A 142,273-nucleotide genomic window follows, 5' to 3' on the forward strand; every position below is an offset into this window, starting at 1 on the left:
TTATGGCTAGAAAGGATCCGTCTTGTGTAAATATGACGTCACGTTCTCGTTGTAACTCTCGTGGAGCGGCTTGGAAACACATCTACAGCAGTAACATGATTATTAATTAATTAATAGATTAATAGAGAAACATCAGACATAATAGTAAAACACTGAAAGGGAATTGCACCAGGAGCTATCTTGAGACTTTTACTGCGATAACGTTAACTTGCTTGCGAATAAAAAATAAACCATAGTGTTGGTGATCTACAGTGTTGTCATTCTTCTTTGAACAGCGAGACCACTAACACCCTATTTCAACAATCACACTCCCTGTCATTGACATAATTAATAGATGCTTTAGCTTCTCACCATCATTTGCTGTGGCCCACTGATGTTAACGATCGTAACTGAAAGGCTGCCTGCAAAAAGTAAACATTCAGCCACGTGACTTACAAACTCTCGCAAGAGTTTTACACAAGGCGGATCCTTTCTAGCCATAACCGCAAAAGAGGGGTGTGAGCAGCATGAGGCATGGCTACAATGGGTGATCTGTCTGGTATTTTAAGGAAAAAACTTCACAGACATGTTTTGTATATATGGCCCTACAATATATCTTTCCAATATAGCATAATAGGTCCACTTTAAATAAAAAGCCAAAAGTTATGTAGTAACATTATTATTTATTTGGATCATATCGCTGGCCATCTGGTCCAATATTCACTTTTTTCAGCTCTGTTTTAGTTCATTACCAAATCTTGTTAATAGTATTTGGCCAAGGGATAGTGTTGCAATTTTTTTTAAATAATCAATTGTAGCCAAATTAATATTAGCTTGTTAGTAGTGGCGTTGCGAACAATGTTAGCATTTTGGCGTCAGCATTTTGGCTAACAAATCCTCACAATGACGCTTGTGTGGCTGTACACTCTCAGTTTTGTATTTTCTTAACTTTTTTCATCTTTTTTTATGATGAAGACATTTGAATCTCAAAGACCACTGCAGTCCAGATTAATTCCAGTTAAGTAAAATGTATTTTTGCCTCACTTTAACACATAAACAAGAATGAACACATCCTCAAACACACTCCCACAGATACATGTTTACCTACAACCATTTCCTCATTCCCTCAGTCAATCACTCAATAATTCACCCGAAAGCACACTTATTAAGAGAAAGAGAGAGTGTGTGTGTGTGTGTGTGTGTGTGTGTGTGTGTGTGTGTGTGTGTGTGTGTGTGTGTGTGTGTGTGTGTGTGTGTGTGTGTGTGTGTGTGTGTGTGTGTGTGTGTGTGTGTGTGTGTGTGTGTGTGGCATGGCTGAGTGTAGTTTCTATTTGTCTGGACACATATAACAAGGCTCATCAATCTTCTTCAGGGACTGTTCAGAGTTTGGATTAAAAACACCTGGGCCTCGGCAGGCTGACTCATGAGGTGGAAACACGCTCCTGCCCTGTCAGAATAACGAAGAGCGGTCAGCCTAACACAACCTCAGACAGATAGAGATGGAGACCTGGGCAGGGTGCAGAACCAGGCTGGCGCTGCGGTGCTCTGGGAGCTGTCTGTAATATTACCCCTTTCTTTACAGCACCACTGGAAAGAAAAAGACAGCTTAGCATATGAACCTCTTCATTCAAACCCATAATAAATCTGTTGGAAAAGATTAGAGTTAGAAGGAAGCAATAATTGTGCAAGTCAAAAAAATGCACTTATTGAGGTTAAAGCTGTGACTTTCATACAATGTACCTCCTACTGGTCGACGATTGAAGCAAAACATTGAAAAGTCCCAGCAGTGAGAAGGATGTCGGCTACCTTTGTGGTCTATTTGCTTTCCTGAGCTGTTCCTGGCTCTCACAAAGATTAAGTCAACTACAGAAACAAGAAAAGGTGAGAGCTGAGGTAGAAAAATAAGTGTGCCCATGTTGAAAGGTTGGTTTAATCCCCAGAGGAAAGAAGAACAGGCAACCTGAATGTGTTTCATAAATACATTCCTGAGCAACGCTGAAGCAGTGCAGATAAGGAAACTTGCCTGAAGGGAAAGATGGAATAGTGTATGTATCTGTCTGCATTGTGAGCCTGTGCACCATGTCATCGTGTGTGTGTGTGTGTGTGTGTGTGTGTGTGTGTGTGTGTGTGTGTGTGTGTGTGTGTGTGTGTGTGTGTGTGTGTGTGTGTGTGTGTGTGTGTGTGTGTGTGTGTGTGTGTGTGTGTGTGTGTGTGTGTGTGTGTGTGTGTGTGTGTGTGTGTGTGTGTGTGTGTGTGTGTGTGTGTGTGTGTGTGTCTGTGTGTGTGTGAGAGAGAGAGGTGCTTTGACCCCGGTCAAGTCACTTGACTTCTCGGCACCTCTGCCTACCCCAGCTGTATCAACGCGTCCCGCTCTACCCGGGCAGGCATTGGGCCGGCGGTGTGTCAGGAGCCTGGCTGTAGCCCACCACACGGAGACTGACTGGCTGTTTGTGTGAGTATGGGTGGAGGGGATAGAGGGTGGTGGAAAAGAGACCTGCACCCCTCACCACAACTCAGCTCTATGGAATTCAAATGATTCCTCTCCACCCCCACTGGCAACCATGCCCTGAGTAAACAAGCAGCTGGGGTCAGGGGCAAAGCAATCAGCACCACCGGGTAGCTCTTAATGGATTGCTATGTTTGCTGACAGGTGGCTTGGTGGTGCCTCCGAATCAGTATGGAATGAGTAGAATCCCCTTTTACGACAAAAAACAATGATGATGTTACATTGTTCTTCAAACAACTTACATTTAAACTTTCAACTTTTTTTAATGTTGGAATTTCTAAATACATTTTCACTATGCAATTGAGAACTACAATAAAACTGTGAATTACAGCAAAGGGGTGATTCGGGACACAGTATTAGACATAAACACCTCATGATTCTCCTGCACCTGAGGTCTCAGCAGTTTATAGTCTTCGTATCATGCTTCACTCACTATGGTCGGTAGCCGGAAGAGGATGTGGATATGGGTGGAGGAAGAGAGTGGAAGAATGTTTGTCTAGACATATAATATGAACACCAGAAATACGTTGTTTAATAGTGTATGTCTGTAGGTGAGAGTGAGAAGAGACACACTTTTACATAGTTTGAGGATATAACTTTATTTTTAAAAGAACCTAAGCCGTTTAACAATCTTGACTACCTCACTTGACCTTAGTTAAAAGCAAACTTCTATTCCATTTTTCAAGAACTGATTTGCTGAAAAAGACTTTGCTTTCATTCTTAAGGGTGACACAAATGTCACACCACAGGCAGCACTGCATGAGCAGCTGTTGAAGATAAGATGAATGTTGGATTTCTATCCTCCGGGTGCCTTTTCAAAAGGATATAGGGATGTTGGATGCCCTCAGCAGTGACATATGAAGAAAAAAGTCTGCTTCTTTGCTAATCCTCTCTCAACCTCTAATATCATTACTGCAGGAAATTCATCTTGGGGGAGGAGGAATGAATGGGCCTCTTTGTTTTATTATTATTATTTCTGGCACGAAGAACCACACACACGTCTGTGCAGCGCTGACCGAAGGTCTTTACCCAGATGGCAATGGTGCTACAACTTATTGTACAACAAACACATCTTTCAGGCTTTCCAACCAGCACCGGCCTAATATGGGCTGGGACAGGAGCCAAACAATGCATTACCTCTCACCGCCTAACCTCCACTGCTTCCATCTCACATAGTTAACCGTCGGGAGCATCCCAATCCCCAGGCTGATTTACTGTCTGAGGGATGCTATGGGTTTCCTTCTCCAGAGTACACAGTAGCCACCGTAGGGAACAGCATACAGGCAAATATCCTTTATGGAGAAAGGGGAACATTCAAACTTGTTATTACTTATCAAATATTGTATGGTTGCCATTGAATGACAAATGACTATTTGGAGTTGAAAGTGTTCGTGGGGCCTTGAGTGCTTGGGTGTGCGGTTCTGTACAGTCTGTGTTCTGACAGCTGGCAGAGGAAAAAATTAACGTGGCAGAAACCTGCCTTCCACAAAAAAAGCAGTCAATAACAGGAACTCAATCAAACTGCCCTGGTTTCCGGTAAGCTATGCACTCTGGACTGCATGGTCTGACAGAGGCTGGCTCGCTGAAAGACTGGTTGGCGGCAGGTCGGCCCCCACCACAGCACGGACAACTCTCAGTTGGCTCCGTTGTACCACATTCATTTGTACCTCGTCTGGAAGGGGTTTCGTCTTTTATTCAGCTGGGTTTAAAAATGTGCCTGCACACTGCAATAGTATGCCAAAGAAAGTACTGAGCCCCAGCCTCAAGTCAGGTTAATGCAACACAAGGATTTGAGTTATCCTGTGCTTGCTTTTCAAGACACATGAAGTTATTTAAAATAGAACATGTTTGGAAACAGACACTTGCTATAAGTGTAATTAAAATTTAAATAAATGATAAACAGCAGTTATTTAATGATATTCCACTAAAATGTATCTGCGAATAGTATGTTCTGTAGTGCGTCTTCTACGGTCAAACGGTCATGCCGGCCTGCTCTGTCCTGGCTGAACTCCCAGAAATCACATTCTTTTTCCAAAGATTGGTTAAGTCAATTATGTTTCGATCGGAAAAGCAAATTTCGGCCCAGATACATTCACATGTCAGGTCACTTGCTTTCTTTAATCTTTAATATTTCCATAAACGTAATCAACGGCTGTGAATGCGTGGACATAACCACATACGTCAAATCGAGCAGACACAGGGCAGCGTAAACATTCATTTTAGAGTTAACAGTCATATTTTGATTGTTAGTCTGATTATACACTCTTCTATGCTATTCTGTGAAATGTTGTTTGCCTTTAGGTACCATCTCCAAGGTACATTAAGGCTTGATTTACAGCAGTACGTCAACCATTGCACAACAAAAAATCAAAATGCTTTTGTTTTCCCCAGTAACTATCGATCCCTAGGTAGTGGAAATGGCGGACCAGGTTAAATGTGAAAATTGTATCCAACCATAGAGGCCAAGAAGGCTAAGAGGGAAAGGGATTACAAACAATGAGGTAAAACAAATGCAGGGTGTCCTGTTACTTGTTGCTAGCCTCTGAGGAAAACTGAAACCAAGCATTTTGGGCCACAGGTTGGATGTCTGCATAAAGCTCTGCAAACTGATACCGATAGTTACAAGTACGATGGTGTTCAGCATGCTTGAGGTGGGTGTAGCGACACGTGGCCCCTGATGTCACAGCCAGTAAACCTCCGGAGGGACACGCAGTGCAGCGCTGAGCTCTCTTTGGATTCCACAGCTCCTGTCATCACCTCCACCTTGTTTAGTCTAAGTGTCACTGTCTATCAGCTCACCATTAGACAAAAATGTTCCTCCTTTTTCCCTGCAGACAAAGGTGAAAGACAGTGGCCTGCAAATCGAATCCAGAACTGAGACATTAGAGATGTTTATAGAACTATTTAATGTAATATTTTCAGAAATGTGCACTGAAAAATATGCTTTCCTTTCAGTTGCACCATTTTTTAAAGACAAATAAACCAAAGAAGGGACTCCAGGTGCCATATACACAACCTTATCTTCTCCATTCAGCATTAAATACTTTCAATTCTACATGCCATTCAGGTCTGCAGAGGCCAATAAAATGCAGTTTTTTGATTATTATCAAATGGCACAATTCCACATTCATTCTTGTTTTCTTGTTTGCTTTTGTCTGATGGTGGTCACATGTTGTCAAGAAGACAGTTGTTTGATGACACATGATGAATTAAGGCCTATAGCATTTTTACTACAGGGGTAAGCAGAAATAATAAAAGATAAATGGAGCTATAGGTTAAATGAGAATTTGTTCCAAAGAAGTGGTTTATATTATTGTTTAGACCTTGTAATTAATGGGCGTATGACCTATGCACTGAGATCAAATGTTATTATTACACCTAAATGATGGCCAAAATTACAAACGTATTACAAAAAACTCTTGTCCAGCTTAAATAATACTGTGTGACTGGAATATTTCTATACACATTTGTATATTTAACACATGGTTAAAAAAAAAGTTAATTTGATTTTGATTTGTTTTACTTTGTTTGTGGTCAATTGATACATTTACATTTCATTTGTGTGAAATAGTGTTAAACAGAAATGTCATAGAAACAACAGTGTTTAAAAGTAATGGGCAACTACTATAATAACTATTACTAATGCATTTAAACAAACAGTTTTGGGATTTATTTGACACATGTAACTAAACTTGATTCCACAAACGATTGTATCCTGTAAACTGCATGTGCTTTACCACAGACATGTCATATTTGGCTGCATATGTATCAACTACCTTTATCAAGTTTTCCGTATAATTTAATAGTATGTTTTCTTCCCTTTGTATGTGACAAAAAACTAATGATTCACCTTTTAATGGTATTGCATTTCAAATAGACTTGGTCTTCAGGTAACTGAATAGCTGCTCTAGAGTGTGCAGTTTGGGCTCCAGGCTTAGTGATGACCCCTCTGGAATCTCTTTTCCCTTTTATGAAACTCCCAAAGTCATTAACACCTACTTATCAGATGTCATATAGGCGCCACCCTCTGGTGGGACACCTGAACTACACCTAGTATCACAAAATATTTTCAGTCTTTCCTGAACTTTTCTCAGTTGATTCCTACTTCTTCATCCCTGCATAATGAAATAATGGTGGTCTAAATGTTTCATACAAATTGATGCAGCTCCACCAGCGGCCCCCCACATCAACTCCCACACACAAGCACAGACCACCATCCTCTCGCTCCACATTTTCTCACACTCTTTCTTGCCCTACCATGTTTAGAGCCATGGCTTGGGACTAATTGAATAAGCAGCGACCCTGTGGACAGCCTCTCTGAGGGATTAGGATATGATCTCAATAGAGCGCTCCTCTGAGGGCAAACACAGTCAATTTAGAGCCATTTCATGCTCTGCACTCCAGCACACGAGAGGCCGGCATGAAGGACACACACACACACACGCACACTCACAACAAAACAAAGCAATTCATGGGCTCTCAAATCAAGCATGCCTTAAATTCTGGTCTTTCTCTTATGAAACACAGCTGTTACTTTATTTTATATTTTGGTCTCCCCAATTACTGCAGAGACGATTCATTATCAAAAAACTACCCCAGGCATGCAAGACAGCTGAATTCCACATGTTCACATAACAGCAATTCAATGTTAATTAGTTATTAAAAACAAGATCTCATTTTAGTTTTGTTTATAACGACTGGTAAAAAGTTTGCTATTTTGTCTAAAATGAATCACTTAGAGTCTTTTGATCCAGTATCTTTGTAAAAATACTACAATCTATGAGTATGGCAGAATGATTGTCAAGCGTCCTTGCTTATTCTATCAGGCGTTGTGATTTACTTATCGAAATATGCAAAAATATAATTTTTAAAATAATAGTTTTCATCTTAATTGCTAGAAACTCCACCCCTCATTATTTAAATATTGCAATGATGCTTAAATGCTGTTATTAATTCCTTACTTTATGAACAAAGCAGTTACAGTGAGAAAATGTATGTAATCCATCAGTCTTTTGTTTTTTTTTACTTGCCTGCTTCAGCTTTTCATTCCCTCTCTTAAATATAAAATTCATAAAAATGCACCTCATTTCAAACACCATTTTTAGGGGCTCTATGGTTCATAGGAAGCAACTCAAACAGTGTGTGTTTTATTACATGCCTCAGTAATCCAGGAAAGGGGAAGCACATGTCTCGGTGAAATACGATCGAATTCAGATTATCTGTGGATATTTTGCCCGGTTTTAACCTCTCACATAAAATGAATCATATAAAAGTCTGTCCTAATTCAGTATACGTTATTTGGAGAGTCTTCTGCTTCTGAGAGCAGCCAGGGCAGTAGTTTATGTCTGCCTCTCTTTTTCCAGCTGCCTATTAGGATTGTGGCTTCCCCTGTGGCGGTGTACTGTATGTCTCCCCCCTGGCAGAAAGAGATGTATGCCATTAGTTCACCAGACCTGCCGTTGCTGTCAAAATACGAGAGGGGAGTAGATCTATTAGATACCTATATTTCCTGGTAGGACAGAATCCATCTGTGCCTTCCCCCTTGGCACATTAAATAGGGAGACAAAACCCAGATGACTGGTTCTGAATCTATGAAAACATGGACTAAGTACACTGCTTTGGATGTGGATTCTAAAAGAAAATAATGAAAAAGCCACTGGCAGAAAAATTGTTTCTCAGAGGACGTTTCAATTGAGAAGACACAGTTTGCTGTCATGGTTAGCTACTATGCCAACTGCAGATTTGTGTTTTATTTTTCACTTTTCCTGTTGATTTGATTAGTTTTATATATTTATCAGAGGAGTTTTAAGAGATAATTAAACTTTCACTTCCTTCTGTCCCACAAACAAAGTAAATCTTTTTGTAGTGACAGTGCCAGTCCCATATCCTCCGTGCGACCTCACCTCATTTATCTTTATCATGAGAGTCAGAAACAGTTGGAAGCCATTTTTGGTATTTAGTACTGGGTTTCAGTTCACAATGAAGTGAGCCTGATTCCTTAAGTAGCAGAGGGAATGGTGCAAGAAAGATTTGTAATAAAAGCCCGCTCAGGTAAATCACTTTTCAACCTGTCATCACCCGCAAGGGTAATATTATTGGAAACAGGCGGTGTGTATAACATGTGGATATTGGCTACTCGTTTCATGGTCCCATATGACTTGGGCACCGGTAAATTCCACACTTCTTTTTGAATTATTTTTTAACCTCGATTTGGCTGACATTTTGATGTCTTTTTTTCCACTGCCAATTAATTGATAGTTCAGTCTTGACCCTTTTGTGTATAAACGTTGACTTGGTATTTCACGTTATCCATGGACAGTGTTGGAATAAGTATTCAAAAAGTAAAGTTACATCGCATAAAAAAAAAGTGGAGATTATTCAGTTCCATTCATCCATGAAATGCACCCAGTTTAGGCCAATAAAGCACAGATGCAATGCAGAGTTAAATTAAACCAACTCGGCTCACTGTTAGTGTTTTTTTTAAAATTATTTTTGGGTTATCAACACAAACGGAAATGGAAACAAGCTCAATTGCAAGTGTATTGCTATAGTTGTACAAAGCAATGTGAATATGACGATCACAATTGCAAAAAGATACACATTAACAATCAGTAAACAATGGTTAGAGGTACATTAAAAAAAAGCCAGATTAGAGAGAATCACTTTAGAGTTAATGTTTATAAGAAAATTACATTAACACTGGGCCATAACATTAATGATGTTGTTTAGTTTTCTACACATTGTGTTGATGCTATTGACACAAATGGTGTCAAAAGTGTTTTAAAATTACATTATGTCTTGAATTTTGTAAGATCCTTATATTTAAAACTTGTATCTGTAAAGACACAAATGAATACTTAAGAACAGCCCTTGAGTAAATGTACTCTCCATCACAGTTTAAACAGAACATTTTGGTGATTGAACAAATAAAAGATTAACTATCATTTGTAACTGACATAAAATAAAAATAAAACAAACAAAAAATGTTTTTCTCAAATAGAATTACCACATCTAATTAATGCCTCTGGTGAAAAAGTCAAGTTTGTGCTCTCAGGAAAGTTAATTCAGCAGTTATTTGACTACCCCCTTTGTCTGGACCCTTATCCAGCGAGCGGAGTCTCAGGGCGGTCTGCTGTTTGTGTGAGCTCTGAATCTGCAGGCTTTACAGGCTTTCCTCTTCCTCAGGCAGGGCGGAGAGGCTGCATTCTCATCCCTCTATCCCTCTTCCTCCATCCCTCCATCCCTCCATCCCCCAGTGTCCTGTTTACTCTCGGCCGGCCTGTGGCCGTGCCACCTCAGAGACACTCCAGACCACCAAGGTCCTGGCGGACGCTTGGGATTGACCAAGGGACGGCCTTCACCATGGGAACAACTGGGGGAGACGGTGGGGGAGTGGTGCTGACAGTGGCTTAGTGGTGGGGATCTTTTTATGCTGTGGACCGGACAGGAGGGTGAAGGTATGATTACATGTGGCCAGGCCTTGACATTTAAAATATATAGGGATGCTGTTGTATTGTGTGGCCATGTAACCTCTCATAGGGCTCCTTCATGAAAAAACAAAACTATGAAGCCATTCTGAAAAAGAAATGACTGTGACTATGGAGAAACCTTAAGATATAACACCTCTCAGTTACACAGACATTGAATAAGAACAGTTTCTTCTTGCAAATTCTACTGTTACATTTTGTCTCAGCACTGGTTGGCAGGAGGTCTTCATACCATCCTACTTAAATGTCCTCTATAGCCATGAATGTAATGGGAGATGTTATTTTTGACACCGAGAAAACGGGAGGGAGGTCATGATGGCCTAATAATGTTCTGAGATTATTTCCAGAGCATTGGCCGCCCTCTGCTGGTTAAACCTGCACTGATCTCCTTTCTCCAGTCAGCAATAATGTGATGTGTTTAGCACAGAAGTACAGCCTACCACAAAAGCAACCACAGCCTCCATCATGACATCTATTTGTGCATGGGTGGTCCCCTTTACATTGTTGAACTCAGTGACAGCAAGCTTTCTCTGAATGCGAGAAAGCACTGCGCCAATTTTGGGCAGTAAAAGGAGTTCTGCTCAGGCCAGTCTGTCAGCGACCCATCAAAGCAAACAGCATGGCCAAGAAGTGCATGCAGCCATTGAAGGGTTTTCTCAAAACACTCACTGGCAGGACATTGTATTCTGTGTAAGAATGCTGCCATTGTGAAATTATGAAAGGAATATTCATTTTTGTTTTGGATAAGAGGTGTTCAATGCTGCTTTTTAGGGGGCACATATCGAGAGTGGCATTTAGTGAGACTGCAGGAGAAAGGGAGGCTGGGAGGGGAAGAAAAGGGCGGGATACAGGTGTTTATGCATAAGCCTCAACGTGGAGCCACTCTGCACACATTTTCTGCTGAGTTTTTGGAAAGTGGGTCAACGTTCAGAGTAAATCAGCAGTGTTTTCCCCCATGCTGATGTGAGCTCTGTGGGCCTGCAGGTTGTGATGGCATCACTCTTTAGACAGGAGGGGAGTCTGCTGAGGACAGCGAAAATGAAGAATGGGTGAGGTTTATAAAGACTCACCATCAGGCAAATCATATTTGTATAATTTAATTAAGGGACTAGTACCCAACTAAGAGTTTACTAAAGAGGGATTAATGTGTTAATCCCTGCACTTAAATGGGTTGCTTGAGTATATTCTGCTCAAATCCCTCATTCCCCACTGAGTTATCCTGACTTCCCAACTGAGGCGTCAAACAACCTTTTAGTTTAGACAGGGAAACAAGACAAAAACAAGTTTCTAAAAAAAATCCATGCACATTTCAGTAGAAAAACAAAACAAAAATGGGAGACAGCTTTCAAGTGTCTACACAAGTCAAGCTCTAAACAAAAGCTGGAACACAGAGGGAAAGCGGGTATTGTGAGCGCCGACTCCAAAGCGCTTGAGTTGGGTCTTTTAGATTTTGACAGCTACAGGATATGTGTGGGCCATTGTTAGTCACTCTGAGTGCTACCTCAGTGGTACAATTTCCTCCTTTTCCACCACAATCCATGCCTATTACACACACACATACCCACACACACACACATACACATACACTCACACACATGTATATACATACTATAACTTGAAAATGATATTTCTTTGACTCAAAATATAGTCATGACTTTCTCTTTTTTACCTTTTTTTAATGTGAGATTCAATCTGATGTATTGTGTGCTACATGTACATGTATTGCATTCATTAAAATTCAACTGAATTGCCAAAAATGCATGTGAAGAGAATGCAGATGTTTTATAATAGTCCATATTAAATGTGTTTAAAGAATGTCTAAAAGTCAGTTCATTACTTATTACTTTTTAGGTTTAACTTTTTAACACAAAAATGAAAAGAGCTGTGCTTGATAATACCATGTTTTGAAATGTGTGTAAGTAATATTTTAAACCTTAGAAAGGTAAGGATTAAATTGAATATATTTCTTTTTAACATTAATGATGAATATATATGAAGCTTCCTAATATGTTTATTAATAGATGAAAAACGATTGCCTCTTTTACTTAATACTTCTATAAACCCTAAATACTATAAATACTTTTCCAAAGAGAAGAAAGCTAAATCTTTGTTTTTATAAACCTTTTCTTGTTTTTCATAAATTCCCTGTTCTTAATTTGTGAAATATGCTGCTTTAATAGGCTACTGACTATGAGATCTGGTTTTTAATAAGTGTAAAACTTTATTATTAGATAAAATATTAGGGAATTGGACCTTTCTTCATAATCATGAAGATACTTGTATCTAAATAGTTTTGTATATAACTGCTCAAATATAACTGTCATAACTTGATATTTCCAACTGCAATACATCCTCAGCCTCTGCCAGTAAGAGCATGTTCATCATCCAAAACGCCGTGAATAGACACAGACACAGTAAATCTTTTTCGCCTGCGCTGCCTGTCACACAACACATAAAATGTCTCCCTCAAAATGGGCTCTTTGTGTGGTCAAATGAATACGGCCTGAAGAATGAACCGCAGCGCTGTGACTCTTTTCCTGTTTCCCCTCTCTAAAAGCAGACTGGACTGAAATGAAGGCATTCCCCCAAAAAATCCCAAACCAAAAAAAAAAAACAGCAATGCATTTTTTGTTTAAATATGGTAAGATACCAGTGATTCCCCCTCAAGGTTTATTAAACCCCACAGGATCAAAATCCGCAAGGAAAATAATGTAACCAGACAATAATACCAAAGAGGTTATTTGGCTGCTGGTTGTATCGTGTTTCCTAAAATATGCCGTGTTGCAAAACTCATTTTTCTTACCATGCTGTACTTCAGTAAGATACAAACTGTCATGACAGAAATTATTATATCTCTGTATCACCTCATTCTGACCCTGGCCTCTCGGTTTCACACTTTTGTCATCCATCACGTACTGCTCTCATGTGTCGAGCTCTATCATGGGAAACATTTCACACTACAATAGCAGCAGCCGTACGGGTTGCCATTTGGATGCCTTGTTCTGTGTTTTTGTTGGCCATTAGAGCTGTTTTGGAGAGTTAGATAGGGAACGAGCTAAGGGGTCTTTTCCCCTCATTACAGTCCCTGCTGCAGGAAGAATAGGGTTAGCTCATCGATCACTATGCACTAGGGGGGCGGACAGACGCTGTGGGTGGGAAAGAGAACATAACAGAGAGATGTACCATTTTGTATGAAACTAATGTCTAGTATTTGCTTACATATTTGTATGTGAGCGAGTGGTGTAGATTAGGGGGATCAAATGAAACATGACAGGGGTATGTTGTCATCCAAAATGCTTGAGAATAGGGCAGGATAAGAAGATGTCTGCACTGGTTAGGGTCAAGGAGGAGTTCATTTGTATGGCGTGAAAGGTCTAAAGTTATTAAACATGCACACAAGCAGCGTGTTCATACACCCACGACTGCACACAAGCTTGTATTAACACACTAACCTCAGACACAGAAAACACGCTCCTTTAGTGTGTTTGAACAAGTCGCTTGGCTCCATTTAGTTCCTTCAGAAAAGTCTTCTCAGCAAGAGCTAAAGCATAAAAGAGCAAAGCACACACACAGAGGCCTGATGGATTATGGCTCTCTCGGCCACAGAGCCTCTCAGCAGGGCTGGCAGACTGAACAGAGACCCCTTGCAGGCTGAGGGGTGAGCCAGAGGGACGAGTAAATACAAGGCTGATGGAAAAGGCCCCATTGTGGGACCGCCTGAGCGGCAGTAGGGCCCAACCTGGAGGTGATGTGGAGCCAAGCAGATGACCTGACAGCGGGGAGCCTCCAAGATCATTAAAGGCTTCAGCGTGGCCATTTGATCAGTGTTGAAACCACCGACTGAAAACACCTGACACAGCAAGCTGCTGGGTTTCCCCCTCGTCTTGAAATCTATCTGTGTGGGTGGGAGAGGGCTGTTTTCATTTCTAAAGTCATGTTGTACTTACTGAAACATGGTTCGCAGGATAAAAGTATGAAGTACGTCTACATCTAACTCTCAAAACTAATGTGACATTTTAGACGTTATGAAACTTCATTAAATACAGAGAATCACTCATAAGAGGTGTTGGGGCCTCGGGGGCAGCAGAAACATGCTACAAAAACATTGTTGACATATTATCACCTTTTATGTTTCTGAGATTTTTATCAACATTAATTTACCGTCATTTTTATGATAAATGTATATTTTTTTAGCTGCTAAATGCTCGTCTATTGTGTGTTCACCAACTCGTAGCTAATGTTATCTCTCTTGAGCAGTAAACAGAGAGCGAACATTAACTAGCTAATATTAGCCAGCATTAGCTACTGATCATATCAGACCAAATAATGCTAAAATGTTTACGAAACGACTGGTGTATAGAATTAAGCATTGGTGCCTTATATTTCGTATGAATTGCAATTATTATATATTGAAAATATCTTCCTAATATTGAACTATCCCATAAATGTGTTATTATTGGTGGCAAACCTCAGCGGTGTTAAAAACAGATCACTCACCCAGCATGTTCCCACCACTGGACTTGACGACACGTGTACTGCCATTAACTGAACATAAATGTGGTCTGTTTCCCCCCCTGACAAATCAAAACCACCTGCCCATAGGCCCTGAGAACTGGTCCTCTCTCCGGACCTCCTTGGAGAGAGAGAGAGAGAGAGAGAGGCTCTTGTTTGGACAAAAGTCAGAGCCACCTCCGGGGCTCTTACTTGAAACGAAGAGTGGAGAAGGGAATCCTACTCTTCACATCGCCTCCTACAACCCCAGGCCCCGTCCCCTCCCTTTTGAGCAGGGCCCAATATTTTTTAATTACGTACAGGAAACTCCTGTTACAAAGGACACTTCTGCAGGGAGGCTGTGAGGAGTTCTGGGGTCACCCTCCTCTTCTCTCTCTCTCTCTCTCTCTCTCTCTCTCTCTCTCTCTCTCTCTCTCTCTCTCTCTCTCTTTCTTACTAAGTGTGTGTGGGCTGTAGGTGTATCGACTAACAAACTGGATGGCATGCCACCCAGAGATTCAGATCACTGCTGACAGCCTGCCTTCCCAACACCAAGATGGCACCTGGTCTGTGAATGCAACTCCTTAACACTAACACCAACAAAAACTATAAAGTCATCCTCTCCACCTTACTGCAAACAAACCAGCTTTAATAGTACTTTTCCTTTCTTAACATTCACTAACTGTAATATAATACTTGTCAATATTGATTATATATTTTATATATCAAGACAAAGAAGTCGACATGTCAGTAAGCTTTCTTTCACGCTCAGCTTCTTAGCTCCGGTGGTCTCTAACTGACAGGAACTCAGGCACTATTTGTTATCTTTAGGCCCAATAAGTCCATCTGGTTTTGGTTTGGCTCCTCGAGATAGCCCCTGGAGATGTGGATGGAGGGGACTTAGGGGTGAGACGGGGTGGTGGAGGAGCAGTTTGAGGAGGCTTTTTCTCCTCTTTAATTGAATTTCTCACCATTCCAACCTGGGCCTCGGACCAGGGATAGAGCGAGAGCTTGCGTTCGGCTTCCAACCCTCAGGCTCCTGAGAAGCTTTGCAATAAAATTAAGCAAAAGGGGAAAAAATACTTGGAAGAAATGAGTATCACCTGTTTTGCCAAACGGCCTGCATGTTCGGAGTAATGGCTATTTACTTACTCAGACGCACTCTGCCTGTGAATGTAATGGAGGAATGTATGAACTTTCTCTGAACCATTCCTGACCTGAAACATTTTGTGTCCAATGAAATGGTGTGTGAAAATAAACAAATAGCGGACTAAACAGAGTGGCCACTCCTTGATAGGAATTCATGATGGAAAGCATTCAAAACTCATGTTTAGGGTGTTAATGTAATAAAAGTGATTTTTTATACATACTGTACAAGACCAGGAAAAATGTTTTCCAAAATAAAGCTTATGTCCACAGCAAAGTTCCCCAAAGTGTTGATGGTTTCACACGTACAGTAGCAGGCCAACATTTATCTATAGCTAGCTGGATGTTTGTTTCTCCTTATAGCATATTTTTGTCCGTAATTTTATATTGAGAGTTAATTATGTACACAATTAATATACATTTTCGAATTTGTTGTGGTTACCTGACAAATGTTTCTGTGTTGTATTTTTGGTGTTGGCTTTGATGATCTGTGTCTTTAAATATTTCTAGGCGGTTTTTCTTTATTTTGCTCTTTTTGTCCACAAAATGTGATTGTGCTCCAGTCCATTTCCGGTTCTCATACAGTTGGACGACAGACTGTCTCTACCATCCATCTGTCTTGTCGCTGTCTAGTGCACGCTTTATAAATCCAAACTGAATAAAAATGAAAATAACTCAAAACTGTGAATTATTTTGTCGGCCCTTACAATTTTATGGCCGTGACAGTCTTAAACTACTGGATGTGAAAGTGGTCAACTACTGGGTTTCAATGCTTTCTGGTGGTACAGTTTGCTTTTCTGGTATTTCTGTACAATTAAATACATGTTTCCCATGGTATTCCCCCATAAAGTCTGCACTTATCCTTGACTAACCCTGTGGGTTTTGTAAAATAAGACCTTTCTCTCTTTTAAAGGATAGAGCAGGCTGAAAGTTAAGGTATACTTTGTGGAAATGTAGCTTGAAATGTATACATGCTCCTTGAAAACTCACGTTTCCTAACTGTCATCCTTCATTTTTGGTGTCTCAACCCTTCCAATGACCTTTGGGAAAAAAATGAAAACTGCTGATAACCATTTTGTTTTACCCCAATACGTCTCAGTGAAAGCCCCGTTCCCCGACATCATCATTATCCCACACACTCAGTTTATTGTTTCAGGTGAGCAAACGGCATTGCACACACTGGCTCCCTCAGATGCTCTTTATAAGGCTCCTGGAATCAGCTGCACTTTCATCTTCAGTAGGAGTGTGTTTGTGTGTTTAAGGTTTAAATAGACCTGGGATGAGATTTAAAAAGTTCTCACCAAAAATAGTTAACTTTAGATATGAATACTGTTTCTAAAAGAGAGTGTTCCCAGAGTTTAAAGATGTTAAAACTAAACTTACCCAAGAAGGAACAAGAAATCCTGCTGTAAAATAGATTTTTAGACTGGTTTGTTTTAGAAAGAAAGTAACATCACCTAAAATGTAATCTTCTTCTAATCTACCATAAAAAATTTCTACTTTCATTCATAATATTATAACTTTAATCATGATACTGTAATCAAACCTATAAATGACATGAGGTTAACATGATTTTCCGTAAGCAACTGGATTTGAAGGAACTCTTGATTTTCATTTTGCCGCCTGAATAATCAAAAAATAATCTATTCCGTAAACTCAGTCGTATTGAATGCCATTGTACTGAACTACGAGCAACAAGAAAAAGGGAATACATAATCTGATTCAAGACTCAATTTCAGTTTATTGGATGTGTACACACTGAAATTGTTAACACTGCGTGAGGACAACTTATTTTACTAGCACTCTGTGTTCAACAACAATTAAAGTCACATTCATAATGAAGTTAAATTAAAACCACATAAATATAGGTCTAACAACATTGTATCATTGTAGGCAATGTTAGGTAGGTAGTCTATTACTTTCAGTTAGGGAACCTTCACAGAAGGCATTTTACTTATATCTTTGTTTTATGTGAAAAAGCATCTACAGTAGCATGAATACGCAGCTAGAGTGAAAAAAAGTTTATAAAATATATTTCTATGTGTATCTAGATTAAGTTTCAATGGATAAATATACATAGAAAACATGCAAAAAATAATTAAATAATACAGTAGGTGATAAGACATAAACTGTGTTGGTTTGATGTAAAGTAAAACTGTTCTTTATTACACCCAGACAAAGTAGGATATGAGTACATCTGACCACACAAGCTTTTCCAATGGAACTATGTAGCTTCATGTATAATATATGTTTAAATAAATAACTTTATAAAGTGCACATACTACAGCTCATGACACCGATCGTACAAATCCCATTCTGTCCATACGTACAATACACATCCACCAATTTAATGGAGACCATCCCCTAAGATATTAGCACATTTGAATTGAAATCTACAGAGGAGCAATTATTTACAGCATGAAACATATATTGGATATTATTTGTGACTGAGAGGGGAGAAATGCAACTTCAATTATTAGATTCAGCTAATACAACACATGATGTATCCTTGATACAAAAGCAGCGAACAATAACAGCACAGTGTATTTGGTTAGAGAACAATGAGAGTGCCTCACTGGGTGGATATTTCAAATGTAAAGTACATAGAGCACATTCAACTTTAAAGGCACAGATGCCACACACAATCAAGCTCTTATATGATATTACATGAAGAAAGTAGGTCTTAAGATTATGACATGGTTTTTGAAACGCTATATACGATAAACCAAAACAGTTGAGGTGCCATTTGATGTTATAGGATATTTTCTGCAATCATAAATTGCACATTCTTTTTTTATAAAGGCACAGTCTAATGCAGGGTGATCCAGTTATAAATCCTAAATTCACAAATAGATTTTTCTGTGTATGCGTTTTTGAATATTGCTTACATTAGCACAGCACCATTGGATCACATGTAGGGTAGCCTGAAAAGTAACGTGGACAGGAGGGTTGGTCCAAGTGGCCGCAGCTCAAGCCATCACATCACTGTCGCCCTAAAAAAGAAGCAAAATGTAAACGGGGTGACTCTCAGAAGGTCACAGTTATATAATCAGTAACAGGAAGGTATGCAGACTCTTGTTTCTGCCGCGCTACCGTGCACAACTTGAGACATGCTTCCCCCTTGTGGATGATATGAAAGCATTCCTGTGACCGGCAATTGTTTCAAATTATGATCTCTGAAGATTCAAGTTCTAAAAACTTTACATAATCCAAAAACGTTATAATATATAAAATAAACATTCAATCATGGGCTCACAAACAACCTAAAAACCAATGTAAGACTTACATGAAATGTAACTGATAAAAAATAGCGAAGACAAAAAATACCAACCTCAGCTGTCATTCTGGGGCACACACGATGATCTCCGAGATTTGCACATAGTTTTCTGTGAAATAATTTAATAACAAAAAAATAAAAAATGTATATATTAGAAGAAATGTAAAGCACAGCGGCATATGGTAAGGTTTCGCTATTCTTCAAACAGGATTTGATATCTTTAATGTTTTTAATATGATTGTCTAATTAAGTTCAAAACATTTAAACTGATGATTCTCTATGACAACAAAAAAGTTCAATTATAAGCTTAAAAAAAGTGTGCACATTTTTTCGATAAAAGTTGAAACTTTTTATTGTTTCAATGTTATTTTGGGGGATACAGCTTTTTTTAAGATCAGCAACCTTGTGTTGTTTGTTTATAATAAAAGTAGGCTAGGATAGTGAGTTTTACCTTTGTATGAAGGCGATGATGAAGGGCGGGGTCAGATAGCCAAGGATGTCTCAAGGCCTCAGATGCCCCTATCCTCCAACTGTAAACAAACACATGAGAAGTATACAGTATATTCTGTGAAAAATGACCATACACACACACACACACACTTTGAAGAGCAGTCAAACAGAATTAAAGATGTTTACCTTTTATTCACAATAAGGAGTTTAGAGATGAAGTCTTTGGCTTCTTCAGTTGTATCTACAAACTCTTGTTCGTCAAAGTTCCACTTGCAGGCCAAGATGTTGTTCAGAGTCTCGTTGTCATCGTCGCCAAGGAAGGGACAGAGACCGCTCAGACTACAAGAAAGAGACAGTCATTAGCATTAGTTTAAAAATGTGTGTGTTCCTGTGCGTGTGTGTGTTTACTCACAGCATGTAGGTAATGACCCCGAGGCTCCACATGTCTGTGTTGAACGACACAAAGTCGTAGTTGATGACTTCAGGAGCGAGAAACTCCGGGGTGCCAAAATTAACTCGCAGTTTTTCACGGGGTTTGTATCTAGGTGAAGAAAATTACATTTGTATTGTGTATGATTACAGCGGTCAAAGAAACTGTCAATCAAAATACAAGGCGAGGGTTTGTACTCACATCCTAGCAAGGCCAAAGTCGATGATTTTGACCTTATTTGTGATTCTGCTCACACACAGAATGTTTTCGGGCTGTAATTCAAAGTAGTTGATTAGACTAACTTCAAAAATGGATTAAGTCTGGTTTAAAAAAATACTTCGATGACTAAACTTTATTACCTTTAAGTCCAAGTGTAAGATGTACATTTTGTGCATGTGCTGCAGTCCTTCACAGATCTGCCTGATGAACAGTACAGCGTCCAGCTCCATCAAAGTGTAGTTTTCGTCAATTATCCTGTCGAACAGCTCCCCTCCACCAACACTAAGGGTAAAGACAAATGCATAAAACACCAATCAACAACACTAGAGCAATTCAAAACGTTTTATTTTTAGCAGATGTATCAATCATGAATCAAGAAAACATTTATGAAAACAAATTTAATCAAAAATCAATTTGACACACAGTATTTAAAGAAGTTTAAAGTCCATTGAAGAAAAGTTATTGGTATTTGCTGGTTTAAAAAAAAGAAATAATAAACATTTGTGCTGAGAATATAAAAGAAGGAGCATACTATTCAAGTACAAGGATGATGTCATTCCTTGACTCATAAGCTGCATAGAGCTGGATCAGGCTGGCATGGTCCAGATTATTCATGACCTGGATCTCATTCTTCACCACCTCCTACCAAAAACACAGGCGCAGACAAACAGACAGACAAACAGATAAGGATGCAGACATACACACAAACGAGCGTGCACACACACACATGGTCATGATGAGATGTGTCAGCTGTTCTCTGCTATGAGACAATGCATCTTCTCTTCTAGGTCAAATATGTCTCACCTAGGTGAGAAGTATTCCCTATGCTTCTGTTCCAAGTGGCCTTGTAGTGCAGTAGTATGTACTGAAAGTTGCAACTAAGCCTGTTGCTTTTTATATCATGTTGTGTGGCTCTTGATGTAGTATTAAAATAATGCTAATTTATTATGATTACACTGAACATTCGGTGCTTTACCTTTTCCTTGATGCTCCTGGCTTTGATGACCTTTGCTGCCAAAGTGAGACCAGAGGAGTTTTCAACACATTTGTGCACCTGGCCAAAACGACCCCTTTAAGACAGGGAGGGAGGAAATCAAGTTTTAGAGTTGCACGGTAACAGTCAGATCCTAGCAGCCTAGTAACAGTTGTGAAACAGCACTGAGACCGTGTGTTTTATGTTTCCATGACAAATCAAAAACTGATCTTCTGTCAAACGGAGAGGTTTTAGTTCAGGGAAGAGCTTAATCTGTTATTTCATTCAATCTGAGCTGGCCAGTGTCTCCTCTTTGAAGACGTGGATTAACACTTAGTGATTAGATACCAGCTGGCACCAGGGATACTGTTTCACATACCAGCCAGTCCTGAAGTAAAAATAACTGCCGTGACTCTGGAGTTATGAACCAGGGGAGAAGAGAAGAGAGGGGGAGGGTTACGCAATTAGGCTTTGTGGGAAACTCTTTCACACTGCCTTTGATCTGTGGTAGATCAAATGGTCGTCAATAGCTTTCATTTTTGGCATGACATGGAGATTTGAAAAGTATGGTTGCTCACCCGCCCAGGACCTCCTGCCAGTTGATGGTGTAGAAGTTGATGATCTGGTTGGGCTTGGCAGAAACAATGCGGTGATTAAAAGGGGCCGATGGAGGAAGACTGGTGTCTAAAGTAGGATGGGGGATCAGAGAAAATATATAATCTGTTTTAATAAGTTAAAAGGAACGTGAGAACATAGGAGCTTCGTTGTTAATTAACTACAGTGAGGCTTTCGAACGGGTGTGGGCTGCTTTAATCAAGTTAGCACATTGTGCATTACCGCGCTATGATAAACGTTGTAGTCTAAATATTGCAGAGGAGTACCCACGCTTTAGCACAACACATCTTCTAGTCATAGTGCCAGACTCCTTCAAGGGTTTTATTCTGATACCTAATACTGTACTGTACCAACTTAGCATAGACCCTTCTTATATTAGGAAGGAGTCAAGCATTCAATGTATGATATATAACCAGAGCAAAGAACAATACTAGACTTCCGAGGCTGATATTGATATTGCAATTTAGCTGATTATAATATTTTCTAACTGTATTTAATTTTTCTAAACACTTACAAAATACTTAGTAGGACATGTTACAATTAAAATAAGCAATCCAGCTCTAGTACTGTATGAGGTGATTTACGAAACAACTATAGACTTTTATACATGACCTTTATTATTTAAACTACTTTGCCCTGCCATACAGAAGATTTAAACGGCGCTTAAACTGAGTAGATTAAGTTTAGTTCCTCAAACGTTAAACTTCCCACCATGATTAGTGCCGGGGAACCCAGACTTACCAATGAAGTACCGCTCTACCTCTTCATCTTCATCTTCATCATCTTCCTTTTCTTCATCCATTTCCTCTCTCGCTCTCTCGACCCTTTGTTTTAGGTTTAACTGGAAATCCATGCCATCTGTGCTGAAGACAGCCCAGCCCTCTTCCTCTTCATCCTCCAGCTTCCCCTCGGTGTGTTCCTCCACTATGAAGTGTTCCTTGGTCAGACACAACATGGTACCTGTGCTGACTTCTGATATCTGGTCCTGCTCAGCCTCTGGAGATGTGGAGGCATCTTTGTGGTCATCACTGCCGGGAAAAAGTATGTTTATTTCTGATGTTATTACAGTTAATGACCTATCCAATTCTCAAATCAAATGTTGAAAGGAAATGATTAGATGATTATCTAAAAAGTTGCAGCCTTTTTATTTGTAGATTATTTATGGATTAAGTGATACATCTTTGCATCTCTTATGGGGTCAAATATACCTTGTGTTCTCTTTTTCATCCCCATTTGCCTCAGGCAGCTCTTGTTCATCAGATGCTTCCTCTTCCTTCTTTTCTTCTGGGAGCTTTTCTTCCTCTTTCACCACATCCTGCACATCCAGCTGTGGTTCTTCCTCCTCACTAACCGCCATGTGTTTCTCACCCATATCTGTTTGGGAATCTTCACGCAGGAGGTCAACCAGGTTGCAAGCAGGCGAGTCAGGTTGTTGACTTTTAGGGGACACTCCGGCCTCCAGATCCAGATATCCAGTGGTAGTCTTGTGACCTGACTTCTGTGCATTCTCCCTGTTGAGTTTCTGCACCTCTTCGAAGAGCAGCACCTGCTTCTTAAGGGAGATATTTTCTACAAGAAGAAAGCCAAACAGGATCTGGATTTAATCTCTGCAAACCACAGTGAAATACTTCGAAAGGTTATGGAACATCATGAGGCTGCCCAATATTTCCCCTTGACCTTCTGAGCTTGGTTTCTGTGTCACGATGTAAATGCCACTCGGCCACAGCTGTACATGTAATAGAATATCACTCTAACACAATACTTAGATGAAACTCTAATGGAAGCGCAAAGTAAAGGTTCATATTTGTTATTACATTTTGCTGCTGCTGTGTCCCACTAAATAAATTCTGCAAAATAAATAAAAAAGTATTTGATCCAAGCACCTGTTGTGTCTGGAGGCTTCATCTTCTTCTGAGCCTTCAGGCCCTTAGGGCTCAAAGAGGGTTTATCTGTCCCATCTTTAGATTTGTGGTCCTTCAACTGTGGAATACAAATAGAAAAGTTAGGGGTAAATCTGGACAATCAGCCATTTTGATATTTAAATTTATTATTTTTTAAAGAAACTCAGTTAAAATGTTATACTAAAGGATATTTATTCATGTTTTGGTTTTTTAAAGATGATTTTACTGATTCGGCAGAACTTAACTTTATTACTCCTTATACCTTAACATTTAAATAAAATTAACTAGATCACACTAGTATTATGTACTGCCCCAAAGCTAAAATTAAAAAGGTAGCAATGTTCTTTTTTCTTGTAATACAAATGTAATGCATTGCTCCCTTCTTGTCAATTGATCAAAACACTAATATTAATATTATGGAAGCAGCCTTTGGAGAAAACATGAAACAAAAGGAGACCAACATGCAAAAGAACATATTAACATATTATAAATAAAAAAGATGGATTGCTGTATAAAGTGCATAAGCACAATAAACCTACTAAGTTTCCATATTTGCGAGAGGCGAGGTAACGCTTTGGTCCATGGAGCTTTATCTTGTGAGAAGTCTGTAGAGAACTGGGCTCACATGCAGGAATTATGTCTTGTTTCCCTTTATTGGCTTTATTAGAGGTAGGTTTCTAGTGAAAAGACAAGATGACATGGCTTAGTAGGGTTATTGGAATACACATGAAATGGAAGAAACATTAAACGTTAGGAATGACTGTCAATATGAGGTTGATATGATGACTTTTTGTTCAGAATAAATGCACACAACATGAAAAATAACATTTATAACTCAATGAAATGACAGTGACAGGTTGATTTGATGAAGTTAGGACCACATGAAAAACACACAACACAAGAAATGAATCACACAACAAATTAATGTCAAATGACGATACATTAAAAAATGACAAAAGGCAAAATATAAGCAACATTACCTATGTATTTTATATCATGTCTCCATGCGCAGACTCTCTTGTATAATGGCATGCCTTTGATTATTCATAGCAAATGGATAGACGGCAGCAGGGCAGTGAATTTATAGCTTATCACTTGTCGCTCTCAGCGACGGAATGCATTGCTGACCCTGAGCGGAAAATATTACAAGCGATGGGCTGTTGTTCAAATTTCTCAGCTGAGGAAACTCACTAAACACTCTCCGATCAGGTTAGCATGGAAAAAGCTGCGAACCCAGGGGTGTCTCACATTTGTTCTCTGAATGCTGTTACAAGGTAAACATCATAGGGTATATTTCCAGTGCTGTGACAGCAGTGTTTTCTGGAATGTAAAACTCTGATAGGGAGACTGTAGGAAGGAGGCCATAGTAACAGCAGTTACTCGTAAGATATCTCACACCTATGGAGGTGGATGATGATGGAGCAACCATCTGACAAGGGCTCTGACGATCACAGAAATTCCCTGAAATGTGAGTCACATAAAAGCCATCAGATTGGTATCTGGTCATTAATCCTCAGAATATAATATGCCATTACATTTTCACAGAGACTTTGCATTGGCTTGATTTTTATGAGTAATATGTTGACGCTATGAGTAATGTATAACAAAAAACATTCTGTCCTATTTAAAAAGAATACTATTTACATCCCGATAGCAATCAATTAATCAATGTTCTGTAAAAAAAAAAAAAAAAACTTGGTATATACAAGGGGTCAATAATGTACAAAAATATATATAAAATCACTGAACATAAATATACACTGTTTCCAAAACCCATGTTAATATATTCGTAGTAGACCAAATATGTAGATAGATATGTCACTACATGCACAGATGTCCATTTTCACTTTTCACTTGTCACTTTAACTCATTTCGTACTTTATAATTTAGATGACCAAATATGTATGTATGCTGACAGTTATTTTACTCATCTCCTATTTCATAGTCTTTTATTATTATCATCATTATTATTATTTTTTAAATCTTGATTTTATTTTTGATTTTATTAATTTGTGTGAATCTGTGCTGTCCTGTTTTTTCACGCTTACCCTGTTGCTGCTTGTACAACTGAATTTCCCCACTGGGATTAATAAAGGTCCATTTTACCTTATTTTATATGTTGTAATTTGTTCGTAATTCGGGCCACATTAAAGATACGCCAACCGACATGCCTTTCTAACAACCTGGCAGAACCAGCAGACACTAAATCAGGGCGCTCCTTCTGCATTACCAGAGTCTTCCACAAGCTGCTACGTAACTAGCTATGTTTGATGTTTACGTTCATTATCTTATGGTTAAGTTCATTATCTTATGGTTAAGTTTATACCGATTATGAGAGAGCGGGTTTGGAGGGAGGCCTGAAAGGACAGGCTGTTATTGTTTCCATCTTGGCAACTTTCTGGCTAGATTTAGCGATTTTTTGCCAGTGCTGCTAGCTACTTTAATTGGGAAAGAGTTGTCAACAAAGGGTTGGGTTTTCGGTTGAATAATTGTTTATTTAATTACATTTTTGGATAAGATTTACACACTAGCTGGTTCCACCAATATGACCTAACAAAGCTGTAATTAATACAAATATGAATTCAAAAACCTGACTGCATCGTGAACTATTTCCTAAATATTTTAAGTATGTGCTAACTTGACGTCACAGCCACTCAGGTGAGTTTGCTCTTTGCTTGCAGGTCATAGAGGAAAGAGATATGACTCTAATGTATGAACCTACGCAAGTGATAGGAATGTTTTGATAAGTTGCTTTAGGGTGTCTGTAAGTGCAGCTCATGCTGTTGATGCCAAGCAGCACTTAGTGAACTTTATATAGGGTCATGATTGACCAACATGTCAACATGTAAAATAAAGATTACATCTGAAGTTTGGGGATGACTTCAATGTCACAGTAATTGAAACGGTTGTATAATTCTTCTCATCCACAAAAAAAGCCAAAAACTTTAAGTTAGGCACCTACATTCTAACAAACCAGTTCAAAGCACAGGGAAGCAACAGATACCAAGCTGATATTATATTTAGATTAGTACATGTTTACTTTTTTATTTTTCTGAACATACCGACAAATCCTGCAACACTGCATGCAGTGGTAAATACAGACATTTAATGAAAGCTCTAAATCAAAGTTGCTGGACTCCCAATGAAATCTTATGATGAGCTTTATTGAAGCTCAGGAAGTTAGGTCATTTTCCAAGAGTCCCATGGCATTGCATTTCGGCAATACCCACTGTTAACCTACTCGAAACTGGTGCTGTAAAAAAGTTGTGTGTAAAATAATGTCCTTACTGGCTATCAGCCTTGATTTGGACACAATCAAGACCAACAGTCTTCGATACAAAAACATGTGCCTTGTTTAAGTAAGTCAATAAGAGAAGTGAAAAAGGGAGAAAGACTGACTCATCAAAATTTGTTGACACCTGACTCCTAGTGAGTTGAAGGGGTTAAAGCCCTTTTTGACCACAAACACTGCAGCCCTGATCCAAAAACAGCATTTCCAATGGCCACTCACATTTCACCCCTGGCCTCACCTCTCGTGCCCTGCCAGGGGGTCCCAGAGTGAGCCTCACGCCAAGGAGGCCATGTTGTACCGAGCATGGGTAGAGATCCAACAAGTATAAATGTGAGTTAAATTGGGGCTTCACAGAAACTACGAGGGACATATTTATTACCCAGGAGCTTAAATAACACTATAAAATTGGCGTTCGTAATGACTTTAACTTCAATCAGCAGTTGGCAAGTGTCAACATGTCAATTCTTAGACACTACCTTTTTAAACCAGCCCCATTATATGAGGTATAACACACAAACCAAATCACATTCATAGAATAGGCTGCTATGATCATTTTCACATGTTCTGCCAAGAACAACCAAAACATCTTTATGAGATCTAAGAAATCAATAAGTCAGCAAGAAAAATAAATAGCATCCCTTGAAACAAACCAAGATGTACTGGATGACGATATCCAGCAATCCAAACCAAAACATTTATATTTAAAATTGACAAATTATCAAACCTTAATTCATTGAAACAATTCTGTAATTTTTTCTTCGAAACATAACTTTTTCAAAATCACCATAATGCAGCATTTGTTCACATTTTCTAAAAGGTACACGCAAAATATCCTTAGTCTCACCTGGTCAAGCTTCTTGTTTATTGTGTCAGATGATTTCCTTTTATTGGCTTGCTTGGCTTTGTCTTTGGATTTGGAGCCCTTCCGAGTTGCAGGGCCTTTGAACATCAGCTTCATAACCCTAGAACTCTTCACCGTCTCCCCAATAAAGCTGATCACTTGCTGCATGTTGAGGACCAGCTTTTCCATTCCTTCAAGCTTGTTAGCCTGCAGCTCGGACCGCTGGTTCACCACCGACATTATGGTGCTCATCTCCTGGCATATCTCCCTAACTTCTCGACCCATGATCTGCGTCTGATTCATCATCTTTGGTGGGATATGGATCTCCTCCTGGTCAACTTTCAGATTCTCCATATCCTTTTCAATGCCGTCTATGTTCTGAGACATCCCATCTAGCCGGTTGAGGACCTTTTCTTGAATGTTGATGAGCTTGTCCATTTTGCTGCTAAGTGACTCAATCCGGTTCTGGATGAGGTCAAAGCTGCCGTTGCCATCTCCTACTGTGTTCATTACCAAGGAACTCATGGCTTGCGGTGATTTAGAAATCACGTTAGGACACCAACTTGAGACAAAAATAGGACCAATATAGTCCTTGAAACAGACGAAAATACTTTTTCAAAAATCGTAGCCAGCTCTGCCCGTCAGTGCTCCCCGTTGGTGTGCACACTTGATAAATAAATAAAAGTGGAACAGAAGTGATTCAAGGTTTTTTAAATCACCAATCACCAACACCATTTCTCTCACACTTTGTCCCTGGTGCCTGCTTCCCTCCACACAAGAAGTGGTATTAAGAATGGAGTGAGCCGGTGTCCCTAAATGTAAATGGACAGCCTACGTCAGCAGGGGTCAAGTGTTTGGGGTGGGGGCTTGGCAAAGCTTGGTCTATGAGACATTTGAGAGCCTTTAAGTGTTAAGCCCACCACCGTCACTCCCCTGCTTGGTGTCAAAATGCTCACTGACACAGAACTTTTTCACTGTTTAAGACACATGCTCAGAATTGTTTTACATTTGATTTCAAATGGCAATGGCATTAACATTACCTCATAGTGACTGAAGGTCTGTCAATCTTGAGTGAACTTCACAGGTGTAAAACAAAGGAGAAGAGGATCATAGGTATTAGTGGGGGGAGTTCAGAGTAAAATAAGAGATTTCATTGTTTATTGTAGATTTTAAATAAAGTTCATGGCATTGAAAAGTCTGTAATGGTGCTGGTTAGTTGGTACAGCTGTAAGTGAGTCTGCAACGTGCTGCAATGCAAATACCCTCCTTATCTCATGAATGCCTGTAACTTGCACTCAGTGTTCGGGGAAACGTGAAGAAGCATGTGGCTTCTGGCTAAGGGGAACTACAGTAAGATGTTTAAAGCCCTTCGACTGAAAGAAGAGATGGGTGAACCAAATGATTTATACGAAGCCTACTCACTGACAAAACATCCACCAATAACCTCCCTTAAGAGAGGAAGGGATCCATTTTAACTTAGCCCTTGTAATATGACCGTAAACCATGTTCCCTATAAATCAAAATATGTATGATTCATTTGAACAACAACATGTGTTCATGGTCAAAGCACAGGGTATATACAGAAATGAAACACTTAAGCAAACACTGAACAACATGCTAGTCACAATTATTAAAAAGTACGGTTGGCTACTCAAACTATTTCCTGACAATTTTGTCAAACTTATTGGACTTATCTCCGTAAATTTATAGCTGATAACGTTTAGATGGAATCCAGCCACCATGACATACTTTGACCACAGGGGTGCAGACAGCAAACTGAGCCACACTAACCCCAGCCAAACCCCCCCCCCCCCCCTTCACTAAAAAGTGTGGGGGTTATGAATTTAGCAGATTAAATAGAGACCAGTGAGGTAAGGTGCGGAAAAAGAGGTTTGCCTGTCAGTTTGATTTTATTGACAAGTCACTGCACCAGCTAGCAAAGGGCTCTCTTACATTTAAGATGGCTACAGCGGAAAAAACAAATGGCAGAAACAGATGGGACTAAAATCATGCCTCAATCACTCAGAGAGAGACAGAGACGCTCACACTTGTCCTTGCGTGCCAACAGATGACAGACAACGTAGGTCATTTACAGCATGTTGGGTCAGCTTCTTATGCTAGGGTGTGCATGGATCAGACATGAAGAATGTAAAATAGATTTTACTCTACAAGAAAAAGGTACATGTATTCTGCCACGCAGCATCGTTATTATGCTGCACGTTACAGGTTAGCACGCATGAATATCTTTCATTGCTTAGAGGTAGCGGGTACTTAAAGGTTATTAAACCCTGCAGGAGATATAAACAGACTCCTTGGCCTCTGAGACCAATACATAAAGTAAATATCGTATTTATATCACTTACACTTTACAGTGAAACCAAGGCCAAAGAAAGTAACAGCATCGTGAGTGGTGTTTAAAGTTCTCTCTCACGCTTTTTGCCAAGCACAAGTATTTGTACACACTGACTGAGCACACAGGTGAGAAATCACTGCCCTGTCAACTGCTGCATGATTAAAATGTTGTTTAGTTAATGTGACAACATTCTTGGGATGTTTGGAGCCATTGCTGAATGCATGAATGTTCAAAAAGCATTTATAATAATAAAAAACAACTTCATGTTTGTGTGTTTCCAGTTTGACCTTGCAGTTTAATCATCAACTGACTAACAGACGTCAAGAGTGGAAAACATGTCAAAGTAAAATGATATGCAGCAGAGGGCTTAGCTCCTTTAAATAGTAAAACTCTAACATGCATCCTGTGTTATGAAACCTGTATCCATCCATTACAGTGTCATATATCTTCTAGACTAGAGCTAGCTGATTATTTTGGTTGTCTATTAATCTTTGTATTATTTACTTCTTTACTTGATAAATAGTTTAGTCTATATAGAGTAATGTTACAAAAATCGAATCAATTTCCAAGAGCCCAGGCTGACAACTTAATGAATCTTATTGTTGTCTGAATAACCCCAAAATTCAAAAAACCATTATATATATATAATATACTGTATGTATATATATATATATATATATATATATATATAAATAATTACATTACAGAATAAAGCCCCAGTCCGTTATTAAAAAAGCTGTTTGCAGCTGTAATACATTGTTGATTGTTATAGGTCACAATAACATGATTATATTTTTCTAAATAAATGAAGGCAGACATTTTATCGACCAAATAAAGTAGTTAGGGCAGATTATATTGACTCTATATAAACTCCTGTTAGTCAAAAGGAGAAAAATCCACGTATAAATGTAGAACTAGTCAGTACTTGTGAGGGGTTATTCTGTCAGGTTAAATAATGTGACCTGCATGGCCCCCTCTAATAGGCTATTTGTTTGGCAGCGGGACAAGGTGAACAGTTAAAAATGGAGCACCACCTCTTGAAGAGAACACAATGTACTAAAACATGGGGGCTTTGCTCTGTGGCTAATGTCCAGTCACCTCACAAGTCTCCACTCACACAACACAGTGTGCCAGCTCGGCTATACTTTCTCTCGGAAACTTGTTGGCTTAAATGTGTGTGGCAGCCGTGAAACTCAAGTCCATGTGCTAATGTCTAAGACGTCTACTTTGCTCCTTCCCTCTCATGTTTTATTTTGGCATGTAAACACATTCTGCTGCTGCACTTTGACATACTTTTTTGGGATTTGTTATACAAGTTATAGGCGTATATCCCCACAGGCACATGTCTGTTTGTCTTGTGAAATGTGATAGATCTATAGAGAAGGATAGAGACATTTTATCGAATCCAAGCTCAAGTATCCGAATAATGAGAAATGTCATGGTATATGCACTGATGCCTTTTATTGGACACGCTCGGAAAAACTAAATTATGTGAAACTGTATGTGCCTGGTCCAATTACTCAGTAACTCAGCTTTTATTTTGAACAGCAGGTGGCATTGTTCATCCATGTCAAGCATGAACAGTGAGCTTGCAGGGCTCAAACGTCATATTTAAGATGAAACTCCACCCTATATCCAACATTTTCAGTTTGCACAACACCCAACTCCATAGATTTAAAAATAGTGGGGAAAAGGTCTATAGAAACCACTCCTGAAACATGATACACGTGTCTGCTCATGAGTTTAAGGATTGTGCATGAGCATTGTGACAGATATAGTGTTTTTATACATACTAGCATACATCTGAATAGTAGAGAAGATTAATACGAGGTAGACGTGGTACTAACTTTTGAGGCAGTAGATGCAAATCACGATTATCTTTATTATTTCCGAAAACAGTCAAAATGTCAAAAGCCAAAGATATCATTTTTAAATTGCAGTTTTTACTGACCAAGGCTGAAAACGCATAAGTACTCACTCTCTAACCTCAAAGAAGTGTGAATATTTGCCATTGTTCACATAGTATTCCTAATTGTATCCTTATTAATGAATCAACCAATTTGTTCAGGTGTAGTCATTTTAAGTAGGGATGACACACTCATGCTACTAAGCACTGCTCAGTGTCATATCAGAAAGAGCTCCTGTCTTACTTTTATTTATATTTAATTTGAGTCAAGTGCAGTGACTTTACTTGAGGAAGATAATCAAAGAAGCACTATTATTATCATAGTAGAAATGTAAGAAGAGCTTTACGTCGAGGATGTCATAAAGCTTATTGACAGAATGCAAAGAAAGCTTAATCACATACTGATGGGTGCACACCTTTAAATGTCAGTGTGGATCTCCTAAATGCCAAAAGAGGAATGGAAACGAGAGAGGGTGAGAAGGCTCCAGCTTTTCTCTGACATGTACTATCATGACATTAAGGAGCAGTATACATATGTTTGTGCTTTTAGAAGCGTGATGTATATTCATACTTTGGCAGAAGCCTCTCAGCATTCAAAGGCATTATATAATATAAAACAGGGAAAGTGAGACTTAGCCATCTCTAATGGTTTTGAGAGAAACAAATAACAGGATTATGAAATGAAAACAGATAAGCTAAAGTCAATATCAGACATCCTAGTGAGCACCAGATATTAAAGGGTAAGAACATGCTAAATATTAATCAGCAGAAAAGCTCTCATGCAATGACACATTTGTACTACATCATAGAAGGAGTGTGACAATCACTAGATGGCAGCAAAAGCAGGATTTCAGGCCTGTGTTTCCTCACTGAATCACAGCAGTGTTGAAGTTAAGATCCACCGCTAGGGCTCACTCTACCTTCAAAGCAGATTCTCTGAACGCTGCACTCATAAACTCATAAACACCACCAACTCCTTATCTCATGTTTTATCCCTCCTGCTGCTGCATGTCACATAGCATAACACGCATGCATCATATTTACTAGTTTCACCTTTCACTCAGATACTGAGCACCACATTACTACTGGAAAGATTACCCACCATATGTTGAGCTAACTAATTAAATTAAATGTAACATTTAGCTGGAGGATAGCGAGGAAAAGTGAGTGCAAAAGTAAGCACTTAGTTGACACAAATAAAATGTACTTAAAGTCAACACAAGCATGGCATGATATAAGTAGACAAGGAATACATAATATACATGTCAATTATATAAAAATGTCAATACAAAACAACCTGTAAATAGACCTAATTAGTCACATACATGTACTAATATTCAGAGCTATTAAAATAAACAGCATACCGTAGCTCAATGACATTTACCAAGCATGCATCTGCAGTGCTTGTCTGTCTGACATTATATCAATTATAGGACCATTATAAAAGATATCAGTCCCAAAGTGTCTGAGATTTTACTCTGCGTGAAATGTGATGCTCCAACACAGCAGACCCATGCCTCTGCTGTCTGCTTATGTTTAATAGAACTTGTGAGATGGAAATCGCCCACAGAATTCAAAGTCTTGTCAAGCATCAGTGATAAATAATTGACTTAATGCCAACCTTGCATCATTGCCTCTACTAAAAAATAACAACCAAGATTAATAAAAAGTGAAAAGAAGGACACGTTTGCCTCTGGTGTCAATTTTTTTAATGTGATGTTGAGGCCTAACAATTCACGATTAAATTGTGCTGTCAATCTTTGCCTTTAACATATATAATTCAGTACTTATTATTGTATGTCACATTAAATAACTGTTACTCAATGATTTTACAATGATCTTGATGTTTGTTATCAAACTGTTTTCGAAATGACTTTTTCTCCAGCCTAGGACATTCCTACGAAGACAATGAGATTATCAAGTCAGGGGGGTAATTCAATGATGATGGTGCAGCTTCTGCTATCCCCTCTGAAGACAGTCCAAAACATGTTGACAGGATCTATAAGATTAGAAACTGGCCAAGGCATTCTCTTTAAAGGCCATCAGGAAGCAATTAAACAACACTTTTAGTTGTTTAAGAGGATAAACAAAATGACAATAAATTATTAGATTTCTACAGTAAACACTATATTCATGTTGGTCAGATGCTTACAATGTAAAAATTGCTTTTGTTTACATTGTAAGCATCTGGCCAAATTCATTTTTTTCCTCCAACTTTTTAAGCATCATTATTAACACTATAAAGCTTGCATCCTCCAGGAAACATAGAAAAGTTGTGACTCAACTGAGCTTTTGTTCTGCCTTCACTCAGTCGGTATATAAGAGGGTTTTCAAAGAAAACGGATACAATACAAATTTACTTTCCTCGGAATCGTCAACCACAACACTGACAATATGAATTCTTGCTCCATAAACCATACAATATGAAAGTAAAAATGTAAAGTATTGGTTGCCCAACTAAATCTACAACTACCATTGCCGCAAGAGTTAATGTGCTAGTTATGTTCCTTTAAGAAAGCAAAACGGTATCAGCATTCCTCAGCTAGTTTGAAAGCTTTATTGAGCAAGTGAAAGAGCCTTGTATATACCTGAATGGCAGGTGGAGCGGATGCTCTGTGTCTCCTCCTGTAGCAGAGTAAACCGCACAGCCTGCTCCAGACGTAGGAGGCCAACAGACACATGCTGTTGATTAGCCAAATGTCCCAGCTTGTGACAAAGCTCTCCATGGCTTTAACTTCACTCTTCATCCTTCTTCTATAACCTTGCTTTTCCTATCTTTAACTACAAAGGACCTCTTGGAGCTTAGGGAGAAGCGTCTCAAGTGGAGAGTAAAGAAGAGATGACAGCTCCTTCTCTTCGTATGGACCGCCCAGACATTAATGCTACGCTAAACCCAACAGCCTCTGTTAATTCAGTCAACACCCCTCTCCCATCAGCACTTAGAGCCAGAGGACGGGCAGTTTGTCCCTGTGACAAAAGAGTGACAGGTGCCAGCAAAGAGACAAGCTCACACAGACAGACTCACCCTCTCACTTCATAATTCTTCCATCTTACAAAACAGGCCATTTATTTTCCTCTCAGATACAAACAAACTATAAAACATAGTCTAACCAAAGCTAAATTAATCTTCAACACGGTACTGACATTAAAACGTGTGAGAATTGGGGATATAGTGTCCCTGTCAACACACACACTTGACTGTGGTGTAAATAAATAGCCTGTGCTATTGGATTGCATTCCAAATGTCACATAGAGATTGCATGGGGCTGCACTCACAGTCTCTACTGGGGGAAATGTACATGAAATATGTTAACAATATTAAATGCTACTTCAAATTGAAAATTAAGGCATATCTTTTTTTATAAATTAGGTATCTATGAGGACATATAAACTCAACAATATAATCTGTATTGTGCAACAACACACTAAAATGCATGATTTAGAGATGACAGTAGCCAATAACAGCTATGTAAGGTATTCCTGGAAACACTACCCGGCCTCATCTAACTTCACCTCCAGCTCTGCCAAATACAATAATGAGGTCATTTCTGGATGATTGCTGTGCCCTCGCTGCTCTAATTATTCCCTTGGCTGCCATGGAGAAAATAAATGGTCTTTGATTACTCACAATGTCTCAGTTTGCTTTATAGTAGACTACTTAAGTTACAACTGCAGCATGTGGTTAGTTGAATCCTAGGCTACATGTTTTACACTATTTTTGGCAGTCTTTGGTTATCACATTATTTGGCCAATTACCCTGGGCACCAGCGAAATATTCAAAGCTATCAAATGCCATTTAACACTGTACTTTGCTGAGTAGGCTTTTAACTCTGTGGTGTCATATTTAGCCACTTTGATAAATGTGTTGTTGGTTGTTTTTGACTGTTTCAGGAAAACCTTATTTGAACATGATTTATTTATAATAAATGTAATAATTGTATTACTATTAAGAGGACTTAAGAGAGCAGCAAGATTTTTGTTTCTGCCCTCAAATTAAGTAGATTACCAAATTGTTCCCATCGTAGTGTTACTGTATAAATGTTTGTAATATTATCGCCCTCTGCTGGTATTACTGCATACTCAAATGGCTGATTTGAAAGAACTAAATATATCACAATTTCTGGACATATCCTAAGTACCTTTCATTTGGAAATTATGAGGTGCATGGATACCTTTGGTTCAAGTTTCATCTCCCAGAAGCGATGGATTGTTTTTCACCTTCTCTAAGTTGGGGAAGAAGGCCAGCTCGGTCATGTTTCGGCTGTTGGCACACTGATGAACTGACTACAGCTTGGCCATACTCCCTGAGGGGGACACTTGGCAGCCAGCCCTCTCCTTCTGAGCTCTCTATCTGTCTTCGTGACCTGGTCGACCTCTCTCACGTGTCTCTGTTGGCTGTCTTTTATCTGAGCAGAGGAGGCAAGAAATAAAGTAAAAGGCATGAGCAGCATAGGTTTTTCTTTTCAATTTTAAACGTTTTCTTTTTACTTACATTCAATTACTAAAATACTTAAATTACCACAATAGAGTATATGTAGACTTAATAGTATGGAAAACCTTAAGTTATTGCAGAAAGTTAAGTTAACAGAGTTTTGACCATATCCAATAGGTAATGTAATGTTATTTAATTTTATGTATTGTGATTTAATTTAATAAAGTAAATGTAATGTAAATCATAAGTGGGCATTGAAACAATGCAGAGATGGTGGGGGCTGATTTCTATGCCTCAAAACTGACACAATTGAAATTACATTTGTACACAAAGCCCTCTTCAGGATGAGCATCGTGATATTATGAGAATCCATATTCGGGACCTTATAATTTCTATCACAACACCCATTATCAAATTGTCAATTTAAAGTTAACACACACCAGATGGTACACGGTAAGCGTGGAGCTTTGAGACACAGTGGAGAGTTGCTCACTTTTCCCAAATGGTATGGTACCTGATTTGGCCATTTTAATCGATTAATGACCTTATCTTATGCAGGAAGTCGAAGGTGCGTTCATGTGCTATAGCCTGTAGGAAAATACAAGTATACATCGAACAAAGAAAGTTAGAGTCACGTCTAATGTGCAGTTTTGCAAGACTGACCATTCCAACGCTTAAATAAAAACAAATCAATTCCAATTTCACAATGTCCGTATGTATACTCAGCAAAGCTTGTGTCTGGAATATAAACTAGACAGAAATCTCCTGATGTCCGACCGTCCCATCAGAACGTGAATGCACACAGACGTAAATAAGGAAATGAAAATAAGATTAGTCGACTTACATTAACATTGCCTCTGACTAAACGTTAGAATCAGATAGTATAAACGGGAATACATGTTTGTATTTAAAGTTAAGGCAAAAACAACTTTGCTACGTTAAGATTGGTGTTTGGTCACGTGATTGGGGTCAAAAGTTTCGCGGGAAACAACATGGCGAGCGAGATGTCATCTCCTATCTTGGACGCTGTGCAATGTCCCGTCTGTTTGATAGACTTTACGCCTGGCACCATTAACCGACATCTCGACGTGTGTCTGCTGAAAAGCGTTGCTGACAGCAGTCCGTCGACAACAGAAGAAAGCGAGCCTCCTTTGAAGAAATATCGCATTAATGCCACTGCCGAGGCTGAGCCACCCAGCACCACCGCGTCCAGCCCTTCCTCCGTGGCTGGTGCGGCTTCATCTGTGTTTTCTTTGTTTCAGACCAACAAGAGTAAACTTTTAGCCCCAGGTGAACGCAACGGGTTTTTATCAAGTAAACAATCTCCTGTCAACAAGGGGGTTAAACGTAATTTGCTCGGCGAGGCAGAACCAGGACCAGCAGCAAGTACAGAGGGTATGAAGTCCCCTGGATTAAACGGTCATGCTTTGAAGACATCCACTGATTTATCACCACGGACACTGCTGACGAGTAACAAGCCTCTGGCAGAGATACTGAGACCAAACACACTGGAGGAATACTTTGGTCAGAGTAAAGTTGTGGGACAGCAAACACTCCTCCGCTCACTGCTGGACTCCCAGGACATCCCATCCCTGATCCTCTGGGGACCCCCGGGGTGTGGAAAGGTGGGCCTCGTCACCTGACCTGTATTTCCATTCTGTTATGCATGACTTTAGCTTTCTCCCAAGCTTCAAAACAAAGTGACCATGTTACAATTATTTAAATACATCTACCCTTTTCCCTTCTAACAAAATAACATACAATCAACAATCTATACACAACGGTTTTTAATTTCAACAGTTTAAATGCAAAACACAACATGGCATGAAAAGTACATTCTAAGAGCACTTCAGGTTTAACACTTCTTAATCATTGTTATAAGCTCAGCTCTATACTAGACTAAAACCTATCTATAAACTGTCAAAGATGATGCTTATAGCTGTATTTCTTTTTTTATATCAAGGAAAGGTCATAATGATCATCTATGTAAATATGGAACAGTTAGCAAAGTAGCTGAGCTTCATCTGTAGGCTCATGGACAGGTCATTATGAACTGAAGGCCTAATATATATTATCAAAACTATACTTCAAGAAACACCACACTGCATCAAGCTGTTATGTGTTACAAATTGATACAATACATCAATTATATGTGCGAAAATGTGTGCCTATTACAGTTCTCCATAGACAATAGGTCAATTGTAAATGATTATGGTCCATCCAGCAGCAACATTTGAAATGTAAATATAATTATATATGAAAAGAGGGAAACCGGTGAGTGTTTGACATTATGTCTTGATAAATCATCTCAATGTTACTTGATAACTTGAATATTAAGGATTTCAGATTTTTTGCAATCAACTAATCAATATTATCTAACATTAGCATTAGATTGCATGCTACAGCCAGTGCCAATAATAGTAGAGAGAGATCCTTTACAGCATGTTGAAGAAGTGATTCTGTCTCTGGCTGCTAGGTTGGTGCAGTACTTGCAAGTGTTACTTGTCAAACCTAAATAGTAATACAGCATGTAATGAGTGAGGTATGCTCAACTTTATTTCTACACAGCAGCTTCCCATTCTTAGACGTCGTCAACATGCTTCAGTAACACTTTACAGTCACAGCTCTTTGGTTTCAAAATTGGAAGGTTATTTTTGGAGGTTGTTATTAGCATGTACAGTAAAGACTAAATATTTTCGAGGCCCTAAAATAAAGGTGCATTGTAGGTCCTGGAATATGTGCTCTAAAGATGCCGTACAGGTGCTTATCATTGATTCCATTTATATTGATTCAAAAAAGGGCACATCATGTGTTCAAATCAAATGACTTTGTATGTAATGTGTTGTGTTTCAGACCACTCTGGCTCACATCATTGCCAGCAGCAGTAAAAAGAAGGGAACAGCTCGTTTTGTCTCTCTGTCCGCCACCAGCACGTCCACCAATGAAGTGCGAGAGGTGATCAAGCAGGCGCAGAATGAGCTCCGGCTGTGCAAGAGGAGGACCATACTGTTCATCGATGAGATTCACCGCTTTAACAAATCACAACAGGTGGAGTATTAAACCAAATGTTATCTGATCCATGTTACGATTAGAAGTAGCCACTTTAAAATCCACCCTGTGTTGGTATTTGCTCTTCAGTTTCTGTATGAAATAGGTACAACATAATGTAAATCATGAATAGCATTTATTTCATGATTTACATTGTCATTTATTAACAGCATTTTAATATAGGTGTGGTTTAGTTCGGAGAGTTTTCAGTTAAGTTGCCACTGATGACTGTATTTATGTAACCTTTGTTAAGACGGGTCATCTCATTGAGACACAGGCTGTTTATCAAAAAAGCCCTAATAGAAAGCAATCTTCAGATTTACTTTCTCTATGTCAGCTACCAAGGAGGCTCAGCTAATAGTAGTTTAAAGGTCCCATGTCATGGCCATTTCTACTGATCATATTTCTATTGTTGAGGTCTAATAGAATAGATTTAAATTGTGCAATTTTCCAAAATAACATTGGTTTCTCATATAGCATCTCTGTATAGTATGTGTATTCACCAGGTATTCACTCTCTGTCCTAAACGGCTTGTTGTAGCTCCAATAGCTCCTGCCCCCCCTCCCTGTGAGCTCAGTGTGCTCTGATTGGTCGGGACGTTGCGAGGCTCGTTGCGAGGCTCGTTGCGAGGCTCGTTGCGAGGCTCGTTGCTGCTAGCTGCTGCTGCGAGGAGCGGACAGTGTTCCGGGTCGGCGATACAGCGAGAAAAAGCTAAACTCATCCAGAGCACACACACAAACACTCACAGCCGAAGTAAAAAAATGAAGTGTGGCTTGATATTGAGTAAGAAAAAGGTTTATAACGCTGTGAGAATGGGTCTGCGGAGAGCATTTCTCCGCGATCCCAACTCGTCTATTACAGTACCAGGGTTCAGGAAGCTCTATGGAAGTCAATGGGGACTCCCTGTTAGTTAGCCAAGGGATCCTGGTGTGTGAGATGCTCCACGGATTGGTCCATTTGGGCCAATCCGGTCATTTGTTGTTCATTTGGGTATTCACACGTCACAGAACCCAGGAAGAAAACAATGGAAAATGAGAAATCTCCAACGAGGCGTTCTGGGGCAGCATAGACAGGTCTTTTCTGTGTTAGAGTTTTACTCGCTACAGGGTGTACTTTGAGGGTTTGTGACTCTGCAGACCGTTTACATGCATAAAAACCTTCATAACACACAAGGGGACGGGTAATAATCAGAAAAGCATGATATGGGACCTTTAACAAATACCTACTGTTGATATCTTGTTGTTTTAGAAATAGTCATTGTTGTCCCTTTTTTTCCCTCCCATGGTTAATTTGTGTGTGTATCTGTAGGACACCTTCCTTCCTCACGTGGAGTGCGGGACGTTGACTCTGATTGGGGCCACCACAGAGAACCCGTCCTTCCAGGTAAACGCTGCGCTGCTGAGCCGGTGCAGGGTGCTGGTTCTGGAGAAACTCTCTGTGGAGGCAATGGGCTCCATTTTGGACAGGGCTGTGGCCACACTGGGGATTAAAGTCCTGGGACAAGATCAGTCAATTCCCAAAGAGCAACACCAATCAGATGAGTAAGTGCGCCCTTGGTAACCAAACACTTAGTGAGTGACACACATCATGATGGGATGTCAGCCGACAACTCAAAATATTTGATGGTTGAGCCTGTTGTTGTCCTCTGTTTCTAGCTCATTGGATTCATTCAGATAAACAACGGGAGTGGCTCACTTTTATCTTGGATAAATTGCCATTGTAGCTCATAATAAACAGCTTATAATACAATTACAAAATTCAATCTATAGATAATTTTTAAGGCTGCCGTTTGAGTTTTTGCTTTTAAATTGGAATGCAATATATGAACAGCTTTTATTTGAATCACCCAATTTATCAATTAGGTAAATGGCAGAAACACTCTTTATAAACCAATAGAGAAACTGTCATCTACGTTTTTTGTATATTTCTTGATAATGTTATTATTTTATACCTCTGATTTCTGGATAGACTAATACTTTATCGTTCAGGTGTTATTTACCTACACATTAAAAGTGTGTTATAAACGTATTATTGCGCAGTTATGAGACCTTTTTATAGTGCTAGCATTAAGGGAGGCACTAGGAATATTGATGATGCTTTTTGTGTATACTTGAACACGGCTGAGCATAGTTAGAATTTTGTGGCGCCCTCTACAGGGCACAGATGAAAATACGTTTTTGGGAAGGACGTTGTAAATGTCCGACATTCTTTGTGGTTTCTAGTTACAAACAGATCTATACATATGCATTGAGTCCATTTAAATTAGTAAGTCTCTTAACCTTTTTTTTATTATTGATTTTATCAATATTTAATTAGGAAATGTCATTTCTCATTTATTTCTTCCTTACAAAATGGAATATATTTTAAAGTATTGCAACTGTTGCACTATATCTGATATATAGTATTGTTTTCCCAGGCCAAAGATCTTCATTGAACAGAAGGCACTGGACACAGTCGCCTACCTCTGTGATGGAGACGCGAGAGCAGGACTCAACAGTCTGCAGCTGGCTGTTCAGGCTCAGCTGAGCTCGGCCCGGCCCGACCCCTCAGGGCAGGGCGGCTCTCAGGAAATACTGGTGAAGGAGGACCACATCAAGGAGGGTCTTCAGAGGTCCCATATTCTCTATGATAGAGCTGGTAAGCTTATATGTTCTTAATTACTCTGAGAAATGCCATGTGCAAACTAAGGGCCCATTAGATTCACCAAATAAATAGTAAAATAGTAAAAATTGCTTTTTTGGCTACGGTGGTTATTTAAAAAAGGGTTGTTATTTTTTAAACAATTAAGGACATTCTGAAATGTTCAATGTATAGTTTTTTTCTTTTTAAATGTTTAGATTACACCTGACCAAAATAAAAAATTGTACAACATCTGTGATTTGGAAAATGTCCTGATTAGAGGACATTCGTCTAATTTTGAAACCCTGACACTGCACATTTAAAGAGGATTCATTATGTAATAGGCAGCTGGGACAAAGCGTTTTTCAGGATTATACAAGGGGGCGGGGTTGTCACATAGTCAACAAAAGCACTTAGGCACATTAACACCATTAACACATTGCTACATATTTCACAAATCCACATATCTAAATCCTCCCATCAGTTTCAGTATACCACCTGCCATCAATATCTTTACTTTACATAACATCTAAATCAGGGGTAGCCAACACGGTGCCCGTGAGTCGCCCGCCGGGCATGTTCTAAAAATAGCTCGCAAATCCAAAATGTATAAAATACACAAAACAAAAAAGGAAATGTAATTTAAAAGAACCTACCCTATGCATAAACGAAACCTCAATCATAGCGAACCCTATCTACTTACTACAACTCTATATCTATCTAACACCCCTCCTCCCCCCACCCCCACAATGAATATCGACCAATCACGTTCTTGCTTGATTTGCGGGACCAGCGTTGCAGTCGGGAAGAAAAGCAATGTGGCACCTCCCCGCTGATTTTCCTTCTGGCAGAATCTACACATCAGCCCCATTGAACAGCCTATCATGCCAGCCGATACCACACATGAGGGGCAGAGTTTTACTGTGTGTGTGTTGCAACTTGCATATATATTTATTGCACTTGACGCACACATACACATGGGACATGGCGTAATTTCCTTAAAAAAAAACGTTTAAAAGGGGAGTGATTAGCCAAATATGCATAAATGAAAAGATAGAATGCTAACTAAGTAACATAAGATAAGAATAAACAAGTTGAAATGATTTGTTATTGGTTGTGATCATATCCTAAAGATGTTTGGATTATTGAAAAGTATACAACTCCCTTTCATATGAGTGTTGAGAGCTGTATCCATCTATTCATTTTGTGCTCCAGATTGATGCATTTCACTTCAACATTTAAAAAAAATTCCCCTGGAGGATGTGAGGTCCCCCCCCAAAATAAAGCAGGTTAAAATAATTAAATTGCATACATGTTATTTTAGTAAACACTGAAAACGGTGTCCCACAGACCCAAACAGCACACAAAGGTTAAAGGTAAGCATACAATAATGTTCAAATGTGCTAAATATATACACTGCAAAAAACTAAAAAAAGAGGAGTAAAAGTAGCCCCCGACTTGTTTTATTTTTTGAAAGTAGCCCTCGTCCTAAAAAAGGTTGGTGACCCCTGATCTAAATAATCTGAGGTTTTAAGCTTAACAGCCCCATCATGTTGCTTTCCAAAATGCGTCCTGTCACGGGGCTTTCATATCAAATCACTGAATGATAATGGCTGAGAAGAAAGCTCAACCATGCTTATCACTTGGGTCTCCAGCTGTGCTTACGGTTGCTTGGTGCCACATTTGACTAAGTACACCCATTTAAGTAACACCCAGCGTTCATACAAAGTGATATATAAAATGTCTCCAATTATAGTAGACTGTATTTTCAGCCTCTCCAATCATTTACACACTCCCACCCTGGTCCCACCCACCCACTCTATGATCCTCTGACCATCCACTCCCTCCTGTTGCATAACCCTTCAGCTGTCCCAAAAGATCGAGATTTACTGTCCCGTGCTTCAAAGGGTGATGAAAATGTCCGTCAGCATGACTAGTGACCTTCAAGGAGAAAGTATTCTTCCTGTTTTTTTGTCTTTAAATAGTTTGATTAGTCTTTAATCTTTTTGTTCCTTTGGGTGTTTCTTCTCTTCAGACCTTTTAGGACGTTTTGTAAATGTTTGATGTGACTTCACGAATCTTGATGCATTTATTTATGTGTGTTACACAAAGGTGAGGAGCATTACAACTGCATCTCAGCGTTACATAAGTCTATGAGAGGCTCCGATGAGAATGCAGCTCTGTACTGGCTGGGCCGTATGCTGGAGGGCGGAGAGGATCCTCTCTACGTGGCCCGGAGACTGGTCCGCTTTGCCAGCGAGGACGTGGGTAAGTAAGACCTCATGGAAATTATCCTTTTGATCATCTCTGAATTTAGTGATTTTTGATCATTTACCCCGACCAGAAAATTAAACAAGCAGCTGCCCAACTTCTCAAAATGAAACCTGTTAATCAGGTTGTAACTTTGCAGGACTGTATCTTGCACTCAATAAGACATTAGATCGTAGCTACAATGACGACTGTTCCCAAAATCCCAGCCTCTTAGTCCCTTGCTTCTTTTAAAAAAAATATATATTTTTATTCTCGCTTTTGTTTTAGCAACTAATTTAGATTGTGTGTTGTTCTTTTTAGTTTTTTATTATGCGTAATCAATTTTTTTAAAGTTATATGTCTTGCTTTTATTGTATTAATTTAAACCTTTTCTGATTAACAGTAAGATCACAATATTGTTTTGAATATGTAAATGCTTTTTTTACTTGTAAAAGCTTAGTTATTAATGTACATAACTCTTTCACTCCTGACCTTTTGATCATAAAATAGGAGGAGTAGGGCAACAAAGACAAAATGTGTTATTTTATTTGATTACAGTAAAGGAAAAATCATCTGAACTAAGTGCTTACAGAGAAATTGTCCCATATCTTCCTCAGGTATGGCAGACTCCGCCGCTCTTCCTCAGGCCGTGTCAGCCTTTCAAGCTTGTCACTTTATCGGGATGCCTGAATGTGAGGTAGGCTTTCCTGACCAATCAGTGATGGTCCTGAGTCATATCGATCAAATGTTCAGTCAGTCTTTACCTCTGTTGCTGCTCAACAGGTGATCATGGCTCAGTGTGTAATCTATCTGGCACGAGCACCCAAGTCTGTTGATGTCTACAAGGCCTATGCTAATGTGAAAGCTTGTTTGAGGAACCACAAAGGGCCCCTGCCTTCTGTCCCCCTGCATCTTCGCAACGCCCCAACCAGACTGATGAAACAACTGGGCTACGCTAAAGGCTACAAATACAACCCATCCTTCAGCGGCCCTGTGGAGCAGAAGTACTTACCTGACGAGCTGCAGGGAATCAACTTCTTCACCTGGACGCCTTCAGACCTGTGAGGCTCTGCTGCTACAGTGTGGTGTTAAACCAGAGTCTGCTGAATGAAAACAATCCCATCAAATAATCACTTGTCGGGAAATCATTTGAATTCTAATTCAAGATAAGGTATTTCATTAGTTGATTATAAGAAGAATAAAACATCAATCATCATGTTGTATTTACATTTCTGTCAGATTTAACTTCATTCTGTTATGTTATGTTCTTTATCAAGGAAACCCTAACCATTTACTTTGAATTCATTTACTTATTGGATTAAAGTCCTTTTAGTATGTTCAAATAAATAGAACAAACATACACAATATTTGTTTTCCCATAATCAAATGTTTGCTTTGGTCAATATGTGTTTGTTTATCTTCATCCTGTCTATGTGGCGTTGTCAAACATTGTTTAATCTGATGTTAATGTATGTTTCTTTGTCATGAATATATTTGTTCATAATCTGTATATATTTTTGATAAAATAAAAGACAAATCTAATATTAAAATGTCAAATGATAGTTTATTGCCCGTTCACTTCTTCAGTCATTGAACATGTCTTCAGTTTTGGGCCATGGTCTAAAGGGAGAAACACAAGATTACGTTAGTAAATTACACAAATTTAATATTTGTATTAAATGGTTGCTTAATGCCATTTATTTATTCTTCCTCACCTCACTGATCCAGGGGATGAAAGAGGCCACACGGGTGAAAATGGTGGGCTTCTGAGGGGTATTACAGCCCCGTCCATCCACAAAACTTGTCACTCCTTCCACATACCACTTACCATCTCTGCCCTTGCAGTTCAGGGGGCCTCCAGAGTCACCCTGGGAGGTAATGGCAGATATTAGAGCAAGTAAAAAGCTAACTGTGTTGCATTCAAAGCATGACTTAGTGGTTCTTCCTCACATGGCATGCTGACTTGCTCTCTCCTCCTGCACAGACCATGGTTGTCTTTGCTGAGCTGCCCCACCAGTCACTTTGACTACAGATTTCATGATCCACAACAGGAAGTAGGGCCTGCTGTAGTGTAGTAGCAGAAGGACCACCAGCTAAAGAGAAAATAACATAATAGCATTTGAATAACATTAATACATTTCACTCCTCTAAAGGACATGTTTCCACATACAACTATCTCAAATGAATGAAAAGGTGTCACTTGAGAAAGGAGATCCTGCAAACTGCTTTTGATCAGCATCACAATGTATGGATGTATTACAGAGTGCCGGATCTCCTTTTATTACGTTTTATTTACACATGGGGCGCAACACCCCACATGATCTTGATAAGCAGAATTGGCGACAGGTCTTACAGTAGAGACGACCCCAGCCTGTGACGTAGCAGGGTTGGTGGTAGGCGAGAGTAGCACCATGCTGTGGCAGGCAAGCCAGCTGGACCTTGTCATTGATAAAAGCACTTTTCTCCAGCTTAAGGAGGGCAATGTCATTCCTATAAAACATGATTAAAAAGGCAAAATTAAACATATCAGCAGTACATTTTCTATTAACCTCTCAAAGTATATTTAAATGTGCAGAGAGCTTTTTTTCTACAGGAGAAGTTTTTTTCATTTATAAAACTTCTATTTACTCAGCTGCTGCTCAATAGGAGCTCACACGGTATACTGTACTGATAGGCACCTTTTTTCAAGGACATGCTTTGTGTAATAATCCACCACAGATCTGGAAAATAATATGTTGGGATCATTACCTACCCACAAGACACGCAGTTCTTGTTCCATTTGGGATGGATGAACATTTTTGCCACCATAATGGACTGTTCAGGTCCTTCCTCTGTCTTCATGTCATGCTCAGCTAGAACAACCCTGTACGTGTGGAATCTGGATTGGAAAGTAATAAACTTAATATATTGCGTATTAGTGTAAAAAACGAAATGTGAATTAAATCACAGGAAAAAAGGGGTCACATTTTCATTCCTTGAGTTCTGTTGGAACCTTGGAACCTGTAAATGCATCATCAGAAACTATTTAAATTGAAATGAAGTTCTCCTCACGTAATGCAATGTGCAGCAGTCAAAACCCAGTTAGGAGCAATGAGTGTTGCTCCACAAGTAGGGAAAAAAGACTCCAAGGAAACCTGCCATGGCCAGCTGTATGGACGGGCTTCTTCCCCATTCACCACACGGCTGGTGTCCGGCTGGTAGCTGGGGACACCACACCCAGACACTTTAACAAAAGGAGAGACGGAAGAAAAAGGATTACTTCACATTCACATTATATATCTATTCCAGTGAAGGATTTCGTTTAATGGGCTCACCTGTTGTTACAGCCAGGAGGAGGACAAGTGCTCGTTCCATTCTGTATTTGTCCAACTGGGTTATCATGCAGAGCTATTTATGTGAACCCTGCAGCCCAGACGCTGCCCTTGCAGTTTTCCCCTGATATTTTCCAGATGTCACAACAGCTGTGAGCCAACCAAGAATCACATAGTCGCTGAAAATCCCACTGTTTAATATACAGATTGATAAATCCAAATGATGCAATGCAATACAACTAGGTCCAAATCATAGGGAGCTGTTCCAAAAATGTCACCTCTGGATCTTAGGGTTACATTAAGGAAAGGGGGATGTATTAATGATATATTTATAAATCATAACTATATAATCCAGGGTAAAACAGGACTCAAACTGATCATGTTGACACATATTTCAAATGATTGTGTAAACTAAGAGTCATTTTCGAAAGGCTACCCCTCAAAAATGTACTTCAACTGGCTACTTAACTTTGATGTGGATGATATTAAGGAGTTTAGGTTTTTACTCTTGTTTCTACAACTTGATTAATATGTAAATAAAATGTATGTGTTATAGGCTACTCCTAGTTAATCCAACCATTAGGCTACTGTAACAGGAGTCTTTAAGTAACAATGATAATTTAACTAATGTTATAGCACACTTTAGTCTACATTGCTAAATGTCTTATGTTATACTGCTGCTACGGTATGACTACCTGAATGTGTAATTTTGTAATAAATTGTACTTCAAATACTATCATTGTGCATGCCTTTTTATATCGGCCTAATAGTGTTATATTTTATTTGCCTGTAACAACGTAAATGTCCCCGTTGTGGGACGAATAAAGGAATTCTGATTATGTTTCTACTCGGGGGAAAAACAGTGAGAACTGTGGAGTTAAAAATGATTATAGAACAGAATATCATATTGCATCTTTACAACAGTTTGAGAAGGTAACCCTCCTCGTCAGTGGGGGTCGCTGTGGATCTCGCCATCTCTGGTGTTCTCTTCGCTGCTCTACGCTACCGCAGATACGGCGCTGCCGCAGACGGCAAAGTTTCAAAGATGGCGGTGCCCTGTAGCGTACTCATGCGGCTTAGAGCTCTCTGTAATGTTACAAAATGTTTTCAAACAAGAGGTACAACGCCGTCCAACTTGGGCAGAGAGCTGCGGTGGTACAGCACAACAGCCCGAGGGTTTAAGGACGACGGGTCATCCTCTGCAGAGAGTAAAGGTGAGGGAAGAGTTAGCAGTTAGCATCATTGGATAACCGGTGACAGCAGCAGCAGCAGTGTTTAACCTCAAGGGCATCCATCATGTTAACAGAAACATTAATGCTTGTGTTCGTGGTCTTTCCTTCATGTTTACCTGAGTTAAGAATGGAAAACAGCTTTCTTTGACCTTGCTATGTGTTTGACCTTCGTTTCTTTTAACTCTTTAGATGACGTGAGTCCGAGCCTCTTGAAGGAGTTCCCAGATCCTAAAAGTCTCCTGAACAACACCATCAGCCGGTCACTGGGAGTCAACGACCTGGCCCAGTACATCCAGTATAGCTGCACGGAGAGTGAAGGGATCAAGGTCAGATCACAATTCCTAATGGGATGGAGGGGGGCTTCTGAACACATCATGTCCATTGAGGGCTAATGACTCTGAAATTAATCTTTGTATTGTAACTGTGTTTCTGCAGAAAGCCACCGTTACACTGCTGTGGCCCTGCAGGATTGAAGAGGAAGGTTTTGCATCCAAGAAAGTCGACGCTGAACGATTTGCTGCAGCGGCTGTTTGTTTCAAACTCAGAGTAAGCTGCATTGACCTCAGACTGTATCAAGTAGACATCATTTTGTCTTGCAATCTGTAGTAACATTTCATCACTTACTTTTTACTTATTTTGTGTGTGTGTGCAGGAAATGGGTGTCATTGGTCCAAATAACCAGCTCCCTGCGAGGGGATCGGGGAGGGGAGGAGGTTTACAATCCCTACTACATGATGACGAGGACGAATCATGGATAAATGATGTATTTGCGCCTACAACTAAAGCGGTGGCACAACATCAATGGCCTCCCAAAGAAGAACCTTCCAACATCTCTAAAGCTCTTTCCATCTTTCCACAACCTAAAAATCTCCTCGCCAGGGTCATCCAGTTGGCCACGTCATCCAACAGAATCAAGGTTTGTACCATGTTATCAACTGCCATGACTGCACAATTATAACTAAGCAACGATAACATCATCATGTGTTATTAACTGCCTGGGGTTCTCCATTTTTACAGGAGAATATGAAGTTCGTAACAACATCAGGGAAGCTTAAGAAGTGTGTCCTGACGCTGCACTGGCCAGAGGAGATGAAGTTCTCCGCCGCAGCGAACAGCCGAGTGAAAGCAGAGAAGATGGCTGCAGCTCTCGCCTGCATGAAACTGAAGGTTAAGATCATTTTGTCACACCTACTGTACCTTTAACCTAAATGTTTAGAGCTGTGCTAAACCCTGCATCATGTCGCCTGGTCCAGGAGCTGGAGCTACTGGACAAAAACAACAACCCTCTGACTCACGCCAAGTACAATCGAGAGAAGGTGAAGGAGGCTGGAGAGCGGGAGAGACGCCCCCACCCCATCGAAGTCCCCCAATACCTGGAGGAGCACTTGAGAGGGTACTTTGAAGAGGTCGGTCTTCAACTCACGTGATAATAAACTTAGAGAGTGTTCTTATCATCATCTTTTGGTCTTTGTAGAAATGTAACGGTTACATTTATCAAGTGGGATGCATTGGTGGGTATCTGGTGCTTCAGGTATCAGGTGAGAAACATTTTAAGTAACAGATCCATGAGCTAAAAGCAGAGGGGGGGGGAGTTACTTTGGTCTGAGAAGTGGGGGGGGACACAAAACAGAGGGTCTGTGGGCAATGGAAATAGTTCTCGATTTGAATCCCTTTTCCTGCCTTTCTAACAAAATATGTGTTAGGACTATGGTGCAATCAAAGAAAATGTGTAGTGTATAATGCCTGGCAAACTTATCTATTATCCTATCCATGTGAACCTGCTTTATTTGTGAGTGGACCTCGCATACTCTAGGCATGCTCCCCCGGGATTTTTTTTATTTTTATGTTTAAGTTAAATGCATCAATCTGGTGCACTTTGAGCACAAGATGAAGAGATTTATGGGTACAGCTCTCAACACTCATGAAACAGAACCGTATACTTTTCAATAATCCAAACATATTTAGAATATGATCACAACCAATAACAAATCATTTAAACTTGTTTATTCTTATCTTATGTTACCTAGTTAGCATTCTTTCTTTTTATTTATGCATATTTTACTAATCACTCCCCTTTTAAACTGTATTTTCTTTTTTTACTGTCCTATAGTTAACATTGGAATGATTTATTACTTTATTTTTTACAACTATATTAAATAGATGAAGGTGTGCATTGGACATATTTGTTTACATGACCAAACAATTTGAGACTCACTGAGATAACTAAAGTGAACGATCCTATCACTCAGAGAGTCCTTTACCTCACCTGAGCTGTAGTTATCAGCCTCTCAGTCTGACAGGAGAGAGCTCTCCCTCCAGCTTGTTGTAGAAACAGCTTCTAATATCCGTTAGCTCTGAGCTAGCACCAGATGCTAATAACAACATTCGCTTGTTCACACAACATGTGCTCGTGCCACACACACACAGAGGCTGTGTGCTCCTCCGTGACGATGATGGCTTGAGGTTAAAAAATAATAATTGAATTTGACAGTGGGGGGGACAAAAATGGGATTTTGAACAGTGGGGGGGGACATGTGTAAATTACGCCCAGGACTTACATGACCAACAGCAGAGCTCGGGGCTATAATGCAGATTTGTTTGACTTTTTTACACTTTGTTGTTCTCCTCCTTTCCTCCGCTCTACTCTCTGATTGTGAGTGTGTGCATTCGTATGTGTATGTCGGAAACAGAGCGGAGGACAGAATGCAGTGGGCACTGAAACATGCACATACATGGATGAATAACATAAGCGTTTAGTTTATTTAATGAAAGAGCACATGTTCAATGTGAAAAGAGACCGTAGATAGATTATTTCAGTTTCGAAACTGATATATATATTCAGGGGGGGCCTGCGGGGTTCTGTTGGGGTGGCGCAGCGCCCCCCCATGACAATTTTAGGGGAAACACTGAGGTGTACTAATGGCTAATGTTTTCACAGTACCCAGTGGAATCAGATGTGCAGAAGATTTGGGAGGAGGAAGAGGCTGGAGGAGAGCAGGCGCTGAGCCAGGAGGAGGAGGAGGAGGAAGGGGAGGAGTACTTGACGGACGCTATCACAGGCAAGCCGTACAGACCTCTGTCTGAAGATAAGGTCATTCAGCTCAACGCCCGCCTGCAGAGAGACTGGGAGAAGGTGAACCCTGGGCTGAGTGTGGAGCTCCCGGTCGATGCCCACCGTGAGAGGGTGATCTCAGCGGTGCAGTCGTCCAGGGTCGTTGTGATTGATGGAGAAACAGGATGTGGGAAAACAACACGGATCCCCCGCTTCCTGCTGGAGGAATGTGTTAGGGCTGGCGAGGGGGCCAACTGCAACATCATCGTGACCCAGCCTCGCAGAATCAGCGCTGTGTCCGTGGCCCATCGTGTCATTCAGGAGATGGGTCCAGCTCTACAAAGCTCTGTGGGATACCAGGTAGATACACGTTTATAGAGTACTGTATTTAGAACATGAACTCTGTAGGCCTTCTTTTCTGTACTGAGAAAGCAGACTGACAAATGTCTAAACTATCTCATAAAATGAATGGTACATTTTCTACTATTAATTGACTTGGTTGTCTTTAACTATGACCTTTTCCGCTTGAATTAATAATGATTGTGTTTTTGAAAATAGGCCAAAATATAAAAATAGCAATACTGTTTACCATTTGGTCCAAACTAGCAAGGCTGATTTTTTTTTTTTTCAATTATGGGCACTTACAAATATGTAAATTGTATTTATTCCAATTCAGAACAAATTGTTTGACACAAAATAGATCTATACATTTATAGATGTCATCTAAGGTAATCATACTGAAAGTGTTTCAAATCTTCACGTCTAGTATTCTCTGAGTAATGGAGACGTTTTATTTTTATTTGCATTGGTATTGTGATGAATAGGCAAGCACACATATACGTATTTATTTAAATTGTTCTAAAGCTAATTTGATAACAAATTAAATGAATACACCAAGAAGATAGCTTTTGTTCTAAATATGACTTCCGTAGACTCCTGGCTTTTAAGACGGGCGATATACATTTGATTAAGTTACTGTAGAGCTTGTTCCTTCCTTTTTGTTGTCTCATATTTGTAATGGTTATTCACATTATCGGATAGTGTTTCCCGGTAGAAAAAGTAAAAGTAATTACTTTCTATGCGTAGGTGAGACTTGAGAGCCGGCCTCCAGAGCAGAGCGGAGGAGCTTTACTCTTCCTCACAGTGGGCGTCCTGCTGAGGAAGCTGCAGTCCAACTCGTCTCTGAAGGGAATCAGCCACGTGGTGGTGGACGAGGTCCACGAGAGGGACATCAACACAGACCTGCTGCTGGCTCTGCTGCGCTCCACCTTAGAGGTAAACCCTGACCTGCGGGTGGTGCTTATGAGCGCTACTGGGGACAAGCAGAGGCTGTCCGAGTACTTTGGGGGCTGCCCGATAGTTAAAGTCCCCGGATTCATGCACCCAGTGAAGGACAGATACCTGGAGGATGTGATAACAGAGATGGGATTCCTACCGCCAGTCGAAAGGAGAGGGGACAAAGACAAGCAGGTGAGACCGGAGTCTTATGTGTTCCTACTTCAGTATGCTCAGTGTTTATTTTCCCTTGTGTCTCATGATGTTATATTTCATCTTGTTTAAGGGAGGAAAAGACAGTGTCGCACCAAATGTAGATTTAATAGCTGATGTCATCGAGCACATTGACAAACATGGAGACCCAGGTAACTATCTGACAAACTGTCAAATGTTGCTTTTTTAAATTATGCTTTTACAAAGTTTAAGGAGATGGATCTTCATTATTTTTGTCAAACAAATCTTCCCTCTCATGCTTCAGGTGCAGTGTTGTGTTTCCTCCCCGGATGGCAGGACATCAAGGCCGTTCAAGAGAAACTGGAGCAGAAGCGCCACTTCTCCTCCGGCTCACAGAGGATCTTTCCATGTAAGTATACAAAGAGCGACCTTTGTCCTCCAAGTATAGAGAAGATTTATAATTGTATTTTCCCTTTTTCTTTTAGTGCACTCTAGTTTATCAGTATCAGAACAGCAGGCGGTGTTCCGGCGCCCCCCAGAGGGTCAGAGGAAGATCGTCCTCACCACTAACATCGCTGAGACCTCCATCACCATCGATGACATCGTCCATGTGGTGGATACAGGAACTCACAAAGAACAGAACTACGACCCAAAGACGAAGGTAAGCATCACCGTTTCAGTTTGACTATGTGCTCTTTCAGATCTACAAAAACAAACCTTGTGATTAGTTGTCCTGTCTGAGTATGATTCCTTTTGGTTTTCCAGGTCTCCTGTCTGGACACAGTTTGGATTTCTCATTCTAACGTGACTCAGAGGAAGGGGAGAGCAGGGCGATGTCAACCAGGACAGGCTTACCATCTGTTCCCACGAGAACAGCTGGAAACCATGATGCCCTTCCCCGTCCCGGAGATCCTGCGCACCCCACTGGAGAATTTAGTTCTTCAAGCTAAAATCCACAGTCCTGACTGCAAGGTATTTAAAGGGAACACAAATCTTTGGTGTATTTTTATTTTTATTTCTAAATAATGTAATTCGGTTTGTGTGCAGGCTGTAGATTTCTTATCCCAAGTATTGGACAGTCCAGAGCAGTCAGCGGTGAGAGATGCTGTCTGTAATCTACAAGACATTGGTGAGTGATATTCTGGATTGTGTGGTCAGATATGAGCGACGTTTCTTGTGTGTTAAACTGGTTTGTATGAAACCTGTTTATCATATCATGAATCGCATTAAATTAAATCATGCAAAAACACTTCAGTGCCTGTGCACATACTTATCTGGATGGCAACAACCCAAAAACTGTTAAATAACACTACCCTTGTTTAGAGGTCAGAAACATGGCAACCATCCATTCATATTGACAGGCTGATTAGAATTGACTGTTGCGACTGAGTATCTCTGTCCACAGCTTGAGACCTACTTTTTCACTACAGGTATATTCAAACAGACAGCCTGAGGGGGGAATACAATGTGTTTTTTGAAGATGACAGCATATAAACCTGTTCTATTAGAAACCTACAACACAAGTAAGAACCTTGAACTGAGCTTAATATCTCTTCTGTCAATCTTTTTTCTTTTGTAGGAGTTCTGGACAAGAATGAAACCCTGACTCCTTTAGGGGAGCGTGTGTCCTGCATGTCATGTGACCCTCGTCTGGGCAAAGTGCTGGTCCTGAGTGCCATGTTCAGATGTGTCCTCCCAATGCTGTCTGTGGCCGCCTGCCTGACCAGAGACCCTTTTTACAACAGCATGCAGAACAGAGGTCTTATTTTCAAGGTAAAACCCACATCATCATCATCCACAAGGTTTTACGATATTATATAGGAATTTAAAAAACAACACCATGTAAAGTCAGGTAGTAAGTAGTTAACATTCGTGTTGTGTTTGTCCAGGTGAAAGAGAATCTGAGCAAATCCAGCTTCAGCGACTATCTGGTGTTAATCAGAGCTGTGTTGGGCTGGAGGAGGGTTCAGCATGAGGGGGACAGAGAGGACCGGGATGACTATCTGGACAGACACGTTTTGTCCAAGTTCAGTCTTCGATTCATCAATGGTTCGTACAAGCACACCCAAATTGTTCCCATTTGAATTGACCGTTTCTTTTACATCAAATCATTCTGTTGTTGTGATGTCACTCTGCAGGTCTCATCATGCAGTTCGGTGAGAACCTGCATGAAGCCCAGCTGGTGACTCGTGCACAGGACTGCCAGCGCAACACTTCGGTCTACAACCAGCACAGCCACCAGGACGAGCTGCTTAAAGCTGTGCTGCTGGCTGGACTCTATCCCAACCTCATTCAGGTACAACAAAGGAGTCTATTATACTTATTATTGACCTGCTCTTCTCCATCAAAGGTTAAAGCCAGAATTGTGAGATTGAGATCTTACTGTCGAGGAAGAGGTTATGTTCTAGTGGTGACGTTTCTAAAGTGCCAATATCATTATCTTAATAAAGTAAGATCCAGTTTTTGAGGTTGTTGTCTCTCGAAAGCTCACTTATGTTGTGACAAATGATCATATAATGATTGGAAACATATAGTCTTAAACTCTGATTGCCTTTCACTCTGTTAAATTGTATTTTTAGTCTTGTATGTGTTGAACAGAGACATATGTTAAGGATTTACATTTCAGGAGGGCAAAAGGAAGTGTAAAAGGTGGATGTGAAAATGGTTAAGGACAAGGGGGTTTAATGATGGGGTGTAGGACCAGTTGGCTGTTTCCTTTCATGAATATATAGTGTGACTGTAAGCTGTGTTCGGGGTGCAAAACTTCTTTTTCCTCTGAGGATGAAGTTGCTCTGTTTCTGCATTTTAAATCGATTCCACTTGTATAATGACTTTCTTTATTACTATTAAATGCAACAAAAGACACAATAATTGATCAGTTTCTCTTAAGAATGTCTTCCACAAATTACAACTCCTACCCTTTTCTCAGGTGAAGAAAGGTCTTGTGGACAAAGGAGGCCGCTTTCGCCCCAACAATATTGCCTACCGCACACAAAGTGGGCCGGTCCATCTTCACCGCTCCTCAGTGAACAGGTTTGAACAAACTCCAAAATTCAACGACACCAAGTGTTTACTCTCGTATTGCATATGTAAAAAAATGTTGGCTGGTTTTTTTTGTTGCAGAGGGAAAGACAAGCTCCCTAGTCGCTGGTTGACCTTCTTCAGCGCTATGCAGTCAAACGGGGCTGTTTTCATCAGAGACTCTTCTACGGTCCACCCCCTCGCCTTGCTGCTGCTCACAGACTGCGATATCACAGAAACAGGTAGGACGTGCACTGCCCTCCAGAAAGAGGCACTGTGCTTTTAGGTGGTTGGGGAAATGATTTTAGGGCAAAGAACCCTAATAATCATAATGAATAGGGATTTAATGTCCTCACATTATTTCATCTCATATTGTGTTCATGTTAGCCGAGAAAAACAAATTCAAGTGAATGCTAATGTTGCTCTGTAACTGCTAAATGTGGAAATGGCCAACTGTTTCTTATCAAGTTCGTAGCATCAACTATAAAGGTGATAATGTCAGTGTGTTTACAACTTGTTTCCGCTTCTTCCAGTGATAAACAAGACATTTGTTAGTCGAGGTTTAACTTATAAATAGTGACGTCCTTTTTTTAACCGATACATTTTTTTTCAAGATCTTGATAGCCCTTGTTTTTCTAATATCTGTTAATAGACTTACTTATTTAACTATTTAACTTATGTCTTCCACTCCATAGACATATTTGCCATGTTTTTAACACACAGTTTTTATTTTGGATTGTACATTAAAAAGCTCTGACTCAATACAATAACTACAAACTGCTATGTAGATATGCTCATCAGAAGCAATAACATATATTATCACCTTCTTAGATTCACAGGCAGTCATTTCTCCTCTTCATAAATAACCCTGTCCTTTCCCTCCTGTCCCAGTGAACGGAGACAGAGTGGAGGTCTCATTTCCTGGACGCTCTCTGGTACGCTGTGAGTTGCCGGTTGACACCTGGGAGCTGCTGTGGCAGCTACGCACCTCCATTCAGAGCATGATGTACCGCAACCTCAGCAACCCCAGTAACGCAATCATCAACTCTACTCAAGACGGAAAGCTCATCTCCTTACTGGTACAGCTGCTCAACAACACAGAGTCAAACCCTTTAGGTCAGACCGACCACAGCGACAGTGAGGTGGATTAATGACATCCAGGACTTTCATTGGAGTGTGGATAATATGCTGGTTGGTACAGAGGAAGCAAAGAGGATGGCGGTCTCATGGGGATGTTTTTTTATTAAAAGAAAGTCAATATTTGTATATATGAGCAGAGCCCCACAGTTATCTGAAGTGTGCTGCTGGTATTGTTGAGGTAAATGATGAACTTCCATGTGATGTGAAGGAATCCATTGGTTTTGGTTTTGGACTGTGTTCGGTAATTTATGTATACTAGTTTTTTCTAGAAAACAAGTTGAATTTGACCTAGACCAAAGGTCATTCAAACGGACTGCATGCAATAATTAATGTAATATTTATTGCAAAAAAATGCTCACATGTCAACATGAGGTAAATTATCAGACCATTTTTATTGTTTCAGCTTCATTATTTAACTGATCATAGATAACAAAATAAACAATAATAATTCCTGGCTTTTTTCTGAGTGCCTTCATTCAAGAAAAGTCTTTCATAAACTGTGTGTGAAAGCTGCTCAGGCGGCTCAGTATTTCTTCCATGGTGTCCTCGGGGTTCATAATACAGAATCTGCACAAAGAAAGAGTTAAAGGTAAAAAGTCCACTAATCCTGAATAAACATGTCTGAAATATACTTTCAATGATGGTCATGTCTGTAATGCAGAACAAGCACCTTCATAGGACCTGATCATGGGTTTATAATACCATGCCAAAGTGACATTGTATGAACAAATTATCAAATTCCAACACAACGTATTCTAACTACTTTAGCCATTCACATTATGAAGACCAGATATATCATAACAGATTATAAATGATACGTTTCTGAAATGTCTTGGAAACATCACGTACATGCTATAACAGGACTTTGTGAGCTTAAAGTGACTGTTAAGGGTTATAAGCAGTTGTATGACACTAAAACATAATTACGAGGACTTTTGAGCAGTGTATGCTTGCTACAAGTAAAGTGTAATTAAAACCGCACAACATCAGACCAACAGTGTCCAATGGTAGGCCTACGAGAGTGGGGAAATAGAAGCCCATCTCTCTGGACTGCTGTGAATGTGCAACAAAGAGTGGAGCAGGTCATTGCTGTAGAAAGGTGAGCTGAGCTACTGGGTTAATGTTCGGACGGGCTGCAAATAGGTACCTAGCTTTGCAACAATATTTTTGTATAACAAATAGTTGCCTCATGTCCTTCAACAGATGACCAGCATGAACTCCGTGATCCCTTTGGCATTGAAGTATAAAGCGTTATAAATGTTGAAATGAAATGCTTAGTAAATAAAGGCAGTTAAATATTTTACCTGATGTGGAGGGTGCCCTCCTTTTGTTCGTTCTCCATGCCAGGTTTGACTAACACACCAGCTTCCTCCAGGAGTCTCATACAGTAGAACAAATCTGGTTCCATTTCCATTTCCTAAAATAAGCAAAAACATAACCAAATGATTAATTACCACATATGTGACACTTCGTCATATTGCTGTGATTTTGCAGTGTGTACTTGGTTCTATGAGATATATAACCTTGGCTTTCTGAATGGCTTTAGGTGGAAGATACAGTCTGGGGAATGCGAAGGCACCTCCTTCCACCGGCTGGCAGGAGAAACCCGGCAGGCTGTTCAATACCTCAAAGACTCTCTTTACATTATGAACCATCATAGTCTTGATGTGTTGTGTCTCCTGCAGAAGTTAAAGGCAAGAACACAAAAATACAGAGGGCTTGAGGTTTCCTATTTTAAAACTACTTGAGAAAACCAGGATATTAGGAACCTTGCAAAATAGAAATCTGAAATGCTTATCTCTGACCTCACCTCAATATAAAGTGGGTACGATGGATCTCCTGGTTGTGGAGGGCTGGTCATCAGATCCAGGGCAATCTGGCTCAACACAGGAGCACAGGTGTCTGTGGAGAACAGCTTGTAGATGCATTTCATAACATCAGGGTCCAGATTTACCAGCTCCACATATCCACCACGCAGACCACACCTGGGGGAGAGAGAGAAATGAAGAGTCCCTGAGTAGCTTGTTATCGAGCTTGATCTTCATATGTTTGCCCAGCTGTTACAGAAACTCATAGATATTCAATTGTATTGTTCTGAGCACTTTTAGGACTTCTTATCTTGAGTGACATTTGTTTCATGTTTCCAAGATCATGGTTATCTTTCTTTCCTTGAGAAATACTTGACCCTGTAAAAAAACATTTGTATTTCAATTAATGAGCCAGTGCTAAGTTGGTTTCTTGAAGAAACATCTGCTTTTCTCGCAAGGCTCACTCGAGAATAAAGAATCCAAAAACAGAGAAAGGTTTGGCCCACTGAGCCTAAAATGTAGCCTACCTTAAACAATAGCACAACAAAACATCAGTTGACTCGAATAAATAATTTTTCCTGTTGTATATTCAAGTTTGCTATCTTAAAAAGTCAAAAGTTGCTATTGTTCGGGAAGTAGAAGGCAGACAGAGAACGTACTCTCCCATGAAGCCTTTGGATGCTGAGTGGAAGGACGCCAGCTCCACCGTGTCTGAGAGAGGAGGACCCATCTCAGACAGAACTCTCTTGTAAGAGAGAAACTCACTGTTTTCCCCATGAACACATTCCTGATAGACCTGTGGAGGAGATCACAGAAAGCATTTATTTACACATTTATGTCACTCTTAATGAATTCTCTGGATAGATGACAATGCTTTAAGACCTCATCAGCCAGAAGGAAGAGCCTCTTCTCTGAAGCAAACCGGATCACCTCTTGCATTGTCTTTCTGCTTTGAACATAACCTACAGGAAACACGGCATGGCATGATACCATATTCTATGATTCAAAAGATATACTTAGATGATGTCAATTCTGTTTGGATTTGACTACCTGCGGGATTTCCAGGGTTGATGACATACAGAGCAACAGGGTTGCAGACTCCCTTTGCAGAGTCCAGCGCTCGATGCAGCTCCTCCACCTGCAGCTCCCAGCCCTGCTCCTCGCTGAGGCAGTACGGGACAGTAACTCCTCCCAACTCTTTTATTGTAAAATTGGTGAGGGGGTAGCACGGCCCTGGAGTCAGCACACCTGTTCTGGGGGAAGCCTGTCTGTTCACCAAGACCTTGAGAATGTTCTAATAAACACAGGAACAGATTAATTGAACTCAAAGATGATGATGATCCGCAGGAGGAACAGACACAGTATGGCAGTATTTCAGTAATAGTGCTTATTACCCTGAGAGCCCACTGAGAGCCGGGACTGATGTAGATGTTTTCAGGGTCTGATGGAGCCCCGCCATCTCGTTTGGTTATGAATTCAGAGATTCTGTGGACTATTTCTGGTATGCCAGCTGTAGCAGTATAAGAACCTGAAGGAATAACCAGGAAAGCTTAGGAAACGCAATAATGCTATAAGTTAAAATAGTTGTATTTTCATTGCATTTATTTTATAACCTTGTTTTATGCTACATCATTGTATTAATTTGTATTTGTATAATAGCATTTACAAAGTTTTATTAATATAGGGCTTAAAAGCTGCATCAAGGCTAAGCACATGTATAATAAAAAAATAACAATATACTTCAGTATATTTTTAATCATGTTGTATATCTTATTACCTACTCTTATATTATGCATTTTGAACTTGTTATTTATATTCTTAATATATATATACTTTTTTTTAATACATTTTTATGTTATTGTATTTCTTAAACATTTTTAACTCATGTAATGCTTGACCAAATCAAATCCCAACTTGGGATAAATGAAGTATATATCTATATATCTGCATAGTACACACATCTCTGCCCTAGTTGCAAAATGAGGTATCCGGATTTCCGTTTGCTTTATGTAATGTATTCCATAAACTTAAAATAACTAAGCTTGTATGCAAAATAAAAAGTAATGGTAAAAACATTATTTGAATGGGTTAAATGGTCCAGAAATCTTGAAGACAGATATCCAATGACTCCATAACATTTCATTTTAATAGTTCCACATGCACATATCTTACCTACACTCCCTCCGGCACATTCTCCAAGCAACCTCTGAGCCCTCTGTCTGACGTCCACTGGAAGCGTGTTGCTGTTCACGAGATCAGGGTAAAGACATGCTGCGAGAACCTGCAAATGAGAAGACACACAGTAGATTAGAGTGACATGCATTTGTATTCAGAAGAAGATGTATGAGCTTGCATATTAATCCCAGTCTAAAGATGGACTTTGAAGGTTACAGATTACCTGTCGGACAAAGGACAGAGGCTTCACACCTGCAGCGTGTTGGTCTCCCCAGTACAGATCTATCACTTGCTTGTATGGCTTTCTCAATTTCTGCAGAAAGTGAATTTAAAGCAAAACAACAGGATGGAAACGTGGCTGACAGAAACCATTTTGAAAATATGTCAATAACTCCTTTCTTTACCTGTCTGAGCTCTTCCTTGATCTGGTTTGCTCGACTGACGAGGACTGTAGAACCTAACTTCTCCATGTTCTTCAGATTCAGACTGATCTCCTGCTGGTTTTAGTGCTTGGGCAATGATATCAGAGGAGGAGCAATACAGGTAACTACACACATGTAGTCCTAAAGGCCACCCTCTATTCCTATCTAAAAACGATGTGTGAAGTAAGTAAGTAAGTACAACTTTACTTACATAGCACCCGTCTCAACACAAATATACAAAGTGCTTTACATACAGTACAAAATACAACTATAAACGGTATAAAAGGCATAAAACACAGCAAGTAAAAGATAGGATAAAACACCAATGAAGAACAGCTACAAACTCACCTCCTCCGTGTTGCTTGAGTAGGGAAGAAAGAAATAATTCCCTATTATACATGATATAGGTTCAAGGTTCAAGGCTTTTATTGGTCATGCTGCATGCATGCATGCATACATACATATAGCTACAGTGTAGTTATGACGATGAAAATCTTAGGTCACTGGCTCCTCCAACAGTGCAGTACAATAAAACAGAAAAAATGTGGAATAGTGCAATAAGAGTCTATATGCAAGTGATTGAATATGATATATTAGATACATAATTTCTAAATTGCAGCCAGATTAATGTTGTGGATGTTGTTTAAAAAATGCAGGTGTTTAACATGCAGTCTTATGGCCTGTGGGATGAAACTGTGAGGTGGATTAATGACATCCAGGACTTTCATTGGAGTGTGGATAATATTCTGGCTGGTACAGAGGAAGCAAAGAGGATGGTGGTCTCATGGTAATGTTTTTTATTAAAAGAAAGTCAATATTTGTATACAGTATATGAGCAGAGCCCCACAGTTATCTGAAGTGTGCTGCTGGTATTGTTGAGGTAAATCATGAACTTCCATGCGATGTGAAGGAATCCATTGGTTTGGATTTTGGACTGTGTTCGGTAATTTATGGATATTAGTTTTTTCTGGAAAACAGAAGTTGAATTTGACCTAGACCAAAGGTCCTTCAAACGGACTGCATGCAATAATGAATGTCATATGTATTGCAAAAAATGCTCACATGCCAACATGAGGTAAATTATCAGACCATTTTTGTTGTTTCAACTTAATTATTTAACTGATCATAGATAACAAAATAAACAATAATAGTGCCTTCATTCAAGAAAAGTCTTTCATAAACTGTGTGTGAAAACTGCTCAGGCGGCTCAGCATTTCTTCCATGGTGTCCTCAGGGGTCATAATGCAGAATCTGCACAGAGAAAGAGTTAAATGAAAAAAGTCCACTTGTGCTGAATAAACATGTCTGAATTATACTTTCAATGATGGTCATGTCTGTAATGCAGAACAAGCACCTTCATAGGACCTGATCATGTGTTTATAATACCATGTCAAAGTGACATTGTATTAAACAATAGTCAAATTCCAACCCAGCGTATTCTAACTACTTTAGCCATTTACATTATGAAGACACATGAAGACCGGATCTATCTTAACAGCTTATAAACTAGAGAATGCAATTCCTGAAGAAATTGCTAGTGCGAATGCTTTATGCTGAAAAGCTGACGCTAAACTGCTATGCTGAAATGTAACGTGTAAGAAGAAAGTGAATAATTTAGATTGAAATGATACATGAACACTGGGGGCTTGAATGTGTGATGGGAGAAGAAAAGAAAGTAAAAAGGCCTGGAAAAGCAGCAGAATATTTGAACTGCAAACTTTTGAACTAACTTGATGGTGAATGATCTGTCGCCATGCCAACGGCATTTGATGACATCCCATAATACGATTAGATGCGTTGATGGCTGCATCGTTACCAAACCTGTGAAGTTTTGGGCCATTTGGAACATTTTCACTGAAGTTATGAGAAAACCGTGTTTCATGGCGAGCATTGTGTTGCCATGGCAACGGCATTTGAAGAAATCTCAAAACTGTCCCGTAGATGTCTTCAGGGCTGGACTGTTAGCACACATGTGAAGTTTGAGCACTTTTTGAACATTTTCATAGGAGTTATAGCGACATCGTTGGCGAGGGATGTGTTTCCATGGAAAAGGCATATGATGAAACCCCATAATTGACGTAGAGCTGTTGAGGGCTGGACCGGTGATATACAAGCGAAGTTTGGGGGACGATCGGCCTATTGGAGTTACAGCGACATCCTGTTTTATGGCAAGGGATGTGTTTCCATGGAAACGGCATATGATGACACCCCATAATTGACGTAGAGCTGATGAGGGCAGGACAATTAACCATTATCTGAAGTCTGCTGCTCTGAGCATGTCAGTTGGAGTTATGACATCATCGTGTTCCATGACACAGGTATTTATATTTGAGCTAACGACGTGTCCAGAGATCAAAGGTTTCCATGGTGATTAGTGAGAGGAAAGCATTTTCATTGTTCTGAATGAGAGATAAACCTGTTACATGTGAACGTTTTGTTGAAGAACCGTAACAGATATCGGTGAAATTTCAAAGCGTGAAGCATGTCAAAGGAACTTGAGCATCTGAAGTGTACTTTTTGTGTACTTTCGGGTTAATAATGTGGCCTTTTTGGCAGATTAACTAAAGGTGTGTGGCTGCTATGGTGGGGAAAGATGAGGCTGAATTTACAATGAGGTTTAATGGAGACGTGTTGAACGTTTTTTCACTTCATGCCCTCAAGAGGCATTTTGTTTAATTATTTTGGCTTAATTTTGTTTTATCTTTCAAGCTACGAGATGTTCTCCTACGTTTGTCATGAAATATGATGTCTCAGGAATGTAGGGTTTGGGAATTATGGCAGGTTTAAAAGAAAATATGAAGGCAAAATTAAATCTGTCCTCCACTCTAGCTGTGACATCACACACTCTAAAATATGAAGAAGGCCTCTTTAACAAGGTCTGAACAATGTTTCATATCTGTAAAATTAAGAATCAGATATAAAAGTTGTGTTCAACAAATAATGCCAGAAAGATGTGTAACATTTTGAAGTTGGAATGAGGTTTCTGATTGAAAGTATGAAGGAGCAGTTAGCAGTTGAAGAAGGAGCAGTTAGCAGTTGAAGTTGCATGAAGATAGTTGAAGTCTGAAGAGTTTCTCCATTGACTTCCATGTTAAAAATGGGATGTATTATGGGATGTATCTCTGGAATTATGAAAGTTATGAATGATAAAAGTAATAGCCATTGATTCCCGACCAAGCTGAACGTTTTGATGTTTGAACGGAGTTTCTGCGATGTTCTATGTGGGAGAAGAAGCAGCGCAAAATAAACCGGCGGAATAATAAAGAATTTCCTGCGTAGCATAACAGATAGTTGGAATGCTGTGTCAGCATTCCCACTAAATTATACGTTTCTGAAATGTCTTAGAAACATAATTTACATGCTATAACAGGACTTTGTGAGCTTAAAGTAAAGTGACTGTTAAGGGTTATAAGCAGTTGTATGACACTAAAACATAATTACAAGGACTTTTGAGCAGTGTATGCTTGCTACAAGTAAAGTGTAATTAAAACCGCAGAACATCAGACCAACAGTGTCCAATGGTAGGCCTACGAGAGTGGGGAAATAGAAGCCCATCTCTCTGGACTGCTGTGAATGTGCAACAAAGAGTGAAGCAGGTCATTGCTGTAGAAAGGCGAGCTGAGCTACTGGGTTAATGTTAGGACGGGCTGCAAATAGGTACCTAGCTTTGCAACAATATTTTTTTATAACAATACATTGCTTCATGCCCTTTAATAGATGACCAATTACATGAACTCCGTGATCCCTTTGGCATTGAAGTATAACGCGTTATAAATGTTGAAACCTCAATAAATTATGCCCACCACCTTTAATACTCTAAAAACCTAATGAGTTGTCATGAATTATTATAAAGATGTTAAAGGTGGGGTAGGTCATTTTGGAGAAACCGGCTCGAGTGCGCTAGAATTTGAAAATACACAACCGGAAAAAATCTGCCACTTCCTTACAGAGCCCCTCCTCCAACACACACGAACGCGCACATGACCAATGAGGGCACGAGATAAGTTTGTGCACAGATGGAAGGCTGACAGGCAGGTAGGCCATCCAGTTATTTTAGCCGGGCAGGCTAAAATGATTGGTTGTGCTTTTTACAGTACTACGGCTTCCACAGATGACATTTTTTTATGGATCTTTTGTCAAAGAACTTAAGATATTCATTGCTATCGGGATGTTAAGAGCATTCCATGGAATATAACAAAAAGTGTATGTCGAGCCAGTTTCTCAAACTTGCCCCACCTTTAATGTAGTTACAAAGCATAAACACATTGTAATGTCTTATGGATGTGCGTTAATGTATTACAGACTGCTTCATTTTGGGTAATTTTTTACTAGAAACATACTCTTTTGTACGGTGGCCCTGAAGTGCAAGACACCACAGCATTTCAAAAAACGCCACAGCATTTCAGAAAACGCCACAGCATTTCACAAAACACAACAGCATTTCAGAAGAACGCCACAGCATTTCAGAAAACGCTACAGCATTTCACAAAACACTACAGCATTTCAGAAAACGCCACAGCATTTCAGGAAACACCACAGCATTTCAGAAAACACCACAGCATTTCAGAAAACACCACAGCATTTCAGAAAACACCACAGCATTTCACATTGGACAGAAAGGGTATTCCTTTAGGGAGAACAATTATTGTTTGTGATTGGACAGAGCCAGCCAGAGAAGCACTGCTGTGATTGGTTGTTTTTGCTGCCAGTCAAGAAATGACGCTTTGTGATTGGTCAACACCCGCTAACGGCTGATGTGTTGGGCCAATCACGAAGCGTCATTTCTTGACTGGCAGCAAAAACAACCAATCCCAGCAGTGCTTGGCAGTCTGAAATGCTGTGGCGTTTTGTCAAATGCTGTTGTGTTTTCTGAAATGCTGTTGTGTTTTCTGAAATGCTGTGGTGTCTTCGGGTGTCTTGCACTTCAGGGCCACCGTACTTTTGCTTAGTAGGCAATTAAATATTTTACCTGATGTGGAGGGTGCCCTCCTTTTGTTCGTTCTCCATGCCAGGTTTGACTAACACACCAACTTCCTCCAGGAGTCTCATACAGTAGAACAAATCTGGTTCCATTTCCATTTCCTAAAATAAGCAAAAACATAACCAAATGATTAATTACCACATATGTGACACTTCGTCATATTGCTGTGATTTTGCAGTGTGTACTTGGTTCTATGAGATATATAACCTTGGCTTTCTGAATGGCTTTAGGTGGAAGATACAGTCTGGGGAATGCGAAGGCACCTCCTTCCACCGGCTGGCAGGAGAAACCCGGCAGGCTGTTCAATACCTCAAAGACTCTCTTTACATTATGAACCATCATAGTCTTGATGTGTTGTGTCTCCTGCAGAAGTTAAAGGCAAGAACAAAACAATCATTGAGGTTTCCTATTTTAAAACTACTTGAGAAAACCAGGATATTAGGCATCCTGCAAAATAGACATCTGAATTAGTTATCTCTGATCTCACCTCACTATACAGTGGGTACGATGGATCTCCTGGTTGTGGAGGGTTGGTCATCAGATCCAGGGCAATCTGGCTCAACACAGGAGCACAGGTGTCTGTGGAGAATAGCTTGTAGATGCATTTCATAACATCAGGGTCCAGATTTACCAGCTCCACATATCCACCACGCAGACCACACCTGGGAGAGAGAAAGAAATGAAGAGTCCCTGATCTGCATATATTTGCCCGAGCCTGATCTTCATATGTTTTTAGCTGTTATAGAAACTCATTCAATTGTATTGTTCTGAGCACTTTTAGAACTTCTTATCTTGTCAATCTTGTAGTGACATTATCTTTCTTTCCTTCAGAAATACTTGACCCCTTAAACAACCATTTGTATTCATTCATTGTCAATTAATGATTAATTAATTCTGGCAAGCCTCACTAGAGAATAAAGAATCCAAAACCAGATTAACGTTTTTGCCAACTGTGAGCCTAAAATGTAGGCTACCTTAAACAATAGCACAACAACACATCAGTTGACTCTTTGTCAGAAAACTAGCTAAAACAAATTAGCTTCACTGACTTTAATATGTGTAATTTATCCTGTTGTATATCCAAGTTTGCGCTCTTAAATAATGATTTTAATTTTCTTCTATTGTTCGGGAAGTAGAGCGCAGACAGTACGACAGAGAACGTACTCTCCCATGAAGCCTTTGGATGCTGAGTGGAAGGATGCCAGCTCCACCGTGTCTGAGAGAGGAGGACCCATCTCAGACAGAACTCTCTTGTAATAGAGAAACTTACAGTTTTCCCCATGAACACATTTCTGATAGACCTGTGGAGGAGATCACAGAAAGCATTTATTTACACATTTATGTCACTCTTAATGAATTCTCTGGATAGATGACAATGCTTTAAGACCTCATCAGCCAGAAGGAAGAGCCTCTTCTCTGAAGCAAACCGGATCACCTCTTGCATTGTCTTTCTGCTTTGAACATAACCTACAGGAAACACGGCATGGCATGATACCATATTCTATGATTCAAAAGATATACTTAGATGATGTCAATTCTGTTTGGATTTGACTACCTGCTGGATTTCCAGGGTTGATGACATACAGAGCAACAGGGTTGCAGACTCCCTTTGCAGAGTCCAGCGCTCGATGCAGCTCCTCCACCTGCAGCTCCCAGCCCTGCTCCTCGCTGAGGCAGTACGGGACAGTAACTCCTCCCAACTCTTTTATTGTAAAATTGGTGAGGGGGTAGCACGGCCCTGGAGTCAGCACACCTGTTCTGGGGGAAGCCTGGCTGTTCACCAAGACCTTGAGAATGTTCTAATAAACACAGGAACAGATTAATTGAACTCAAAGATGATGATGATGATCCGCAGGAGGAACAGACACAGTATGGCAGTATTTCAGTAATAGTGCTTATTACCCTGAGAGCCCACTGAGAGCCGGGGCTGATGTAGATGTTTTCAGGGTCTGATGGAGCCCCGCCATCTCGTTTGGTTATGAATTCAGAGATTCTGTGGACTATTTCTGGTATGCCAGCTGTAGCAGTATAAGAACCTGAAGGAATAACCAGGAAAGCTTAGGAAACGCAATAATGCTATAAGTTAAAATAGTTGTATTTTCATTTTATTTATTTTAGAACATTGTTTTATGCTACATCATTATATTAATTTGTATTTGTATAATAAAAATTACACAGTTTTGTTAATATAGGGCTTAAAATATGCATCAAGGCTAAGCACATGTATGTGTATACAAAAACAATATCAGTATATTTTTAATCATGTTGTATATCTTATTACCTACTGTTATATTATGCATTTTGAATTTTTTATTTATATTCTTACTATATATATACTTGCCACTAATGTTATTATTATTATTTTTTACATGTATCTTATTATGTATCTTAAACATTTTTAACTCATGTAATGCTTGACACTGCTGCTGGAACAAAATCAAATCCCAATTTTGGATAAATGAAGTATATATCTATATATCTGCATAGTACACACATCTCTGCCCTAGTTGCAAAATGAGGTATCCGGATTTCCGTTTGCTTTATGTAATGTATTCCATAAACTTAAAATAACTAAGCTTGTATGCAAAATAAAAAGTAATGGTAAAAACATTATTTGAATGGGTTAAATGGTCCAGAAATCTTGAAGACAGATATCCAATGACTCCATAACATTTCATTTTAATAGTACCACATGCACATATCTTATCTACACTCCCTCCGGCACATTCTCCAAGCAACCTCTGAGCCCTCTGTCTGACGTCCACTGGAAGCGTGTTGCTGTTCACGAGATCAGAGTAAAGACATGCTGCGAGAACCTGCAAATGAGAAGACACACAGTAGATTAGAGTGACATGCATTTGTATTCAGAAGAAGATGTATGAGCTTGCATATTAATTCCAGTCTAAAGATGGACTTTGAAGGTTACAGATTACCTGTCGGACAAAGGACAGAGGCTTCACACCTGCAGCGTGTGGGTCTCCCCAGTACAGATCTATCACTTGCTTGTATGGCTTTCTCAATTTCTGCAGAAAGTGAATTTAAAGCAAAACAACAGGATGGAAACGTGGCTGACAGAAACCATTTTGCAAATATGTCAATAACCTCTTTCTTTACCTGTCTGAGCTCTTCCTTGATCTGGTTTGCTCGACTGGCGAGGACTGTAGAACCTAACTTCTCCATGTTCTTCAAATTTGGACTGATCTCCTGCAGGTTTTAGTGCTTGGGCAATGATATCAGAGGAGGAGCAATACAGGTAACTACACACATGTAGTCCAAAAGGCCACCCTCTATTCCTATCTAAAAACGATGTGTTGCTTGAATAGGGAAGAAATAAATAATTCCCTATTATACATGATCTCTAGTTAAATACATTGAGGATATTTGGTATTTATTCACAGTCAGTGCAGTTTAGAGACAAGCTTCTGTGTAATCATTTTCCTCTGTCTTAAAAATAAACTTCCAGGCACGGATTTGACACCTACAAATACTCTCAGGCTTTTTTTAAATTATGCTCAACAACTGCAATACATGCTCAAAGGTTTTTATCAGTACATTTTGTAGTATGAATGTCAGATTTATTTGAGAAGATTACTGAGTAAGTAATGTTTAACTTCACTAAACGATTGGCAGTGCCACTGGTAAAAAGATGGGTATCATAGTAATAGATCAATATTAGGACATTCATTTTAATAATAAATTAAGAATACTTTCATTCAGTTTTCTACCAAATGTTTATATATTGTTTTAAATAAATATTTTACATCTGAATAAGCTAGAGGTGGGAAAAGTACTTTTACTTGAGTAAAAAGTAGAAGTATTACTTTTACTGTGTAGAAAACTTCTGTTAAAAGTAAACATCCTGCATTCAAAATGTGACTCAAGTAAAAGTAAAAATGTATAATAATCTAAATATGTATTCATTATGAAAATGTGCCAATTTCAGAATTATATATTATATGTTTTGATTATAATTATTGATGCATTAATGTGTTTATCAAAGCTGGTAAAGGTGCAGCTAGTTACTTTGTATACTGCATGGTAGATTTACTCCAGGTTGAACTAAATTCTTATTCAAGCGTTGAAAATATTTCACATTATTAATAAAAATCTGCAAAGTAACTAAAGGTATTCAATAAATGTAGTGGAGTAAAAGTACACTATTTACCTCTGAGTTGTAGTGGAGTAGAAGTACAAAGTAGCAAACAATTGAAATACTCAAGAAAAGAGCAAGTATCTCAAAATTGTATTAAAGTACAGGACTTGAGTTAATGTACTTTGTTACTTTACACAACTAAAATAAGCATACAATCAATTAGTTTGTTTTATTAAATGTAGTGGAGTAAACCATTTTTACACCACTTTCTTTCACTTTATCTGCTGTTAAAAACATTATTAAATTGATATAAATATATATATAATATTTTCTACCACTTTTAGCTTTTGTATGAATTTCATTCATTCAAGAGATTCATTTTTGATCGGTTGTTCCATAGACACGGTTCTCCACGGACATAAATAAAAGACGTACCTTTCTACTTCCTGTTTTGTTTTTCTTTCTACCCCTCTGCTCGGGTCGGGTAGAAATGGAATTCGCGGGGCGAGAATTCAACCACAGTTTCCCCGTGAAGAAACGCGCTGTCTCAAGACACCGGTGGACCTTGTAAACCGCACAGAAGCAGCGGGCCGCAGTAGCACCTGCCGCGGGGCTTCAACACCCTCACTCCGCCTTGAAGTGTCCGCGACATGGCTCTCAGCTCAGGCGGCTGGGCTCCTCCAGCCCCGGTGCCTGCCTCGTCTCAGCAGGCTGCATGCGGCGGCAGTGGGACAGCGTTTACTCCCTGCTGCAGCACTGTGTTAATGTCAGTCCGGGTGTCGGTGTGTCATTCCGGGATCCGGCCCCTGTGCCTCCCCGGTACCGGTAGCGAGGCTCTGCGGCTGCAGCTCAGCATGGACCCGAGCCGGGCCGGAGAGTTCCGACTGGCGCTGAGGGACACCAGCGGAAACCGCAGTGTGGTAAGAGATGCTCGAATACACCTGTGTGCTTGGAGGGTGTGTTCCCCTACCATGCTTTATATGTACCACCTTAGTGAGTCCTTTACATTTGTAAACAAGTAAAGGCCTGTACACGCCATTTTACGCAGCACTACCACACAGCTCCATAGTTTCATATTTTGGGATAAAACAACATCAGATTGTATTGTTGGCTTGTGTATATAACGCTTTTACACCACCCATGAATGCCCTCCATGTTTTGCGATGATATACTGTATAACTTAGAAACAGTAAGAAGTCACCTGTTAATGAGATTTTCAGTTTCACTTTCATTTTCAATTTTCCCAGAACCAAACAATTTTTTTATTTGAATGATAACATCATCAGGGGGAAATCTTACAGTGCAGTAAGATTGTCCTTGTCAGGTGGGAATTTCCAAGCAGAATACAGCCTTTAGTGTGTCATCTGCAGAAAGACAACCGTATAATACATATACCATCACACTTGTCACACGGTGTGATCATAAAGTCTATATTCATCCCTTCAAATTATGGAATTGACAATTCAAGCATTGGCTGAGCAGAGGGAATTATTGGCGTCAGATACTCTCATTATTCTCCTTATCAGATCAAAATAAAGTGACTATTAAAACTGAGTTACTAAGGTTAGACCAGGACAATTGGGGATTTTGTATACTGGTAATTAATCTGTGCATAGTTTTCGTTCAATTTAAGGATTCACAGCTGTACTCTGGCATGAAATGGCGAACTAACACCATGTGCGTTTACTAGTAATGCTAAAATGTTCAGTAAATTACACAGGTAAAGATCTGAAAATAGCAATGCTTTGCTTTGTATTTCTCATTCTCCCTACTGCTTTGTTTTGTGGTATGTACACTTCGTTGTTGCCTTGGAAAGCTACCAGTGTCTTCTTCAATCTTCAGTTGTTTGTTTTAAGTGGTGTCAACAGGAGCAGTTCCCAATAAGCCTTGTGTCCTACAATTCCTATGATACAACTAAACACAATTATCATTAGACCGTCTCTCTCTGGTCAATGCTCTCATCTCTCACACCTAAACTTTATTAGCAGACTTTATTTCAAAATGTTTGTCAATCCAAGTTTATACTTTACAACTTTACAAATATCCAGAGTTACAACACAGATTATGCAACTGTTTTGAGTAGCCTACTCCTACTTGTGACAAGGTTGAATATTCTCATCTGTAAAATTGGCGGGGGACACCTCTTTAAACAAAACTCATATTTATTTCAAAAAATATATTGTCAGATTTTCTTCCCTGCCTTTTTTCTTGTGGGTTTTATATTGTTACGCATTTCCTCTGGTTGATATGATGGGGACAAATCTGTTTTCTTCTTATCTTTGTTTACAATTAGCTTATCTTTTAACGCTATATTAGATCTCTTTTTCATAGGAGGCCTAGGGCTGCTCGATTATGGCAAAAATCATAATCTCGATTTATTTGGGTCAATAATTGTAATTGCGATTATTAAATGTGATTATTCATTGACTTTGAAAACATGTGAACATTATGTTTTTAACAGTTGATTACCTTGAACTTTAAGTATAATTCAACTGAAAACCCCCCAAAAAAATTATAAAAAGTAATAATAAAAAAATAATTGTTTTATTTCGATTACATTGTTTTCGTAATCGTTGCACGCCAAAATCGTAATCGCGATTAAAATATGATTAATTGAGCAGCCCTAGGAGGCACATTTACTCTCAGTTGTACTGCTTGAATGACAAGTTAAATGACTTAATTCCAGAAAATGTATAAGCAATTATATTATATTATCTTTCATAATCTGCTTTTGTTTTTCTAATTTTAAGGCAAACATTTGCTGGTTGAAGCTTCTCAAGTGGGATGATTTGCTTCTACTTCATCATATCTGGGCTAGATGTATGTTTAAAGTTTTGGGCTGTTGGTCGAATAAATCAAACAACTTATCTTATATAGACATTTTAGAGATAAAACCATTGGTTGAGTACAGAGAACATCTCTGTAAAAGCTTTCCCCTTCTCTTTACATCTAACACAGTTGATGGTTACATCAGCACCAACTGTAGTTAAGTGTTATGACGTTGACCTCGATTTGCCTGTCCCTCCAAACTTTGCTCTCCATTCTGTACTTTTTACAAGTTATCTGTGAGCTGTTATCCTAAAAAAGATCTGACGGTCTCAGTTTTGGCTTTTCATCTTGGTGAATTCTCGAGCCAGACAGATTTCCCTCTGGCAATTGAGATGCTTCTTGATTTGCATACTTTTGCTTTGATGCCAGCTTCCTTTAACTTTTCAGTCTGAGCTGGCAGACTGTTCTTACAGAATCATATCAGAGCATAAATACACTCTCTGGCAGGAGGAAAATCCCTCTCTGCTTTTTTCCTTCTACCTACAATGATGCTGCGGTGAACGTTAGATGGCAGTTGTCTAATCTCATTTGCTTTTTGCCGTAGTTCAAGCAGGCTTTTTTTATATTTATATTTTGCAAAGGGTAATGCAGTTTGCACCCACATTTTGTAAATGTGTTCAAGCTCATCACAAATGGATTGGCTGATGAAAAATTAAGAAAAGTTGTCATCATCACCAATTCCTCCGTGAAAAGAAAACAAGATCAATTATTCAAGTGAAGTACCAAACATTTATATGCTATAAAACTGCTATAAAAAAGTGAAGGTTTAAGAGTAAATTGGACTTCTTTTGGACTGTTGGTCTGACAAAACAATCAATTGTAATTTGCATTTCTCATAAACTAAACAATAATCAATTCATTGAGGAAATAATTATCGAATAAATCAGACGATGTCCTGCAATTCTGACTGAACTAGAAATAGAACAATTAGAATTATTTTTGGTGAATTGAATGGAACAGGATTGATTGACCTGGTAATTTCCCTAAAACTGTCCCTGCAAGATAAAAAGCCATTTGAGATTAACTTGTATTTACCCCCCCCAGTTTATCGCAGACTTTGATCTCCGCTCGGTGCAGTACGAGGTGAAATGCGCCCGCAGCCATGAGATGCGTCTGGTCGCTCCGCCCCACGACTGCATCCGCTTCAACTTCCGCTGCGACCGCGAGGCCGAGGAGTGGGCCACGGTGGTGATGTCATCACTAAGAGAGTCACATAGAGGTTTGGAGACAATTTTCTTTATTCCTCAAATATGTAACAACAACAATGTAACAATTTCTGGATTTAAGATCCATCTTTGAGGGAATTCATATCTGTCTGTTAAACATTTTTATTCAGGAGTTGCTTTCGTTTGATAATTGTTTGTGTTGACATTAAGCACTTTGGTTACACAGTTTTCAATTCTCTCCCCTGACAGTTGCGAATATTAAAACGTGTGAATCCGATGGCAGACACACTGACAGCGCAGCAGCACCGGAGCCGTGGAGCTCTGCCTCGCTGCCGCTCGCTGGTGAGTTCCTCTGTTTACCTGTGTGTTCTCATTCTCTGTTCAGAACATGCTCTAAAAATGTCACTTTTGATTTGCTATCTCTTCCTTTTTTTTTTAGAGGAGCTCTGCTTGGAGCTCGCCCGGGCGATTGAAGCAGGCGATACTCAGGCCGCCTCGCAGCACGCGTCCACTCTGGCTCGGCAAAAAGCTGTGCTGAGGATTCAGATGTCTGAAAAGAACTATGCAGAGGGAGAAATCAGGTAAGAAAAGAAAAGTGTTGACCTGAGGGGAGGAATCGCCTCCAGGATATGTGTTTTTTAGACTTATAGTGCTGTATCTGTGTTTCAGTGTATCCGTGGTCGTGGAGGACGTGTCGTCTTCCTGTTGTGTCACAGTGAAAGTCTTTCCGTACATGACTGTGGCTACACTCAAGCAACAGGTAAGAAAACGGTCAATTACCCAATCAAATAGGCGTTGAAGGTTTTCCTTTGACTTACTGCCAGCACTCTGGTTCTTCAGGTGTTTCTGGAGTACGGTTTCCACCCTCGGGTGCAGCGCTGGGTGATCGGTCAGTGCCTGTGCACCGAGCCCAGGTCTCTGGCCTCCTACGGGGTGCAGAAGGACGGGGACACGGCGTACCTCTACCTGATCTCCGCCCGGCAGGCCCGCATCACCCGCCAGCTGTTCCAGCAGGACCTGGAGAGCGCCCTCCTCGCCCCCCCTCTCCCCCCAGGAAACGCCCCCACCTCCCAAGACTGGAGGGGTTACAGCACTCTGCCCTCAAGGCTTCCCCACAACAACCAGGGTAACTTCAACATGTCACAGTTTAGGCAGAAAGTATTACAACAGTCATTTATTTCTTTTCATTTTCTTGATATATTTGGAATTTAAATTATATATATGAGCTTTAAAGAGCAACTTCCAGGTTAAAGACACCTGTGAATAAATGTGTAGGAAAATGATGAATACACTAGATTTTCCAAAATATATACAGAAATATACACTACAGTGACATCTGGCGTCGCTTTTGTAAGAAATGTTCACTTCCGCATAAAAAAGCCTCGGCACGTGACCTCCCGCGTGTGACTTAACATGGGGGAAACAAGGGGGAGAGCGGCCGGTGTAACGTATTAATAAACATGGATCCCAATGCTAGTTTCGACACAGAAGACACAGAAGAAGTTGAACATGAATATTCAAATGCATATGACGGACCACAACCTTATAATTATGAGCCTGCTAGGCGTCCAAGAGACCAGGAGCAGCCAAGGATTAGAAGAAATAACGTCCATCGGAGAGAAATTGAGCTGTGGTGTGAGGAGAACCAGTGGAGAACTGGGCAGCTATCTTGGTGAGTGACTGGCGTTAGCTACAGAATGTTAGCTAACGTCACATCACAACATTGTAAAGCTAGCTATCAGGCTATAACTAAAGTAGCATTGATAATATAGTAACGTTACTGGCAGGACTGTTGATACTGATCCATAACAGAAATAATGCGCAAGTATCAGCCGTATCTCGCGTTACCTAATGCAACTCCACACTACGTCTTACGGTGCCGTGTACCAGAGGGGAGAGAGAGAGAGCAGCGAAGGGGGGGAGAGAGAAGTAAAACGGTTTCCTGATAAAGCTGTGGAGAGTATGTGCTGCAGGGAGGTGGATGCACAACGCACCCAGGAACAAACGCTAGCTCCGGTCCTTTTTACTGTGGATTCGATGTCCTGACAGGCTGGTATTTGTGCAACCTGCACAAACACAATACTGCACCATGATTACAAATGGTGAAATACAATGTAAAACTACCGAAAAATACCAGCTCACTAAAACACAACCGCTCAACTCAACTACTAACTATACCCGCGGTCAGAGAGCGGAGATGTGTCCCCTTTGTGATGTAATATGACGGGTTTGACGTATGACCTTAAAAAAAAGCCGTTTTTAAGAGCAGAGCTCAAAATTGCTCCTTTCCCTCTGAATTCCTGCCCTTATGTCTCGTAAAACATATCAAATCCTACATTCACTTTTTTAATTGTAATTTTCAAGCAAGTTTAAGCATAAATGTAGAAAAAAAAAAAACCCTGCAAGATGCTCTTTAAGGGCCTGAATTTCAGGTTTAAGGGTTATGACATCCATATTAGGTGAACAGTGTATGACTCATAGACTAAAGAATGCTGCAGGACACGGAGGATGAACATAAAGCTTCAGTCCAGTAATCATGTGTTTGTCAGGTTTTTTAAGTATTGTTTGAAACTTCCCTTTCTACATCGTGATCAGATGGGGATGTAAACAGTCATTGAACTTATGGTGATTGTTTTTGAAAAAGTGTCACTTTTTAAAATGTTCTAGGCTAATGGTAAGCTTTAGAAAGTACAGCTCTATGAACTCTAGTTTTTGTTTTGTTTCGTTGTTGTGGGGCACAGGTGGAGGAAGCGACAGACCTGCTGATATCACTAATCTATTGGACATAGATAACCTGCAGCTGAATGATCACACCAACAGAGCCACTAAAGCACAGGTATGTAAGCAGTCTGTGAAGCAATAAGAGTACATATACAAATTATTTTATTTGAGTGGGAATGGTACTTTTCGTCCTATGTACTTGGACACAATCATCTGGGCTTTTTATATAATATCTATATTTTTGTGCCATGCTGAATCAAAAAACTGCTAAGCTGTGTCCATACACATATACATGCATTAATAAATGTTATCTATGAGTTGAATGCAAAGGTTTCAAATGTGATAACAAGCCTAATTATTCCTTCTTGAATCGGTTGTATCTCCCCTCCTCTCAGCAGACAGAGTGGGCTTGTCCCTCATGCACTTTCATCAACAAGCCGACCCGTCCGGGCTGCGAAATCTGTACCACAGACAGACCTGAAACACACATCCAGCAGGTACTGCATCCTAACTAATGAAATACCTCTGTGTTCTACTTCCTGTTACATATTAACTGACGGTTGCCGCTTTTTATGTTTACCATTCTCTCGCAAAGGAGAAGGGGGGAAGAAGAGAGGATCGAGGAGAGCCTGGTTTAAGCAGCAGCAGCTGACTGCCTATCGCCAGCTTGCCATGTATCACTGACTTACACACACATACGCACACAGAGTGAGGATGCTCAACAACAAAATACTCCCATAAAGACTGTATAGTGCACTGTAGCATGACAGAGCTGCACTGGTGGAGGCTCGGACTATAAACTGTGGACTGGGACGTCAGTTGGGACCTGTTAATCTTCACGTAACATGACCTACATCTGAATTTGGCAAGAACTCTTTGTTATTTATTATACAGGGTGAGTGTGATGCAATCAACACAAACGGCCTGATATTTATTTTAGGTGAGAGAATTGGAGCGAAGTTTGTTGCATTTGATCTCGGCTGAAGTTGAGGGAATATTCAAACTTTCGCCAACTGTGAAGCGAGAGAAAAGCGTTGTGCCGTTTGTTCAAGTGTTATCTGCCAAATGGTGGTTTTAAAGCAACATAAGAAGCCATGGCTGATGAGAGAAGGTGTTTTGCGTTTACAGGGTCAGTTGTCAACTGCTTTTATTTTTTTATAACATTGTAATGAGTGTATTATTTTTAACAAGATGCATTGAGTAATTCATGTACATTTTATCTGTTGATCTAATTTTACTCAATTCCCTGTGAGCTGTGACTGGAATGATCTGTTTTCAGTACATTATACTGTAAAAACGTGCATTACCTGAATAAACAGTGCAAATTCATCCCATTTGATTTTTGATCCTTCTTCTGAGATGATTGATGAAGTATGTATGAACCAGGTTCAAATGAAAAGAGAATGTTGGTTTGGATGTTTTGAGCGGTGTTTGGTACTTCTTCATAGTCAGTGTATTTGGATCAACAACTCACGTGAATGATCGCAAGTGGAAAACATTAACAGCTTTCCGGCGTCACACAGGAAATATTCATAACAGTATTATGCTTAAAACAAAAAGGTACATTTTTCAGTCTTTATTTTGGCATTTATAAATAGCAGAAAAACATGTTTCACTTAAAGTTATCAAAACAAATATAAAAATATAAGATGTAGTGTATACAGACATCTTAAAGGACGCAGATGTCCAACAAATCGTTTCTTCCATTCCAACCGCTTTTTCCTGTTACTGTTTTCTTTCATGCATTACAATCCTGCCTGATAAAGAGCTTAAGAAAAGAAAAAAGAAAATGGACTCATTATGTATCCCAAACAAACACATCCCAAAAAGTGTTTAACAGAAAACCCTGACATGTGAAAAGATCATCCCTTCTTCCAATCAATGTTGTAAGATGTTGTTCTGCTTAGTTTATAAACAATTTTCTCCACTGTTTGAAGAGTGAAACAGACAAAATGTCCAGACAGAGGCAGTCACTGTATTCTACCAAAGCCACATCCTCTTCTTTTCCAATCTCTCCAGAACTGTCATTCCCATTTCCACCGGTGAAGAGAAACCTGAGAACACCTCAGAGGGTTTCATATCATCACAATAAAAGCTCTCAGTAGTCCTGTGTGACTTAGTATTTACTTCCAGAAGAGGATGTTCCAGAAAATCAGCCAGCAGGGATAGACCAGCAAGGCTATGAGCGGGTAAACCAGAGAGCCGTACAGGCAGTGGTCCAGGATGCCCTGAGAGATGACTGACAGGTACAGCATCCAGCCGTCCAGGAAGCTGATGGGCATTTCCTGCAGCTCCTGGAAGAAGAACACAGAGAAGAGGAGCGTGCAGGCCGGGCTGAGGATGATCATGACGAAGGCTGATAGGAACCTAAAAAGGGAGAAAAGCAAGGTTTTACTTCCACCTGGCGAACATATGGCAGTACAATGAGCAAACGGTGTGTGCAGGTGTATTACTTTGGGACGTGGGGTGTGACGAAGGCGGCCACGGGCACCAGGGTGATAGCCAGGATGAAGCCCAGGGAGAAGTTGATGAGGGCGGTGCAGCCCAGCAGCACGGCCAGGTACAGCACGGCCACCAGCTTCAGCACCTTCCAGCCCTGCTCCGTGCCCCCCCCCGACAGGAGCCTACGACAGACAGCAGGACGAACAAAGGTTGCACAAGTTTCCCACAAAACTGTCTCTGTTCTTGGTCTTAGCTAACTTCTGTATGTCATAGCTTCTTTTAGCCACATGTCAGCAGAACATTTGGTTAAAGTAAGGGTGTGTATGTATTTGGGCTTGATGTTCAGGAAATATTTTAAAGCTTTTAAGTTCATCATCTTTTATAATCCTGTGAAAAAATACTACTATCTTTGTAAAACTAATTTGTATTTGAAATATAATAAATGAAATCAAATGTGCCCACAAATTATATCATAAGATCACTCGGGCCAAATGTCATATTTGCTTAAAAAAAAAAGTAAATGTCTCTGTTTTTAAATCTGTTCTTTTTCCAGATTCTTCAAAAATGATATAACCTCCATGTTACTGTAATTGAACAGGAGACCTTCTTCTCACTAACCATGACGCCAAATTGGACCAGGGGCTTAAATTGATATATGAGTTTGAATCTCAACCTAATACCTGTAAAGCTACAACAGACATATAAACACCTGGCAATGTACTCAAAAAAGTTTGGTTAAATAATGGCTTAAGTGCACTCCACCCTGCGAGTGGATCACTTAACATGTTTTGCTGTTTTTTTTTTTTAGACATTCGTCATTACCGCAAGTAAGTATTACAAAAAGAAAAACAAGTCTAATATCTGAATCAGAGTGTTGCAGGTGTAAGCATCTACCTGTTAGTGTTATGAGGCAGAGCCAGGCCTGCTGTGTACACAGCTATAGCCGTCAGGACCACAGCCTCGGTCTCAGACACTGGGAAGTGCTCCACTGCCATCTCCTGGAAGCGGATGGGCAGCGTGTACAGAGCCACTCCGGTCAGATGGCTGATCACCAGAGGGGTCAGCACCGATAGCACTCCTGGACTGGACATCTGGGAGGAAGCAGATCAGATTTTTTAAGAAACTGATTTAATGGACTCGAGATAAGTATTTTAGTTTCGGACCTGTATCTGTGTCTAACCTGCTCAGGGTCAACGACTCCGTCTTCTGTTCTCGGCGGTGGAGCTGTAAGTTGAACCCACAAGTCTAAAGCCTGTATCATAGTCAAGGGCAAATCCGACATCAAGCACATACATTATATTACTGTTAAATGTAATACTGTACAGGGTTTCCCACACATAGACTTTACTTGGGCGGGGCCGCCCAGGAATATTAACCTATATTTCGCGACCCATTTAGGTTTAATCTTTTTTTATCCGTCCTCGAGTACGACGCCATCTGTGATCGATTAATTACCCCTTCTGTACCCGTTCGCTCTGCTATCGCGTGAAGGGTCTGCTTTATGCGCTCCGCAGTAACTCTGCTGCGAGGCTCCGGCGAACAGTTCATGAGCGTGCTCCACTAGCACCCCACCTCCATGCAATCAGGGCAATCAATTTAAATAATTGTGAAAGGATACACGAAGCAGCAGGATGACGGCGAGGAGGCCGAAGGCCGGCATGTAGTAACCAATGGAGACGAAGTGAGAGAGGGACGGCATGAGGTAGAAGAAGTAGGACTGGTGTAGACGCTCCAGTAAGTTATTCAGTTTACGATACATTCCTTCCATGAGCCTATACATTAGGACGAGAAACAATAAAAACAGAAGTGAGGTGTCAGTCAGCCTATAAAGTCCACAAAAGCAAGTCAAAGCCTAAATACAAATGTTTATTCTGACCTGCCAATGGTTGTGATGTCAGTCTTGTACTGACGGAAACTGTTGATGCCCTTGATGGTGGCAGCCTCGATGTGGTACCGCAGGAAAAGACCGTGATCCCCCCAGGATCGCCCGCTGGCCTGCTTCATCACCATGAGCATCATGGTCTGAACCGCATGGCTGTACCCCGACACACTGTCCCAGTCATTCCTCTGCAGCTATAGAAACATCCACAGGAAACAGCTAAATAAACCCTCGGTCCTAACCACTCTGCTCACCAAAAAGAGAACATGTTTGCAGGTTTAAATCTCATCACAAGCTTACCTTGCCCTGGGTGGTGCAAAGGACTCCAATCTTCTGACAGAAGGCGTAGAAGAGGTTGACTAAATCCAGGTTGGGGAGCTGCCCATTGAGGCCTTCCAGTACCAGGTCCAAACTGGTGATGACATCACTGCTGAGCTCTAGAGACAGAGCGGCCTGGATCGAACCACCGCGGCCTTGAAGGGGAGACCAGTCCATTCCTAGAGGCACCGTTACAGAAGAAAAGTCCACTGAGGAGGCAGTCTTGTATGGGGGTGATACAATACTTACAAGGGTATTTGTTCATTGTTAGCGGTTAGCAGAAGAGAGACAGTTTATAAACTTTACAGTGGCAATCTTACCATATCTTGTATTTAACTTCCTCACCATTAAGAAACTAGAGTGCACTTTTTGTTAAACCAGCCTAAGAGTCCTTTTTCTTTATTGTTTTGGTTGTGTTTTTATTTCAGTAAAAGTTGTTTTTCAAAGTCTGAATGTTTTAACAATGAATTATTCTTTGTAAGGCTGTGCTTGCCTTATTATGCTATAATATAATTTGTACATAAAATGCTCTCAAAATGACAATAATCGTTTGTGTATTTCTGAAACATCCCGAATAAAAGTAGTCATTGTGCCGGGCCTAGTTTGTGTCTGTTGCTAGTGGTTACCTGTAGTGTTGGTGTGATGGTAGCCCTCCAGCCAGGCCTGCATACCAATCAGATCATGCTCATTCACCAGGAAGATGATGTCCTTGGCCCAGAACACCTGACCTATTGAGGAACACAGCAGCCATTAAAAACCAAAAAATGATTGCCAGTCAAATGGTGGAGAGGGCCGTGAGTTCTTTACTTACTCCTGAAGTACTGTGCCAAGCCAAGCAGAAGCCCCACTGCCTGGTTGTTGTTATCACCGGGGGTGCAGGGGGCACTCAGCACCAGAGCTTCAGTACGGGAAGCTCTAGGGGCCCGAAGGATCCCGTAAACATTTGTGCCTTTTACCATCTGATAATAGGAGTGAGGTGAAGAGGAAACAAGTATTATGCTTGGATATAAATGAGAAAAAACATTAGAGAAAAAATGTATCCTTTACACTTCAATCAAAAACGTACATATCTCTCTTTGTTTTCATCGGGAAAGGGCAGCGTGCGTGAGAACCTCTGAGTGAACACCTCCAGCCCGTGAGACTGCATGGTCTTCACCAGCCAGTCCACTGGCATCCCACTGCAGAGACACAAGTTGCAAAATTAGACTGGTGGACTAAAACAAATATTATTTGACACTTTTAAAATGCTATCAAACTGTGAAAGGACTCATCTATGTTCATATTACTAGTGTGTGAATAATGTAACGGCATGGATTCAGGCCTGATTGATTCGGAATAAATGGATTACAAATAATACAAGATCAACCATCAGATCTGTTGAATACATTTTGACCAGGATCTTTTCAGCACCACATAACCTAAGTCAGAATCATATTTTGAGACTTATTTCGCTTTAACACTTCCTGCAATTTGGAAATATCATTGTACATTTTGTCATTTTGATGAACTTCTAACTATAAAGCCCTAGCTCAGACATATATTTCCTAGAAAAGAACCCAGTAGTCTATTTTATGCTGACCTTCCATGCTCTTGAAAATCAGCGTCCAAATCATTGTTATGAAATGTTTCATGTTGTATTTACGTTATCTGTGTTTCTTACCCTGCTTTCTTCTTATGTGCTGCAAACTCTCTGCCTGTGGCCAGTGCCTTCTCCCCCGCTGGAAAGCGCTCCTCCACCATGGTAGACCCCATGGCGTTCTCTGACATGTATGTCCGCAGAGTGAACGGCTCAAATGCTAAGCCCATGAACCAGGCCACACCCGCCATGTAGCAGACCACACTGGAGTGGATAGAAATAAAGACAGAAATCACAAGTGAGAGAGTATCATCTCATATTCAAGGAGGCCATACAGAGACACATTCAAAAATGTTAAGATGCAGACAAAAAAATATTAAATGATACAATGGTAGACAAAACTGCTTAATTGAAAATGCACACATTAAAAGCAATACATTCATTTAAATGACAAACAAAATAATGCTGAATTAGTGGAAAGAGGAATAGATCTCAGAATGAGAGAAATCAGGTTTCCATCAAAGGAGCTTCTGCACAGTTGCATTTTGTAATAAAGTAAACTTGCATTGGTCACATTTCAAACTAAAGACTCACCAGATTGGGGCATTGAGGCGGGTTAGCAGGCTGATCAAAGCCCTTCTCCTGTTGGGGTCCGACAGCAGTCCCATGTTGTTGTCCGTTGCAACGAAATTCCCTGATACACTGGAGGCTGAGGGCAACACAAGCACTGTTACACTAAATATCAGCTACACATTGGCAACTGATGAGAGATTCATTTTGATCGAGGCAGAAAACAAACAAAAAATGATATATTAAGTTTGATGACGACCCAACATTCAGATGAAAGATATTTCCATTCGGCTTGAGTTCATAAATCGCTTCCTGCAACCCATTGTCATCCACTGACAGCTGTGGTTAGCTTGCTGCTAGCTAGCTGAATGGCTTCGCCAGATTGTAAAATGTATTAAAATGTTTTCCTCTGCGAAAGTGATCATTATGAATAGTAACGTGGTTCATATGTAAATACCTATCATCATTATATGCATGAAGACAAACCTCTTTCCAGTTTAAAGCCGGTCACATCCACCTGCAGAGGTGGGGCTTCTGAAACCGCTGCTAAATGTTTTCAATTTCCTCGTTCCTGCGGAAACATTACTGCGGCGGACCCACTTCCGGTGTGAAAAAAGGAACATAATAAAACCAGTCATAAACGGCTCTGAATAAAACTATTCCCATTGAATACATCTAAAATGTTTTGGGTTTTTTAAAATACAAAATAAATAAAAGTTCTTCTAACAATTTTACATTAAATTGACCCAGAGATATAAATACATATCTCGAAAAAGGTAAATTAATGTAAAATGTCTTAAACCATTGGTATAACTATTAAAGGCCAGATTTGTGCTTTTATAAATAATAGAAACTTAAGGATTTATTTGATTTGTTAAATGATTTAAAAATAATTCAAAATCTATTGTATCTGAGGTTATTCTTACATGGTGGTTATCATTATGTTTAATTTACGGTCGAGGATTGTACCTTTAAAACCTTACATTAAACTTGAAAATGTTCATGCTTGTTGTCTGGACTTTGAACGAAGGACAAGACTTAAGGGCAACTGCTCACAGATGATCAAACAACACACCAATAATGCAAGGTTTATATATTTATTAATAGCTTCAGCACACATAGACTGTACAAAAGTATAATTGTCATGGATACATAAAAAAAACATTGAGTCCACTTTTTCTTCCCATCATGCCTCTCCATTCAGTTCAAGAACACTTTCCAGCCTGAAACCAAATCCACAGTCTAGATGTTCATTCCTCTTCGCTCATCACTCTGCAGAAGGCACAGAAGCTTCTTGGAGATGTTGACGCACCACCTGATCCAGCACCTTGCTCACACCTTTACAAGCTGTCATGGCAGCTTCTATCAGAGCCTCTAAGTGATCCTGATGTAGTCTGGCGTCCATCTGCAGCAGAGCGATCTGTCCCCCCCGGGGCAGCAGTGCTAAGGCCAGAGAGCTCACTCCTCCACCTTCCTCTGCATAGCAAAGGTCAGCGAGGGGCGTCTCATCCACGAACCCGACGGTGCAGGCACACACATAGTCCCTCATGGGGATGCCTGCGTCAATCACTGCCAGAGTTGCAGCATTCACACACACGCTGTAGTTCCCGCCGTCTGACTGCAGAATCTGTTTGGAAAGAAAGATTCTGGTTTCAGCACAAATAATAAATGTCTGTATTTTCTTAATCCCTTATTTCTTACTCATCATTTACCTTGACATAGATATCTATTTGGGAGCGTGGGTAGAGCTGGGTCATCACGGCGGCTTCAAACGTCTGCTTGAGGTGGAGGCTCATCTCAGTGGACTTGCGGTCCCCGTGGGGTCTCCTCTTCCGCTCCGCCGTGCTGAAGGTGGCCATGCTGTACTGACAGTTGATAACAGCTCGATCATGACGAATCCGGCTGCGTGCGCCTCGTACCTAAGGGTCGACAAATACATCAACACTTCTGGCCTTCTCCATTCAACGTTCAATGATTAGACACAGCATTTTATCAGGTACACCTGTAAAATGTAATGCAATCCAATATAAAGTTAAGCCATACATTTTTCAAACAAAAAATTATAATTTTAGGTTAACACCATCATAGAGCTATTAAGTTAACTATGTTTATTATTGATTTGAGGTGACATATGCAGTGATATTAAACTAAGCTACTTAATGTGATTGTATATAATACTTGCATGGGGGAAACACATTTCAAAGGTTGTATGTACACTTCAACACCACATTAATTCATCAGTGATTTAAAAAACAAACATTTGAAAATACATCCCTTTGCAGGACGTTTTACAGATACTAGTCGTTATAAGATTCGAAGACCAATAATTTTGCAGAGTTGTTGTACTGGACTCCTTTCAATAGAATGTAACCATAGTGGCCTATGTACCTGAAAAAATGCCCAGGGATTGTATTGTTATCAAAACATCTCTTTGAGTTTATATGAGTAGTGTGATATTGATTTTAACAGTTTTTGTTCAGCCTAGACAATTCAAAATGTGGGTGGGGGAAACTTTGAACTGTCTGTGTGATAACTTATGATGGGCATCAGCGGAAGTGTATATCTTCAAAACACGATGGACTGTCCAACACAATAGCCTGTATTGTTTTGCATGACATTTTCTCTTGACACATGCAAATACAATTTTATTTTTCTAACGCTTGAAACTTTATTGAACATTAACCCCAATTCTGGCAGATTAAACCCGTCCTGCATTACCGCTATTACCTCTCCATCCACAGCTACTCACTTCATGCGGCCCGTACACCACAGCCAGAGCCTTGGTGTTTCCCTGCTCTAAATACGCCGAGCCGTCCGCCTGAGCGAACACACCCATGCGGGCCTGAAACTTCCGCAGCTCGGTGGCTTTTCTTCCATCTAAACGGTATCCCTGGTCCGACAGCAGCTCCAGACCCGCCATCTTTCTGAAAAGTTGGAAACGCAACGCACCACGTGTCTGACGCTGTACTACATTACCCATAGACCAACGCAATGGAAGGACTACGGCAAAACAAAAGGTCCAAATTCACGAGATTCTTTTTTGCCATAACCGTCAATCATCATATTAAAAATATACAGTAGGCCTATATATACATTGCAATCATTTTAAACAATACAAATTAATTGTTTGCATAGTGTGGTTTGATTGAGCATCAATACTGCATTAATTATATATTGTACTAATAGTTTTAGTTATATAAATAAATGACTAAATAGCCAGACAGGGGGTTATATCCTCGCAAAATTGTGATTTATTGTTTTACAAATGGTGTAAAAAATCTATTTTTTGTAAGTGCATATACTTTAATGACTTATTTTCCCTTTTAATGAGTTGGTACCAAATTATTAATATATGCACTGTGACGTGACTTCATTTCCAGGCATGCAGGTTTGCTCTAATTAGCTGACTCTTAAATGCTGTTCTGGGGTCCTACTATGTCTGGACTATGTGGATGAGTTGGGACATGGCTATACAATTTCTATGCAAGTGTTCAAATGAATCGAATGTGAGTCTGACAATGCATGGAGAGTATCACAACGTAAACACTTTTAAAAATAAAATTTATTAGCATCTCTAATGTGTATAAATAAAAACATATATGAAACAATGTATATACGTATGATGTAATGAGATTAACAATAACAGGGTTACATGTGATACAAAGGAGCAGTCTTTATTTTAGCCAGTGTATTGTGAGGAAAACTGTACCTTTAAATCAAGCCTTCAAATATGCATACCTATAAGTTGCAAATCTACATTCTTTGATAAGAATGAAACAGAAATCTGTCAGGGATTGTAACAGGGAGAATATGGTGAATATGAAGTTTTGCGTTCCTGTTTTTTAAGATTTTAAAACATCTTTGATTTAATACATTACAAATTCTGTACTTTTAAGGTTTCAATGACAATGTAGAGGCACAGAGCCTCAACACTATTCACACCGACGTTCTCAACTTAACATTACACTAAATAAAAATCCTCAAAAGGATTCCACTTCACTCTTTTCCGTTTACTGAAGTCACATTGTTCCAAAGACTCGTAACAAAGGTCTTTATACGCAGACCTGAAATCTAGGGACAATATGACTATAATGTTAGACACAGCGACAAAAGAAAAGTTAGATACCAAATGACAAACTTTACATGTGACTAACAGATCCAAAAGGATCAAACAAACAACTGGATTTGCATTTGACCAATGTAACAAGGTTTGTCATTTTCTGCAATGGCTTGCTGTGCCTGGGTCAGAATACCAAGAGGACAGTGAATGGATACTTTCGTGGGAGCCTTAGGACTTGGCTCTCTAGGCAAAAAGCAAAGAAAGGAAAGGACCTTTATTCTTGTGTCACCCAAAGTTGTCTATTTGGTCATGCTTTTAACACTCAACGTGTTCAAATGTCTTAAGAAAACTGACAGATATGCACATAGGACGAATGCTACCTTTGAAAGCTGGCCATAATTAGTTTTTATAATAGCCAATGTGATTTGTAACAGACCATAAAGCACACACCGCTGACAACTGGAGGGAATAGCTTACAACCCAACTGTCACCATGACAGTTACAATAAGTGGACTATTATTGGCCATTGTCAGTTTTTCCTCATAAATTGAAAAAGATCACATTTTAAAAGGGGAGAACAACATCTTAGACTAACTGCTTCAAAGTAAAAAAACAAAACGGTGGATAGGTACAAAAAAAAAAGAAAAGAAAAAGTGGTGTGTCTGCTTTAATACGCAGGTGTACGTGACAGTGAGAGGTTATCGGCACACAAGGATCATGGCGACCTCATTCAGCCTTATGGAATGAAGGGACTATGTAGTAGATCTGAAAAACGATGGTCTCTGCTCCATCCCAAGTCTTTAGAAGAGTGCAAAGATCCCCTTATTTCCCTGATATATCCATGGTAACGCATCCTAAAACTCTGCAAACTCCTTCCCGCATTTTTCCGTTACAGAAACGCGGATTTCTTCCTCCTCGTAGTCGTCGAAGTTGCTGGTGTCCCCTGGGCCTCTGCACTTTGGTATGAACGGAGCTTCCACCTGCGAGAACAAGAGCAATACATATTTGAATAGCCAGAAGAAAGGAAATCATTTATTTCTCCGAGGAAGGACAGACTGTCTTCCAGAGAAATCGTCAAAAATGTTAAGTAACCTACCTTAAAACAATGAACCTTCTAGAATAAAACTGGCATGAATGAATGATGTTAACACTGAATTAAAGTTAAAAAGGCTCGGTGTTCTTTTTGAGACCTTTAGGGTGTAAAACTCTCTTCCTTTACACAGACAAAATAAGGGAGAACTGGTCCAATACTTTTTATGAAACTCTCCAAAGCCACTTTCAGTCAGTTGACCCAATATTCCTGATTTGAGCTTTCTTCTTAGTTATTTTTGTGAATTAAAGAAAGCTTCTTCCTGGTTCACAAAGAAGTGCAACGCCATAGATTTCTTCAAAAGAGAAAGTATGAATGCGTGCACCTACATTTCTAAATAATCATGTCTTCCCCTCTTGACAGCAGGACACTTTCCCACCTTCAAGTGTTGCAAGTTCAAATGTTATAAACACTTTTGCCTTTGGATATGGTCAGACCACGCTTTGTACAAAGTGGTTCATCTCAAGAATACTTCAGCATTAGCAGGGAATAGCTCAAATCAAAGATTTGGTTTTGCATATTTCAGTAAACCTTGCCTTGATTGAAAACTATTACGTGATGTGTTTTTTCACAATGATTAACACTCAAAAGTAGATTTTTAGATTTACCACCGTTTTCACGTTTTTTAGTTTTTCAGATTTGTCTTGTAAGGCCCCTACACCATCACACCAAGCCGATTTCGGCCGTCGATAGATGTCTGGCCATCGATGAGCGTCTTGTCGCTCTACTCAGATTGGTGTGTCCCGCACCGTTGTGTCTTTCGGCCGTGCCGACAGCTTGTCGGCAAAAGAAATCACTCTGATTGACGGCTATTATTTGTCGTTTTCATCTCACCTGGACGCAAGAATCTATGAAGAAACCAAAGACCAACTCAGTTGCCAGGTAATCTGCTGCCACACTTCCTGCATGAGGTGGACAATAGCTTCTTCAAGTATTTTACGGACAGGACCCTGGACGATATGGCTATTTTTTTTTTAAATTGTAGGCTTATTACTTACTATTTTTATCTTATTGTATTTTAGTCGATTGTAATAAACCACTTTTTAACGCTACTGCAAAATACAAAACTTTATTTCGTACCTTGATACTACAGCCATTAGATAACACAACATTAGAATAAGGATCAAATTAGCTATACTACAATAAAAGTCAGAAGATACAGATGTACATGATGATACATCATTTGCCTTTCATCGTTATGATGTTGTATATGAATATAATCTTGGATTATAATTACTGATGCATGGAATGTGGTAGCAGCTGTACTTTAAGGTTGCCAGCCACAATGCTTAAATTGTTTCTTTCTGCTTCAGAGAGCTGAAGTTTGTATATATCACACAGTCGGTCTTCCGGTTGCCTCTTTTGAAGGACGAATACACACTACCGCCGCCTGCTGGTAAAGAGAGTTATTAACAGTCCGTCCGTCGGGACATGTTCTTTGGTGTAAGCTTGGTGTGTAGGGGCCTTTACACATTTCAACATATTTCAAAATCAACCAAAACCTATGTTCCAATTGTTCGACATTTAATCAATTATAGTTCTTGCAGAGTATATAAAACAACATCAAGGCCTTCCTGGCTGTGATTCTGTTTTCACAATTTTTTTTAAATAAACCATTTCATCAGCGTTTTCTCATTACAGTTTTTTACGGAGTGAAGTTCATACTCTCTGAGGCCAAAGCTTGACATGCCACAAACAGAAGTCTTCAGTGTTTCTGCAAAGCAGTCAGTCCACCTCCGTCGACTCTGTGTTTACTAAACACTTAGTGTTTGGCTGTCTGAGATCAGTCAATGAAGGTGGAACGATAGAGGAAGACATGGCTTTAGCTGGGATTCCAAACGTAGATGGGTGTGTTTGTGTGCAGGCCAAGCCACCTGAGGTCCTTTTCAAAGTTCAGGACACTGAAAGGTTTATGAAGCTCGGAATAACTCAAAAAGTGTCATCACTAACCCTTTAATGTAACTTAATGGGGAAATGAATTAAAATGACTATTTATTTATAAATGTGCACTGCAGATAACTAAATAACACAAAATGAATCTGATTACTTATCGGCACAGGTGTGGCGATTTTTGCTCTTCTCATCTTTCTTTCATTTAAAAAAATACATGTATTATTGAGGAAAGATGTAGTCCATGTCTACCATAAAAGTAAATTCAATCAATTTGGTAACTATATAGACTTATTAATTATCAACAGTAACAAATAAACATTGTGAAAACTAAAACGCCTTTTGCAACAAAAAAAAACATTACAGTCTGATGTTGATACAGCAATCTTAAGGATGCCAAATGTACTTCACCAAATAGTGGCCGTAAACATACATTATAGTGTCCCAGATTTTCTGTTCGTTAAAGCCGCTATTTTTCACCACCAGTAACTATTTTAAAGCATGTGGTAAACACTAAATAAAGGAAGAGCATCAATAGTTTAAGCAAAAAAGTAGTATGATTGTATAACGATTAAAGGTTAAACACAATCAATGGAGTTCTAGCCTGAGCTTAATATGTACTTTGATTAATCGAAGAGCTCCATTATCATTGTCACCCTGCAAAATGCCATGTAGCTCACAGCCAGCAGAGGAGCTGAGTCACCACCAAGTGAAAAAACAACAGCACTGGATTGATGAACTGTCCTCTGATAACTTCCCAGAAACAAAATAGTATAAAACAATACAGTCGAAGCATCGTGGCTGGGAATCTTTCAACTACCAAATAAAAAAAAACAGTATGAACAAATCAATATCTAATTGACTTGTTTTTTTTAAAGAGGTAACAGTGTTTGGTGAGACCACAAAATGCTCTTGGTATCTTGCCTTTCTCTCGTAGATGGCGATCCAGTCTGTTGTGGCGAACCATTTGTGGCCTTTGATGTCGTTCACTCCGTTCTTCAGGTTGCCGTAACGTTTAGTCAGATCCACCTGCAGCAGGTTTCTCAAAAGGTCCTTCAGGTCGGAGCTGAAGTGGGACGGGAATCGTACCTAGAGAGAAGAAGACAAACCTTTCTTAGAAAAACGTTTTAACAGTTAAAAAAGGGAGATGGGCTAATTTATCATCTATTGGTTGAAACTAGATGGTTGTCAGCTTATCCGCCATGACTGGTCATCGTATTTCAGTCTTGCCAGTTAAATGAACAGACAAAATGGTTAACCTTGCACAAACGGTAAAGTCAAAGCCTTACTCATACAACATGACGCCCCAGTGGAATTTTTTCAGACATAAAGCTTGCAATTACTCCGCGAGTCCAAAATAAGCGAAAAAAAAAAAAGGTTTTCACAGAAGGTCCTGATATTGGTGCAGTTTATAAGAACATTTCAATTATGTAATCGCTAATGTTTTATTATTAAACTTAGAATCAATTAAAATATAATATAAAATGTTCCATTAAAAAAGAAAGCACAAAATGTTTGTGTATGCTGTCAATATATGGTTTACAAAGTTAGAAATCCAAAACGACAGGTCTAACAATTGCACTTTACATCTCTAGATGAAATCTGGGGTTTGCACATGCGAAAAAGCACAATTAAAAGTGTTTCATGTAAACGTATCCAAAAACGAAAAAACCTTACCTTTCCAGACACGATCTTCTCATAGATCTGAATGGGCTGATCTGCAAAGAATGGAGGGTATCCAGCTGCCATTTCGTAGATGAGGACTCCGAGGGCCCACCAGTCCACGGCTTTGTTATAGCCCTAACAAGAAAAGAGACAGATATTGCTGTTACTTCATTGTTAAGACGTCCTTTACATGTGTGCTACCGTGTGTGTGTGTGTGTGTGTGTGTGTGTGTGTGTGTGTGTGTGTGTGTGTGTGTGTGTGTGTGTGTGTGTGTGTGTGTGTGTGTGTGTGTGTGTTTGTCTCTACACTGTTGGATCTGTGCATTTAAGATAACTGTAAAAGTGTCCATACTTTGCTGAGGATGATTTCTGGTGCCAGGTACTCCGGTGTCCCACACAACGTCCAGGTCCTGCCTTTTACACGCTTGGCAAATCCAAAGTCTGTCACCTTTAAGGAGCATATATACAATGCATGGGTCAAGTGTCGCCTTATAAGACAGGGCAGCATTATGCTTTGATTCGTTGTTGTTGCTGTTGTTGTTGTTGTTGTTGTTGTTGTTGTTGTAGCTCACCTGAATGTATCCGTGGTGGTCAATGAGAAGGTTCTCAGGTTTCAGATCTCTGTATATGAGATCTAGTGAATGGAGGTACTCAAATGTCAGCACTATCTGGGCGGCGTAAAATCGAGCATGTGGTTCACTGTAGGAGGAGGAGGAGGAGGAGGAGGAGGAGGAGAAGAAGAAGAAGAAGAAGAAGGGTGGTCACTTCTCTGTCACGAACAAATCAATGTATGTTATGACACATGGCAGAAAATAAAGAGTAAATTCAATATTTGGACACTGTGTATTTGTATGGAATTAGTTGATGACAAAACTAACCTGAACCTTCCAATTCGTCTTAGGTGTGAGAACATCTCTCCTCCTGGAACGTACTCCATCACCATGTACAAGTTGGAGTTGTCCTAAAAGAAAAAATCAAAAATAAACTTGCTCCAAAACTGAATAATGGAATTTCAGTTACGATAATAAATGAATTTTAAAAAACACACTTTACCTTAAACGCATAATCGAGTCTGACGAGAAAGGGGAAGCTCACAGCCTGTAGTATCCTCTTCTCGTTTAGTGTGTGTTCTATTTGCTTGAGTTTCACCACCTGACAGATAACAAGAGATAAGATGACCTTGTCGGGCAAATCTCAAATCAACACAAACACATTTTAAATGTTATTTTAGGGAGATAAGGAGGTTACTGTATTAAGTGTACACGGCACATGTAAACACTTTTATCTAGAGGAAAATGTTCCATGAGGCCCAACTCTGGCTCCCACTGACCTTTTGCTTGTCCAGTATTTTCATGGCAAAGTATTGCTCTGTGCCTTTGTGTTTCACCAGCATGACTCTTCCAAATGAGCCAGTACCCAGGGTCTTTAATCTCTCAAAGTCATCTAGGCACGTAGTGCTCTGTGGAAATAAAACAGTTTGTTAGCCTCTATGGACGTAGCTACGGAACATTGTGTTTAAATCATTTTTCCTTATTCCCACCTGTGCTGGGCATTCCCATTTCCGTAAGAAATCTTCTTTGGCTTTGGCTAGAAACTCTTTTACTACAAAACGAAAGAGCACAGACAGATACAGTTAGCATACACTCGTGTAGAGAAAAAGCTGGATTATTTACATTAAAACACATTTGAGTTCAAGATTAAACTGGCAAAAATACCAAAATGCTATCATACTAAAAAAGGGGATAGTTAAAACATGTCAAATGACATTTAAACTGTAAATCAATGGAGAAAAACATGTGCAACGTCAACTCTCATCTGGATATACATTAGATGTGACTACCAACACTTTGCTCTGAAGAGACATGACAACACACAAAACACAAGACAACAACATTCAAGACTAGTGATGCATGCCAAGACACTCTGGATATTCTGTTATTTAGTAGCCTCCAAAGGAAGGGGGAAAAACAACACTTATAATTACAGGGTAAGGTTCTCTGGGCATCTTGTGCATAGATACATATTACAGTATGGGGGAAGGCTATTAAACACAGCAGAAGAAATGGTAAGCAAAGACAAACCAATGTATGGAAAATCCAGATTGAGAGAATGAGGATAACAAAAACACGGACTTATTAACAAAGCACGCAATAAAGGCAAGCAGCACAACTAGCAAGTACTATGAATAAAAACGAATGTCGTTCTGCCATACTGTTCATCTTTGGGAGGAATGTGCATACCAAAAGTCTCTATTGATCACCAAGGTTTTGCAGGAACAACCACCCAGATGGATGGGATGATACGGAAGAGAAGACAGAGAGAAATATAGAGTTCATGTACATAACAACAAGTATAAAAGATCAACAAACATGAAGATATGTAGTGGATAAAAGAGACAGGAATGAAAACAGAGTTGACAATCACCCGAGGAATTTAAACATAGACTGACAGTCTACTGCGGTATTTGAGGAACAGGTGTAACAAAATGGCATGAAGCTGAGATTCAGTCGTGCACATTAGGTCAGATGGACAAGATAATACTGCTAGAGAACAAACTATTGCAAACCTATATTACACAACAAAGATTTAAAAGAATGTATGAAGCCTATAATGAGTTTTTTTCCTGCGTTTTAATCTGAGAATGTCTCTCCTGATAATAGTTTTGAAACTATGATGAATTCGTACAATATAGTTCATATAAAAACGATCTGCAACTATTCTGATAATTGATTACATTTTAAATTAAAAAGGGAGAAAAAAACATTTCATAGTTTTAGCTTCTAGATTGTCAGGATCTGCTGCGTGTGTGTCTTATGTAGGAATGAAACTATTATCCATACTATTATACTACTGTACTATTACAACACTACTATATCAATACACCAACCTCTACTATATATATATACTATCTACAAAGGCGACGATGTCCGACCAACCGTCCTCAAACCTCAAGATATTCTTATCTTTGGCATTCTTGCTTGAAACAGTTTATACATCAAGGTAATTTACGTTTAAAAAATACTACACAGACTAATCACTTTAGCAACAAACCTTCAACATGGTAGGCAGCTCTGGTTTATACTGACCGATTAAAGAAAAGAATGTGCAGATTGCTTGAAATTGAAAAAAGTTAGTTGCAAGGCAACAAAACAACATTCATTATGAGTTAATATCCCCTATCCACTCACAGAAACTTTAAACAGTTAAATAATATGAGGGTATTTTTGTCCCGACAAATGTCTCTCCAACATTTGGTACCTAGGGAGACAAACAAAATGGTCCGAAGCCAGCACAGTTGGCCATCTTGAAAGCAATGCCAAAATCCGGACAAGCATAACATGGTTCAGTTATGTCGGCCTGTTCTGTTACACAACAGAGTGAAACACAATACACGGGCACAGTGAAATAAAATAGGTGTCATGATGGCAGCTGTTTAATTTCCCTGTGCAAGCGTGACTGCCTTGGTGCTACTGGCAGCTATATATACAGTAAACACAGGTACTCCAGTGTATATATACAACTCCGTAGGCCACCAGGTCGTCCTGTCAGAGCGACTACGCACCACACAAATCTGCAGCTCAGGGCACAGTGTCAGCTTAAACGGGTTTAACAGTTAGCCACAGCGCAGGATCTAGGGATCATAGTTACACTCAAAAGATATGGTGGCACAAAGGGAAGTATTGCTGATCTGATCATCTCTGTCTGCCTGCGTGTCTCTGGCTGGCACTGCTCACTGCGCCTGCATGTTCTTTCTCAACAGGTCAATAAATCTCAGGGAAGGTATTTCACTGCATCATAAAGTGAGGCTACTTCAAACAAACTAATCGTGTAACTGAACAGTCAGTACTCTGCGTGTTTTTAAGATAATACAAATAAATGAAGGTAGTTTCAGTGACGGATTTCGTGCAATCAATTCTGTATAACAACAACACCCACAGCTTTTATGTTTACAGCCAGGTATAGGGGAAACATTAGTGATTTATCATTCAGGAGGATGCTCAATGATGACCAGCTGCACACATCAAAGTATACCAGCACAAAGTAAAACTGTCCTGGCCCCAGTTACGTCAAACCTTTCAAAGCTTGTAATGCCCCTTATCCTCTGACGAAGGTCTGATGACAAGCCGCTCCAGTCAATGACGAGCTCAATGAGAGAAGTCAGCCTTGATGGACCTCTACCATGGCAAGATTAGAAAAAGGGGCTCTAAATAAACACAAATGTCACAATACAACTGTTTCTGTCTGAGCGGGCGTGCATATGCTGGGAAGACACTAGTAGGTCCCAGTTTTATGAATGGAAAGAGCACATTTGTCATTTCTTCACCATATTTGGTCAGGGTGCTGTGCAGTAAGAAAGCTTTGTTTATGTAGCCAAGAATAAGATGTGGCAGAGAAGACAGAGGCAGAAACAATCCCACACTGCCTTTAAGTTAAATGTATTGGTTATTAAAAACAATAAGTACAGTAAGACTCATATACTGATTTGTATTAAGTAAAAGGGGGGATGATGAGATGATGCTAATTTTGAAACGTTTAGTCAAAGGGTTTAGATAGTAATCGACAAAACACGCCACGGCTAACTGTGTGTGTGCAGGCCTGAACAGCTACGACCATCAAGAGGCAATGAAATGACAGGGGCCTTCTGAGGGCTAATCCCCCTCCCCACAGCTAAAGTTAGCAGGCTAGCTGGTCATCAAACTGGGTCTTTCTTGTGCTCCAATTGCCATGCAAACAACCCTTTTAACGCGTGAAATCATCAATAAGGGGAATTTATCGATACCTATTGATTTCACGGCGCTGTAACAGGCTTTAATGGGATGTTAACACTGTCAACGCTCCCCCTGCTCCCCACCCCCTTGCAGCCAAGAAAACCACAACATCCACGGGGTCTTTATGCTAACAGCTAACTTAGCTAGGCCATTTTCGTACTCATGTAACGTGCAAAAATCACACCAAAAAATTCCAAGCTTTGACAAATATCGACACATAAAAAGGGCGAGTGTTTTGCAGCGCTCTTTGGATAACAGTGCGGGGGATGACGGACGCACGGCCCTCCCCTGCTTTCAACAATACTGTACCACAGTTTCAGTGTAATAACAGGCTAGCTACCGTTATTGAGGAGGGTTCATAAATGTAACATAAAACACAGTTAAAGCCCAAAAACTCACCGCTCTCCAGCTCGTTGCCCTTCTTGGCGGTGGCAGCGTTCCCCATGGTGTGGAAGACACGGCGGTCGCTCCGACTGAGAGGAGATGGCGGAGGCTAGCTAACACTTCTTCCTACAGCTGATATCCCCCTTTTTAAAAATAGGGGAAAAACCCAAACCGATGCAAATGTTAAGTCGGTTCAAACGTCAGGAAATACAGTCGAGTATCCCTTCCAGCGACACCCCCTCTGTCTCTCCCTCTCCTTCTTCCCTGGGACAGATTTTCGCTGTTGCAGGTTCAGGAGTGTGGTTGACATGAAGCTAGCGGTCACTTGTGTCTCAGCTGCTCCCCCCCTCACCCGCAACACTCAGATGCATTCACGGTGCGCTGAGAGATGTCTGTGTCAAGATACCAAAACGTGTCTTGCTTCCGCAGTTTTGGAGCATCATGATTGCATTTACAGATATGAATGGCATTCAGGTACAAGTTTGCGTGACTTAACTAGAGGGTTATTATTATAACTCAGGCAGGCAGAAATGCATGTTATTTTTTTTATTTGTATTTTGTTGGCTTATCCAGCTGTTAATAGATTCAAAGGCGCCTTCAGGAGTGTTCGTAGGGATATAATAAGCTGTGACTAGTAAACTATGCAGTGGTGGAAGAAGTCGATATTTATAGTAAAAATAGAAGTGGTGTAATGTAACTAATTTGCTACACTAAGTACACTTAGTAGCCTACTTAAGTACAATGTTGAGGTACTTTACCTGAGTAATTCCATTTTATGTTACTTTGTACTTATATTCGACTACAATAGGTCAATTGTGAACTTCTACTCCACTATATTTATGTGAAACCTTTAGTTACTTTTCAAATATTTATTAATGATTGGAATTATATTCAACACTTAAATAAGACTTACCTGGAGTAAAATTCACAGGCAACCCTACAGCATAGATATTAAAGGTCACCTATTATATTGTTTTTCATCAATATATTACAGGTCTCAAATGCATACAAACATGTCTCTGAAGTGTTTGGCTCAAAATACCAAACAGATCATGCATTGCAGCATCCCATAAACCCCTGTGTTTCAGCCCTGTTTCAAAAGAGCTGATTCTCTGTCTGTTACTTTAGATGAAAATAAGGAGCCCCTCCCCACGCCCCTCTGCGAGATATTTGGTTGAAAAGAACACAACGGAGCTCTAGGAGGAGATTCAGTTGATAAGGTGTGTGTGTGTGTGTGTGGGGGGGGGGGTTACACAAGCCAAAAAAACCTTATGACATCATAAAGTGGCCAAAATCTGATCAACTCATTTTAGGACAGCTCAATAAGAGAGCGAATCTTTTTTCCTGAAACTTTCAGAATCTCTTAACGCAGAGGGGACACATATGTATGTATAAAAGACATAGAAAAGTAGATTTAGCATAATAGGTGATCTTTAAAACTATAGCCGCACCTTTATCAGCTTTGATAACATATTAATGCATCAATAATTATATTTTAACTGCAGGACTTTTGCTTGTATTGGAGTATTTGGTATTGCCACCTTTAGTCCTTTAATCATAATCTTCAAAAGTACAAAATAAGAGTCAAAATATGCTTTAATTGAATAACCACATATGATATTATTGGATTATTATAGGTGATGTATTAATATGCTCATCAATATAATGGTACAATTGTTACATTTGAAGCTAAGTTTGTAATAAAACTCTATATGCTGAATGGCAGAACCTATAATACTAATCTTTTATTGGTTGATTTTGACACATATGAAACATATGCTTTGATTATTCTATTATATCATTACTTGCAATTCTATGTATGTATGTATACATGAAAAGCTAGAAGGACTTGAAATATAAAGTATTTAAAGAGAACAAAAGATGTAAATGTTCATCCAGGAACAGTGATGGAAGAAATCAAATCAGTTGGATTTAAATTGCCCAAAAATACAAATCACAAATCCTCAGATTACTAAAGTAAAAGTAAACAACAACAAAACTGAAACTCCATTATAAGTCAAAGATCTGCATCAAAAATAAACACGATTGATTAGATTTTTGTGGGAAAGATTCAGTCTGAAGTTTTTAGAAAAAAATGATGTTTGACTATAAACACAACTTTTTGTTGAAAAATCAAACAATTAGTTGATAAATAGCATTTAAAAAAATCCAAAGACAAAACATAGGCCAGATGTAATGGAGAATAAATTAAATCATTTTTATTATATCCTAAAATTACAACTTACAAATCTGCTTTTGAAAGAAATAAAAAAGTATTTAATTCATAAACATTGTAAAACCCCTTCAAATAAAAGTCACAACATATGTAAATGTCCCAAAGACAATATATTCTGTTTTCATTTTCAAGGTAAATTGCAAGAATCTTAGCCACATGGTCAAAATGTTCTGCATTGATAGGCACAGTTTCAATACTCCTCCTTTTCATAGTATTAGTTTTCTCAGAATTGGACCCTTTTAATGATAATTATACATTTTATATAGAGGTGCCTACAAAGCACTCAAGGACACCTACAAAATATTCTAATATCTTCTTCTAAATGCATTCATCCCAAAATGTCCTATCTGCATACATTTGCAACATAATGTAATAACTTGGCCCTGCAGCAGACTAAATGGCAGCATTAAATAAACCACAATGAGCCTTTCAGGTAAGCTGTATAACCTTTGTGTTTTGAAGTGGTAAACAATGTAATGCAATTTTAAAACACTCGTACTTTACTTACATATTTAAATGTTATGCTTCTTCTTCTGCCCTTATGATACATGTAGTATCACAGCTATGCTGCAAGCTAAACCCGTTAAAGGTTGAAGCCAGCATTTGGCAGCATCTTATGAAACTATTTGATAAAACACAAGAAATGTACTGATAGGTATAACAAAATCAGAAAAGGTGATGTAAAATAAATACAATTGTTAGTCCAAAATAGCCAGTGCTGATACAGTAACAAGGTCCTTGAATACTTAAGAGTATAACTTAAAAATAACTGTTAATGATAAGCTAACTTTACATTTTGATCAAGTAACATTATACAGAATAGTAATTCAAAAGAGTAAAATAGCTACATAACATAATCATGACCAACGGGAACAGTTAGTAGAATGATGTTGCTAATTCTACCATATGGGGGAACAGATCTAAGTCCTGTGTTACTCAGCTTAACACTCTCATCAGGATCCATTCAGAAAACTTTTCTAAGTATTTTCTCTTCTCAGCACCGTGTGTTTACCTGTTTAATATGGATCAATATGTTGGAATCACCCACCTACAGCTTACATCTTATTGATGTTACACTCCCTGAAACCTACATTATCCAATTTGCAGGCAAGACAGTTGTTCAACATTGTTATCCCCACTTTGGCTTAAGTGATTTAAATGCCAATATAAGTCCAGACAAATTCAAACAGAAGAGCAACAGAACAACTTTCAGAGGACTTTGATTTAACATACATATATATATATTTGGCACATGTGTTATAACTTTAAATCACTAGGAAGACAGGTGTATAGTGTTTCTTATTTATCATATTAGGTACGGTAACAAATGATAGTTTAACACTCTGAAATGGGTCATTCTGACTGAGAAGTATTAATATGTTTTATGCATTTAGTACTATATGTTTATACACATATTTGAATGCACAACTTTTATTTAAGTATTTTAAAGACCACTGTAGTTTTTCTTACTGGTTCACTATTTCAGGCCTGTGTGGTCAGATAACCCAGTGCGGTTAAGACCAACAGCAAGTTTATAAATGATAGGATAACCAGGGGGGATAGGCTTAAGAGCTCAGGAGACAGGGGTAATATAGGGTGCAGGTTACTATAGCTGTGGCGGTTTGGATGGAAACTCTCTCTGCTCAGCCCTATGCAGATACCATACGTCTAATTATCATCAGCATGTGGGATGGGAGGTTCCTCTTTCACTGACACACGCAGCCAGCTGTCATATTTTGATAAGATGTCTGAAGATGTGTGTTTCCTGTCTGACTGCAGGCTTGCATAGAATGATCAGTCATCATTACACTGTTCCTTAGGATTATTTATGGATTCTCCCTTGATATATGTTACATAAAAAGTGTTAAAAACACTTTATACTTTACTAGGGCTCTAAAGAGTCAAAGTGAAAAATGCTAATCACAAATTCCCAGAGTCCATGGTGACATCTTCACTCTTGTTTTGTTCAACCAACAAGTAAACCCTTATTATTATTATTATCAATTTACAGTTATATGAACAGCGTGTTTATACCCGCTATTACTAAAAGAGGACTTCAATTAGTACATTATTATCAAAGTAGCAGCATATCTATGATTCTATTTAGCTCTATAGTTTTTTATAGGTTTAATTTTTGGGCATGTTGCCCCACAAACCAAATAGATGGTGTTACATATTTCTTTAAAGGTCCCCTATTATACTGTTTTTCATCAATATATTATAGGTCTCAGATATATACAAAACATGTCTCTGAAGTGTTTGCCTCGAAATACCAAACAGATCATGCATTGTAGCATCCCATAATCCCCTCTGTTTCAGCCCTGTTTCAAAAGTGCTGATTCTCTGTCTGTTACTTTAGATGAAAATATGGAGCCCCTCCCCACGCCCCTCTGAGAGATATTTGGTTAAAAAGAACTAAATGGTGCTCTAGGAGGAGATTCAGGTGATAAGGTGGGGGGTTACCTTGGTTGGTTATTGGCTAATGGTTACACAAGCCAAGACATGAAAAAATTGATTTTGCATAATAGGTGACCTTTAAACAAAGTTTCTTTAACAACTATATTCCAAACACTCCAACTACAGTTTTTCATCGGATGTCATTTATATGGTGTTTATTTCCATTGTTCACTTCTATTACACTATAGTTTTTGACTCAACTACAGCTTTAGTAATTAGTTGAATGACTTAAATAAAATGACATTGTTCCAGATCATACAAATTCACTTGTACAACGACAAGCAAAATACTTTTACTGGAATAGCTGTAGTGGTATTTGACTTAATAGATTACAGGATCTGAGTTCTTTCACCACTGGAAATGTTGTTTTGGGTCTAACAGTCTGCTCTCTTAAATTGAGTTGAAATGATACATGTGTACACCAGAGGGCAGCAGACCTCTGTTACATAATCTGTGACGAAAGCCTGTGCCAGTTTGTGCTCGGTGATGTTTTTGCTTTGACCACATTCACAGAGCTTGATTCAATTACTTGGTTTGAGTTAATTGTGGTCACTGTTTCGTTCTGTGTGCCCTACTTATATTGCATTAGGCTGATGCAAGTCTGCTGGTTGTCTACTGTGTGAATTAGTGATTTAGATCTACAAACGGGGCTTTCCGTCCTTAGCAACTTTCAGAGAGAAACATGTGAGGGTAAACATGTGGTATGTCTCATGGTTTTAAAAAACGTTTTTTTTAAGTATCTATTGTTTCCAGAGTTTTTCAAGTCATCAAAAAGTACAGTGCTTCATGTTGTTTCTCACAGGAAACGTGCTTTCCTGTAAATAAAATGCTTATTGAATGTGACGCTCATCTGTTTTCACTCTTTTATCTCCTCATTTATCCTTTCTTTCCCCTTTCTTCCCAAACAAACAGCATGTCATATTCATCCCAACTGCCCAGCTGCTCTCCATATTGGCTCTCATGTTCTTTGCAAACATACTCGACCGAGCTTCAAAGGGAATGATTTATGCCTTAAATTAATGAATGAAAAGCCATACATTGCCTGCTTTCAGCTTTCCTGTCTGTTTATAGCTGTGCCGTGCTGCGTTATTTCAGCCTGACATGTACATGTAGTTTTAACAACACAAACGAAAATAATTATGATTACTCTGTTTTGCTGTTACCAAACATCTAGGTCCTCTTGTTTACAAAGATGGTTTGGGAAAACAGATCATGACTCACTATTTTAAGCCTCTATTTGTTCATGCAATTGAAATATTGGGTACAGTGGTCTATTTCAGACACACCCTGCTACACATTCACACAGGAGCAGCCTAGTGCAACCACAGATGTCCTCTGCTGGCTACCGACCAACTCCACTCCAGTGGTTGGGGCTTGAGTGCCTTCATCCAGAGCACATCAACTGAATTTATAGGTAGTGGGGTGTGTGATATTTGTAGCTCTCCAGCTTCTGGTTGTCACTGGATCCCTAAATTTCCTTCCTCCTGCTGGGATTCAAACCAACAACATTGCAGTGGCATCTTACTCATATCATTTTAAGATTATCAAAACCTAAGGAGTAACATTTTTTGACTCATTCTGCTTCAAACTATGTGATTTTCTGTTTTTTATGGGGGGATGTGGCCTGCATGTTGGGTTGGCACTGCATGAAGACATTAATTGCTAAATATGATTTATTGAAGCTGTGTCACAAAGAGAGAAAACTACGTCTTAATTAGTGTTGCAACTAACGAGTATGTTCATTACCGATTCATATACCAATTGCCTTTCTAGGTTTACCAACGAATCGTTTGGTCTATAACATGTTGGAATGCAGAGAAATGCCTATTAGAGTTTCTCAAAGTGCAAGGTGATGTTGTCATGATTTTAAATGTCCAAAGAATATCCAAAGATATTCAGTTTTAATAAACAGAACAAATCAGGCGTTTTCATATTAAAGGCTTAATAACAAAATAAAAAACGGAATTTCCTGATATTTTTGCATCAAAAAGTCCGTGACAATTTTTCTAATGATTGACTTATCAATGCAGCTCTAGTCTATTTCTAGTTTATTATCTAAAGAAAGGTTACAGTTTGCCGACAGGCAGAGATGAGCCGGTTATCTCCTCCTTATCAGTCACCAGCTCCTATTAGGATGTTGCATGTGGTTCCAGGACATTACCCATTTCCTCCTCTGTATATCAAAGCCTCAAGGTCCCCCTCCCTCCCACAGCCTAATTCACTCCAGATGAGCACAATGGGACATTTGATTTAGTGTGCAAAGACACATGTATACAGCTGTGTCAGCCTGCCTCAAACAGCTGGCGTAGAGCTTCAACACAACTTTTAATCATGCATTTGTTTATGTAATTAAGCACCAAGGACTGTGGTTGTGTTGTCCTCAGCTGCAGACCGATCAGATATTTCAGTGTGATGTAGGTCCTGTCTTTGTTGTAATGCATACCGCTAGTGAATGTTCATGGTTTAATGACATGCAGGCGATACAAATCATGTGCAAACTGCAGAAGGTCTTCCAAGTGTGTGTCAACATGCATGACGGCTCTCACAGTGAATATATTTCTGTTGAATATGTACATTGGATCCCGGACAAGAAGCTCAAATGACCTGTTGCAAAGGCCTAAGTCTGATTTTGTAACTAACATGTAGTAAATGTTTTATTGGCTTTATTATGATGTTCAAAACTGGAGACAGGAAAGGGAATAAAACTGAGGAAACATGAGCTACAAGTATAAAGAACATGCCTTATTCCCACTTCCTATTTATCTTATACAGCCATCAAGTATTGATGCTGGTATTTGCAGCTCTGTGCCCCCTTCCTGTGGCAGCTCCAAGAAGGGTGAGCTCTGGGCATCAAAAGGTATCATATGTACAGTAAGTCTGTCTGGGAATGTTGATCTGAAAACCATAAGGGCTTCTCTCTATTCATTGAACACGGTCTATTTTGTGGTTTCATGCGGGCAATATCTACATTTGTATTCTTTGGCATCCTCAAAGATGCACTACAAAATAAATGTAAGTAAATTAACAACCACAAGATAATATATTCTTACCAGCAGAGGATGGTCTGAAAGTGCTCAGACAGTAAAACAGGACGCCAATTTGGAGTAGATGCACAATATCCCTTTGAAGTTGTGCTTTAGTGTTAGTGCTCAGAAATTCTGCTGCCTAAAAAACAGCACACAGCAGCTTCTCTTTAGTACACGGTTTTAGTTGCTGAAGGGTAGGTAACGTTGCATTTGATTAAGAGTAAGGCTGTTTCATTAAGCAAGCAGGACATGCATGAGGAGTCTAAGTGCAAAGTAAGAAAGTGGTCCAGGTCACCTTAACAGAGTCATACTTGTATTTTCCATTTCAAAGAAATGTATAGTTGACTTCCTCGACAGACTGATCATGTGTTTTTTTGGACGTATTTGCAGTTCCTTTAGAAGATTTCTCTCCAGTTGTTATACAAAGATAGGGTGACTCGTGTTTTCTGATAGGAGTGAACATCTTGGCCAAGGCACTGCAGAAACAGAGAAACCCAGTCAGTGTCTTTTCCACTGCAGTGTTTCAGAGAAGGCAGAGATTATGGGAGGATAACACTGCACAACATGGCCGCCCCAAACCAGATCAAAGCGAAGACAATCAAAGCCAGAGTGAAAGCTACAGCAGTAAGCTCTTTTAAATGTCTGCCTCCCCCGCCCCAACTGAGCAAGAGAGTTACCCTAAACTCAACTGTTTCCATCCCCAATCTTTCAACTTCTGGGATCGACATAAGCCCATACTGCAAGGATACTGGACAGAGAGTAGGCCGGACATAAATCCTTCAAAGCAATGTAAACAGCAAAGTAAATGACCTATGATAATATTAAACCTGAACCGCCTTGCTGTAAAGCCTGTGTAATGCCAGTGCTGATAAGACATGACACTGGTCATAATCATTTATGGCGCTGGGTTGAGGCTATATAATATCGTCATGACAAATGACTTGTTATGATTAATGGTTGGTTTTACAAGAAAGGGTGTAACCACAGGCAAAGCATAGTCAACGTTTTACCCACTTTCTCACATAGATTATAATGCAGGCTCTGGAAATCGAATGACACCTCCCAATACATCTCAGGAGTCAAGCCTCCTTGACTTTTCAGCCTTTGACCTTTGACCCCCTTGACTAGTGCCCACATGTTTTTAGATTGATGAATGAATGTTTTCTACCTCCCAGACAGCTTCTGGTTTCAGTTCACTTTGTATGGTATGAAAATCAACATCAAGAGACTTGCTAGAAAAAGGTAATCCATCATAATGGACATGTTGTCATCTTCATACTTAGTCAAGGTTATGTTAATGGATGGATGGTAATGCACTTGGCTTGGATTGCTTTGAAAATGTTTTCAGGTGCTGAGAAAGCCAAGACTTGTTTGAGCGTCAGCTGTTTAACAGCAACTGTTTTAATGCACAAACCTACCAAATTCGTATTTTCATAAAGGGAAATTAATTAAGCTTAATTTAAACTTGCTTACATTTTGAGCAATTTTGAGTACAATCCAACTCTAAATGCTTGTAGACATTTTTGGTGCATTGTTTTGGATTGTCAGTATTAATTGTTGAGTCTCACTGCATTTATGTACACCTCTGTACTCAATAGCAGCTGAGCTAAAACCTACCACAAAAACACTTAACAGGGGCTTCAGAATCAAAAAGCAGGGACATGATGAACTGGAAAAGCAATTTCAGAACCTATTAACTAACAAATCAAAATATTTACTGTGAAAAAAAGCAGAGCTTAAAGGCCATTAAAAAACTGAACTCACATTTTCCTCAAACTGTGGTTGGAAGCCATCATTGCTCTGTGGTGGTGGTGACATGATTTATAAGTAGAGAATTGTTTTCATAACAACATTACAAACAAAAAGGTATAATCTCAATACTGAGCACTGCACCCATCTGTCCCCTGGTCATACTTTAGCCAAGGATTTTGATATTTTCAGGATAAATCAATCTCCATATTTGCATGTCTACAGTTTTGATACATTGCAAAAATGCTGTTTGTACAGTTAAAAAAGTTTTGATAGTGTAAAACCACTACAAAGCTACTTAAGTGGTACTTTATTGATCCCCTCAGGGTGGTTTGTCTTTTAGTTATTTTTAACTCTTTAGTAGAAGTGGGTAGCCACGGCTCCAAGGAACAAACTCACTTACTTAGGGCTGAGTGTGTCTGTGTGTGCAACTTTGTTGTCTTTCATGTTTGAAACCGAAAGTCCCGCCAGCACTTGAATGCACCACCCAAAGTAAGCTTCAGCGCAATCAATCATTTTAATTGTATCACCCAGCAATGTTACCTTTAACTAAATAATTCATGATAAATATGTGCTGTAATGAATGAACTATCTGAGGCAAGTCTCAAATCTCTGCAAATGAATTTAAAATGGAAGGAAGCATACAAGAAAGCATTGATCAATCTAAAAAGGCGGAGGTGTGCTTTGAGAAATGTTTGGCAATATAAACAATTTATACTAAGTAGGCAAAGGTAGAAAAACACAGGTGAGTTTCCGTAGGAATATCTCTGCTTCTAACTGCCTGTGTGATCCAGCTTCAAAGATGGAGGTGACAGCGAGACTGAAGCACCTCCCAGGGACAGGTTTACATCAGGGAGCATGGATCAAATGTTTCAACGGGACCTGCGGCGTTCGGGGCCAAACCTGTATCAATTAAAAGCATCGTAATGATTACGACCGAGATCAAACCACCAACCTGTCACTGCTTGTCAATTCCAACGACAGCTGCTTGTGGAGTGCCTATAAAGTCTGTGAGAGCCGGGATGAGGACGCTGAGGGGGGACTCTTAATTTGATGATGTTATATCAATCTGGGTTTTTTTTTAGGTCCCACCCTTTGGTTTAAAAACAGCTTTCAGTCTTCGTGACTCGTCGTAATATTTTTCCTATGCTGGGATATCTTTCACCAAATTGGATCAAAGATAGCTGCCAGCACTTCATGTTAATGGTGTTACTGGAAATTCTATGGTATCTAAAATGTACAATTCTATTAAACCGAACCACAGGTTGAGTGGTTTGTTGGCTGGTTTGTGTTCAAGTTTACAGAGATATGTCAAATTGAAGATGACTGTATGGAAGATAGAAGTCTTATCAGGTTAATCTTGGGAACGTTTTTGACTCAATCGTAACTGTGTTCTCAGTAGTTTCAGCTGCTGCTTGTTCTTATCTTCAGCATGACTTTTGTATTATTTCAACTTAAAGTTTAATCAATAACGTTTCTGCGTTTGTGACAGTTTAGTCTATAACTTATGTATTGTATTGTTTCCCATGTCTTTTTGGCATCAGCACAACACACTGCAGTTTGTGTGTTTCAAGAAAATGAAACGAGTGCTGCCTCTGCTCTCAATATTTAGGCTTTCCAAAACTGCAGTTCATGCACTGTGTCGACTTTAATACGATGTGACTGTGTCTGGATTTAAACTTCATTCACATTATTACAGTTTTTAAATACCTCATTTTGCCTTGGACATGAGTGGCACTTTTGGCCCTAGGTAGCAGTGTTCAGCAGGGGATGAGGTTGTTAAATAGCTTAAAATCAGAGCTAAGGAGTCCGCTCAGGATTTTCACATATGCTGCTCAATACATTGCCGATTCCAGGAGTACTTTCTGATCTTTCCGTATTCACTTTGACTCCAACATTCCCTTTCATACAGCTAGAGCAGAGGAGGGGCATTTTCAGCTCATCTTGCTTTTTTGTAACTCTCCTAATAGCCCTGCTTCCTATGTTCCACATGTTTTTGTAGGTCTGTCTGCTACCGTTGTAGTTAAGACCAAGAATTAGGCGGCCGGAATCGGATGAAAGGCTCATAAAGCACCGCTGAATTCACTATTCGATATGCCAGAGGCCAGCTCAGTTACAGACCTAATTCATATTCCCTTTGTTCCTCTCCAATCTCACAGAGGGCTCGAGGCAGCTGAAGGACTAGTGACAATATAACAGGTATTAAATAGACAATTTCCAGTGTCACCATGTGGTAACTGAAGGCTTCAAAGAGCCAACAATTTGCTATGAAATTAAACCAGGGATCAGTCTGGACCACATGATAAAAGTATATCTTCAGCACTGCAATGTCAAATGTTACGATTGAGACATTTGAAGTGGCCACAACAGAGACCCTTAACAACATTATTTCCCCTTAGATATTAGTCCACTGTGGCAATCATGAAGAGTTATGTTTATTTAGACTGTATATAAATCAAGATGTGATTTGCTGTGGCATGGAGCGGAGTGTGCTATCTCATCCATTTCTCCCCCTTTTGGCTCAAACCCTCTAATAGGCTGTTTCAAGTCTATTTCTGTAAACATGGCAGAAATTATGCTACCTAACCTTGCAAGTGAAACGATTCTGTTTGTAAAGCCTGTTTGGTATTCCAGTCATTCCCAGCTGAACCATCTGGTGGCGGTCTTTGCTCTCTCCCAGTGGAACATTACTCTTAGTGATCTTGTTGTCCTATCAACTTCCTACCTCATTAAAATGAGTGATGACAATACATCCCATAGGCCACGTGCAATGAAACCATATTGATCTTCAAACACACACGCAGATGCAAACCCCACCATAATATTCACATATATCAATCCAAGAGTTCATACTGCATAAGCAGTATGAACTCTACTCTCCGCTCTGCTATTAAAATATTTCATTTCAAATCCCTTTTCACATCCCCGTACCTGTATAGGTGCTCAGTACATCCACACTATAGACACATTCTGAAGGTTTTCAGAATACAGGCCATAGAGGAATGATTAGTCAGCCAAGGTCAGAGAATGTTGCCATGCACTGTTGTTGCGGGAGGCTGTGGGAGAATAGAGGGACCATCTCTCATCTGTATTCTGTTCAGATGGCTTGCGTTAGTAGGATCATGCAGATATGGGATTTTTCTCTGATAATTAAAACCCAGATGTCATGCTAACAGACACACAAATCCTCACCACAGTAAAATATTATTTATGGCTCTGCAGTCAGCATAACTTATGCCCCACACTCAGCAATCACTCACTGTGGACAAAGCAAAAATTCTCCTCAATTTGAGCTTGTTGGCAATGATCCATTTCGACCAGAATGTATCCGCCCCCTCTAGGTCTACACACACAGAGATTATTTCAGGGAAAGCAAAAATATGTTTTTTCTTTATTTTAATCTCACTGTGGACTCTGTTATTTCTGGATGTAAGAGTGAATGTTATAACAAATCCGGAATAAAGGGACTTCAACAGCAGACTGCATAAATACAATAGCTCGAAAAATCCTACACTCTAAAGATCCTATTACCTTGAATGTTGGATGCACAGAACAGACTTCTATCACATTTGAATGTTTTATGTAATGTTGGACGTGAAAGGTCTCCAGATAATTAACAATTCCTTACCAAGGTGAAAAATGAACATCCTGTATTCACATCATATACTGTATGCAATATGAAATTGCATTTTCACTTTAGGGAAACACACACACACATACACACACACCCACAGATAAGATGACAGGTCACATATCAAAAGCTTTTCTCACAGACATTTTTTAATGCATTTCTCTTCATTTAATGTAGTTATGATACATTCACGTGTGCAGAGCATCAATGTATCTGCGGATGAATTTGACAATATGACATGTTCATACATTTTTGTTGTGTTGCATAAATCCCTGATCCATTCTGAAGTGGCAATTGACTGAGCTACAGATACGGGCTGGCGAGAGCCTTTTGCATGAAAACAAAGGCTTTGATGTCCCCCAATGAATCGTGTTGCAATAACTGTGTCTCTACCGAAGAGATAACATTAACACATTGCAGGTAGGATACAAGCAATGTAACAATATGACAACTACAGTATATTCTTGCAATATTTGATTATGCTAATGCAACAAACAAATAAGGCCAAGGCATGAATATAGACACCAAAGAGCTGTTTAATAAGTCTGTCCTTTTGCTTCTAAGAAAAGTTTAATTATTTTTATGATTTCTACCTTACAAAAGAGAACAAATATCCGGACTTTTTACCTTATAAACCCCAACGTCTTATGAAACCCCTGATGGGATGTCACAAGCTGTACCCTGAGCTATTCTGCCCAAAGTCAGCCTGCATGAGCAGTGAGGTTGAGAAAAAAGGATTTCATGTTTTCATGCTTAGAACAAACTAAAAACATTTAGCCTAGAAAGGTTGTTAAGCCTTCCTTTTATATCTTACAAAGCTTTATTTAAAATTGATGCAATATAACCACCATCATTTTAAAAATTCAGATCTGCAATTGTATTCAAACAAAGCTGTTTCCTTGTCTTTCTTGCCCGTTTTGATAGCTTGTTGTTTTGTTTCTAAGTTTGGCAGCTTTATTCACTGGAATCACTTTGTATATAACGATTTATTTAAATATCTTAAAGCAGAACCAAAGTGATTAAAAAGTCTGATTCAGTTCAACTGAATTTGTTCCAAATATGTGGATAATGAAAAATATACAAGGGTCTTCATCCATTAATGTTTGAGCTACATTTTTTTTGGCAAAACACTCAGTTCTTTGGGGAACCTGGGAGTGAAACCTTTTTGAGCCTGTGCCCATGTTGCATTCTTTGTCCTCTGTCATTATAATTCCACACAACGGAAAAGCAGTTTGAGCTCGTGCCAGCCAACTATACTTAAAGCGGAAGACATTAAATGGAGACATACCTGAAGTGACACAAACTTGGCAGGTCCAAAATAGTTTCCAGATAGTTAATTAACTTCAGTGACTGGTACAGCGTTCATGTGTGGCTGGTCAGTCACAACGTGTGCAAGGATAAATACAAACCAGTCATGTTGACATGTCACAGTACATACATGTCATGTGTGTACTGCCAGCTTTAACACTTTGTTTATAGCCGAGTTCACAGAATATTTTCATCAAGCAGGGGAAAACGGTGCATAGCCGTAACGTTGTGCAAACATACCAGAAGTCTCTCTGCCCACAATTACCTCGGGTAGTTTGTGAAATTATATTTATGTAGACTGTAGGTGATACTGCTCATTTCTTAAAATCATACCAAATGTATCTATGCCTAAAGGGTCGGCTCACAATATGACAAAAAACATTTTAGAGATGTTTCCACTATATCAATATATGAGATGAGTGTTGCTAACAGCATTCAACATTTCATTTTAAATATTAAACAGTAACATATCTCTTTCCAGAAACAGTGTCCGAATACTTTACATAAAGACAGACTTCAAGTTTTAATTGTTAACCACCAAAACACATATGCATTCACACAAGCTTCATATCACTAAAAGCAGGGCTGTGTAGCTGACCGTTTGTTTATTTTGTAATAAAGGCAACAAATGTGTATATGTAGCTCAATATATTAAGAAATATATTGATATTAGGCCATTACAAATCATTATTCTGATGACAAGCAGCAGCAATTTTCCAAAAGGACTGCATACAGTTATAGTTTGGTCACAACCAAGATTCGGTTTCAATGTTTTCAGCACCCACAAATATCAATAACATACAAGTGAGAGTAAAACATATTTTCTATTACAGTTTAAGACTCTAAAGCAATGATAATTAAACCCCCTGCCAATAAGCGGCTCTCTTAAGGGGCAACGGTTTGACCAGACGTTGATGGCAATTCAGAAGAATTTCCAAAATGAACAATTATTATTTGTAAACACATTCAACAACCCAAATTACATCACATCAGCTCAGAGAGACAAGTCAGTCTACGGAGTTGAACTTCAACTATTTAGATCAATCGTTGAATTAATTCTTGAGAAATATGTTTTCTGGATCCAGCTGTTGGAATATAAACATTTAATGTTCGTTTTTTTACAGTAAACTGAATATCTTTTATTTTTGGACTGTTAGTCGGGCAACACATTACATTTAAATCTTTCAACTGTGGTTTAATGAAACACTTTTTCTTAATTTTCTGACCTTTTACCAAATAATTATCCTTCAATTTAAAAACAGCTTTCAAAATGCTAATGAAAAGAAAATGTAGATGCAGCCTTTTTTAGATCACTTAAGGACGGCAAGTGAGTGAATAGATTATTGCATTGCTCTGTTGGAGAGCAGTTAAGTGCCGATAGGTAGTGAAAACCACCCTGACATTTGAAGTATTACAGTGGTTTTGCTGCATGAAGTCCAGATGTCACTCTGCTGTGATTATATGGAGAAAAAATGTCAAGCTGGAAGGTGGCAGCCTAAAGTAACTATTAAGTCCACGGCGCGACACAGACATTTATGTGAATCACTCTCCTGGTTTGGAACGTTTCCATGTTTCTCACAACCATCAAATACAGCTACATTTCGACAAGATAAAAGCAGGTCTCCAACCGTTTCTATAAAATTGACTAAGAGTTAAACATCTGGCGGGTAACACACCTCAAACATTCTGGGGAAAGAAAAAAAAAAAAGCCAACAGATTTGTTGAAAGATATTGCATGTGTCGGAAAAATTGATATGAAGTTGTTCTAATGAACCCTGAAATGAGATGATGGAATGATGATAGTTGCATGGCTGTGATTACACAAATGAATAGAAAACAGGTGGAATCGGCATGCACCCACGAGAGACACTCAATTTTGCAAGTGCTAATTTTTTGCAGGCAGTTTCTCAGCCAATCCTTTTTTTGGGGGGGAATTCAACATATTTTTCAGCTGCAGAGCCTCTATGCATCTTTCAAACTGTGCGCATGGCAGTTTCTCATACCAGGTTCATCCTCTTAGTTCAAACGATGGGGATTGAGACCTACACCTGGAACAAGGCCAACTACATCAGGGGAAAGTTCAGCATATGACTTTATTTAATCCCAAAAATAGATTCCTAAAGACTTTGGTCCAGACAAACAAAATGTAAGCATTAGTTTTGCAGCAATTTGTTAAGCAAATCTAGTCAGTTTGAAAATATATATTAGCATGATATTGATGTCAAAAGCAATCATGGCTGACATGTTAGAGATCCCAACTACTTTCCTATGAAAGCTCTACCGACGTCATACCCCCACATCCATTGCCTGGCGTACCCCTGTCAAATTGCACCCTGATACTTTTTTTGAGCAGGGCTGAGGTGATTTAAGAAACGCTAACAGAAGAAGACATGCGGTTTGTATTCTCATGGCTGTCTCAGCTTAAACGGCTCCAGATTTTTTATGGAAGGGATTGTACGGGGTGATTTGCTGACGTTATTTACATGGAGAAGGTTTTGCAACCTCCCTGTTGGCTAGAACATCAGGATTTTGGAATTTTTTGGCAGTGACCTACATCTGGATTTCTGCACTAGAGGACGCCCCACCCCCTGTCAGCCTCACATACAGCCACAAGCGTGATTTCTCCCTCTTTATTGGAGTTTCACTGCAAGCCACAGCATTGTGAATGTTACCCTTCAATGTTGCCTGTCACACCTATCACAGCGACAGCCGGGTAAGACCTAAAACAACGTCCTCAATGGATCTCTGTTACAAATGTGAAGCTGAAGTGAAAAAGAGACAGAAAGACTCCTTCTGGCCTTTTTTTTCACGCTCTATGTGGAACAGTATGTGGAGCACTAAATCTGGTTTTCATCCTCGTTGCCCCACCCTGGCTGAAATACGATGGATTGGGAGCAGGCCTGTGACTTTTAACTCACTCTGCAGATTCCACGCTCTGCCGCCAGTCTGGCCAATCTGCAGCCCAGAGAATTCCCTTGATGTGTTGGCCAAAGCAGCTTTGAATCTAATCATAAGGCCATAGGTTTCCTTGTATAGTACATCCATGTTCTTTGAGTCAGACACAGGGGAATTGCATCTATGGTCAGCAATGTGGAAAAAGACTGATAGATTTTAGCCATGAATCTTAGCTTCCAAATGTATTGCAAGTCACAGATAGTTTAGAAAACCATCTTTCTCTAGTTAATCAGCAAACTCCCCAGTGTTCTTTGGCTTAAAAAACTGTTAAAATCTCATTTTTTCTTGAGTTGTTGAAATGTTACCGTCATTTGAATATAAGATCATAAATAGCCTACTGATTGACATACTGTCAAGGGTGTAATCAAATCTATATTTGTCTTTGTTACTCCAGTCTGTTATTGCAGCACAGTGTTCCACAATAGGAACAAGAATGGACACTTTAATTAAAGAAAGCTGGGTTGAATGAGTGACTATGTCAGTCTTTGAAAGCCCAGTTGTTCATCCGTCAAACTTTGAACTGCAGTTCTACAGACATTCGTGTCTCCGCAGTGGGTTTTGAATGATTTTCTTGTTGTAGCCACCGTACAAACAAAGGCATCCCTGTAGATTTATGTCTCATCCCTCTCTCTCATATTGGACTCTGAGGGCTTTAAGGCTGTAATTAAATTCCAATCCCCACTCTCACTTCTCCACTGACTGTCCCCGTCTCTGTGGGAGGTTGAGAAGCTGGGTTTACCGCCTGTTGTGGTTTGTTTGAAAGATCCAGACTTCTCTGGAAACCCCAGCCATTACGATAGAATTCACACATGTGGTGCAGAGAGAGAGAGAAAAAGAATAAGGCCTGAGCTCATGCACAGACCAAAGACTGGTGTGACATCCGGTCTGCTCAAGCAGTTGAGACATGTGTGCGTGTTTTACCCGCATCGCCATCTTTCCCTGTGAACTTCAAAATGTGAGCATTCTCACGTCAAAGTCAGGGATCGTCATTCCAGCACGCTGCTATTCCATGCATATGATAGTGCTTTTGGGGTGTTGAGATGCCCATATCAATAACTCCATCATTGTACCTATCAAAGCTTTTGCTTTACCAGGCGGCCACCCACTGCCAAAGCACAGATTGCTGGCATCGGCCCGCAGCAGGGCCAACAAACCGGAATCAGCTGCAGCAGCAGGCTGTCAGTCGGGAATTTTGACAGCGATATGAGGGGCGAGACTGAGCAAGTCCAGTCCGGCGGGGACCAGCGGGAGAGGAAGGATGAGTTCTGCACCACTGATCCAAAGTGACAGTGATGGACAGGTTCAGAGCGGAGAGCTGATGGCCAAGGTTTTTCTCCTGTCTGGACAGTGTTTGAAAAGATGGACATGACGGTCGCAAGGCTTGGAAGTCCAATAGGGCATGTGTGCCAAAAGTGTGTTGTGTGTGTGTGTGTGTGTGTGTGTGTGTGTGTGTGTGTGTGTGTGTGTGTGTGTGTGTGTGTGTGTGTGTGTGTGTGTGTGTGTGTGTGTGTGTGTGTGTGTGTGTGTGTGTGTGTGCCTGAGTGCCTGTTCTAGAGTCTTGGTGTCTGTCAAACGGTCAAGCAGAGCAATAAATGTGAAAAGTGAAACTGAAATATGAGATCAAAAACTTGTTTATTTCCAATTTTGGGTTTAGTTTAGTTGTAGACAGCCATGTGTTGAATGAACATGTGATGTAAAAATACACTACTTATACTGTATAATACATTTGTATTATCTATCTACTACTGATTGTTTGCAAATTAACTAATTAATACTTATTTGGGCCTATAAAATGTAAGAAAACAGTGAAAAATGAGAGTAGGAATGTAATTAGTAAATGATTGCAAAAGTTCAATCTTCCTTAATCACACGTCTTGTTTCGCCTTATTATTTATTAAACAAATAATCTCAGCTATAAAAAACAAACTGAAATGTGTTTGGTTGTTGCCATGACAACAATGCAATCTCTTTTTTTGTGGCCTAGCCTTTCCTGAAACTGCAATTACTGTTTAAGCACACGTAACAGAGGGACATATTTGTTCTTTATAGTGTTGGGAGTCAGATCTGTCTTGTAAAAACCTGAATTATTTGTCACTAACCATGCTCCTCTGCATCTCTTGCTTCATCGAGAGTCAGGGTTCCCGTTATTATGTCAAGAACAAATGTTCCCAAAGGCAGCAATTAATGCTGAACTCATAACACGCAATGACGCCCAAGGGCCTGGATCTAATATGAACGCTGGAACCCCTTGTTGTGCGGTTTACCCCATTGTCTTCTTTCAAGACTCTCATACTTACAGTCTTTCTTACTAAGTTGTGTGCGTGTGCTTGTTTTTTACATTTGTTCGTGATCTCTATGAACTAATGTCCTAGAGATATATTCTATGTGCTCTCCTTCTCAAGGACAAGTAGTAGAACTCATTTTTTTCACACACATTATCGAATTGTACAACTCCAGGACACAGCCTTATAATATATCCTCTTTATTGTGAAATAAATCTCTTTTGACTATTCCATGTCGTTCAAGATTTGCTGCTCCTTCAGGACATATATGTCCAGCACATCCAGGAAGGATCCCTTTCCCCCCTTCTGGAAATAAGCTACACAAGCCCCGTCCTCCTTATTTCTTCTTGATGCCTTCAAGGTCTCCACGAGGCCATATCTCACATACCGCAGTCCAAATTTGAACGATGTTATTACAATTCATCCGTTGTCAGGAGATGCATTCAAAATCAATACTTGACAGGCTCTGTAAGAGAAATGAAAGTGAAATGACCATCGCATCTGCCCTACGTGGAAGATTGACATGCAGCATTTGGAGGCTGCGGTTTGAGGGACTGCTTCCCCTTCTGCGTGAGGTGGTCACAGACTGCTCTGGGTTTGGGCTTTAGAGGCTTAGCGAGGTTGTTAAAAAATGTTCCTGTTCACTTTTCCAGCTGCGGCCTTTTAACGGTGCATTAAACTACAGTTACCCCCGGAAAAGTCACCAGGGAAAACAAGAAATGCTGTTTGAAAATCAAGGGAAGGTCAAGAACAATCCTTTAGGTCTATTCAATCTTTTCTTCTGGAGTAGTTGGAAGAAAAACCAGAATGACTTTTTAGGCCAACTTAGTTAGGAAAGATTTACCTGAACACTTTGAGCTAAGGACATTTTTATGTTAACTTGTTCACAGTATTTGCCACTGAATAAAATATATCCTATGATGACAAGGTTCATATTAATAAAGCTGTATATATTACCAACATGAAATCACAATTATATCTACATTATGTACTACATAATATAGATAAGCGATTTAATGTATGAACTACTTGATTATCAAACTAAGTGTTATACATTTTAATATAACAAGCCAGTTTTTGTATATTACAAAACGTTCATAATCTAATGTTCATGCTGAAAATGTACACCCTTTAAATAATAGAGTAAATAAACAAGATTGTGTTTCGCGATTCCATTTGCTACCGCCACCATTCTTTATTGTTCGCAATTGTGGGAATACTGATTCCCTGGACTGGAAAAGATGTTTGAAAACCAGTTCCTCTCTACATAATAAATAAAACATTTACTTAAAAAAAAAAAACACACACATGTGCCTTCACAAAACGTTGTAAAAAGAATAATAATGATAGAATGGCTCTTTCATAAATAACAAATGGCTCTTGTATAATAAATAAAGCCTCAATAATAAATAAAGCTTTTTCGATAATAGGGAAATGTGTTTTTAAGTGGGTTTTCCATTGAGAGAAACTTAATTTTACGAGATGAAGTAACTGACAGAAAGACATTTTCACTTTAATCAACAACTCACTTTTCTATGTAAACCAGGAGTTGTTTTGTACAAATTTGAAATGTCTGTATAATTAAACTTTAAACAAATGTTACACATTTTCACTTTCATCCCAGTCAGTTGGGACGAAAGGAACACACGAGTTGGTCAAAAAGTACACCAAGGTATAAATGTGAAATCTTTTGTATTATTGTGAATATTTTATTGCACAGGTATGTTCCTTATCTGAATAATTTAAATGTTGAATTTCATCAAACACCAAGAACAGTTTAGCTGTTAGAGAAATGTTATCAATATCATTGATTCAGACAGTTGTATTAATAATACAAAATTGAGTTTGGCTCTATTACACTGGGGAGAGAGAAAAAGTAGACACCGGCAGAAGAGGGCGGCTGTGATAAAGCCTCAACAACACCCCGTCACCAGCGGAGCTACCTGGGTGCCCCAATATCAGTTTTTCATTCATTGTCAAAGATGTGACAGATGCTGTGCTCTGCGCCCTCAGCAAACGCCTCATGGGTCCTTTGCAGACAAAAGAGACACTGGACTCCAGGCAGAAATACTGTTAGTGAAATAAGACATACACATGCTTTAATAAATGCCGTAACACACAGTGTGAATGCATTAGAGGCTAGGGGGGAATACATGCTATTCAAAGTGAGAGGGAGGTAAGAAACATCTGTTACTTTCATTCTGACTCCTGACACATAAACCTGACTTGCTGCTTTACTGAAAAACGTTTGCCATGCCAAGCAGACATTGCAAACTTCAGGATGTGTTAAAGAACTAAATAATCAGTCAAATCATCATGACCATAACTCATAAACACAACTTGAGTAAATTTACTTTGATCTAAAACAGCTTTTCCATCACATCACAACAGTACGGCATCTTTACAGGATTTGTGGTATAAGATCAGAGAATACCGCCATGTTACTCTTTTGCGGGGGCTGCCCTATGGAATTCTTCCGTGAGAGGAAAGGCAAAGAAAATGAAATCCAGCTAGGTTTAAGATTGCTTGCAATCTCCCGCAATCAATAAGGTTAAGAGAGGAACATATCAACAGGGCCTAAAGTCCAGAGTTTATGGCTGTACATTTCTGCTGAAAAAAAGGTCTCAACCTAATCAAGGAAGGATCAGAATGGCCTTGGTGTGCAATTCCCTACCTCTCTTAGGCCTTAAACAAAGGACGTTGTCTACATTTAATTGGGAAATCCCAAATAGTACTAAAGAAGGAGTTCTGCCAATGTTAAGCTAATATATTGTTTTCCATGTTCCTCTATCTTGCTTTAGAGTGTTGGCAGGGTAACATGATCTAATATACGATAACACAAAGTAGGCCAACAGCTTACTTTGACTGATGGTGGTGCTATAGAAAAACCCAGGGGATAGCCAAAGTGAGTAGGCTAAAATATCAGTGCAATTCATCCAACGGTAAGATTGATATTGTAAAATAATATATGTTAGTTAGTAGTGGACCAAGATGCTATCATCAAAGACTCTGCTTGCTCAGTTCAATACTATATTGGTCAAAAAGCTATCTTTTGATTTGGCATTGTAACAAGAGGTGATTTTTTTTCTCACAATTTTAGAAGCTCACACTTACGACCAAATACTATTTATCTTATTTTCGTATTTTAAGTATAAACCCAAAAGAGAAAAAGCCTTCTCTATTGTATTTGTTGTATTTCTTTCACCATGTTGTATATAAAAAACACAATACAGATGACTCACATTCTCAGCAATTCCTGACTCAAAATTGTGACAAAGAAGGAAACCGAGTGCACACAATAAAGACCCCGAGTGCAGTGGGGGATTTTAATTTCTGCATTTACTGCAAAATGTTTCCTCTTTGCCCTGCCAAAGCAAACAAGGGCGAAATGTGTGTGGGGGACAGGGGGTTATGTCAACCCTAATATGGGAACAATGTAAATTTGCCCCCTCGTTATTCTAAAAAATGAAATGGAAAAAAATATGAAAAACGTCAAAGCTTTTTTTCCTCCTTAATATTTTGTGTTTAATCACCTCTAAAATTCTGGAAGGTTACTAAACACTTCCTTAACTTAGTGTTAGTGTTCATGAACAACAGTGAACACAACAGGCGTTCAGATGATCACCTACAGGTCTGCTGCAAAGTCAGATCTCTTATGCAAATGTTAAGTGTGATACGTTTGTTATTTGTAAAGCACATGTTATTGGGCGTCAGTGACAGGCTGATCTCAATTCATGTCACTACCTTGTTTTTTGGAAAACTAGGTCTGTAGTTTTCTAAAGATGTTAGTCACCTCTAATGTCTGAAGTGTTGCACTGCGCACTCCTGAAACTCAAATCTGTTCGACGTCTGTGGGTTTGGGGCGAAAACTTAAGAAATGTTTGAAATGCCTCAAGCTTTAATTATTTGATCTCTCGAAGAACCGGGAACACAGAGCTGCAGCTTCGAGTACATTTCCACAAAATCTCTTCTGTCGACTGCTGAATAATTTTTCTTACATTGCACCAAAGAAAAAAGAAAAGCTCTCTCTGAACAGAACAGAAGCAGATATTTGCACTTATTATTCATTTCGCTTCATTAAAATTCTTATATTTTATTATCTATCTAGGAAATCTAGCTAGTCTGTGTGAGCATGCTGGCTTTTTATCAGCTCTCTGATTTATATTCATACAGTCATTCACAACAAAAAAAATCTATCGAGCAGTTTGAAGAAAGATCAAGAGGGTCCAACTGTGAACGCTGCATCTCTGGACCCCATCTCTGTGAGCAAATAACAAGAGAGTAGGGTCCCCACAAAATAAGATGGCTCATATTCATTAGCAGTCTTTTTTTCAAATGTGTTTGTTTGTTTGTTGAATTGGGGTAATACCATGGTAAATTACCAAACAACAAAAGCGTGGTAACTCAAGATGGAAGGGATTTTGGCGTCTTGTAAAAAATAACATTTAAATAAGCCCTATAAAACCATATGAAATCAATTGTAGTGAAATATAACTTCTAGAATAAAACTGAAAACATGACCCTCTTGTGTTGGTATTGAAAGTTATTAAAGTATAATGGCATGGGAATAATCTCATACTGCCTTCTAAACATGATTTTTTAAAGCACTTGTTTTTCATACCTTGCTAATATTAAAATGCTATTGTTAGTTACATACAACCTTATTTTGAGAAAAAAGATTTTAAATCAACTCAGCAACATATTTGCTTTTATACTTTGAGCCAAAAAAGGGAAATTAAATTACACTTCTCATATCTTGGGACCCTACTGTCTTCCCTTAGTTCACAGACGTTAGTTCAGGCCTTTCTTGGAAAGATGCCTTCAGGGAACGCTGATATTGGGAAGTTAAAAACAGCTGAGGAGCTTCTTTCTAAAATGTGATCTCCCACTGTATAAAAGTGTCAGTACTTTTTCCACAGCGTCAGAGTAAAGCATATTCACTGAGGTTATGAGTACGAGTTTCTTTATGATATTGTTTAGATAGCAAAACCTTTCCAAAACAAATGTCACAATGAAACATTTGAGTTTGTTCTACGTAGTTTATCTTCAGTTTTTGTATATTTGTGGGTGGTTTGGAGCATGTGTCAGCCTTAACTCCTAAATCAAATATTTTGATGAAATATGAACCTTTGTTGACGTATTCCACAGTAAATGTCATTTAGCAACTACAAGAAAGCAATATTAAACATGTCACAATGTGTAGCGGCTCTGTTCATCACAGTTTCAAGGCTGAAGCTGAACCTTTATTCAACTTTTTTTTTTACCCGTCACTTTGATTTTCTAACCAATGGTCCAACACAAAACATTGCTCTGGGCAACTTTTGAATGCAACTCCAACCATGACATTGATTATCTTAGCTTCATAATTATCTCCACATGCTACTGTAACTGTACCGCTGTGTTCAACAGTCAGACAAGGCTCAGTACATCCTGGGTGAGTGATTATATCAACCGTAAGTAAATTAGCTCTTAATAAAAGCCTTTTAAATAAGGCAAAGAAGCCCTGCAGTTTAATGCTATACATTTTCTCAGTGATCCAGCTGTGAAGTCAGTGGAAGCAAAAAAAAGTACTTACTTCTGCTGCGACAAAGCTTTTCAACTTTCCATTATTAAAGTGGTATTTTACAAAAAGAGAACTCAAATCAGCAGTGAAAGACTCATTTCGATGTTTTGTCCTGTTTCCTTTCCTTATTTGGTGATGAATTAGAAATACTAAAAACGTACAGATGTGTTTGTATAGTAGAGGTTTTTCGTGTAAATAATGGCTATACAGTTTCAGAGATATATGAAAAACATCTGTGAGAATGGTCTGTAATTATCACTCTGAAACCTCAATGAATAAAACATTTATATTATGTACTATACAAGTTTCAGGCCAGAAAAGAAAAATATCTTTCTCATTCATCAAAGATGTTTCTGTTCCAGTTGTTTTTGACAACACTGTCTCCCTGAATTGGCATATCAAAAGGAGCTTTGAAGTGGGACATGCAGTAAAAATGACCATATTTTATGTTCAAATGTGTTTTTGAACTCAAGTTGGATATGCTTGACTGGAATTTATTTTCACTTTCATATTTTTTTCTCTCCCAGTCCTGCATCCTTAAAATTACAATCATTACGTTTTGTCTCAAATAGCCAACAATTGGTGGTACCAATTTATTAAATAAGGGAAGATTCCTCTAGAGCTTTTGACTAATAGCACTCATATGTTATGTTTGTGTGTCAGGGTAATGCTTCTCTATTATTTTAACAGAGACAACCCAACACTAACACAGGCCTCTGTTGAGTGTTTACTGTATAATGGGTGTGACAGGCTACCTAGCCCAATTCTGAGGTCACTGCTGGTGTTTCCTACGAGGTATGGCAGTTTTACAGCGGCAGGGGCTCAGACTTGGATAGTTTCTGACATCTCAGACTGCTGCTGCTCTGGGTCTGTCTTGCAATTTCACCCTTCTCTTTCTCCCGCTTTCTGCATTCCTGCCTCTCCAACTCTCAATCTGAAACACTCGCCTTGTCTTTCCTTCCTTTATTTTCTCACACACACAGGCAATAAATGATATCAAGTCTTTCTCAATCAAACTCAAAGAGGACTCTTGAGCATATTTTAAGCCTGAAAGTCTTAATCTCCCATAATGGGCTTCTTTGTGGTTGTCGAGGAGAAAGCCCATATTTCTTTTTAAATAGCTCTCTGTTGGTGTTTGAGGGGGCTAGATGTGGTTATTACTAACAAGCACTCAAACAACAAACTACAAAAAGGCTAAAATTATTTTCTTTTGCGAAATGCTTCATTTGCAATAATTGCACCAGGAGATTATGCAAGAGAAAAACAAAAGCTCACCAGGATTTTCACATTATGTGGTTACTATATTAGTATGTGGAGCTTTTCCTAAACATGCTCTCACATTTACATCCAGCCTATAACACAGGCTATAAGTGCTATTTTCTTTATGCACCACAGCAGTACAAAATGTGAGGGACACTGATTACGGATTGTTTAGCTGTTTTTGCAGACAGGCATTCTCTGTCTTTGCACAAGCTTTACATGTGCAGAGAAGCCGAGTCAGCCAAGACGCAGCAGTGTGTTCGGCGGGACAGTGGCAGGAGCGAATCAGATGTTCTTTATCTTCCTGCTGCAGAATGAAATGTAGAGGAATGTAAGCTGAACGTTTACAGAGGCCCTGAGGAAATACAATATCTTTCTGCATTGTGGCTGTGCTAATGCAATTACGCTTTGTTCCCGCAATAGCCAAAGATTGCAATCCAAGAATATAAAGATTGTCTGGAAGAACACCTTTTCATTTGAATAATATTATCATTATATCTTTTTTTTTTAAGGCCAATGAAGCGGGTCAAAAAGCTGATCCTGTGAACATTATATGTATTCCAGTTTTTAGCAGAAGCTATATGAAGTCTGCAAACACACACACTGGCCCAGGGATCTGATTTTGAATGTTTGATGTCTTTTTTGATGATGGACATGAAATAATGTCCAAATCACCAGAGGCTGGAACATCAAAGAGATTCAAATGAAAACACGGTAATGTCTTTTCGGACTGAGCGTTATAGCTCCTTCATTTGCCACTGCCCCGTGGAAGCTGGGCTTTGACTGCGCACAGATAAAAGATGAGTTGATAAATGAGGCACTTTCATCTCCAGCAAACTTTGACAAGTTTTTCATTTACAGTGCAAACACAGCATGGCTAATATGCAGCATCATAATATAATCAGATAATCACAGATGGTAATGTCTGAAAGTCAAAAGGTGCAGGGAGCATCTGAAGAGGATGAATGGCTGGCTAGCATCACAGCAGGATAACGAGAGCTCAGAGTCATTGTACCAAAGACCCTTCCAGTGTTATTGGGGAAAAGATGTGATCATTTATATATTGTTCAATTTCAGAATCCAATGTACTTTAAAATAATAGGGTGAGAGAGCTAATACAGAGCACAGGTGACTTAGTGATAATGAACCAATATATATGCATCATGCAAAACCGATCCTTATGCATGACAAAGCTCAGCACATTCATTCATCACAACTTTGTCTGTTATGAAAACACAGGTGAGAAAACTTTCCCTCCTCGGAGAGATAGTCTCATGTGAAGCGAACAGTGAGCCGCTATGTCGATTCAACAGTGTTTATAATAAAGAAGCTTTCACAGACAATGCCTGGCCCAGTCTCCGTGAAGCGTGAGGGGGTCATCGACTTTGCATTATTTCTGATTTATATCTGAGCAGAAGCCAAGTTTCCGAATGATTCACAGAGCAGTTGGGTGTCTCTCTAGACTTTTTGGACGTCTCTGTGTAAACCGAGAGGCTGATGTTCAAACAGAGAGGCAGAGAGCCATAGTGGACTCAGGGCTTTGCCTTGGCCTCAGCGTCAAGTCTCTTGACAGCAAACTGGCACCAAGCTCAAACTAATAAAGTGCACCACCCATATCCTACAGCGGCTGCATGTACTGTTTGTCTACTGAGTGTGTGTGTGGTCAGTTGGAGCGGGACACTTGGAAAGAAGCAAGTCACGGATGAAAGATGTATCGAGCGCTAAATCTGTTAAATCTATGATGTGAGTCCCATTCACTCTGTCTCCTCTTCAGATGATGTGCTAACTGTTCAGCGCATGGAATGATTTAGACGGATATCACAAATGATTATCGGAGATCTTGTTAAACTTGCATAATTACTGTCATTGTGTATTCTTAAAGTGGCAGTTATACGATGAGTCTATTCTGTATTTTAGAAAAACATAATATAATTCAGAATTGACTTGAAGTAATTGAGAACATATTCATTATCACAGGTTTCATTTTTCTAAATAATTTGACTATTAAATCTTAAATACATATACACTCAAACATACAAGTGAAATGTCTGGTAAACCTTGATTAAAACTTGATATTTGACTTTATTATTTGGTTATAATCTCAATGAGAAATTACATAAAGAAACACAATTGTAATGTCTACTGTCATACTGACAAATTTAGTACATTTTGTAAAATGTAACCTTAGTTTTGCCATTAAAAGCAAAATAATAAAACATTTACATGGATATGAAAAAAATTATAAACTGGGCCCTTTAAAGATTAAATCAAAGAAAAGTGCCTCAGAAAGAAGCTTGTTCTCTGATCACCTTATAACAGTAGGCTATGTGTGATATCTTGAAGATCCAAATAACTTCCAAGTAGGTGTATGATGATTAATATGAGAAAAGTTGTCAAGTTTGGATTAAATGGAGGTCTGAGCTGTTAATCTGATAGGTCCGAGTTCACTCACTAATGTGTAAATTATGTTTTAGAGGCAGATTACACCACAAAGCAAAGTGCTCACCTGCCTGTTTCTTTAGAGTTGTGGATCAGGGTTTGGGGCTGGTTCTTTGAGATCAACCTGGGAGCTTTGTTATGAATCCATGGCTGGGAGGCTCACCATCTGCTGGAATCGGTGGAGCACTTAATAAAATACCTTTTAGAATGAAACTAAATAAGATATGCGTATGTGGCTTCTGCTGGGAAACTTTCTCCCTATTATCTGAGAAATTATAATCATTAATAACTTTTTAAAACGTTGATACTGTTTCTCAAATTCAGTTTATCTCAACCATGATCTCAACGCGTATGCAACTACTCCAACATGGCAGTTCTGAAAAATCGCGATATAACGTAAGCTAATTCACTACTTGCACTGCAGAACTTCCGGTTGGTTTTAGCGAAAAAGGGCATGTCTGAAACAAAACATTTGACAACGTTAGCACAACTGTAGCTTCTAATAACATAAATAAAACCATCAATTTAAAACTTAAATCCATAGTTTAATAATGTATAACTTTATTAATTTCTATATCAACTCGTTTTTCTCAGCAGTATTTTTTTTTTCGTCAGTTTGATTTTTCGTTTAAACCAAACGCCAAAAAACGGAAATACCAACCTTTTTCCATTTTTTATTTAAAACGGGAAACCAAAGCCGTTTTTCCGTTTTTGTTGTCTGAATAAAAGACGGATAACGAGAAAACCTAATTAAAAAAAGGTGAGTGTACGTTTTGTTAGTTTGATTTTTCGTTTGAACCCAAAAATGAAAATACCAGCCTTTTTTCGTTTTAAATCAAAAACGAAAAAACGTGAAACCAAAGCCGTTTTCCTGTTTATGTTGTCTGAGTCAAAAAACGGATAACAAGAAGACCTAATAAAAAAAAACGGTCTGATTTTGGTTTTTGATAACAACTTCATATACTAAAAGACATATAAATAAAGACACGAGGATATGCTGTAAAAGTTAAATCCTGGAACCCAGAAGTCTGACGAGGATAAGTTTATCCCTGCATTCACATGCAGATATGCGTTTATAGAGATCAATACAAGTATGCAAGCACTGTGCATAACTTTATTTCGCTGACTTCCGGTTTGTACTGTGTCAGTAAATCCAGTGTCCAGCTTGTCGCTTTGTGACAACCATAGACTGGTGACAGCGTCATGTTTGTTACATACCTGCAAGATAAGATAAGAACTGTCGCCCTACTTTCACCTGCACCCAGCAGCAAGCAGGAGAACGATATATCATACAGTCGACCCCTAAAACAGTTCACACAGTAAATGGAACAGTTGTTAATTTGTCCAACTAGTCTACATTATGAATTTGATGTTTTTCTAAACTGCTAAGAAGCTGACAGCTGAGTTAGAACAGAAAGACATGCAGGCCATAATCACTGCTAGACGCTCAAAAGAAGAATGTGTTTGTAAGGCTTACATGAACTGAATTGAATCACTGTCCATTAGCTGATTAATAAACAAGACATCCAAGTCAAAGTTTTAGGCATTTTCATTTGTAGCACGCCGTAAATATGGACTATGAATGAACACATGTAATGTTGAAACACACAAATAGGTTTATTCTCAATACTCATAACAGTATCAGACACAATGACTTTACTGAGAGTGAAGATGACATATAGTGTATGGTACTTAAGACAACATAATATTGTATTTACCTCTTCCTCTAACTCTCTCTCCAAAAGTGGCCTCCATTGTTTTGCACAACAAAGTGTTCAAGCTCAGGCTTCTAAGTGATCTAATTGGTTACATGGCTTTTAACATGTGCATTCTGGGTGCAGGGGCTTGATAATTGAGTGTGGTATTTCAATGGCAGTGTTTTGCAAACAACACACAGGCTGTTGGTGTTGAATAGCGTGTCAAATTGAGCATATCTGCTCAATAGATGAAAGGCAACTTGAGTTTAATAATTGTGCCAAAAGTACCAGTTTGTGTCTTGGTAATTGCACAAAGGTGTAATAGGCCACAAATAATCAAATGTTTCTAAAAACACAGCAGCAAAACCTATTTTATCCACCCAAAAATGAAGGCCCACCTGAAAAGAAAATCGCTATTTTTAGCATTAAATAATGTACACTTAAACTGATATCACTTTTTTGGGTGGATAAAATAAATGTTGCTTTTGCCCACGTCCTCAGCAGTACATGGCTCTGCTGTGCCGGGGCTCCTGTATGTTTCTCCACACGACTACTGTAGGTAGTACACTGATTATGGATATATAGTACACCACATACTTCAAAAGACCAGAACTATCCCCTTAAGGGCAGCTGTTGATGTTCACAACAACGAAAAAACGTAGATGGTTGTACTCTGTAGCCAGACAGTGTTAGATCTGGCCGTGGTGGGCAGCGGTGTGACTTCTAGCTGTCATGGTGATGTTCATATGACAAAGGACTGCCAACTTGAACTTTACCGTGAGCAGAGTCCACTAGTGGCACCTCACAGGCATACCTATGGTGCAGAAGCAGCAGTGAAGTCCTTGTAGATCCCTGGCACTTTGAGGGCAGACAGATCCAGCAGCTCTCAGCTCTCAGAGACATCAACACATAAACTATTCTGTGTGCATAGCTTACTTTCACATAACTACTAATCTCTCACTTTACTTTCTCTGACATTGTTCTCTGCTTTGGATTGCGGACATGCAGCCATGTTCTCTACCGGGCCTGGTTTTACACACTGGGTTTAAGCAAGATATAGAAATGATGAGATGATGTGTGTATGAGACATGATGAGTGTGTAGTTTTAGTATTTGAATTACAATTGTACAGCTGAGTACTGGGGACCCACTTGGAGTCATGTGACTGGAGCAGGAGATTAACACACGTCACACCTGCAGCCATGATGCTCCAGCTCAACGGGGGTCGAGTCTTTCAGGCCCACCTGTAGGAAGAGAAACAAAATAAATACGTATTCAGTTTGCTTTGCATTATTTCTTCTAGGGTAACATTTTGGTTTAATAACATTGTGCTATTTTAAGGAGTAAATAAGAAGTCATATATTTTTTTCCTAAATGTTTTCTATACTTACAACTTCTTATACATACTGATATGAATTGATTTACTTTTATACTATGAACGAAGAACATACTTTAACAACAGAACAGGAACAAAACACAACTGTGACCTCTGTGCAGCACACACAGACCAGTCAGTCCATTTCTGGGGAGTAGCTACCTTGTGCTAGTTATATTAAAGTTTATGTTTTACTATTGGCTGTGTCTAACATGTCTAAAATGAGCCGAATCCCCAGGCGCATGTTGAACCAGATGGTAACTAAGACAGTAACAACACTTCATCCTGAACTCACTGTGCCTGTCTTCATGGACCTGTAGCATAACACCTCCCTGACACATAAAAATACAAAGTATGTTCATTAAGAATGCACATACTGTCCCTCCTCTGTCTTTGCATGTAGCCAAACTTGTTGAAGAAAAACAATAAGTTTAACGTTACAGAAATAAAAGCTTAATTAATCACCAATTACTTCACAAGTACAACTTGAAACATTTCTCCCGCTTGCTGCTGGGTGCAGGTGAAAGTAGGTTGACATTTCTGTTTACATCGCTGACATTTGTCACAGGTAAATCTTGTAGGTATCGCAATAAACATGCCGTTGTCACACAGCGACAAGCTGGACACTGGATTGACTAAATAACTACACACTCTTATTTACATTTGACACGTTATTCAAAACCGACAGCCTGTGTGTTGTTTGCAAAACACTGCCATTGATATACCACACTCAATTATCAAGCCCCTGCACCCAGAATGCACATGTTAAAAGCCATGTAACCAATTAGAAACCTGAGCTTGAACACTTTGTTGTGCACAACAATGGAGGCCACTTTTGGAGAGAGAGTTAGAGGAAGAGGTAAATGCAATATATTGTATTTTGTCTTGAGTACCATACAGTAACTATGTTCATGTCATCTTCACTCTCAGTAAAGTCATTGTGTCTGATACTGTTATGAGTATTGAGAATAAACCTATTTGTGTGTTTCCACATTGCATGTGTTCATTCATAGTCCATATTTACAGCGTGCTACAAATGAAAATGCCTAAAACTTTGACTTGAATGTCTTGTTTATTAATCAGCTAATGTGTTTCAATTCAGTTCATGTAAGCTTTACACACACATTCCTCTTTTGAGCGTCTAGTGATTATGGCCTGCATGTCTTTCTGTTCTAACTCAGCTGTCAGCTTCTTAGCAGTTTAGACAAACATCAAATTCATAATGTACAGACTAGTAGGACACAATAATGCTTAACAACTGTTCCATTACTGTGTGAACTGTATGAGATATCGTTCTCCCGCTTGCTGCTGGGTGCAGGTGAAAGTAGGGCGACAGTTCTGTTCACATCGCTGACATTTGTCATAGGTAAATCTTGCAGTTATGCAACAAACATGACGTTGTCACACAGCGACAAGCTGGACACTGCATTTGCCGACACAGTACAAACCGGAAGTCAGCGAAATAAAGTTATGCAAAGATTACTTGTATTCTCTATAAACGCATATCTGCATGTGAATGCAGAAATAAACGTATCCTCGTCAGCATGGGTACCGGAAACAGGGAGGCCAAGGGTCGTCAGACTTCTGGGTTCCAGGATTTAACTTTTAAAGCATTGTCATTATAGCCTCGTGTCTTTTATTTTGAAATATGTTCTTTAACTTCCGGTCCACCTGACTTTTTTTCTTCATTCCCCAAAACGGAAAATTGAAAGAAGTTGTTATCAAAAACCAAAACCGGACCGTTTTTTTAATTAGGTCTTCTTGTTATCCGTTTATTGATTCAGAAAACGGCTTTGATTTCCCGTTTTTGATTTAAAACGAAAAAAGGCTGGTATTTTCGTTTTTTTGGTTCAAACGAAAAATCAAACTAACAAAACGTACAGACTTTTTTTTATTAGGTTTTCTCGTTATCCGTCTTTTGATTCAGACAACACAAACGGGAAAATGGCTTTGGTTTTCCGTTTTAAATCAAAAACGAAAAAAGGCTGGTATTTTCGTTTTTTGGCTTTTGGTTTAAACGAAAAATCTAACTGACAAAACGTACACGGACCGCTACTGAATTAGGTTAGTTATTTTTGACACACAAGTGCTAAAGGTTATTCAGATATAATTTTTTTATGCTGCTGTAAATCCTCACTAATTAATCTACGGCTTAAAATAGTCCCCCAAAAAACTATGTATTCCTGTTTCAACTTTTTTTAAAGACAAAAAGAGGAGAGTAGCATATTTGGTGCATCGTTTTTTAAGGGTAGCCTAATATCTTCACCAGGAACAGATGGGTTGATTGCTGGTTGTCTAAGATATTGTTAGTTGTGTGGTTTTCATGGGATCTATTGTAAATATTATGCAAACCATTAAAAAAGAGTCAGACATTTGCGAACAAGAAAAAATTCACATTTATTTGATATCAAACAGGAGTTGAATTAAATATCAGCTGATGATGGGCTCTTACAAAAGAAATAAAATGAACCTAACCAGTGCTGCAACAACTTTTCACACTTTCCAACCATGTTCTTTTTTTCCATTTTTTCTGAATAGTTCAGTTAATAAATTAATTAGTGTCGAAGGATGAAATAAGTCCGCAAAAACTGCAATATCGCATTGATGTGAACATAAGTCTTTAAGCTGACGATTTCTTTCAAGTAAAATAAATTACACAAGTTTCCAATTGACTCCAAATCTGTGCATGGCCCGGTGTTAACAAATGTACTACTGGCAAAAACTCATCATTCATGAAAGCAAAAGCACTTCACAAGCAGATACGAGAGCATGATTCCATATGGACTGATATCTGGCAAAACTTTTTTTTTTTTTTTTTTTACATAATACGTCAAGTGTGAGAGGAAAAAGTACATTTCCACGACTTTGAGTAATCTTGTCTGAATAATCTTATTGACATTGAAAGGGCATAACTACTGAATGGTTGCCTTTTTTTCTTTAGTTTTTCTTTCTTCTTTCTTCTTTTGACTTTTTACACTAGTGGTACAGCAAAATATATTTTCTTTAGCTGTTACTTTGACAACAGTTAAATGTGCAATAGAGAAAATATAAGGCCTGAGTCTGAATTAGTGGTTTCTTAACTTTAGAGTCTTGACTGTGTAGTGGAGCCACACTAGCTCTAGTTCTGTACTTCATGACTAAAAAGACCCTGGTTCTGCAAAGTCCCCAAAGGATATGTCAGGAGTTTCATAGTTCTTTGCTTGGAGTATTTTTTTGAATCCCTTATTCTTCGACAGTACAGTACAACAGAAAGGCCAGACTTTTCTCTGACAGTGTGTTATTCTCTGCACCTCTTTAGTCCAACAGCAGAGCTCTCACAGTCCACATTTGCCTGGCCTCAGATGAATGTGTTTTGTGTGTTAATGGTATCTGTGTGCAAAAGTCATTTCTTCATTTGTTTTCCCACCCAACAACATTTCACTTCCTGTCCTAAGAGAAAGGGCATGTGGAGTGCGGAGCGAGACTTGCCAGCTCTCTTGACATCAATGGAAAAGCAGCCATCTGTTCAAACCTGTGCAAACAAAGAGTGCCGAATCAGAGGCTGGTAATGAGCTGCATTTGTCCGTCGCTGGGTGCCTCTCCTTCCTGCGCACAGTCTTCATTGTTGGGCGGGAGGATGCATCCGTCGCTGGTGCCTCGGTTTATGTGGTAGTAGGACATGGGCTGCGGCGCATCACCGAGTTCAGGCATGCTTTTGTGATACGCGTCCTCGCTCTCGCTTCGAGGTGAGGGGGAGAGCTCCTCTTCCTCCTCAGGGGGGTACGGCGAAGCTGAGGGCGAGGGTGTGTCTCTCAAGTTTGGCATGCTGGTGTAAAGGGAGTCTCTGTTATTGTTGGGTGACTGGGAGCCCATGTCCTCCAATGCAGTAACAGTCTCAGAGCCATTGCCGCCCGGCCCCTCCAGGCGCCTGGGGGCCTTCTGGGCGCTGTAGAGCAGAGAGTGAGTCCTCTGGGGCAGAAGAGGGGCCTCCAACACCTCCTTGTGGTGGGGGTGCAGGAGCAGCTCCAGGGTGGCGTGGCCTCCTCGTCCACCTCCTATCTGGGGGGGTGATGCCTCGGCGTGATCTGCCACGATGGCGTCATCCTCGCTGCCGCTGTCACCCCCACCTCGGTCCACTGTCACCCTGGTCTGCGGAGGCAAGGCTCTGTCCTGCTCCCTTGGGGTGTCGCGGCCTTTTGGGGCCCCACGGGGCCTTAGGTTGTTGTGGACAATCTCAGATATAATCATCTTCTCGAAGGCGGCATCGTCAAGGTGGAGACCCCCCAGGTCACCCGTGGCTCTGACGCCCACGGTCTCATAGTCATCGCCGCGCAGGGAGTAGCTGTTGTTGAAATTGCCATTGAGGGGGAGGGTGTCCATGGCACTGATGTCCCTGCTGTTGCTCAGAGAGTGCTGTCCTGCAAATAAAGGCAAAACGAATGTGTGAGATGAGATTTTTCCCTTTTTTGTGTAACTAAACAGTGTCTACTACACCATCCACATACAACTTGATACTGCTCAGGACACTTCACTCTTTTGCTCTTTGATCTCAGGGTTAATTTCATTTTTATGCAAATATTAAAAGCTTTGAAAATTCAAAGGAGAACCCAATCAGCTCTCTACAATGTCCATCCTCATTATGGCTGAATATCATTAAAGCCAATCTAAGAGATTATCCTGAACAATATTGGAGAAATTAGAACAAAGGGTGAATTAAAACTTTAAAAATACAGTACAGCAAAAAGTAGCACATGACCAGGTTGACAACACAGCACCATACGAAAAAAAGCAAAAAGGATAGAATGAGAGTAAAATAAATAAATGAATACAAGCTGATGGGGCAGTGTTGTGAAATAAGCAATGAATAAAACATTCAACCTGTTTAAAAAAAGGCAAGACAAAAGAGTAATGTCCAACATAGATGGCGAGCCACCTCTCCGCACCGGGGCCCCACAAGCACAGCAACAACCCCCAACACACCACGACAGACAGGCACGGTGCAATGACTCACTTTGCCAACACTCACATCAAGTGTGTCTGCTCAGGCTATCTGGCCTAAGAACAGCTGATGTGCAAAAAAAGTAAAACAGATGCTTTTTTTCAATTGCAGCAGAAACAACAAAATCAGAGAAATAAGACCAAAGTGGAAAGCTTGTAACATCCAGCCTGGATTCAGTCAATCCAAAACCTTGTGTCCTTGCTATTAACTATAATTTAGCTCACATGATGCATTGCTGAAATTGTTGTAGGTGGATGGAGAATGACAGCAAAATTATGTGTTAATCGGTTTGAAAGAGCTAAAGGACAAATCAAGGACAACTGAATCCTGGACTCAGCAGGTGAAAGGGTTCAGCAGCAAGCACAGTTTTTTCTTTAAACGTTTTTTCTTTAAACGTCTACAGTGAAAGAAAGGAATATTTTCTGAAAGTAGTTCTTTGAATGCCACTTTGTTTGTTGACACACACACACACACACACACACACACACACACACACACACACACACACACACACACACACACACACACACACACACACACACACACACACACACACACACACACACACACACACACACACACACACACACACACACACACACACACACACACACACACACACACACACACACACACACACACACACACACACACGTCCTCTTTTGTGCAGCCCGATGACTAAGCTCGTCACAGGGTAAACTGTATAAGCATGGTAGCAACTGAGGAAAACTGCTTTAAAAACGAAACCAAAGACATTTCTAAAAAGAGTCAAATGAGCACAGAGAGCAAGAGTGCAAAAAAGGGGAAATTGGAAGGTTATTAGACACCTCTCCGAAAAGACCCGCCTTTACATTTGCATTTTTTTATGTGAAGGCAGTGATTTTATTGCAGACAGGTACTGTCTACCGGGAGAGGGGGAAATGATGTGAACAGAATTCAACTGGACGCGGCGACAGCTGCACTCTGGGAACTGTTCCAGCAGCGATTCATCCAAGATGTTCTCCTTACTGATTTTACTGCATCGGATGAACATCTGCAGAGCATTACTTAGCATTAATACACTTATAATAGAAGACACGCTCATCCTTTCCAGGAGCTAAATGTAATGACTATAGCAGGCAGAATTTTGAGAAAGCTTATGTTAAACTTGACAGTCTCTCACCGCTTATTTCATACTTGGTTGGTGATCTTCACACCAGGTTTTGACATTTGCGTGTCATGCTGCTGCCTGCTCTCCTCAAACTAGTTTCCATATGTTATATTGTTTTATCCTGTTTGTCACTGCTTCCTGACGCTCCTGTGTAAAACACAGCTAAGTGCAGCGGTTTGCCTCAGGGGGAGAAGTGGTTCTACAGGCAGAGACAATGTTTATTTATACTGACGTTCAAAATAACGTGCTAATTAAATATCAACACTTTTTATCTGTCTCTGGTGCTCCAATGTTAAAATGTAATTACTACAATGATTAAGCAAGTAAACATTTTAGGGCAATAAAGCACAAGCTGTCTCAACACACAGACTGGAGCATCGGAGCGGCTCGCCTGCTGCTGAGCTCACAGACAGAGAAAAAATGGTCTTTGATTTTCTTTGCAAACATTGTTTGGTCCCAGCCCTGCTTCAGTATCTCCGAGTGTGAAGTGCTCTCGTTGTGCTGTAAGCCAGCTCGTAGCACAAAGCAGGACGGCAAAGGCTAAAGCAGGTTCAAGCTATACATTATGGCAACTCCTATACTTACACACTCTGCCATCCTGCTGTTTTGTATATTCTCTTTTATCATCAAATGCTTGGAATATCTGAGGGCTACGACTCTGCCCGCATTGCGTAATGAGCTTCTGTTTTTTCTTCTTTGATTGTTTTTTTTTTTGCTCTGCCAGTGAAGATCTAGGTCACCATACACACTGACATGATTTATTAAATCTATTAAAATCGTAGAAAACTGAAGACCCTCTAAACATATATAAATATAATGTATAAATATCTTTCATCTGAAAAGGATAAAGGCATAAACGATTCAGAGCAACGGGTGAAGATCATATTCAACTGAGAGGAATTCCCATCTGACTGCTCAGATATAGAGAAAAGATTGCATTGACGGGAGTTTATCTACGTCTGTGTTTACAAAGGGGAAACGTGCTTAGATAAGAACTTCTGAGAATTCAGAGGTGTGAGTGGAGAACAACAAACAGTGAATCTAGGGTAATTATTCAAAACATTTTTAGAGCCCAAACCTCAAGATTTTTCCTGTTATTTTTATAAATCTAAATCACTTGAAGAAGAAAGTTCAAAGAGAAGATTAATACCACTGAAGCTACAGCTACCTGTTAGCTTAGCACAACAATGGAACCAGAGGGGGAACCTAGCCTTGCCTATCAGACTTTTTTTGTTTAATCAGTACAGAATATTAAGTGGAAAAACAATAATTTGGGAGATTTACAGGGATTATGTAGTGGACTGTGTTATTTACAGGGACGAGTAATGCCTTTGATTCTCCCGTGGTTTCCTAGCAACTGGTCAGAGAATAGTCCAGCCCATAACTCCCTTCGTAAACTGGAGGGTTCGATTTTTATATTTGATGCATTAAACCAGTGGTACCCCCACAGACCTATCAGATGTTGTTCTGCTTTACCAACACCAGCCATCAGGTTCAAAATGTGTTCATTTGAATATTTCATTAACTGTCTCTTATAAAACGCTATTCACTATATTTGTTTTTTACGTTGTTAACATTTTTTCTCATACAATTAAATTGATAATATTTAGGATGGTTTGGATTTAAAGTGTACATACTACTTTTAGTTAGCCAACCAATTTTAGCTTACTGTTTAGTCTTCTTTGCTCATTTGCTAAATATCAAGTTGGAACTGTATATTATATTCTTATTTTCTAATTATATTATATATTTTATTTTCTTTCTTTCTATAGCAGAGGTATAGTTAATAATCACTGAACTAAACAAACAAGATATAATCTGTTGTTTTTTTTAGCTTACAGGTGCTGCTTAACAGATGCAAATTATATTATCTTTTTGTCCTCTAAAAAGTGAATTTGAACAGTCAACATTTTACCTTAAAACAAACACACACATGCATCCACACAAATCAATGTAAGAATAAAAGTGGAGGGAGGATGTGCACCTGGGGAGTGAAAGGCCGGTGGAGAGGGGGTGTTGCACACCACCGTTTCTGCCAGCAGGTTGTTATAAGGGTTAGTGTCGTGGGTTCGGAGGAGAGGGTTAGTTAGGAGGTAGTTGCCAGTCATCCCTGAAATAACAGGAGAGAGAGAAGGAAAAAAACAGTTGAGGAAAAAGAGCTGGAGGTACTGTACTTCATGGTCTGTGGTGGTGCGCTGGGTAGCTGTCGACATAAACAAACACTGACATTTGCTGTCCAAAATCTGACATCACATAAGATTTATAACCTACAATATGTCTGCCTTCTATTATGAACACAAAGCAGCCATAGAAACGTGTCTCATAGCAAGACATTATATAAACAGTCAGCTGATTTAACTGACAAACAATATTATCGCGACAAGTGTTGACCAAAGCATGGCAACACAATCATCTCCAGTGTTTATGTGAAACAAATCTATCTAAACAAACTCATCCAGTCAAGAAACTAGACAAAACATGTCTAAGGGGCCCGCCATAAATAATACAGTGTTCCTATCATCCTGATCATGCTTTTGGAAATCCTCAGAAATTGTATAACTAGTCTCAGTTATTTGGATGGATTGCTGAGAAACGTTGTACTGGCATGTGTTTAAAATTTTTTAAAAAACTGAAATTAATTCATAACTACAGCCAAATCTGCAAGGGCGCATTCTGCAGCCTGAGATGCTGGGATCTCTCCCAAAACCTTCTCTGACCTCAGCCTGACATTGATCATCTCCCCCACTTCTGCCTCCATCCCGACAATCACTCTCAAGTGAAGATGAGTCAGGGAGGACGCTGCTAAGCAAGACTCGCTGAGATTTGAACTCAAGTTCTCATCAGTGCCTCACAAATATCACGCCATTTCTGTCACAGCTCCTCGCCTTTTACATGATCCAACCGAGCAGGAAAGTGTTGGAAAAATGCTGTGAACTTTAGTACACAGGAAGCATTAAATGCGTTTTTTTTTCCAGTTGCTAAACACTAAGAGAAATGCAACATTAAAACAGGGTTTCATCTGCCACTTTTCACAGCTGCTGCAGAGCGGTGTAAGCTCCATTGAAGTGTTTATTGTGAACTCGGATCACAAAGTGAATATGTCTTTTGGTGGCAGTGGAAGAAACGCTTGCTTACCCTGGTTGAGCGTGGAGGTGCTGTTTATGTCTCCTGAGATAAAGGATGACTCCGACTGCTTTCTCACCGTGTCGTTCCACATCCGCCTGATGCGGCTCTGTGAACAGAGAAAAGCAGTCATTGATCAGGGATTCAACATCGTGCTGCTCTTATTCAAGGCTTCTGGTGGAGGATGGAGCAGCTACGTGGGTGTTGAGCCCCTATACTTGTATATAGGATTAAAATAACCCCCTGCCTTATGATATGGTGACAATAAAAAAGACGAGAGACCAGTGTGTCAAATTCTAATTTAAGACAAAATCCTTTAGGTTTCTTTCTGTTCCACAAGGTCATGGTTAAAAGTATAAAATAACTTTTAAAAAGGAAATGATTATAAAAAGATAAAAAAAATGCTTTCTAAGATAAGAGATAAGATAAGACTTTATTTATCCCGAAGGAAATTGTTGAGCCAGAGTTACAGAGATACAATAAACACAGCAGCATAATAATAAAACTGTACACTAACAGTGCAGTAAAAAGAGCAATTAAATATCTACAGGAAACACAGACAGTCACATCATTAATGTAAATGTCTGTCTGCTAGCTACAATTTACTGGCCAATATACAGTATAACCTGTAAATTAAAAAACTGAATAATATTACTGCACTTGGAAAGGTAAAAAAAGGAAAGACAGGCCATGAAATACATTGAAAAAAATAGATTCCACTGACATATAATTAACTGGAATGATTCTACATTAAAACATTTTCACGCATGGTGTTTCTAAAGCCTAATCCGTAATTTATCTAATTCCCAGGGTCGTCCACGCACCTGTGTTGCAGATGAGTAGCGGGCCGTGGATCGAGACGTGGCGGTCTTGGCTGCGCTGTGGGGGCCTTCTGATGGCAGCGCGCCGCAGCACTGGGACTGACGGAAACATTTGCTGTACTCTTTGCGGACCTGCAGAGAAGCAAATGACGGGCACAGACTGAGCACACAGACAGCGAAACAACAATCCCCCTATGGGAGATGCAAATCCCAAATCTTCAACTCAAATGCCAACCAGCTGACAGCAGTTTAAAGGCTATATCTGTAAGGACAGGGATAGCAAACACTGTGACAACGTGGGAAATGTTGTAGAGAGGAAGCACTGTGATGTAAGAGTTGGTAAGGATGTATAAATATCATGAAAAGTAAAATCTCTAAATGTCGCAATTTAAATGTTTACAGATCCACACCTGCAGAGCAAGGATTAGAGAGATATGGAAAGTCATTTGCGATTCTTGGCAGTTCCATGTTATTTCAGAGAGGCTTCCACTAGTAATCCTTTGTATTCTTAATTATTTATTGGTAATTAATAAAACGTTGAATTTTTTTGAAATGTCAGAAAAGTACCCTGGGCCGAAGATATTCGGAAATCATCAAATGAGTAGAATAGCTTTAATGATGAATTGGTGATGAAATTAGAGGATTAAATCATTTTCTGTATATTAACTAATTGATTAGTCGGCTCCATGATTATGTAGAATAGTCCGTCTTTGAATTCTTACCTTTTTCTGGAGGAGGCAGTGGAAGATGAAGATAAACATTCCTTGCAGAGTGTTGAAGATAGTGAAGAGGTAAGCCATCACAATGGACGATTCATTGAGGAAGAGCAAGCCAAAGGACCAGGTGAGGCCCAACAGGCAAAGTAGGGCAAACGCTCCCAACACCCACGACCTACAAAAGAAAGAGAAGAGAGATATTAACGAGTGAAACTGTAGAGAGTTGCAGTAGTTTTCATGTTGGTTTGACGTTCCTCTGGCCCTGGACAGCAGCTTGTTAAAAAAGTAAAGCAGAAGCTATTTTGCTTTTGGGCAAGTTGCTGCACTGGCTGCATGGTGTGTAAATGCTGATACTACGTTTTGGAATGAATGTGCATTTCTTATTTGACACTGAGTCAAAAAGTATTTCCTTGGTCCTTTCTTGGAATTGTTGGCTAAAGAGCATGCAAGCACAGCAGGTTCTTCCTCAGAGGCTTCCAGGAAAGCCTAGAGGAAATCAGATAACTTCAGCTTCGATAAAGAGGCCTATTCGTTATTGATACACCAGAGAGAAGTGAGCCATGCTGAGAGAGATACGGCAGAGAAACGAAAGAAATGGAACAACAACATGTCACTGTGAGAAGATCCACACAAATAATGAGAGTGATGGCTCATTAGATCTGCTGTCCAGAATTTGGTGCTTTTAAAGCAAGAATGAAATAAAATATTCTGAGTTATCAAACCAAGTGCAACCAATTATTTCCTTCCTATTTTTGCGAGTTACTATATGTGAAAAAAACCAAAAATAAATAGCGGATTTGAGAAAGGCCCTAATTAATGATAGGTAATGAGTTTTGACTTCTTAAGATAACGTGTGATATCAAGCATTCCTAGATGTGGGCTTTCTGTGTGCCAAAAACAAACCTTAAAGCCAATCGAATGCCTCTTTTTCTGTGTTTTGGACCAAAATCAGAGCGGCTATTAAAAAAAATAAGCGCCCACATAACATATTTTGGCCTTCCCTCAAACACATTGTTGAACAATAATCTAGGCAAAGAAATGGACAGGGATCTGTATTTTTATCGAGCAAATACAGCACACTTAAAGGGGAAATATGGAGGTGGGAGACTTCTTCTTTTCCGTTTTCACCATCGTTAAATCTGTACTTGGTGTCTCTGAATCTGTTTTTCAAGGAATTTGTTAAGTATGCCAGCAGAGGAGCAAAAAGATACAGAAAGGCCAGAAATGCAGTTATGAAGAAAGAAAAAAAGG

The 142,273-nt window shown here is 39.5% G+C and overlaps 11 protein-coding genes across 19 annotated transcripts in view; 3 read left to right on the forward strand and 8 right to left on the reverse strand.

Annotated features, from left to right (window-relative positions):
- Positions 1 to 17,330: 17,330 nt before the first annotated feature.
- On the reverse strand, positions 17,331 to 28,402 carry mylk4a (myosin light chain kinase family, member 4a). Of its 2 annotated transcripts, XM_079651336.1 has the most exons (15): positions 27,611 to 28,402; positions 24,014 to 24,151; positions 23,457 to 23,553; positions 22,782 to 23,142; positions 22,315 to 22,601; positions 21,537 to 21,642; positions 20,962 to 21,055; positions 20,518 to 20,627; positions 20,126 to 20,267; positions 19,968 to 20,038; positions 19,749 to 19,877; positions 19,523 to 19,675; positions 19,338 to 19,416; positions 18,941 to 18,995; positions 17,331 to 18,602 (listed from the first exon to the last, which is right to left on the reverse strand). In XM_079651336.1, exons 1-14 carry the CDS (start codon positions 28,130 to 28,132, stop codon positions 18,942 to 18,944), a joined length of 2,343 nt encoding a protein of 780 aa, XP_079507462.1. In that variant the 5' UTR covers positions 28,133 to 28,402; the 3' UTR covers positions 17,331 to 18,602; position 18,941. The 2 variants fall into 2 exon arrangements, with proteins under 2 accessions (XP_079507462.1, XP_079507463.1); XM_079651337.1 differs by lacking the exon at positions 24,014 to 24,151.
- Positions 28,403 to 36,989: 8,587 nt separating this feature from the next.
- wrnip1 (WRN helicase interacting protein 1) lies at positions 36,990 to 45,676 on the forward strand. Its single transcript, XM_079651339.1, has 7 exons — positions 36,990 to 37,923; positions 39,152 to 39,346; positions 40,655 to 40,887; positions 41,763 to 41,983; positions 44,078 to 44,233; positions 44,833 to 44,912; positions 44,999 to 45,676. The coding sequence occupies exons 1-7, from the start codon at positions 37,291 to 37,293 to the stop codon at positions 45,278 to 45,280; spliced, it is 1,800 nt and encodes a 599-aa protein (XP_079507465.1). The 5' UTR covers positions 36,990 to 37,290; the 3' UTR covers positions 45,281 to 45,676.
- An 83-nt stretch (positions 45,677 to 45,759) lies between these two features.
- On the reverse strand, positions 45,760 to 47,662 carry LOC307020164 (proproteinase E-like). Its single transcript, XM_079651346.1, has 7 exons — positions 47,530 to 47,662; positions 47,267 to 47,438; positions 46,968 to 47,093; positions 46,569 to 46,705; positions 46,166 to 46,308; positions 45,931 to 46,083; positions 45,760 to 45,835 (listed from the first exon to the last, which is right to left on the reverse strand). The coding sequence occupies exons 1-7, from the start codon at positions 47,594 to 47,596 to the stop codon at positions 45,818 to 45,820; spliced, it is 816 nt and encodes a 271-aa protein (XP_079507472.1). The 5' UTR covers positions 47,597 to 47,662; the 3' UTR covers positions 45,760 to 45,817.
- Positions 47,663 to 48,489: 827 nt separating this feature from the next.
- Positions 48,490 to 57,874, forward strand: dhx30 (DEAH (Asp-Glu-Ala-His) box helicase 30). The gene is made up of 19 exons (XM_079651335.1): positions 48,490 to 48,740; positions 48,948 to 49,084; positions 49,194 to 49,304; positions 49,411 to 49,674; positions 49,776 to 49,925; positions 50,012 to 50,164; positions 51,697 to 52,170; positions 52,897 to 53,280; positions 53,372 to 53,450; positions 53,564 to 53,668; positions 53,745 to 53,920; positions 54,025 to 54,231; positions 54,307 to 54,388; positions 54,839 to 55,032; positions 55,149 to 55,308; positions 55,398 to 55,555; positions 56,189 to 56,292; positions 56,383 to 56,522; positions 57,172 to 57,874. The coding sequence occupies exons 1-19, from the start codon at positions 48,572 to 48,574 to the stop codon at positions 57,429 to 57,431; spliced, it is 3,507 nt and encodes a 1,168-aa protein (XP_079507461.1). The 5' UTR covers positions 48,490 to 48,571; the 3' UTR covers positions 57,432 to 57,874.
- LOC307020161 (alanine aminotransferase 2-like) lies at positions 57,866 to 62,470 on the reverse strand. Its single transcript, XM_079651340.1, has 11 exons — positions 61,808 to 62,470; positions 61,627 to 61,716; positions 61,401 to 61,509; positions 60,623 to 60,756; positions 60,279 to 60,522; positions 60,111 to 60,190; positions 59,888 to 60,024; positions 59,231 to 59,405; positions 58,944 to 59,099; positions 58,725 to 58,837; positions 57,866 to 57,987 (listed from the first exon to the last, which is right to left on the reverse strand). Exons 1-11 carry the CDS (start codon positions 61,871 to 61,873, stop codon positions 57,897 to 57,899), a joined length of 1,395 nt encoding a protein of 464 aa, XP_079507466.1. The 5' UTR covers positions 61,874 to 62,470; the 3' UTR covers positions 57,866 to 57,896.
- Positions 62,471 to 62,607: 137 nt separating this feature from the next.
- Positions 62,608 to 71,449, reverse strand: LOC307020163 (alanine aminotransferase 1-like). The gene is made up of 12 exons (XM_079651345.1): positions 71,335 to 71,449; positions 69,921 to 70,025; positions 69,769 to 69,829; positions 68,709 to 68,842; positions 68,362 to 68,605; positions 68,194 to 68,273; positions 67,971 to 68,107; positions 67,294 to 67,468; positions 67,014 to 67,169; positions 66,795 to 66,907; positions 63,556 to 63,646; positions 62,608 to 63,076 (listed from the first exon to the last, which is right to left on the reverse strand). Exons 2-12 carry the CDS (start codon positions 69,984 to 69,986, stop codon positions 63,056 to 63,058), a joined length of 1,278 nt encoding a protein of 425 aa, XP_079507471.1. The 5' UTR covers positions 69,987 to 70,025; positions 71,335 to 71,449; the 3' UTR covers positions 62,608 to 63,055.
- sharpin (SHANK-associated RH domain interacting protein) lies at positions 71,366 to 78,944 on the forward strand. Of its 4 annotated transcripts, none has more exons than XM_079651344.1 (9): positions 71,366 to 71,819; positions 74,773 to 74,947; positions 75,144 to 75,236; positions 75,334 to 75,475; positions 75,564 to 75,654; positions 75,735 to 76,020; positions 77,636 to 77,730; positions 78,014 to 78,112; positions 78,214 to 78,944. In XM_079651344.1, the coding sequence occupies exons 1-9, from the start codon at positions 71,550 to 71,552 to the stop codon at positions 78,265 to 78,267; spliced, it is 1,305 nt and encodes a 434-aa protein (XP_079507470.1). In that variant the 5' UTR covers positions 71,366 to 71,549; the 3' UTR covers positions 78,268 to 78,944. The 4 variants fall into 4 exon arrangements, with proteins under 4 accessions (XP_079507470.1, XP_079507469.1, XP_079507468.1 ...); XM_079651343.1 differs by having other exon boundaries at positions 71,367 to 71,819; positions 78,011 to 78,112; XM_079651342.1 differs by having other exon boundaries at positions 71,368 to 71,819; positions 78,211 to 78,944.
- A 232-nt stretch (positions 78,945 to 79,176) lies between these two features.
- gpaa1 (glycosylphosphatidylinositol anchor attachment 1) lies at positions 79,177 to 85,005 on the reverse strand. Its single transcript, XM_079651338.1, has 13 exons — positions 84,887 to 85,005; positions 84,425 to 84,539; positions 83,915 to 84,094; positions 83,321 to 83,432; positions 83,066 to 83,213; positions 82,881 to 82,982; positions 82,237 to 82,433; positions 81,934 to 82,130; positions 81,676 to 81,829; positions 81,238 to 81,309; positions 80,952 to 81,148; positions 80,069 to 80,239; positions 79,177 to 79,982 (listed from the first exon to the last, which is right to left on the reverse strand). The coding sequence occupies exons 2-13, from the start codon at positions 84,496 to 84,498 to the stop codon at positions 79,739 to 79,741; spliced, it is 1,848 nt and encodes a 615-aa protein (XP_079507464.1). The 5' UTR covers positions 84,499 to 84,539; positions 84,887 to 85,005; the 3' UTR covers positions 79,177 to 79,738.
- Positions 85,006 to 85,483: 478 nt separating this feature from the next.
- On the reverse strand, positions 85,484 to 87,412 carry exosc4 (exosome component 4). The gene is made up of 3 exons (XM_079651863.1): positions 87,150 to 87,412; positions 86,113 to 86,319; positions 85,484 to 86,027 (listed from the first exon to the last, which is right to left on the reverse strand). The coding sequence occupies exons 1-3, from the start codon at positions 87,378 to 87,380 to the stop codon at positions 85,668 to 85,670; spliced, it is 798 nt and encodes a 265-aa protein (XP_079507989.1). The 5' UTR covers positions 87,381 to 87,412; the 3' UTR covers positions 85,484 to 85,667.
- Positions 87,413 to 87,944: 532 nt separating this feature from the next.
- prkacbb (protein kinase, cAMP-dependent, catalytic, beta b) lies at positions 87,945 to 98,640 on the reverse strand. The gene is made up of 10 exons (XM_079651862.1): positions 98,273 to 98,640; positions 94,645 to 94,706; positions 94,435 to 94,563; positions 94,158 to 94,256; positions 93,983 to 94,065; positions 93,677 to 93,803; positions 93,457 to 93,552; positions 93,118 to 93,240; positions 92,365 to 92,529; positions 87,945 to 89,440 (listed from the first exon to the last, which is right to left on the reverse strand). Exons 1-10 carry the CDS (start codon positions 98,316 to 98,318, stop codon positions 89,315 to 89,317), a joined length of 1,056 nt encoding a protein of 351 aa, XP_079507988.1. The 5' UTR covers positions 98,319 to 98,640; the 3' UTR covers positions 87,945 to 89,314.
- A 33,972-nt stretch (positions 98,641 to 132,612) lies between these two features.
- adgrl2b.1 (adhesion G protein-coupled receptor L2b, tandem duplicate 1) overlaps positions 132,613 to 142,273 on the reverse strand; it is a 121,127-nt gene continuing 111,466 nt past the window's right edge. For 4 of the 5 annotated variants that reach the window (XM_079650837.1, XM_079650835.1, XM_079650836.1 and 1 more), the window contains 5 exons: positions 141,029 to 141,197; positions 140,310 to 140,438; positions 139,498 to 139,594; positions 138,347 to 138,472; positions 132,613 to 134,631 (listed from right to left, as the gene is read on the reverse strand). In XM_079650837.1, the coding sequence (XP_079506963.1) occupies positions 133,769 to 134,631; positions 138,347 to 138,472; positions 139,498 to 139,594; positions 140,310 to 140,438; positions 141,029 to 141,197 (1,384 nt within the window). In that variant the 3' untranslated portion in view covers positions 132,613 to 133,768. The remainder of the gene's footprint in view (positions 134,632 to 138,346; positions 138,473 to 139,497; positions 139,595 to 140,309; positions 140,439 to 141,028; positions 141,198 to 142,273) is intronic. The other variant, XM_079650838.1, reaches the window with a different exon arrangement.

The sequence above is a fragment of the Notothenia rossii genome (assembly GCF_949606895.1).
Source record: "Notothenia rossii genome assembly, chromosome: 9".
Classification (NCBI taxonomy): Eukaryota; Metazoa; Chordata; class Actinopteri; order Perciformes; family Nototheniidae; genus Notothenia; species Notothenia rossii.

Coding starts and splice junctions, on each gene's coding strand:
- sharpin (XM_079651341.1), top strand. CDS start 71,550: ATGGCTCTCAGCTCAGGCGGCTGGGCTCCTCCAGCCCCGGTGCCTGCC. Junction 75,237..75,333: donor TGCCTCGCTGCCGCTCGCTG/GTGAGTTCCTCT, acceptor TTTTTTTTTTAG/AGGAGCTCTGCTTGGAGCTC. Junction 75,476..75,563: donor TATGCAGAGGGAGAAATCAG/GTAAGAAAAGAA, acceptor TCTGTGTTTCAG/TGTATCCGTGGTCGTGGAGG.
- dhx30 (XM_079651335.1), top strand. CDS start 48,572: ATGGCGGTGCCCTGTAGCGTACTCATGCGGCTTAGAGCTCTCTGTAAT. Junction 49,085..49,193: donor CGGAGAGTGAAGGGATCAAG/GTCAGATCACAA, acceptor GTGTTTCTGCAG/AAAGCCACCGTTACACTGCT. Junction 53,669..53,744: donor CTCACAGAGGATCTTTCCAT/GTAAGTATACAA, acceptor TTTTTCTTTTAG/TGCACTCTAGTTTATCAGTA.
- prkacbb (XM_079651862.1), bottom strand. CDS start 98,318: ATGGGGAACGCTGCCACCGCCAAGAAGGGCAACGAGCTGGAGAGCG. Junction 93,553..93,676: donor ACCACCACGGATACATTCAG/GTGAGCTACAAC, acceptor TGCTCCTTAAAG/GTGACAGACTTTGGATTTGC. Junction 92,530..93,117: donor AGAAGATCGTGTCTGGAAAG/GTAAGGTTTTTT, acceptor TCTTCTCTCTAG/GTACGATTCCCGTCCCACTT.
- gpaa1 (XM_079651338.1), bottom strand. CDS start 84,498: ATGGGACTGCTGTCGGACCCCAACAGGAGAAGGGCTTTGATCAGCCTG. Junction 84,095..84,424: donor CGCCTCAATGCCCCAATCTG/GTGAGTCTTTAG, acceptor TATCCACTCCAG/TGTGGTCTGCTACATGGCGG. Junction 81,310..81,675: donor CCGTCATCCTGCTGCTTCGT/GTATCCTTTCAC, acceptor ACTATGATACAG/GCTTTAGACTTGTGGGTTCA.
- LOC307020163 (XM_079651345.1), bottom strand. CDS start 69,986: ATGGAGAAGTTAGGTTCTACAGTCCTCGCCAGTCGAGCAAACCAGATC. Junction 66,908..67,013: donor AAGCCATTCAGAAAGCCAAG/GTTATATATCTC, acceptor TGCTTATTTTAG/GAAATGGAAATGGAACCAGA. Junction 63,647..66,794: donor GAGGGCACCCTCCACATCAG/GTAAAATATTTA, acceptor AAAACTTCACAG/GTTTGGTAACGATGCAGCCA.
- exosc4 (XM_079651863.1), bottom strand. CDS start 87,380: ATGGGTAATGTAGTACAGCGTCAGACACGTGGTGCGTTGCGTTTCCAA. Junction 86,320..87,149: donor TGGTGTACGGGCCGCATGAA/GTGAGTAGCTGT, acceptor GTCGACCCTTAG/GTACGAGGCGCACGCAGCCG. Junction 86,028..86,112: donor AAATAGATATCTATGTCAAG/GTAAATGATGAG, acceptor CTTTCCAAACAG/ATTCTGCAGTCAGACGGCGG.
- LOC307020164 (XM_079651346.1), bottom strand. CDS start 47,596: ATGATAACCCAGTTGGACAAATACAGAATGGAACGAGCACTTGTCCTC. Junction 47,439..47,529: donor CCTCCTGGCTGTAACAACAG/GTGAGCCCATTA, acceptor CTTTTGTTAAAG/TGTCTGGGTGTGGTGTCCCC. Junction 46,084..46,165: donor AGAGCAAGTCAGCATGCCAT/GTGAGGAAGAAC, acceptor ATTACCTCCCAG/GGTGACTCTGGAGGCCCCCT.
- LOC307020161 (XM_079651340.1), bottom strand. CDS start 61,873: ATGGAGAAGTTAGGTTCTACAGTCCTCGTCAGTCGAGCAAACCAGATC. Junction 60,191..60,278: donor CAACCCTGGAAATCCCGCAG/GTAGTCAAATCC, acceptor TGTTTCCTGTAG/GTTATGTTCAAAGCAGAAAG. Junction 60,025..60,110: donor TCTTCCTTCTGGCTGATGAG/GTCTTAAAGCAT, acceptor TCTCCTCCACAG/GTCTATCAGGAATGTGTTCA.
- wrnip1 (XM_079651339.1), top strand. CDS start 37,291: ATGGCGAGCGAGATGTCATCTCCTATCTTGGACGCTGTGCAATGTCCC. Junction 41,984..44,077: donor TATTCTCTATGATAGAGCTG/GTAAGCTTATAT, acceptor TGTTACACAAAG/GTGAGGAGCATTACAACTGC. Junction 44,234..44,832: donor CTTTGCCAGCGAGGACGTGG/GTAAGTAAGACC, acceptor TATCTTCCTCAG/GTATGGCAGACTCCGCCGCT.
- mylk4a (XM_079651336.1), bottom strand. CDS start 28,132: ATGAGTTCCTTGGTAATGAACACAGTAGGAGATGGCAACGGCAGCTTT. Junction 23,554..24,013: donor CTCGCAAATATGGAAACTTA/GTAGGTTTATTG, acceptor TGTATTCCACAG/TTGAAGGACCACAAATCTAA. Junction 19,878..19,967: donor GACTTTGGCCTTGCTAGGAT/GTGAGTACAAAC, acceptor TTCTTCACCTAG/ATACAAACCCCGTGAAAAAC.